Source organism: Phyllobates terribilis, unplaced genomic scaffold, assembly GCF_046119375.1.
Source record: "Phyllobates terribilis strain yellow unplaced genomic scaffold, ASM4611937v1 Scaffold_171__1_contigs__length_4068163, whole genome shotgun sequence".
NCBI lineage: Eukaryota > Metazoa > Chordata > Amphibia > Anura > Dendrobatidae > Phyllobates > Phyllobates terribilis.
The window spans coordinates 2,987,536-3,131,714 of record NW_027362931.1 but is presented as its reverse complement, the minus strand read 5'-3'; the positions used below and the strand labels follow the sequence as shown (position 1 = coordinate 3,131,714).

Below are 144,179 nucleotides of genomic sequence, written 5' to 3'. Positions count from 1 at the left end.
GCATGCAGAATAATGCACACCCTGTCCTAGGAGCTTACAATCTAATATACAGTATACAGACTGCTCCTGAGGGCATGCAGAATAATGTACACCCTGTCCTAGGAGCTTACAATCTAATATACAACATACAGACTGCTCCTGAGGGCATGCAGAATAATGCACACCCTGTCCTAGGAGCTTACAATCTAATATACAATATACAGACTGCTCCTGAGGGCAAGCAGAATAATGCACACCCTGTCCTAGAAGCTTACAATCTAATATACAATATACAGACTGCTCCTGAGGGCAAGCAGAATAATGCACACCCTGTCCTAGGAGCTTACAATCTAATATACAATATACAGACTGCTCCTGAGGGCAAGCAGAATAATGCACACCCTGTCCTAGGAGCTTACAATCTAATATACAATATACAGACTGCTCCTGAGGGCATGCAGAATAATGCACACCCTGTCCTAGGAGCTTACAATCTAATATACAATATACAGACTGCTCCTGAGGGCATGCAGAATAATGCACACCCTGTCCTAGGAGCTTACAATCTAATATACAATATACAGACTGCTCCTGAGGGCAAGCAGAATAATGCACACCCTGTCCTAGGAGCTTACAATCTAATATACAATATACAGACTGCTCCTGAGGGCATGCAGAATAATGCACACCCTGTCCTAGGAGCTTACAATCTTATATACAGTATACAGACTGCTCCTGAGGGCATGCAGAATAATGCACACCCTGTCCTAGGAGCTTACAATCTAATATACAGTATACAGACTGCTCCTGAGGGCATGCAGAATAATGCACACCCTGTCCTAGGAGCTTACAATCTAATATACAATATACAGGCTGCTCCTGAGGGCATGCAGAATAATGCACATCCTGTCCTAGGAGCTTACAATCTAATATACAATATACAGGCTGCTCCTGAGGGCATGTAGAATAATGTACACCCTGTCCTAGGAGCTTACAATCTAATATATAATATACAGACTGCTCCTGAGGGCATGCAGAATAATGCACACCCTGTCCTAGGAGCTTACAATCTTATATACAGTATACAGACTGATCCTGAGGGCATGCAGAATAATGCACACCCTGTCCTAGGAGCTTACAATCTAATATACAGTATACAGACTGCTCCTGAGGGCATGCAGAATAATGCACACCCTGTCCTAGGAGCTTACAATCTAATATACAATATACAGGCTGCTCCTGAGGGCATGCAGAATAATGCACATCCTGTCCTAGGAGCTTACAATCTAATATACAATATACAGGCTGCTCCTGAGGGCATGCAGAATAATGCACACCCTGTCCTAGGAGCTTACAATCTAATATACAGTATACAGACTGCTCCTGAGGGCATGCAGAATAATGCACACCCTGTCCTAGGAGCTTACAATCTAATATACAATATACAGGCTGCTCCTGAGGGCATGCAGAATAATGCACACCCTGTCCTAGGAGCTTACAATCTAATATACAATATACAGACTGCTCCTGGGGGCATGCAGAATAATGCACATCCTGTCCTAGGAGCTTACAATCTAATATACAGTATACAGACTGCTCCTGAGGGCATGCAGAATAATGCACACCCTGTCCTAGGAGCTTACAATCTAATATACAATATACAGGCTGCTCCTGAGTGCATGCAGAATAATGCACACCCTGTCCTAGGAGCTTACAATCTAATATACAGTATACAGACTGCTCCTGAGGGCATGCAGAATAATGTACACCCTGTCCTAGGATCTTACAATCTAATATACAGTATACAGACTGCTCCTGAGGGCATGCAGAATAATGCAAACCCTGTCCTAGGAGCTTACAATCTAATATACAATATACAGGCTGCTCCTGAGGCCATGCAGAATAATGTACACCCTGTCCTAGGAGCTTACAATCTAATATACAATATACAGACTGCTCCTGAGGGCATGCAGAATAATGTACACCCTGTCGTAGGAGCTTACAATCTAATATACAATATACAGACTGCTCCTGAGGGCATGCAGAATAATGCACACCCTGTCCTAGGAGCTTACAATCTAATATACAATATACAGACTGCTCCTGAGGGCATGCAGAATAATGCACACCCTGTCCTAGGAGCTTACAATCTAATATACAATATACAGACTGCTCCTGAGGGCATGCAGAATAATGCACACCCTGTCCTAGGAGCTTACAATCTAATATACAGTATACAGACTGCTCCTGAGGGCATGCAGAATAATGCACATCCAGTCCTAGGAGCTTACAATCTAATATACAGTATACAGGCTGCTCCTGAGGGCATGCAGAATAATGTACACCCTGTCCTAGGAGCTTACAATCTAATATACAGTATACAGACTGCTCCTGAGGGCATGCAGAATAATGCACACCCTGTCCTAGGAGCTTACAATCTAATATACAATATACAGACTGCTCCTGAGGGCATGCAGAATAATGTACACCCTGTCGTAGGAGCTTACAATCTAATATACAATATACAGACTGCTCCTGAGGGCATGCAGAATAATGCACACCCTGTCCTAGGAGCTTACAATCTAATATACAATATACAGACTGCTCCTGAGGGCATGCAGAATAATGTACACCCTGTCCTAGGAGCTTACAATCTAATATACAGTATACAGACTGCTCCTGAGGGCATGCAGAATAATGCACACCCTGTCCTAGGAGCTTACAATCTAATATACAGTATACAGACTGCTCCTGAGGGCATGCAGAATAATGTACACCCTGTCCTAGGAGCTTACAATCTAATATACAATATACAGACTGCTCCTGAGGGCATGCAGAATAATGTACACCCTGTCCTAGGAGCTTACAATCTAATATACAATATACAGACTGCTCCTGAGGGCATGCAGAATAATGCACACCCTGTCCTAGGAGCTTACAATCTAATATACAATATACAGACTGCTCCTGAGGGCATGCAGAATAATGCACACCCTGTCCTAGGAGCTTACAATCTAATATACAATATACAGACTGCTCCTGAGGGCATGCAGAATAATGTACACCCTGTTCTAGGAGCTTACAATCTAATATACAGTATACAGACTGCTCCTGAGGGCATGCAGAATAATGCACACCCTGTCCTAGGAGCTTACAATCTAATATACAATATACAGACTGCTCCTGAGGGCATGCAGAATAATGCACACCCTGTCCTAGGAGCTTACAATCTAATATACAGTATACAGACTGCTCCTGAGGGCATGCAGAATAATGTACACCCTGTCCTAGGAGCTTACAATCTAATATACAATATACAGACTGCTCCTGAGGGCATGCAGAATAATGCACACCCTGTCCTAGGAGCTTACAATCTAATATACAATATACAGACTGCTCCTGAGGGCAAGCAGAATAATGCACACCCTGTCCTAGGAGCTTACAATCTAATATACAATATACAGACTGCTCCTGAGGGCATGCAGAATAATGCACACCCTGTCCTAGGAGCTTACAATCTTATATACAGTATACAGACTGCTCCTGAGGGCATGCAGAATAATGCACACCCTGTCCTAGGAGCTTACAATCTAATATACAGTATACAGACTGCTCCTGAGGGCATGCAGAATAATGCACACCCTGTCCTAGGAGCTTACAATCTTATATACAGTATACAGACTGCTCCTGAGGGCATGCAGAATAATGCACACCCTGTCCTAGGAGATTACAATCTAATATACAATATACAGGCTGCTCCTGAGGGCATGCAGAATAATGCACATCCTGTCCTAGGAGCTTACAATCTAATATACAATATACAGGCTGCTCCTAAGGGCATGCAGAATAATGCACACCCTGTCCTAGGAGCTTACAATCTAATATACAATATACAGACTGCTCCTGAGGGCATGCAGAATAATGTACACCCTGTCCTAGGAGCTTACAATCTAATATACAATATACAGGCTGCTCCTGAGGGCATGCAGAATAATGCACACCCTGTCGTAGGAGCTTACAATCTAATATACAATATACAGACTGCTCCTGAGGGCATGCAGAATAATGCACAACCTGTCCTAGGAGCTTACAATCTAATATACAATATACAGACTGCTCCTGACGGCATGCAGAATAATGTACACCCTGTCCTAGGATCTTACAATCTAATATACAATATACAGACTGCTCCTGACGGCATGCAGAATAATGTACACCCTGTCCTAGGAGCTTACAATCTAATATACAATATACAGACTGCTCCTGAGGGCATGCAGAATAATGCACATCCTGTCCTAGGAGCTTACAATCTAATATACAATATACAGACTGCTCCTGAGGGCATGCAGAATAATGCACATCCTGTCCTAGGAGCTTACAATCTAATATACAATATACAGACTGCTCCTGAGGGCATGCAGAATAATGCACACCCTGTCCTAGGAGCTTACAATCTAATATACAATATACAGACTGCTCCTGAGGGCATGCAGAATAATGCACACCCTGTCCTAGGAGCTTACAATCTAATATACAATATACAGACTGCTCCTGAGGGCATGCAGAATAATGCACACCCTGTCCTAGGAGCTTACAATCTAATATACAATATACAGACTGCTCCTGAGGACATGCAGAATAATGTACACCCTGTCCTAGGAACTTACAATCTAATATACAGTATACAGACTGCTCCTGAGGGCATGCAGAATAATGCACATCCAGTCCTAGGAGCTTACAATCTAATATACAGTATACAGGCTGCTCCTGAGGGCATGCAGAATAATGTACACCCTGTCCCAGGAGCTTACAATCTAGTATACAATATACAGACTGCTCCTGAGGGCATGCAGAATAATGCACACCCTGTCCTAGGAGCTTACAATCTAATATACAATATACAGGCTGCTCCTGAGGGCATGCAGAATAATGTACACCCTGTCCTAGGAGCTTACAATCTAATATACAGTATACAGACTGCTCCTGAGGGCATGCAGAATAATGTACACCCTGTCCTAGGAGCTTACAATCTAATATACAATATACAGACTGCTCCTGAGGGTATGCAGAATAATGTACACCCTGTCCTAGGAGCTTACAATCTAATATACAGTATACAGACTGCTCCTGAGGGCATGCAGAATAATGCACACCCTGTCCTAGGAGCTTACACTCTAATATACAATATACAGACTGCTCCTGAGAGCATGCAGAATAATGTACACCCTGTCCTAGGAGCTTACAATCTAATATACAATATACAGGCTGCTCCTGAGGGCATGCAGAATAATGCACACCCTGTCCTAGGAGCTTACAATCTAATATACAATATACAGACTGCTCCTGAGGGCATGCAGAATAATGCACACCCTGTCCTAGGAGCTTACAATCTAATATACAATATACAGGCTGCTCCTGAGGGCATGCAGAATAATGCACACCCTGTCCTAGGAGCTTACAATCTAATATACAATATACAGACTGCTCCTGAGGGCATGCAGAATAATGCACACCCTGTCCTAGGAGCTTACAATCTAATATACAATATACAGACTGCTCCTGAGGGCATGTAGAATAATGTACACCCTGTCCTAGAAGCTTACAATCTAATATACAATATACAGACTGCTCCTGAGGGCATGCAGAATAATGCACACCCTGTCCTAGGAGCTCACAATCTAATATACAATATATAGGCTGCTCCTGAGGGCATGCAGAATAATGTACACCCTGTCCTAGGAGCTTACAATCTAATATGCAATATACAGGCTGCTCCTGAGGGCATGCAGAATAATGCACATCCTGTCCTAGGAGCTTACAATCTAATATACAATATACAGGCTGCTCCTGAGGGCATGCAGAATAATGCACACCCTGTCCTAGTAGCTTACAATCTAATATACAATATCTGAATGTAGCTTACCGAGGGGTGGTTGCGGTGGAGCGCGGTCACAGGAGGCCGGTGTCGGCGGGCCCTGGGCTCTCATAAGATGTCTGCGCCGGTGAGCAGAGTAGCTTTTCCCATTTATTGCCCTGCAGTGGGCTTTGGGAAAATGGACGCTTGAGGCGGCGCATGTATCTCCCAAGATCTCAATCTGCACATGCGTCACCTCCAGCAGCCATTTTCCCAAAGCCTACTGCAGGGCAATCTATAGGAAAGGGGACTCTGCTCACCGGCGCCGACATCTTATGAGAGCCCAGGGCCCGCAGCATCGCCCCACTCCTGTCGCCGCCGACTGCCTAAAGCAGTGGCCCTGCCTCCTGTTACCCCGCTCCACCACCGCCACCCCCTGGTAACCTACTGTTAAACGGACTATAAGGGGCACCACCATTTTATTTAAAAAAATGATTTTCCACCCCAAAATTTGGGGTGCGTCTTATAGTCTGCAAAATATGGCAATGGCAATGCAAGTCTATGCGCTTGTGGAAAAATTGGACCGCGCTTTGACATCGGAGTGTGGTCTGATTTTCACCGACTTGCAGAAGGGAGAAGGTGAGAAACCTTTTCTTTCTCCTCTCCATGTCCGAGAAAACCTGATACCACTCTGATGAAAGTCTGATCAGAGTCTGTCCCTCTATTATACCAGGTGCCGCTGCTTCAATTCTGCTCTTGATTTCCTGTGGTTCCAGTTCTGGTCTTCCTGCTGCCATCAAGCCACGGCGTTCTCCGTTGTTTCTGCTCGGCCATCCTGCTGCGCCGCCGTCATCTGTCCGTGCTTCATTACTGCTGCTCATCTGAACTAGATGAGACATAACACCTATCATTACAAAAAAGAGGATTACATGATAGGTCCTATCTAAGGAATCATCCTGATGCACAAGAGAGAACACGTCGCTCAGAGATGTTTGCTGAGATTATTTTAGGGGTAAATGATGAAGTTCTAAACTTCACCACAAACTCCCCACAGCTACACAGTGTGTGAACAGGGCCTTAGTGCTAAGTGAAGAGCTGCCTACATAGACTTGTCTTCCTCAAGATGCCGCCTCTGGGACACAAGATGGTTCAGGATTAGAACTTTACACATTCTGTACCAACTGTGATGTCATGTGATATCTATGATGTCATGTGCCCTGTGATGTCATGTCCCCTGTGATGTCATAATAACTGCCACTGCTGTGTTATGTATCGAGTTTCCAACATCAAGGAAGAGTTGAATTAATAAAACGAAATCACCGGCTGCAAATAACCACCGGCCTCATTATTAATTGAGTCATGACGCAGATAATAACCGAAACATTTCCACTCTTTTATTCTAATCCGCATCACCTACTGCTCTATGACCTAAAGGGAAACACCGGCGCCATCCTGCAACTCCTGATCACCATAAACCGTCAGCTCCCGGTCACTCCTGATCCAGCAGGACCATGAGAGCGGATAATGGAGAACTGGACCCGTCTGCTATTAAATGGATGTTCTGAAAACGCTAGGTTCTGACAACATTAATGGCAAAGCTGCCCAAAAATGGAGCCAAATGGGGGGGTGTCAGCCGGCGCTCCCCTTTCTATATGCTTTTATTACAGCACATGGGTGTCATAGAGGGCAAAGCCAGCCGATTGCTGAGGGTCTTCAAGACCAGTGACACATGATCAGGTGATCTCCAGCAAGTCCTCATTCAGGGAAGGGTTTGTCCAGATTGGTAGCCCCTGTTAGGCCGGGCTCACACTGCTTTACTAAAGCCCCCAAATGATTTTCCATGGAATCTGCTCAATAACATTTTTTTGTAAATCATAGACTCATTCTAACAATCCCAGCACGGGACACAGGATCCAGCGCCATCTGCTGAGATTTTCAGGTTAATGATGCAGTTCTGAATCCCACTACTAGCCCCCCATCTATACAATGTATGAGTGAGGTCATAGGTGAAGAGTTCCCGACCTGGACTTGTCACCTTCCAGCAGTCAGCCGGGAATGATACAAGATGGCTCAGGAGTTACACTCTGTACATTCTATACCAATTGTGATGTCATAGGATGTCTATGATGTTTATGTGCTTTGTGATGTCATCAGAACTGAGTGTTTAACCCCTTCCAACCCAATGACATACTTTGATTTTGTGAACAGGTTATTTGGATGCAACAGCGCAGACAATGAAGGGACAATAGTAATCATCCAAAACTATAACTATAGGGACACATACACACATAGCTGAAACCAGAAGTTTACATACACTATATAAAAAGACGCAGGTTATTCTCAATATCTGACATGAAATCAGAATAAACCTTTCCCGTTTTAGGTCAATTAGGATTTTACCATCATTTTTAATATTTGCCAAATGCCAGAATAATGAGAGAGAGAGAAGGTTTTCAGGCATTTTTATTACTTACTGATTCCAGTGATTCAGTTCCAGGTGCGATATCACAGTGTTCAGGATCCAGCAGGATGGATCAGTGTTCTGGTCAGTATGAGGAGTGAGCCGCTGTCTGCAGCTGGAGAGATTCAGTGACCCGTGCACTGCTCTCCCGGGATGTCTAATGCTGGGAGGAGCAGTCAGCAGCACTCAGCGCACTAGCACATGACATGCTGCAAGCACGGCAGCTCACACGTGTCACTGATTACTATTCACCGCTCCTCCCAGCATTAGACATCCCGGCAGAGTACGGGAGTCACTGGATCTGTTCTGCTGCAGTGCAGACAGCAGCTCACTTCAGGGACTGACTGATCGCTGATCAATAATGCTGGATCTCTGCCTCTGCGATACCGCACCTGGAGCAACCAGGGAGAGCGGTGCTGCTGCTGGTAAGTCTAATAGTGATTGGCAGCATCGCAGCCAATCAGTGTTAGTTTTGATTGTGGCCTCTTCCCCGTGCTAACAGCAGAGCTGAGGTAATGAGCCATGATGTGCTGAGTAACAGCGCTCCTCCCTAACTGTGTCACAGGCTGACAGTGAGAAGCACAGGGAGATGGATGGCTGCCTGCTACATCACTCACCAAAGGTCAGATATATGTAGCTGAGCAGGATTATCACATAACTAAGTGACCCCCATCAACACCAACAGTGAGGGGCTTTACTCATTGGTGATAGAGGGTGAGAGGGCTCAGTCACTAAGGGAGGATTTCCCTCAATGTTTTGTTTCACCCCTGACTGACTGAGCCTCCCCTGTATTACCCCTGAGTGCCCCTGTATCAACCCTGACTGATGCCCACCCTGTACCACCCCTGACTGATATAATGTCCCCATTTTGGTATAATGTCCCCCATCCTGGGCTCCATGCTATAACCATGTCCCCCTTCTGGTATAATGTCCGCCATTCTGGTGTAATGTCACTCATCCTGGTATATTGTCCCCATCTTAATATAATGTTCCCAGCCTGGTATCTTATCTCCCATCCTGATATAATGTCCTTCATTCTGATATAATTTCCCCATCCTGATATAATGTCCGCCATCATGATATAGTGTCCGCCATCCTTATGTAATGTCCGTCACCCGGATGTAATGTCCGCCATCCCAGTGTAATGTCCGCCATCCTGGTATAAGGTCTGCCATCCTGGTATAAGGTCCGCCATCCTGGTATAAGGTCCGCCATCCTGGTATAATGTCCGCCATCCTGGTATAAGGTCCGCCATCCTGGTATAAGGTCTGCCATCCTGGTATAAGGTCCGCCATCCTGGTATAAGGTCCGCCATCCTGGTATAATGTTCCCCCAGCCGGTAGCTGACTTCTGCGGGCCGCCAGCACCTGCTGCTTGCCTCTGATTGGCTGGCAGCATGTCTTGAAGTGCAGGGAGCCGGCGGGTCTCTGCGTCACAATACATTTCAGCAGAATGTGTGTCAGAGAATGCACATCCAGGTGAAATTGGTGTCGTCGGGCCACGCACAAGCATGGGTCTGGTCCCGGTTGTACCCTCTATGACCGCGATCATTACGCCCCTGCTTGTTTTGTATGTTTTAATATAACAGTAACAGTATTGCAGTATATAGTGGAAATAATGATCCCATATGAATCCAGCCTAATGCTGGATATCACAGGAGTATCAAGATGGGTGCGCACAGCTGAATGGTCACCATACAGGCACATGCCCGCTGTATGTTGTGTGCGCACAGCTGAATGGTCACCATACAGGCACATGCCCGCTGTATGTTGTGTGTGCACAGCTGAATGGTCACCATACAGGCACATGCCCGCTGTATGTTGTGTGTGCACAGCTGAATGGTCACCATACAGGCACATGCCCGCTGTATGTTGTGTGTGCACAGCTGAATGGTCACCATACAGGCACATGCCCGCTGTATGTTGCGTGTGCACAGCTGAATGGTCACCATACAGGCACATGCCCGCTGTATGTTGCGTGTGCACAGCTGAATGGTCACCATACAGGCACATGCCCGCTGTATGTTGCGTGTGCACAGCTGAATGGTCACCATACAGGCACATGCCCGCTGTATGTTGTGTGTGCACAGCTGAATGGTCACCATACAGGCACATGCCCGCTGTATGTTGCGTGTGCACAGCTGAATGGTCACCATACAGGCACATGCCCGCTGTATGTTGTGTGTGCACAGCTGAATGGTCACCATACAGGCACATGCCCGCTGTACGTTGCGTGCGCACAGCTGAATGGTCACCATACAGGCACATGCCCGCTGTACGTTGCGTGCGCACAGCTGAATGGTCACCATACAGGCACATGCCCGCTGTATGTTGTGTGCGCACAGCTGAATGGTCACCATACAGGCACATGCCCGCTGTATGTTGCGTGTGCACAGCTGAATGGTCACCATACAGGCACATGCCCGCTGTATGTTGCGTGTGCACAGCTGAATGGTCACCATACAGGCACATGCCCGCTGTATGTTGCGTGTGCACAGCTGAATGGTCACCATACAGGCACATGCCCGCTGTATGTTGTGTGCGCACAGCTGAATGGTCACCATACAGGCACATGCCCGCTGTATGTTGCGTGCGCACAGCTGAATGGTCACCATACAGGCACATGCCCGCTGTATGTTGCGTGTGCACAGCTGAATGGTCACCATACAGGCACATGACCGCTGTATGTTGCGTGTGCACAGCTGAATGGTCACCATACAGGCACATGCCCGCTGTATGTTGCGTGCGCACAGCTGAATGGTCACCATACAGGCACATGCCCGCTGTATGTTGTGTGTGCACAGCTGAATGGTCACCATACAGGCACATGCCCGCTGTATGTTGCGTGCGCACAGCTGAATGGTCAGCATACAGGCACATGCCTGCTGTATGTTGTGTGTGCACAGCTGAATGGTCACCATACCGGCGCATGCCCGCTGTATGTTGCGTGTGCACAGCTGAATGGTCACCATACAGGCACATGCCCGCTGTATGTTGCGTGCGCACAGCTGAATGGTCACCATACAGGCACATGCCCGCTGTATGTTGCGTGTGCACAGCTGAATGGTCACCATACAGGCACATGCCCGCTGTATGTTGCGTGTGCACAGCTGAATGGTCACCATACAGGCACATGCCCGCTGTATGTTGCGTGTGCACAGCTGAATGGTCACCATACAGGCACATGCCCGCTGTATGTTGCGTGTGCACAGCTGAATGGTCACCATACAGGCACATGCCCGCTGTATGTTGCGTGCGCACAGCTGAATGGTCACCATACAGGCACATGCCCGCTGTATGTTGCGTGTGCACAGCTGAATGGTCACCATACAGGCACATGCCTGCTGTATGTTGTGTGTGCACAGCTGAATGGTCACCATACAGGCACATGCCCGCTGTATGTTGCGTGTGCACTGCTGAATGGTCACCATACAGGCACATGCCCGCTGTATGTTGCGTGTGCACAGCTGAATGGTCACCATACAGGCACATGCCCGCTGTATGTTGTGTGTGCACAGCTGAATGGTCACCATACAGGCACATGCCCGCTGTATGTTGCGTGTGCACAGCTGAATGGTCACCATACAGGCACATGCCCGCTGTATGTTGCATGCACACAGCTGAATGGTCACCATACAGGCACATGCCCGCTGTATGTTGTGTGCGCACAGCTGAATGGTCACCATACAGGCACATGCCCGCTGTATGTTGTGTGCGCACAGCTGAATGGTCACCATACAGGCACATGCCCGCTGTATGTTGCGTGTGCACAGCTGAATGGTCACCATACAGGCACATGCCCGCTGTATGTTGTGTGTGCACAGCTGAATGGTCACCATACAGGCACATGCCCGCTGTATGTTGTGTGCGCACAGCTGAATGGTCACCATACAGGCACATGCCCGCTGTATGTTGTGTGTGCACAGCTGAATGGTCACGTACAGGCACATGCCCGCTGTATGTTGCGTGTGCACATCTGAATGGTCACCATACAGGCACATGCCCGCTGTATGTTGCGTGTGCACAGCTGAATGGTCACCATACAGGCACATGCCCGCTGTATGTTGTGTGTGCACAGCTGAATGGTCACCATACAGGCACATGCCCGCTGTATGTTGCGTGTGCACAGCTGAATGGTCACCATACAGGCACATGCCCGCTGTATGTTGCATGCACACAGCTGAATGGTCACCATACAGGCACATGCCCGCTGTATGTTGTGTGTGCACAGCTGAATGGTCACCATACAGGCACATGCCCGCTGTATGCTGCGTGTGCACAGCTGAATGGTCACCATACAGGCACATGCCCGCTGTATGTTGCGTGTGCACAGCTGAATGGTCACCATACAGGCACATGCCCGCTGTATGTTGCGTGTGCACAGCTGAATGGTCACCATACAGGCACATGCCCTCTGTATGTTGCGTGTGCACAGCTGAATGGTCACCATACAGGCACATGCCCGCTGTATGTTGCGTGTGCACAGCTGAATGGTCACCATACAGGCACATGCCCTCTGTATGTTGCGTGTGCACAGCTGAATGGTCACCATACAGGCACATGCCCGCTGTATGTTGCGTGGGCACAGCTGAATGGTCACCATACAGGCACATGCCCGCTGTATGTTGCGTGTGCACAGCTGAATGGTCACCATACAGGCACATGCCCGCTGTATGTTGCGTGTGCACAGCTGAATGGTCACCATACAGGCACATGCCCGCTGTATGTTGCGTGTGCACAGCTGAATGGTCACCATACCGGCACATGCCCGCTGTATGTTGCGTGTGCACAGCTGAATGGTCACCATACAGGCACATGCCCGCTGTATGTTGCGTGTGCACAGCTGAATGGTCACCATACAGGCACATGCCCGCTGTATGTTGTGTGTGCACAGCTGAATGGTCACCATACAGGCACATGCCCGCTGTATGTTGCGTGTGAAGTGGTCTCCGCTCCTGAGCCAACTCCGCACACGTGGACCCTGCTGTGGACGTACTGGTACTGTATGTTCATCTGTGCCAAGGGATTAATATATTTCTAATTGATTTGATGTATGTGCCTGGGGACAGGAGCACCCTGGCACCGGCTGTCTTAAGAAAGGCACGGAACAAATGCATTCATATTAAAACCATTTTTACATGCAGAAAAAGTTGCAATTTGTACAAAATTATATTACTATGCAACATTTGACCCACTGGATGTCAGCTCTTTTTTAGCATTGAGACGTGTGCTACCATGCTTAAAATGTTCTGCTTAAATAATTTGCACCAAATGTATCATTAGTGACGAAATGTGATAAATATGGAATAATGGAGTTGAAGTGAGTACAAAAGATTTTGCTCAAATTCTGCCATTTTTGATAAATGTGAACCATTGTGTTTTTATGTTACACCACAATACTAGCATATTTTATCTCACAATTGGTGGGCTTGTATTATTTCTATGTAGTTACATATTGGGCCCCAGGAATAATTTCCTCTGGTGGGCCCAAGGCTCAGCAGTACGACGCTGCACCTGAGTATGGAGCTAGCATTGAAGCCAGGGGTAGATTAAGAGTAGCAAGGGTCCCGGGCAGTTTAGAAGGCGCGGCCCCCCCCCCCACACACCTGATTTATCACGTGACATGTCACATGATCCCCTGTGATAGATCATGTGATAGTTCACGGGAAATTAATTTGGCACAATATTAATTGTGCTGCCACATCTGAGAGCAGCACAATATTGGGGCAGATACCCTGATTCCAGCGATGTGTCACTTTTTCAGCTGCTTGTTGTCATTTTGAGAAAATCACCGTTTTATCTGCTGCAGATCTAGCAGCTCTCTGAATGCTGCGCTCTGTATAGCCCCACCCACACCACTGATTGGCCGCTTTCTGCCCATGCTCAGTGTACACAGAAATCTACTGATCAGTGATGGGGGTGGGGTCCTACAGAACTTACTAGTCATCTAGTGATAATTACCTTCTGACAAATCAATGATTTTATCAAAACAACACTAAGCAGCCCAGTAAGTGACACATTACTGGAATCAGTGCCTCTAACCCTACATTACGCTGCTCTCAGATTAGGTGGCAAAAACCTGATGACAGATTCCCTTTAAAGGAGCTGTAAACACAAAAAAGTTTGTATTAAAAAAATACAAGCCATTTGTGAAATGAACTTTTTTTGATTGTTAATTCACATTAGACTGTATCTTCAACCCTTTTGTCAGCAGGTCTTATTACAGACTCTGAATAGGGCAGCTCTCTCCCTCTCCCTCAGCAGAAAGTCACAGCATGGTTAAAAAACGGGATCTTTTATGATTTTCTTATAATAAATAAAAAAGGACATGCAAGTCCTCCAAACTATTTTCCGTTTCTCTATAGGGGAGGTCCTAAATCTTTCTTGTTCTTTAGTTGATCACATGTCAAAAAGGCAAAGCATTTACTATGAACTCGCCTAAAAAAATATACACTTGGAGAGTAATATCATCATCTGCATGTAAATATTCCTTGACTCTAAGGGCTCGCTCACACTGTCGTATAACACGGCCGAATGCTATGTGATGTTTTATCGGATAGGACTCGGCCCTATGTTATACTATGGGACAGTGCAGATCTGCGATTATTGGCATGAGAAAATAATCTCATTCGATATTCGGACCATGTGCACCCATACAAGTCTATGGGTGCACGTAAAACATTGGACTGCACTCGGATGTCATCCAAGTGCAGTCCGATGAACACTCACAGAGACTATGGAGAAGATGGAGAAATTAAGTTCTCCATCTTCTCCATATCTGTGCTGCGAGAGAATCGGATCACACTCAGTTGAAGCTCTGACAGAGTTTGAGCCGAGTGTCGTTAGCATAATTGGCCCTATTCTCTTGCATGAGAGAATATATGGCTTAGTGAGTGGACCCTAAAACTGAATAGTAGTGACGGACAGGCACCTCACAAGCGGGATCCATGTAGCTCTCAGATGTCATGTAGGTAGGGCTTCATTCCATGGGGTAGGGCTTAATTTCAAGGTATATAAAAAAATGGACTTCAAATAAAAATTAAATGAACACAAAAAGCACTAATTGAATTATTTTTTTCGTATTTATGTTTGCTGCCCCTTTAAAAACCCTTTGAGGACCAAGGCACATATATGTCCCATAGTGTTAAACTGGAAAAAAATTTGATTGAATAAAATTTAAGGTCCTCGAAGGTTTAAGTAGGTCATAAATTCATATGAATACTTGCTCATACAATTGCACATGCCAAAAGATGAAGAAGAGCAGAATCAAAAATATGACATTAAGTGGAGCACTTACAGGTATTCAAGGTGAAAGAGACCAGCAAAGGCATCGTCTCGAATGACAGTAAATGAGTTAGAATTCAGCAAGATGAAAATGAAGACAGCAGGTTAGAAGCGAACCAGACTTTATGGTGCTCAGAATTAGTCAAGCAGAATTTATTGACTGCTCTTGCAAAGCACTGAGACTCCCGCTGTGTATAGATGGCGCGGTGCGGCCTCCCGCTGTGTATAGATGGTGCCGTTCGGCCTCCCGCTGTGTATAGATGACGCCGTGCAGCCTCCCGCTGTGTATAGATGGCGCCGTGCGGCCTCCCGCTGTGTATAGATAGCGCCGTGCGGCCTCCCACTGTGTATAGATGGCACGTATAGATGGCTACGTGCGGCCTCCTGCTCAGTATACGTGTATCGATGGCTACGTGCGGCCTCCTGCTGAGTATAGATGCCGCACGGCGCTCCCCCCAGAGACAGCAGGAGGCTACACAGCGCCATCTATACACAGCAGGAGGCCGCACGGCGACATCTATACTCAGCGGGGGGCTGCACGTAGCCATCTATACACAGCGGGGGGCGCACGTAGCCATCTATACACAGCGGGGGGCCGCACGGCGCCGTCTATACACAGCGGGAGGCCGCACGGCGCCATCTATACACAGCGGGGAGCCGCACGTAGCCATCTATACACAGCGGGAGGCCGCATGGCGCCCCCCCCAGAGACAGCAGGAGGCCGCACTGCGCCATCTATACTCAGCGGGAGGCCGCATGTAGCCATCTATACACAGCAGGAGGCCGCACGGCGACATCTATACTCAGCGGGGGGCCGCACGTAGCCATCTATACACAGCGGGGGGCGCACGTAGCCATCTATACACAGCGGGGGGCCGCACGGCGCCGTCTATACACAGCGGGGGGCCGCATGTAGCCATCTATACACAGCGGGGGGCCGCACGTAGCCATCTATACACAGCGGGAGGCCGCACGGTGCCCCCCCCAGAGACATCAGGAGGCCGCACGGCGCCAACTATACTCAGCAGGAGGCCGCATGAAGTCATGCACACACACAAACATATACAGACACGCATAAACACATTTGAAACACAAAAATACATACAAACAGACATCACACAATGACATCTGCCCACACACACACACACCTGCCCACACACACACACACACACAGACAGACATCACACACACACACCTGCCCACACACACACATGTGCACACACACACACACACCTGCCCCCACACACACACACACCTGCCCACACACACATCTGTGTGTGTATGTATAGTGCGTGTGTGTGTGTATAATGTGTGTATGTATAGTGTGTGTGTGTGTGTGTATAATGTGTGTGTATGTATAGTGTGTGTGTATTTTTTTTTTAGTTAAAAACAAGTAAAATGCATGTGGCATCAATATCAAGACTCCAGATATAAGGGCCTATTCACACTGAATTTTGCAATGCATTTATCTCCTCTTTCCAGGCTTCTATCTAAATCCCTGAAAAATGGCATTCAGATGGGCCTTGACATAGCCATTGATTTGAACAAAGGCAAACCGAGGCTAAAGTCTGAATCTTTAGGCTCCATTTGCTCTGCTTTCAGATGTCTCATTTCAGACAGCACAATCCTGAATTTCAGGGATTCAGTTGTAAGCCTTGTGTAAAGACCTGAATGCAGCGCTGAATGTAGTGTGAATAGGTCCTTACATCCTACACCACCTCAGTGGATTGTTGTTATGGAGTATTGCCCCTGGGTGGCCGCAGTTATGACCACCACCAGGGCTCGCGGTCACCCACCCTAGCTTTGGTATTCTGGGGAGCTGGTATAATGAATATCTGAGAAGAGCCCTAGAGAAGCCAGAACATTGGACAACCAAGAGGTGGTGGCCTCAAGTCAGGTGTAGTGTCCAGCAGGGCAAGACTTTCTAACCTGCACACACACACACACATATACACACACACCTGCCCACACACACACACACACACACACACACACACACACACACACACACCATCCCCCGGCTCCATTCCTCCTGCCTGCTCTCTCTCTTCTCCGTTGCAGCAGTGCAGGCCGGGGCGCACTGCGTGATGTCAGAGCTAGGAGACACGGCCGCGCACAGGATCGTGTCTCCTAGCAGTGACGCGGCCGGGCCAGCACAGGGAAGTTAACTGCTGCAGCGAAGAAGTAGCGGCGGCCGCTGCTGGGGTATGTGCCGCGGCGGCCCGCACATATAATGAGGGCAATCTGGCATTAGACATCCCGCCCGGAGCCGCGGGCCCCCTGCAGGCTCGGGGCCCCGGGCGGTCGCCCGGATTGCCCTCGTTATAATCCGCCTATGATTGTATACTCTATACAGCACCTCTACCATGCTCAATCTGTTTCTTACTAAACAGATTAATAACCATCTTCTGTTTCTTTACAAAACAACAGGAATACAGGACTAGAGTGAAAAACCATCGGGGACGCGAAACCACACACACATTGGCTTTCTACTCTGTTACCCCATGCCTGACTTATAATCAGATGAAAACCATCAGCCCCTACGTCTAGGAGCCGGAACCATATGGGTTTCCTTAGCAATATAAGAGGCTTCTGACAATCACCAACATCTGGTCCATCGGGTAGAATCAACTAATCACTACAATCCAACCCCACATACAGATGTCCAGTGAAATACCAAATCCACAGTCCCCATACAACACAAAAGTTCAACACAGTACACAAGGTCTCATCAAGGTTCTTTGTCTAACAATAATGGACCCACTTACTGTGAACAGATCGAATGACCTGCGGACAAACTTACCCAACTCAGACCAGAACCAAGAGAGAAAGACAAATTCAGGTAGTGTAAGAATAAAACTTCTTACCTTGCTGCAGTTGTCCTGATTTGTCAATCTGTCTAGGCGCCAGCAAAACGTTTGGATGAAGTTGTCCTTTAGATTAGCGGGTCGCTGTTCGTTGCGCCAGGTTTGTCGTCGCCATATAATGTAAGACGTTCTGAGACGTTGTGTCTGCTTCAAATTAAATTGTAAAATTCAAATACATGCACGGAAAAACTACGACTGATACATTTGAGCATCGGGCTAGATCTGATTTATTACATGCTCTGGTCCAGGTTTATATAGGTTATTAGTATTCATACTTTAAAACAATGTAATTGGCTCAGCTTATCTCTAAATATGTGCTGTCATTAGCATACATACATCTAATAGGCTAAAGGTAACACTACTGACACCCAGCTTTTCTGTCTGTAGTGTTATCCCCCCCTAAGTTTTGTTTTCTCCGTTATCGCTAGTCTCTAGACAAAGACATTCCAAAATACTCCTGATCTCACACACATATACCAGCTCAAACTCCATTCCGGTAAGCAGAAGATGCACCTACAAAAATCAGAATGGAGTCAGGATAGACAAAGTGTAACTCCTGCTCTCACACCAGCTCATACTCTATATAACCAGCTATGGGGGGCTCATACTCTATATAGCCAGCTATGGGGGGGCTCATACTCTATATAACCAGCTATGGGGGGGCTCATACTCTATATAACCAGCTATGGGGGGGCTCATACTCTATATAACCAGCTATGGGGGGGCTCATACTCTATATAACCAGCTATGGGGGGGCTCATACTCTATATAACCAGCTATGGGGGGCTCATACTCTATATAGCCAGCTATGGGGGGGCTCATACTCTATATAACCAGCTATGGGGGGGCTCATACTCTATATAACCAGCTATGGGGGGGCTCATACTCTATATAACCAGCTATGGGGGGGCTCATACTCTATATAACCAGCTATGGGGGGGCTCATACTCTATATAACCAGCTATGGGGGGGCTCATGCTCTATATAACCAGCTATGGGGGGGCTCATACTCTATATAACCAGCTATGGGGGGGCTCATACTCTATATAACCAGCTATGGGGGGGCTCATACTCTATATAACCAGCTATGGGGGGGCTCATACTCTATATAACCAGCTATGGGGGGGCTCATACTCTATATAACCAGCTATGGGGGGGCTCATACTCTATATAACCAGCTATGGGGGGACTCATACTCTATATAACCAGCTATGGGGGGGCTCATACTCTATATAACCAGCTATGGGGGGGCTCATACTCTATATAACCAGCTATGGGGGGGCTCATACTCTATATAACCAGCTATGGGGGGGCTCATGCTCTATATAACCAGCTATGGGGGGGCTCATACTCTATATAACCAGCTATAGGGGGGCTCATACTCTATATAACCAGCTATGGGGGGGCTCATACTCTATATAACCAGCTATGGGGGGGCTCATACTCTATATAACCAGCTATGGGGGGGCTCATACTCTATATAACCAGCTATGGGGGGGCTCATACTCTATATAACCAGCTATGGGGGGGCTCATACTCTATATAACCAGCTATGGGGGGGCTCATACTCTATATAACCAGCTATGGGGGGGCTCATACTCTATAAACCAGCTATGGGGGGGCCCATACTCTATATAACCAGCTATGGGGGGGCTCATGCTCTATATAACCAGCTATGGGGGGTGCTCATACTCTAAATAACCAGCTATGGGGGGGCTCATGCTCTATATAGCCAGCTATGGGGGGGCTCATGCTCTATATAACCAGCTATGGGGGGCTCATACTCTATATAACCAGCTATGGGGGGGCTCATGCTCTATATAACCAGCTATGGGGGGTGCTCATACTCTAAATAACCAGCTATGGGGGGGCTCATACTCTATATAACCAGCTATGGGGGGGCTCATACTCTATATAACCAGCTATGGGGGGGCTCATACTCTATATAACCAGCTATGGGGGGGCTCATGCTCTATATAACCAGCTATGGGGGGGCTCATACTCTATATAACCAGCTATAGGGGGGCTCATACTCTATATAACCAGCTATGGGGGGGCTCATACTCTATATAACCAGCTATGGGGGGGCTCATACTCTATATAACCAGCTATGGGGGGGCTCATACTCTATATAACCAGCTATGGGGGGGCTCATACTCTATATAACCAGCTATGGGGGGGCTCATACTCTATATAACCAGCTATGGGGGGGCTCATACTCTATATAACCAGCTATGGGGGGGCTCATACTCTATATAACCAGCTATGGGGGGGCCCATACTCTATATAACCAGCTATGGGGGGGCTCATGCTCTATATAACCAGCTATGGGGGGTGCTCATACTCTAAATAACCAGCTATGGGGGGGCTCATGCTCTATATAGCCAGCTATGGGGGGGCTCATGCTCTATATAACCAGCTATGGGGGGCTCATACTCTATATAACCAGCTATGGGGGGGCTCATGCTCTATATAACCAGCTATGGGGGGTGCTCATACTCTAAATAACCAGCTATGGGGGGGCTCATACTCTATATAACCAGCTATGTGGGGCTCATACTCTATATAACCAGCTATGGGGGGGCTCATACTCTATATAGCCAGCTATGGGGGGGCTCATGCTCTATATAACCAGCTATGGGGGGCTCATACTCTATATAACCAGCTATGGGGGGGCTCATGCTCTATATAACCAGCTATGTGGGGCTCATACTCTATATAACCAGCTATGGGGGGGCTCATGCTCTATATAGCCAGCTATGGGGGGGCTCATGCTCTATATAACCAGCTATGGGGGGCTCATACTCTATATAACCAGCTATGGGGGGGCTCATGCTCTATATAACCAGCTATGGGGGGGCTCATACTCTATATAGCCAGCTATGGGGGGGCCCATACTCTATATAACCAGCTATGGGGGGGCTCATGCTCTATATAACCAGCTATGGGGGGTGCTCATACTCTAAATAACCAGCTATGGGGGGGCTCATGCTCTATATAGCCAGCTATGGGGGGGCTCATGCTCTATATAACCAGCTATGGGGGGGCTCATACTCTATATAACCAGCTATGGGGGGGCTCATGCTCTATATAACCAGCTATGGGGGGGCTCATACTCTATATAGCCAGCTATGGGGGGGCTCATACTCTAAATCACCAGCTATGGGGGGCTCACACTATATAACCAGCTATGAGGGGGCTCATGCTCTATATAACCAGCTATGGGGGGGCTCATACTCTATATAACCAGCTATGGGGGGGCTCATACTCTATATAACCAGCTATGTGGGGCTCATACTCTATATAACCAGCTATGGGGGGTGCTGATACTCTATATAACCAGCTATGGGGGGCTCATACTCTATATAACCAGCTATGGGGGTGCTGATACTCTATATAACCAGCTATGGGGGGCTCATACTCTATATAACCAGCTATGGGGGGTGCTGATACTCTATATAACCAGCTATGGGGGGGCCCATGCTGTATATAACCACCTATGGGGGGGCTCATACTCTATATAGCCAGCTATGTGGGGCTCGTACTGTATATAGGCCGCTATGTGGGGCTCGTACTGTATATAGGCAGCTATGTGGGGCTCATACTGTATATAGGCAGCTATGTGGGGCTGTTACTGTATATAGGCAGCCATATGGGGCTTTACCATCCATTTATTGATTGTAGTAACATGAACTTCACATATATAGTGTGAGTCTGTGGGTCCATGATACTGTGTGGGGGGTTTGTTGGGGCCATCATACTGCGTGGGTCTGAGGGAGCATCAAACTTTGCTGGGGGTACTATGGGGTCATCATACTGTGCTTGTGAGGTAACTGTAAGGGAATTTATTGTAGGGGATATTATACATTGTGGTGGATGTAATTTCGAGGGCATCTTAATCTAATGGGCCATAAAAGGGGTATCATAATGGGTGAGAACATTAAAGGGCTACCATTTGGGCACATTTACACATGTAGATGCAACTATACATGTCCACTGTCCTGTCTTCAAAAGTTGAGAGGTATGCCCTTTTGTGACTGCACCATTGCATTGTTATTCTACTTTGTAGAATTTTTTTTTATGGGTGGGGGGGCCCAATTTGGAATTTTGTTATGGGGCCCCATGATTTCTATGTAGGCCCCTGGTAGAGAGGGTGGTGGTCGACTGGCTTGTGAGAACTCTGCCAGCAGCTATACAGCGTTGTGTGGGGCAGCGTTGTGAGGGGACCCGGGTAACCTAAACCAGGTGGTTAGCCTGATCGAGCGTTATACAGCCACCCAGGACATTATACGGGACTTGCCCCAATGCGAATAGCACACCGGCCCCTGCAAGCCCAGGAGCCTGGGAAAGGGTCGCGTCCCTCTGCTGGGAACAGTCAGAAACAAGTCCACATTGAGGGGGTACCCCAGAGTGAGGGTGGCAGGAGACCAGGTTCCCCTAAAATGGTCTCAAGGACTAACGGTGCCACCACTATCAGGTGCTGGCAGGGCCACAGGCCATGACATGTAGCTGCCAACTGCCCTCTGACTGTTGAACCCATGGACTGTGGGTTTACTCGCTGGGTGTCAATGTATGTCCAGACAGTCTGCACGCGCAGTGAACCCCAACTGTGCCAAGTACACGTCAATGGGTACCGGAGGCCCTCTTGGACTAGGGGGCCTAGTGACACTTGTCCATGCATCACTGGTTGCTGGGGACAACCCCAGTGGATGGAAAGTCAGGTTTTTTTTGCATGCATGGGGACCTCCGAGAATACCCGACAACGGAGGTTACTTTTTCCACCACGTGTGGGGAGAAGAACATGTGGTGGGAGTGGTGAAGACCCTCCCTTATGGGACTGTTTTGGGAAGAGACTTGCCCCTGTTCTGATCCCTGCGAGAGAGTAAAATTAACCCTCCCAGGATGTCTTTCTGGGCACGGACCCCGAAGATCCAGAGTCATGGATACCTGCCGTAGGGGTCATCAACCTAGGGACAGAGTGCAACCCTGATAGGTTTTCCCTAGAGGTATTGGCAGGAGAGGTCGAGGAGACCCCGTCGATCCCAGAGCTGGAAGTGTCCCAGGGAACGTTTGGGATAGAGCTACAGGATCCTACCCGGCCACGAGAAAGGGTGATAAAGGTAAACGGAGAGGCTCAGCAACCAGGCGCAGAGACGTTTTTTCCGCACATGGCGGTCAAACAAGATTTACTGTACAGGGTTGACAAGATCCGGGACGAGGTGGTGGAACAGCTGGTAGTGCCTCAGTCGTACCATTGGGCGGTACTCGAGATGGCCCACACACACCTGCTAGGTGGGCATCTAGGGGTGAAAAAAGACTCAAGAGCGGGTCTTACAGCGATCACAGAAACAGCTGTGGTTGCAGAGTAAAATAAAAGTAACGTTTGGACTTGGTCAAGCTATTTGGCTTAGTTGGATTTAAGAAAACTCGGCATGGGCTTTTATTTTGGGAGTGATCTGCAGGTGGCAGTGGGGCGATCCACTCCCTCCAGCCGAGTCTTACAAGTGGCTCATGGCCACAGATTCCATTTAAAAACCTTCAGCAAAGGTTTGGGTGTCAGTGGTTTGTTTGCAATTTGCAGAGCAGGCGGCTCTGTGCACTACAGGCTTGTGTGAAGGCAACGCAGAGTGAACTGGCGCAGCCGTCTCCCACGGCAACAGGTTTACACGGACTGTTTGGATATCCCAGCTGCTAACCGGAGGACAGCTTTTGCATTTGAGTTGTGAGTTTTTGGCAAATAAAGACATTTAAGTTGATCTTTCCTTTGGTCACTACCTCATTACCGCACAGTGTGAACACCGCCGGACTACACAAGGTAATACATGCTCTAGCAGACGTGATCAAATGTCTCAGTATCGATTTTTCATATGTTTTTAAGGGAATGTCGCTTTAATGGAGAAGGACGAGAGCTGGGTCAAAGTCTGAAATAAGATCAGTAAATTCATGAATTACTAGTTGTACTTTTCCCCAAAAAGGAGAAAGGAGTTTACAGGTCCAGAAAATATGTAGTAGGTCACCCTCCTCCTCCACCCATCTCCAACACATGGGACTAGCATCTGGAAATATAGAGTGTAGGGGAGTTGGGACCCTATACCACCGAAAAAGTAGTTTATAGCTGCCCTCCTGAAATCACGAGCTGGTGGATGATTTATGTGTCAAGGTGAAGATACACCTCCACTGATCCCTTGTTCAGGTGCAACCCAGATCTCTCTCCCATTGAGATTGGAATTGTGTTTTAGACTGGTCCAGGGGTTCAATCAGTAGGGAATATGAGAATGAGAAAGTATGTCTTAATGGGCCGGTATTTAAACATTCCACCTCAAAAATTGTTGTATCATTTTTATAAAAGGCTGTAAGTGGGAGAGAATGAAGAAAATGAGAAAGTTGGCCAATTCTCAAGAGAGAAGTAGTTAAGAGAGCGTGAAGATGTTCTTTTGAAGGCTATGAGTTTCCATGTCCGAAGTGTGTCACTCTGAAATTGCCATTGTTTAATATTGCCCCCTATCTGTCGGTGTCCCTCGGTGTTCAGTTCTAGGACTCATGCTGTTCTCCATCTACACCTTTGGCCTGGGACAGCTCATAGTCCCACAGCTTTCAATATCACCTCTATGATGATGAAACACAGATCTACCTCTCTGGACCCGATATCACCTCCTTACTAACCAAAATCCCACAATGTCTATTTCATCCTTCTTCTCTGCTCGATTTCTAAAACTTAACATGGACAAAACAGAATTCATCTTTCCAACATCTCATTCACCCCCCCCCCCCCCCACCCCAACAGACCTATCCATCAAAGTCAATGGCTGCTCACTCTCAACAGTCCTGCAAGCTCGCTGGCTCGGAGTAAGCCTTGACCTTGCTGTCTCTTTCAAACCACATACCCAAGCTCTTTCCACCTTCTGCTGACTCCCAACTCAAAAATATTTCCCGGTCCATACATTTCTTAACCAAGAATCTGTAAAAACTCTAGTGCACGCCCTCATCATCTCCCGCCTTGACTACTGCAACCTCCTACTCTATGGCCTCCCTTCTAACACTCTCGCAGCCCTCCAATCTATCCTAAACTCTGCTGCCTGACTAATCCAGCTATCCCCCTGCTATTCCCTGGCCTCTCCTCTCTGCCACTCCCTTCACTGGCTCCCCATTCCCCAGAAACTCAAATTCAAAACCCTAACCATGACATACAAAGCCATCCACAACCTGTCTCCTCCATACATCGGTGACCTAGTCTCCCGGTACTTACCTGCACACAGCCTCCGATCCTCACAAGATCTCCTTCTCTACTCCCCTCTTCCCACAATCGCATACTAGATTTCAACCATGCTTCCCCCCTACTCTGGAACTCTCTACCCCAACGCTCTACCCTCACCTACTGTATCCTCACCCATCCCTTCTAAACTGTGAGCCCTAGTGGGCAGGGCCCTCTCTCCTCCTGTACCAGTCGGTGACTTGTATTGTTCATGATTATCGCACTTCTATTTTATGTATACCCATTTTCACATGTCAATCGCTATGGAATAAATGGCGCTATAATAATGAATAATATTTCTATTTGTAGAATATCTTTACCGAGTGTTTCAATTTATAAGGGATTTTAGAGAGCGCGAGACCACTCTGACACGCCGAATTGGACTTGCTAGTTGCTGATTTTTTTTTTTTTATAAGACTCAACTGATGTTGGTGCAGGCGGTTTTATATTTCACGTCTACTACTGAGCATGACACTGGCTGCTCGCTTGATGATGAGTGCTTAGAAAGCATTGCCGGGTCATTAGAGGAAATACGCAATGTAGTACCTACTTGGCAGAAGCACAGAGATGGACCCTCTCCCTTCTTGGATGCCATGGAATCACCCAGATAGCAGATTTTCCTGGGTCTTGTAAGAGAAGCCAGTAACAACGAGCCTCTACGGCCAGCGACAAAGAAGTGTACCTGTGCTGCTGAGCTCTGCTCCTGGGGCGAGGTGCACATCGCTGGAGCCGTGATCAGGCTCTAATGTCCCTGCTGAGGGCATACTGGTCGTGACTTAAAAGCAATACATCAACTTTATCACTAGATTTAGTTCACACAATACAGTTGCGATACATTGTCTTGCTGTGGCCACATTATGTAAACCCAGAAGAAGAAAGCTACTCAGTGATATAGTAATTGTCGCTTGATGTTTCTTATGTATGAATTCTGCCCATTGCCTTCCATTATGTTCCACACTAACCTTGAACCAGATGACAAGGCTTCACATTCCAATTCTCTATTATTAGTTGTATTATATTACAGACTGAGTAGCTGTATCCATGATTATACACCGATAATGATATGTTTCTACATAACTTGTTCTTATAATTTCTGATTGGCGGCCAATTGCGGAGTGGTGCTCGTGATCGGCCACATCTATGTGACGCTTTCCCAAATTACCTTTGTGGTTATAAAGGAAGCCGTCTATTTTGGTTAAACTTTCTTATACTTATGACATTTGTCCGAGCGCTTATGTCGTCTTCACTGGACAGAGTTTACAGAAACAAATAGAAACGGCTGAAAGAGAAACTGAAGAACCAAGTATTTAGTTTTAACTGTAGAATCAAAATGAAGAAGCATAACTCAAACACTGATGATGCTGGAACCCAGGAGTGAAAATGGTGTCACTGAGCAGAGAGACAAGAACTAGAGGAAAGGAGGAAAAAAAGCAAACAAGGCAGCAGACACTGAGCAGACAGTCAAGAACTAGAGGAAAGGAGGAAAAAAAAGCAAACAAGGCAGCAGACACTGAGCAGACAGACAAGGACTAGAGGAAAGGAGGAAAAAAAGCAAACAAGGCAGCAGACAGTCAAGAACTAGAGGAAAGGAGGAAAAAAAGCAAACAAGGCAGCAAACACTGAGCAGACAGACAAGAATTAGAGGAAAGGAGGAAAAAAGCAAACAAGGCAGCAGACACTAAGCAGACAGACAAGAACTAGAGGAAAGGAGGAAAAAAAGCAAACAAGGCAGCAGACACTGAGCAGACAGACAAGAACTAGAGGAAAGGAGGAAAAAAAGCAAACAAGGCAGCAGACACTGAGCAGACAGACAAGAACTAGAGGAAAGGAGGAAAAAAAGCAAACAAGGCAGCAGACACTGAGCAGACAGACAAGAACTAGAGTAAAGGAGGAAAAAAAGCAAACAAGGCAGCAGAATAAGACCTTTGTTTCTTACTGTGTGTTCCTGTCATTGTCCCTCATGTCCTACTCTTCTCAACGTCTACTCATTTCTTCCTGAATAAGTTCAGTCCAGTTGGTGTGTGTTGGATGTCTATTGTTCCAGGTCATTTTTTGGACCCTAAGCCTTTGTGTAGCCTGAACACCATCACATTGTGTGGGGTCTGTCCAGGACACAGACCACTTTATGGGGTTTGTCAGTGAGCGTCTGGAATTGACTGCTTAGTTTGGTCTGTCTGAAGACAGTTGGACAGAGACCACTTTGTGAGTTCTGGTATCTGTTAACTGAACATAAGTGGAGCATGTTTAAGGATACACTACTAAAATCCTGTAGAAAACTTATACCCTCTGGTAATAAAATGTCCAGGAATAAAAAGACACATTATGGATAAATAAGACAGTACAAAGTTTAATAAGACAAAAACAAAGGGCATTCCAAATCTTGAAGGCTGAGAATACAGAAATAGCATTTCAGGAGTATAAGGCTATGTTCACATGTTGCAATTTTTCAGCGGTTTTTTATGCAAATTTTCAGCTGGGTTTTACAGTACCAGCAAAGCGTATGAGATTTCAGAAATCTCATGAACACACCTTGTTTTTTTTTTGTCCTCAGAATTTTGTGCAATACCTTCGTTTTTCCAAAATGCAGCATGTCACTTCTTTCAGCGTGTTTTCACCCGCTAAAAGCAATGAGTAGCGGAAAAAATGCTGCAAAAATGCAGGTATCAGGTTATGCAGCGTTTTTGGTGCCCAAGCCTGAGGAAGTTGAATCAGGTTATTTTTTTTTTTTTTGCATTAAACTTTTTCAGCATGCAGAAGAGACAAAAATGCAGCAAAAACTCAGCAAAACCTGCTTTTTTGAGGCAGCTTCTTTACTGCCAAGAGGGCAGGTTTTGCCTGCGGAAAAAAAATGCAGCAAAAACTCAATGTGTGAACATAGCCTAAAGATCACAATAAGAAATGCAAAAAAAGAAATCAAGGTAGCAAAGTTATCTACAGAGAAGCAAATCGCCAGCAAAATTAAAATAAATCCCCAAAAAAGTTTATAAATACCAATGGCAAAAAATAAAAAACGGATGGTATTGGCCTCTTAAAAAACAATAAAATTATAGAGGACAAAGAAAAGGCTGAGATATTAAACAGTCACTTTTCATCCTTGTTCACCAATGAACCGTCTGGGGATGTTTCAACAAGGCAAAAATCAAAGTTCACCACCTGATATTACTAATTTAACACAAAAAGAAGTAAGCCTGTGTCTGAGCAAATTAAACATTGACAAATCCCCCGGGCCAGATGGTATTCATCCACAGATACTGAGGGAATTGAGCTCAGTAATTGACAGACCGTTGTATCTCATATTCTTAAACTCTCTTGTAACAAGGTTAGTGCCACAGGATTGGAGGATAGCTGATGTGGTACCGATATTTAAGAAAGGTAAGAAGGTGGATCCAGGCAGCTACCGCCCAGTAAGGGCACAGACACACTGCTGTATTTCTTCTGCGCGAATCGCATCGTAAACCTTGTACTGGCCGGCACCTCTCCTGACCTGACAGCTGCATAGAAATCCATCATGCTGTCATGTTCAGGTCAGGAGAGGTGCTGGCCAGTCTGTTTAGTGCGATGCGATCATCGGCCCAGTTATAAGCAAGTGTGTCTCTACCCTAAGTCAGACATCAGTAGTGTGCAAAGTTTTTGAGGGAATGATAAGAGATGACCTGCAGAGATATATTGCAGAGAATAATACAATAACTGACCATCAGCACAGATTCATTAAAGATAGGTCATGTCTAAACAACATGTTGGGGTTCTATGAGGAGGTGAGTTAAATCTGGATGTTGGTAATGCGGCTGATGTGATTTATCTGGACTTTGCAAATGCATTTAATCCTGTACCATATAACAGCCTTATACTGAAGCTACAGAAGTAGGGACTTGGGGGAACTATATGCAGATGGGTAAGGAATTGGCTAAATGATAGGAAACAAAGAGTCGTCATAAATGGTACGTTCTCTAAATGGGACATTGTCAGCAGTGGGTACCGCAGGGATCTGTACCGGGAGCAGTGGGGGCCGCAGGGATCTATACCGGGAGCAGTGGGGGCCGCAGGGATCTATACCGGGAGCAGTGGGGACCGCAGGGATCTGTACTGGGAGCAGTGGGGACCTCGGGGATCGGTACTGGGAGCAGTGGGGGCCGCAGGGATCTGTACTGGGAGCAGTGGGGACCGCAGGGATCTGTACTGGGAGCAGTGGGGGCCGCAGGGATCTGGACCGGAAGCAGTGTGGACCGCAGGGATCTGTACTGGGAGCAGTGGGGGCCGCAGGGATCTGTACCGGGAGCAGTGGGGGCCGCAGGGATCTGTACCAGGAGCAGTGGGGACCACAGGGATCTGTACTGGGAGCAGTGGGGGCCGCAGGGATCTGTACCGGGAGCAGTGGGGACCACAGGGATCTGTACTGGGAGCAGTGGGGGCCGCAGGGATCTGTACTAGGACTGATTTTTTTTTTTTTACCTGATTTTTCATGACCTCGGGGATGGGATTTATAGTAAAGTTTCAGCCTTTGCTGACGACACCAAACTATATTGGATATTAAAATCTGACCTTGACATTACAAAACGATCAGGATATAATTTCTGAATGGAAAAACACTTGGAAAATGAGATTTAATGTAGATAAATGTAGAGTAATGCACCGAGGATGGAGTAATCCTATTGCTGCATATACAGTTGTGCTCAAAAGTTTACTTACCCCGGCAGAATTTTTCCTTTCTTGGCCTTGTTTCAGAGGATATGAATGATAACAAAAAAAAAATGTTTCTCTCCACTCATGGTTATTGGTTGGGTGAAGCCATTTATTGTCAAACTACTGTGTTTTCTCTTTTTAAATCTTAATGACAACCAAAAACATCCAAATGACCCTGATCAAAAGTTCACATACCCTGGTGATTTTGGCCTGATAACATGCACAGAATTTGACACAAATGGGTTTGAATGGCTACTAAGGGTAACATCCTCACCTGTGACCTGTTTGCTTGTAATCAGTGTGTGTGCATAAAAGCTGAGTGAGTTTTTGGGATCCAGACAGACTCTTGCATCTTTCATCCAGCCACTGACGTTTCTGAATTGTGAGAATGGGGAAAGCAAAAGAATTGTCAATGAATCTACGGGAAAAGGTGGTTGAACTATATAACACAGGAAAGGAATGCAAAAAGATATCCAAGGAATTGATAATGCCAGTCAGCAGCATCCAAACTGTGATTAACAAATGGAAAATTAGGGGCTGTGTAAAGACCAAACTACGGTCAGGTAGACCAACAAAAATTTCGGCCACAACTGCCAGGAAAATTGTTCGGGATGCAAAGAAAAACCCACAAATAACATCAGCTGAAATTCAGGACTCTCTGAAAACTAGCGGTGTGGCTGTTCAAGATGCAAAATAAAAAGGCACTTGAAGAAAAATGGGCTGCATGGTCGAGTCGCCAGAAGAAAGCCATTACTGCGCAAATGCCACAAAGCATCTCGCCTACAATATGCCAAACAGCTCAGACACAAGCCTCAAAACTTCTGGAACAAAGTAATTTGGAGGGATGAGACCAAAATTGAACTTTTTGGCCACAACCATAAATGTTACATTTGGAGAGAGGTCAACAAGGCCTATAATGAAAGGAACTCCATTCCTACTGTAAAGCACGTCATTGATGTTAGATGGGACAATACACGGTATTAAGAAATGGGGTATGTGAACTTTTGATAAGGGTCATTTGGATGTTTTTGGTTGTCATTAAGAGAAAACAGATTAGTTTGACAATAAATGGCTTCACCCAACCAATAACCATAAGTGGAGAAAAAGTTTTTTTGTTATCATTCATATTCTCTGAAACAAGGCCAAGAAAGGAAAAATTCTGCCGGGGTTTGTAAACTTTTGAGCACAACTGTACATTAAATGGGAGTGTACTCCGGATTACAGAACAGGAGAAGGACTTGGGTATTCTGGCTACAAGTAAGCTGATCAGCAGTACTCAATGTCAAGCAGCAACGGCAAAAGCAAACAAGATTTTAGGGAGTATAAAAAGAAGAGACAAAATTGTGCGATCCCAATGTATTGTTACCCATCTATAAATCACTGGTGAGGCCACATTTCGATTATGGGATCCAGTTTTGGGCTCCACATTTTAAAAAGTATATTCAGAAGTTAGTTCAAAGGCGGGCAACTAGATTATAACAAGGGATGAAAGGCCTGGCATATGATGAAAGGTTGGAAGAGTTGGACTTGTTTAGCTTAGAAAAAAGACGCCTCAGAGGAGATCTCATTTACATGTATACATATATGTGTGGTCAATACAAGGAAAGGGCACATGACTTATTCCTTCCAAAGACCATAATAAGGACTAGGGGGCACTCATTACGGGTGGAAGAAGATTCCGCCAGTAAAATAGGAAAGGGTTGTTTATAGTCAGAATGTAAAATGCCTTACCGCAAGAGGTAGTAATTCGTGATGAGCGAGCATGCTCGGGTGTTTTCCGAGTATCTTCAGCGTGCTCGGATGTTATGTTTTAGTCACTCTGCAAGCATGATTTGCGATTGTTTGACAGCTTTAATACATGTGAGGAATGCCTGTTTCTTTGACATTTTTAATACATGTGCCTGTTTCTTAGGCATACCTCACATGTATTAAAATTGTCAAACAGTCGCAAATCATGTGCACGGAGTGACTAAAACATAACCCCCGAGCACGCTGAAGATACTCGGCGAGCACCCGAGCATGCTCGCCAAAAGGGTTAACACCACATACTCACTCATCAATAGTAGTAATGGCCGATAGAGTAACAATTATAAAAGGACTAGATGATTTCCTCAGAACACAAAACATTGTGGGTTACAGTTAATTAGTGACAAAATGTGCAATTGGTGGAGAAAGGTTGAACTTGATGGACCATAGTCTTTCTTCAACCTATGTAAATATGTAATCGAAATAGAAAATAACAAGTAACACGCCTAAGAAGGTTGTATTAACAGTTCCATAACCTTGGGAAACACAAGCTTCAGATGGAACAATGGACAAAATATTAGATGGTCTGCGAAAATGCAGAATTTGTAAGAGTGCAGATCTCGTACAAGACTCCGATCACATCTACATGATGGAAACCAATCACAACCGATGGATCCTGTAACTAAGACTCCGATCACATCTACAAGACGTCACTAACCACGACCGATGGATCCTGTAACTAAGGCTCCGATCACATCTACAAGACGTCACTAACCTCGACCGATGGATCCTATAACTAAGGCTCTGATCACATCTATAAGACATCATCAACCACGACCGATGGATCCTGCAACTAAGACTCCGACCACATATACAAGACATCACCGACCACGACCGATGGATCCTGTAACTAAGGCTCCGATCACATCTACAAGACATCACCGACCACGACCGATGGATCCTTTCACTAACGCTCCGATCACATCTACAAGACGCCACCAACCACGACCGATGGATCCTGTCACTAAGGCTCCGATCACATCTACAAGACATCACCAACCACGAACGATGGATCCTGTAACTAAGGCTCCGATCACATCTACAAGACGACACCAACCACGACCGATGGATCCTATAACTAAGGCTCCAATCACATCTACAATATGACACAAAACACGAACAATGGATCTTGCAACTAAGGCTTCGATCACATCTACAAGACGTCACCAACCACGACCAATGGATCCAGTAACTAATGCTCCGATCACATCTACAAGACGTCACCGACCACAACCAAGGGATCCTGTAACTAAGGTTTCGATAACATCTACAAAACGTCACCAACCACGACCGATGGATCCTGTCACTAAGGCTACGATCACATCTACAAGAAGTCACCAACAACAACTGATGGGTCATGTAACTAAGGCTCCGATCACATCTACAAGACGTCACCGACCACGACGGATGGATCCTGTAACTAAGGCTACGATCACATCTACAAGACGTCACCGACCACGAGCGATGGATCCTGTAACTAAGGCTCCGATCACATCTACAAGACGTCACCGACCACGAGCGATGGATCCTGTAACTAAGGCTCCGATCACATCTAGACGACGTCACCGACCACGAGCGATGGATCCTGTAACTAAGGCTCCGATCACATCTACAAGACGTCACCGACCACGACCGATGGACCCTGTCACTAAGGCTCCGATCACATCTACAAGACGTCACCGACCACGAGCGATGGATCCTGTAACTAAGGCTCCGATCACATCTACAAGACGACACCGACCACGAGCGATGGATCCTGTAACTAAGGCTCCGATCACATCTAGACGACGTCACCGACCACGAGCGATGGATCCTGTAACTAAGGCTACGATCACATCTACAAGACGTCACCGACCACGACGGATGGATCCTGTAACTAAAGCTACGATCACATCTACAAGACGTCACCGACCACGACGGATGGATCCTGTAACTAAGGCTACGATCACATCTACAAGACGTCACCGACCACGAGCGATGGATCCTGTAACTAAGGCTCCGATCACATCTAGACGACGTCACCGACCACGAGCGATGGATCCTGTAACTAAGGCTCCGATCACATCTACAAGACGTCACCGACCACGACCGATGGACCCTGTCACTAAGGCTCCGATCACATCTACAAGACGTCACCGACCACGAGCGATGGATCCTGTAACTAAGGCTCCGATCACATCTACAAGACGTCACCGACCACAACCGATGGATCCTGTAACTAAGGCTCCGATCACATCTACAAGACGTCACCGATCACTGATGGATCCTGTAACTAATGCTCCGATCAAATCTACAAGACGTCACCGATCACTGATGGATCCTGTAACTAAGGCTCCGATCACATCTACAGGACGAGACCAACCACGACCGATGGATCCTGTAACTAAGGCCCCGATCACATCTACAAGACGTCACCGACCACGACCGATGGATCCTGTAACTAAGGCTCCAATCACATCTACAAGACGTCACCGATCACTGATGGATCCTGTAACTAAGGCTCCGATCACATCTACAAGACGTCACCGACCACGAGCGATGGATCCTGTAACTAAGGCCCCGATCACATCTACAAGACGTCACCGATCACTGATGGATCCTGTAACTAAGGCTCCGATCACATCTACAAGACGTCACCGACCACGACCGATGGATCCTGTAACTAAGGCTCCAATCACATCTACAAGACGTCACCGATCACTGATGGATCCTGTAACTAAGGCTCCGATCACATCTACAAGACGTCACCGACCACGAGCGATGGATCCTGTAACTAAGGCCCCGATCACATCTACAAGACGTCACCGATCACTGATGGATCCTGTAACTAAGGCTCCGATCACATCTACAAGACGTCACCGACCACGAGCGATGGATCCTGTAACTAAGGCTCCGATCACATCTACAAGACGTCACCGACCACGAGCGATGGATCCTGTAACTAAGGCCCCGATCACATCTACAAGACGTCACCGATCACTGATGGATCCTGTAACTAAGGCTCCGATCACATCTACAAGACGTCACCGACCACGACCGATGGATCCTGTAACTAAGGCTCCAATCACATCTACAAGACGTCACCGATCACTGATGGATCCTGTAACTAAGGCTCCGATCACATCTACAAGACGTCACCGACCACGAGCGATGGATCCTGTAACTAAGGCCCCGATCACATCTACAAGACGTCACCGATCACTGATGGATCCTGTAACTAAGGCTCCGATCACATCTACAAGACGTCACCGACCACGACCGATGGATCCTGTAACTAAGGCTCCAATCACATCTACAAGACGTCACCGACCACGAGCGATGGATCCTGTAACGAAGACTCTGATCACATCTACAAGACGTCACCGACGACGACCGATGGATCCTGTAACTAAGGCTCCGATCACTGATGGATCCGGTCTCTCGGCCTCTGGTCTCCCCCTGGAATCCCCTCAGTGCTGACGTCACACAGATCCTGTTCTGTCTCCAGGAATATAATCTGCGGGGAATGTTCTCTGCTCTGTATACAATGTCTCCTGGGCGCAGGTCTCTGTATAATGGCTGATAACAGAGAGAACAGAGATCCAGGATAAGTATGAAGCGTCTGCTGCACTGAGGGGGAGGAGCTGTGGTGACGTCATCATTATCACAGGTCCTTCACCACTTCTCTCCTGAGCTCCGCCCCCTGATCACATGGCGGTGACGTCACCACAGGTCCTTCATCACGTCTCTCCTGAGCTCCGCCCCCTGATCACATGGCGGTGACGTCACCACAGGTCCTTCACCACCTCTCTCCTGAGCTCCGCCCCCTGATCACACGGCGGTGACGTCACCACAGGTCCTCCCGCTCTCAGTGCAGCAGCTCCGTCCTGGTTGTGCGCAGCTCTTGCTCTCTGGTATCAGCCAGCAGCAGGTTTCCGCTTCCCGCCATTCCGGTGAGATTACAGGGAGGGTTTGTGGTGAATCTGTGAGAGGAGAGTGTGGGGTGAGATCAGAGCTGTTCCTGTGGAGGCTCCTGCTCCATGTGACTGCGGCTCCTCAGTGTTGTATGGGGGATGTGCAGCGGCTCCTCCTCACCTCACCGCCCCCGCTGGAGGTGGAGTTACCACGGTGACCGTCCCCCGCTGGAGGTGGAGTTACCACGGTGACCGTCCCCCGCTGGAGGTGGAGTTACCACGGTGACCGTCCTCCTACGAGGCTGATAATGAGTGGTCAGATTGGTGGAGGAGGCCGCGGTGGAGTTTGTGGCTTTTCCTCCAGATTCTTCCTGATAAATGTCGGATATTTGGGGCAGAATTCAGTGATTGTCGTTATATCGTCCCCTGTGATCTCCATCTTCTCCTTTATCATGAAGACGCCGGCAGGACGAGATCCCTCCAGCTGATCCAGTGTTCATCCCTCCTTCTCCTGAATGACCCCGAGGATGGACGAGGACGAGACCACCAGAAGATTATTACACTTCACCCTGGAGATCATCTCCCTGCTGAGCGGAGAGGTAACTCCTCTACATTTCTATCAGCTTTATTGTGTTATGGAACAAGTCCGACATCAGGTTTTTCTATCTGATCTGAGAGCAGCATGATGTGGGGGCAGAGACCCTGATTCCAGTGATCGGTCACTTACTGGGCTGTTCGCTGCTGTTCTGATGAAATCCCTGTTTTCTCTGCTGTAGATCTAGCAGTGCTCCGAACACTGAGCTCTGTGTAGCCCCGCCCGCAGCCCTGTCAGGCTGATCTCTGCACACTGTCATAGGCAGAAAGCTGCCAGTCAGTGGTGGGGTTGTGACGACCTGGCAGCAGGTTTACTTTTCCTCCAGTGATCGTCTCCAGCTGATTAACCCCTTAATAACATCTGACGTACTAATACGCGTCTGTGCCCTGGGACTTAAGAGCCAGACCCGTATTAGTACGTCATGGCGATCGCGCGCGCACACAGGCTGTGCGGGCGCGATCGCCGCCGGGTGTCAGCTGATTGTCACAGCTGACACCCGGTACTATGTGCAGGGAGCGGTCACGCACCGCTCCCAGCACATTAACCCCTGCGATGCTGCGATCGAAGTCGATCGAAGTCGCTCGCGGCATTGCGGGGGCAAGGGGAGGTGATCGCCGATACTCACCTCCTCTTCCGGCTTCCAGCGCAGTCTGCAAAGGCTTCCCGGGTGTTGCCATGACGACCCGATGTCGTCATGACAACATCCGGGTCACCAGAGAGCAGGAAGATTGCTTGGACATGCGCAGTGCATCTCCAAGCAATCTTCACACTGTGCACTTCTGACAGCCTTCATGGCATAGGGATGGTGCTCCATTTCTGTGCCATGCAGGCGATCAGAAAAAAAAAAGTGAAAGTCCCAGAGTGGGACAAAGTAATAAAGTGTATAAACTGTGTGAAAGTGGAAAAAAAAAAAAAAAAAAAATGTGCAAAAATATTATAAAAAAATAAAAAAAATAATACACCAAAAATAAAAATATAATGTACCCATCAATAAATATTATTATAAAAAAAATTAAAAAAAAACAATAAAAGTACACATATTTGGTATCGCCGCGTCCGGAACAACCTGACCTATAAAACTGTCCCACTAGTTAACCCCTTCAGTGAACACGGTAAAAAAAAAAAAAAAAAAAACCAAGCAAAAAACAATGCTTTATCACCATACCGCCAAACAAAAAGTGGAATAACACGCGATCAAAAAGACGCATATAAATAAAAATGATACCGCTGAAAACGTCATCTCGTCCCGCAAAAAACAAGCCGCCATATAGCTCCATCAGCCGAAAAATAAAAAAGTTATAGCTCTCAGAATAAAGCGATACTAAAAAATATTTTTTTCTATAAAATAGCTTTTATTGTGTATAAGCGCCAAAACATAGAAAAATGATACAAATGTGGTACCGCTGTAAACGTACTGACCCGAAGAGTAAAGCTGCCTCATCAATTTTACCACACGCGAAACAGAATAAAAAAAAAAAAAAAAAAACAATTCCTGAATTGTTGGTTTTTGTTTATTCTGCCTCCCAAAAATCGGAATAGAAAGCGATCAAAAAATGTCACGTGCCTGAAAATGGCACCAATAACAACGTCAAGTCATCCCGCAAAAAACGAGCCGTCACATGACTGTCTGCCAAAATTTGGAAAAATTATAGCTCTCAAAATATGGCGATGCAAAAACTAGATTTTACAAAAAATGCGTCTTTTAGTGTGTGACAGCTGTCAGTCATAAAAACCCCATATGATTCTGGCATTGCTGTAATCACACCGACCCAAAGAATAAAGTCGTCTAATCACTTATACCGCACAAGGAACGGCGTCAAAAATAAACTCTTGAGTTAGGATTGGGCTAGGGTTAGGGCTGGGTTTGGGGCTAGGGTTGTGCTGGGGCTAGGGTTGTGCTGGGGCTAGGGTTGTGCTGGGGCTAGGGTTGTGCTGGGGCTAGGGTTGTGCTGGGGCTAGGGTTGTGCTAGGGTTAGGGCTGGGGTTGGGATTTTTTTCAAAAGTAAGAAAAAAAGATGACGATATGGCGACTAGTGTTGAGAGCAAGTGCTCGCTACTTGAGTTTGCATCGGGTGCTCTGGTATGCATTTAGTATCGTGGGTATTTGAGTGACATGCTCGAGTCTCTGCCCCATATGCTTCGCAGCCAAAAAACTTTACGGGGATTGCCTGCCATGCACGAGCGATCCCCGCATGTTTTTTTTTGGGTGTCTAATAACCGTGAAACATGCGGAGCAGGGACTCGAGCATGTCACTCGAGCACACGCTGTACATGGTGCATACCTGAGTACCCGATGCAAACTCAAGTAGCGAGCACTTGCGCTCAAGAATAATGAAAACTTATTCAATATGATGACCTAATGTAAACAAATAATGTGCCGTACCTCTGGGTTCAAAATGTTCACTATACACCTTAATAAAATCTTTGAGGGGTATAGTTTCCAAAATGGGGACACTTGTGGGGGAGCTCCACTGTTTAGGCACATCACGGGCTCTCCAAACGCGACATGGTGTCCGCTAACAAATTGAATGGAAAATCGGCTCAAATTGTTAGCGGACGCCATGTTGCGTTTGGAGAGCCCCTGTGTGTCCAAACATTGGAGCTCCCCCACAAGTGACCCCATTTTGGAAACTAGACCCCCCAAGGCACCTATCTAGATGCATAGTGAGCACTTAGAACCCCCAGGTGCTTCACAAATTGATTCGTAAAAATGAAAAAGTGAAAATAAAACACTTTTTCATTTTTATGAATCAATTTGTGAAGCACCTGGGGTTCCAAGTGCTCACTATGAATCTAGATAGGTGCCTTGGGGGGTCTAGTTTCCAAAATGGGGTCACTTGTGGGGGAGCTCCAATGTTTGGGCACACAGGGACTCTCTAAATGCAACATGGTATCCGCTAACAAATTGAATGGAAAATCGGCTCAAATTGTTAGCGGACACCACATTGCGTTTGGAGAGCCCCTCTGTGCCCAAACTTTGGAGCTCCCCCACAAGTGACCCCATTTTGGAAACTAGACCCCCCAAGGCACCTTTCTAGATGCATAGTGAGCACTTGGAACCCCCAGGTGCTTCACAAATTGATTCGTAAAAATGAAAAAGTGAAAAAAAAAACACTTTTTCATTTTTATGAATCAATTTGTGAAGCATCTGGGGTTCCAAGTGCTCACTATGAATCTAGATAGGTGCCTTGGGGGGTCTAGTTTCCAAAATGGGGTCACTTGTGGGGGAGCTCCAAAGTTTGGGCACAGAGGGGCTCTCCAAACGCAATGTGGCGTCCGCTAACAATTTGAGCCGATTTTCCATTCAATTTGTTAGCGGATACCATGTTGCATTTAGAGAGTCCCTGTGTGCCCAAACATTGGAGCTCCCCCACAAGTGACCCCATTTTGGAAACTAGACCCCCCAAGGCACCTATCTAGATGCATAGTGAGCACTTGGAACCCGAGGTGCTTCACAAATTAATTCGTAAAAATGAAAAAGTGTTTTTTTTTTTCACTTTTTCATTATTACGAATCAATTTGTGAAGCACCTGGGGGTTCCAAGTGCTCACTATGCATCTAGAAAGGTGCCTTGGGGGGTCTAGTTTCCAAAATGGGGTCACTTGTGGGGGAGCTCCAAAGTTTGGGCACAGAGAAGCTCTCCAAACGCAATGTGGTGTCCGCTAACAATTTGAGCCGATTTTCCATTCAATTTGTTAGCAGATACCATGTTGCATTTAGAGAGTCCCTGTGTGCCCAAACATTGGAGCTCTCCCACAAGTGACCCCATTTTGGAAACTAGACCCCCCAAGGCACCTATCTAGATGCATAGTGAGCAGTTGGAACCCCCAGGTGCTTCACAAATTGATTCATAAAAATGAAAAAGTGTTTTTTTTTTCACTTTTTCATTGTTACGAATCAATTTGTGAAGCACCTGGGGGTTCCAAGTGCTCACTATGCATCTAGATAGGTGCCTTGGGGGGTCTAGTTTCCAAAATGGGGTCACTTGTGGGGGAGCTCCAATGTTTGGGCACACAGCAGCTCTCCAAACGCAACATGGTGTCGCTAACAATTTGAGCCAATTTTGCGTTAAATTTGTTAGCGGACACCATGTTGCATTTAGAGAGCCGCTGTGTGCCCAAATATTGGAGCTCCCCCACAAGTGACCCCATTTTGGAAACTAGACCACCCAAGGCACCTATCTAGATGCATAGTGAGCACTTGGAACCCTCAGGTGCTTCACAAATTGATTCATACAAATGAAAAAGTGTTTTTTTTTTCACTTTTTCATTGTTACGAATCAATTTGTGAAGCACCTGGGGGTTCCAAGTGCTCACTATGCATCTAGATAGGTGCCTTGGGGGGTCTAGTTTCCAAAATGGGGTCACTTGTGGGGGAGCTCCAATGTTTGGGCACACAGGGACTCTCTAAATGCAACATGGTGTCCTCTAACAAATTTAACGGAAAATCGGCTCAAATTGTTAGCGACACCATGTTGCGTTTGGAGAGCCGCTGTGTGCCCAAACATTGGAGCTCCCCCACAAGTGACCCCATTTTGGAAACTAGACCCCCCCAAGGCACCTATCTAGATGCATTGTGACCACTTGGAACACTCAGGTGCTTCACAAATTGATTCATAAAAATGAAAAAGTGTTTTTTTTTTTCACTTTTTCATTGTTACGAATCAATTTGTGAAGCACCTGGGGGTTCCAAGTGCTCACTATGCATCTAGAAAGGTGCCTTGGGGGGTCTAGTTTCCAAAATGGGGTCACTTGTGGGGGAGCTCCAAAGTTTGGGCACACATGGGCTCTCCAAACACAACATGGCGTCCGCTAATTATTCAAGCAAATTTTACAATCAAAAAGTCAAATAGCGCTCCTTCCCTTCCGAGCCCTGCCGTGCGCCCAAACAGTATTTTTTCCCCAAATATTGGGTATCTGCGTGCCCAGGGGAAATTGCACAACAAATTTTGGGGTCCATTTTTTCTTGTTACCCCTGTGAAAATAAAAAAAATTGGGTCTAAATTAACATTTTTGTGAAAAAAGTTAAATGTTCATTTTTTTCTTCCACATTCAAAAAATTCCTGTGAAGCACCTGAAGGGTTAATAAAGTTCTTGAATGTGGTTTTGAGCACCTTGAGGAGTGCAGTTTTTAGAATGGTGTCACTTTTGGGTATTTTCTGTCATAAAGACCTCTCAAAGTGACTTCAAATGTGATGTGGTCCCTAAAAAAATGGTTTTGTAAATTTTGTTGGAAAAATGAGAAATCGCTGGTCAACTTTTAACCCTTATAGCTCCCTAACAAAAAAAAATTTTGGTTCCAAAATTGTGCTGATGTAAAGTAGACATGTGGGAAATGTTATTTATTAACTCTTTTGTGTGACATATCGCTCTGATTTCAGGGCTTAAAAATTCAAATTTTGAAAATTGCAAAATTTTCTAAATTTTCGCCAAATTTCCGTTTTTTTCACAAATAAACGCAAGTGATATCGAAGAAATTTTTCCACAATCATGAAGTACAATATGTCACGAAAAAACAATCTCAGAATCAGGGGGATCCGTTGAAGCGTTCGAGAGTAATTACCTCATAAAGTGACAGTGGTCAGAATTGTAAAAATTGGCCCGGTCATTAACGTGCAAACCACCCGCGGGGCTTAAGGGGTTAAACAGGGATTTTATCAATACTACAGCAAGCAGCCCAGTAAGTGACACATCACTGGAATCAGGGTCTCTGCCCCGACATCATGCTGCCCTCAGATTAGTTGCCAAAAACCTGGTGACAGATTCCATTTAACCCCTTTACGACATTCACCGTACATGTACAGCGTGAGGATCAGACGGGTTCTCTCCGAGCCGCGGCGCGATCATCGACGGGTGTTAGCGGTATATAGGAGCTGATGCCCTGGGGCAACGGACATAGGGCCGATCTCAAGCGTTTAACCCCTCTGATGCCGCTGTCAATAGTGACAGCGACATCGATGGGCGTCGGCGAGGGAGGGGGCTCACTCTTCTCCGATCAGCACAACGCAATTGCGATCACATTGTGCCGATTGTTTCCATGGTGACCACGGACCAAAAGATGGCTGCAGAGTCACCAGGGACGGTGGCCTGTAAGCCCCAGCTCAGAGCAGCACCTGACGCCTCCTCCCTGTGTATGAGATACTGATCTGATGCCGTGCAGTGTAAAAGCATCCAGAGTATTAGATCAGCGATCCGGGCAGGAAACGTTCATGTCCCGTCCTGGGAGAAGGGAAGGAAAAGTGTTTAAAAGTTGAAGAAATATAAAAAAAACCACAAAATAAAGAACAAAAAAAAAAGAAAATCTGAATCCATGAAATACAAATATTCATGTAAAAATAAATAAAGTACATGTTTGGTATCGCCGAGTCCGGAACGACCCGACCTATAAAACTGCCCCACTGGTTAACCCCTTCAGTAAACAGCGTAAAAAATATAATAAACAACGATGCTTCATCATCATACGGCTGAACTAAAAGTGGAGTAAAACGCGATTAAAAAGACAAATGTGTATAAAAATAGTATCTCTGAAAACATCATATTGTCCTGCAAATAACACGCCGCCATACAGCTCCATCAGCCGAAAAATAAAACATTAAAGCAATCAGAATAAAGCGGTACAAAAACAATACTGACTTGAGGTCTTCCATGGACGTAACACTACTCAGACAACACAGGGTGAGGGTAACACAGCGTGGCAATACTTTATTGAACCACCAAACAGACAATAAACACAGAATAGTCCCAGCAAATACCCAAGATGGTACAACTTTACACAGTCTCGCCCTTCCGCTCGCCCGCCTGGGATAGAACACCTGTGACTTTGGGACTTCAAGGGCCAACTACCTCAACCAGTGTTCCCCCGCTTTTGGCAGGCCCTCACAAAGAGGAGGTCGCAGCAAGATTAGGAAGCTGACAGTCCACTTAGTTACAAGGCCAGGAGACCCGAGGGTCCCACCCTGGCCTCCGAGAGTTTCCATGGGGCTAATTGACCAGCGGGTCCCAATCTGGCTTCTCTGAATGTCTTCATGGGTTCCAGGTGACCGGAGGGTCCCACCTGGCAACCCCAAACAACATATCCATGGGGCCAGGTGACCTCATTGTCCCAACCTGATGGTCAATGGAGCAGATCTGTATCCTTCCAGTCAGGGCCGTATACCCTTAGGCTAGAATCATGTAGAATCCAAATCTGTGTCTCTCTAGATCGAGCCATGCTACCAAGCTGAGGTTCTGATGAGCAGGCTGTGGAGTCAGAGTCGGTATAAAATGGACCAACTTCGACTCCTAAAATATATAATAAATTGGGTACAGTAGTTCAATGCAGTTTGTGGGAATATTTTTTCATAAGAATATGGGAAAGTTATGAAATGTCCTACTCCTGATCTAAGGGTCTAGACCAGGGGTCCTCAAACTACGGCCCGCGGGCCACATGCGGCCCACGGAGGACTTTTATCTGGCCCGCCGGGCTATGGGCGGAGGAGAGGAGAGCGGTGTCAGCGCCAGCCCTTCTCCGCCGCTTGCTCAGGGCCCCGGCAGGCGGATACTTACCTCTCCCAGTACCTCTGCAGATCCGCTGTCTTCCTGCTCTGCGCTTCCTGTGATGTCTCAGGTAAGAGGGTGCGGTGACGTCTTTACACCGCGCCCTCCCGAGTGCCGTCACAGGCAGCGCAGAGCGGGACAACGCCGCCGCGACGCTGGAGTCCAGACCAGAGTAGAGCAGCGGCCGCAAGTGAGAAGTGAGGTGAGTATTGGATTTTTTTTTTTTTTTTTAATGTATGGAGGTATAGGTCATTATATGGGGGGGTGACATCCTGCAAGGGGTATAATATGGGGGGGTGACATCCTGCATGGGGCATGATATGGGGGGTGGCATCCTGCATGGGGCATGATATGGGGGGGTGACATGCTGCATGTGGCATTATATGGGGGGGGTGACATGCTGCATGTGGCATTATATTGGGGGGTGACATGCTGCATGGGGCATTATATGGGGGGGTGACATGCTGCATGGGGCATTATATGGGGGGGGTGACATGCTGCATGGGGCGTTATAAAGACAGGGGAGTGATATCCTGCATGGGGCATTATATGGGGGGGTGACATGCTGCATGGGGCATTATATGGGGGGGTGACATGCTGCATGGGGCATTATAAAGACGGGAGTGATATCCTGCATGGGGCATTATATGGGGGGTGACATCCTGCATGGGGCATTATATGGGGGGAAAGGGACATCCTGCATGGGGCATTATATGGGGGGGTGACATGCTGCATGGGGCAAAATATGGGGGGGGGTGACATGCTGCATGGGGCATAATATGGGGGGGTGACATGCTGTATGGGGCATAATATGGGGGGGTGATATGCTGCATGGGGCATTATATGGGGGGGTGACATGCTGCATATGTCATTATAAGGGGGAAACAGCCTTCCTATTGGGAACATTTACCTGCCCATTGGGGACCTATGCTGCCTATTGGGTACATTTACCTGCCTATTGGGGACATTTACCTGCCTATTGGGGACATTTACCTGCCTATTGGGGACATTTACCTGCCTATTGGGGACCTATGCTGCCTATTGGGGACATTTACCTGCCTATTGGGGACATTTACCTGCCTATTGGGGACATTTACCTGCCTATTGGGGACATTTACCTGCCTATTGAAATACCGGTTGATTTAACTTTACTTGTTCTTCATTTTAAATATTGTATTTGTTCCTGTATTGTTTTTTTTACTACAAAATAAGATGTGTGCAGTGTGCATAGTAGTAGTTTTTTTTAAAAACTATATTCCGACCCTCCAATGGTCTGAGGGACCGTGAACTGGCCCCCTGTTTAAAAAGTTTGAGGACCCCTGGTCTAGACTTTTAGATGAGATGAATCTGTGCGTCAGTAAATTTATCACTTAAACATGAGCCATGTATGAGGGAGTCGTGGAGTCGGAGTTGGAGTCGGTGTCATGGAAACTGCTCATGAGTGTCTCTCTGATTCTCTGATCTTCTGATCCCCCTTGCAGCAGGATAGAAAAACCCTTTTTATATTCACATTGGTGGCTAAGGTCATCAGTCACAGGTTGAGAAGGTGCAGTGCACAGGTCTCATACAGGTCTCATTGTTTGAGCTAATCCCCCTGCTCTTGTAAATAAACTAGCTGACATAGTACAATATGAAATTGACATAGTAACAAACATCATTGTTCCCAAACTAAGAGGTCAACATTTAGGTTTATACACATAATAGTATGTCCTTTTTGACCAGCCACAGAAATACACATACATTCACAAGTCAACACAAACACGATAGTGTATTTCTATTGGCTTAACAAATTTAGACATCTGGCTGATTAAGATAAGAAGCTGTTTCATCACAATACTCTTTCTATAAAATAGTTTTTATTGTGTAAAAGCAACAAAATATAAAAAAAGATATAAATGTAGTATCACTGTAAACGTACTGACCCGAAGAATAAAGATGCCTTGTCAATTTTAGCACATGTTGAACAGCATAAAAAAATCCCAGTAAAGACAAAGCCTGAATTATTGTTTTTTGTCCATTCTGCCTCCCAAAAATCAGAATACAAAGCGTTCAAAAAATGTCATATGCCCGAAAATGGTACCAATAAAAACATACCAATGGTACCAATAACAATATCCACTCGTCCCGCAAAAAACAAGCCCTCACATCACATGACTGTCAGTTGAAATATGGAAAAGTTAGAGCTCTCAAAATATGGCGATGCAGTCTTTTAGTGTGTGACAGCTGCCAATCATAAAAACCCAATATAAATCTGGTATCTCTGTAATCGCACCGACCCAAAGAATAAAATTGTTTAATCACTTTTACCACACGAAGAACGACGTAAAATATTAATAAAACCAATTCTTCACCTGCTGTTGATTTGTTCATTCTGCCAATTCTTCACCTGCTGTTGATTTGTTCATTCTGCCTCCCAAAGATCGCAGTAATGCTCGGCTCACATTTATCCTTCGCTCTGCGCTGAGTCGTACACCGGGGTTTCCGTGTAAATCTCTGAAATAGGTGATTCAGACGGGACCTCCGGCGGAAGACTCCCTATAATGAGGCAGATGGAGGCACTGTGGACGCCGTATGACCTGTGATCCGGCGGTGTCCATCTTTTTAAGCGTGCATAAAAGTGCCACAGTTTTGTGCACTTCTGAAAAGGACAAAGCTGAACAGAGGCCAGACGGAGTCCAAAGTAACTCTGCTACCAAGTTATAGTGAATGGATCACTCAGGGGTTTCATCTGAATCACGTCACTTAGAGAGTTAAATAGAAACCCTGATGTAAGTGCTCAGCGTAGAGCACAGGATAAATGTGATCCCAAATGTTATGTAAAATCTTCCCAACAAAAAATTCAAATCAATCCACAAAAAGAGCAAGTCCCCAATCAGGTCCGTCATCTTTTATCAGAAATATAGGGGCTTCCACTTTACTGGTAGCGCAAAAACTCTGGAAAAGCAAAATGGCTCCTCACCTCCCAAAGAAATCCAGTGAATTCTTCACTCCCAAATCCAAATGACCCACTTTCTTCTGAGCATTTTTGCAGTGATGAGAGACTGCCTAATTTTCTAGTATGTGTCTCCAGATGCACGAGCTGGACACTACAACGTCCTGGGCGCTACAACATAATGGGCACTACTATGTACTGGGCACTACTATGTATGGGCACTACAATGGCATATTTGCATTTTCACTTAGCAACATCCATTACTGCTCATTTCTGGAAAACACTATGGAGTCAAAATCATCACTGCACCTGTAGATAAATTCCCAGAGGGGTGTAATTTCCAAAATGGGTTCACTTGAGGACGGGGGGGGATTCTGCTCTTCTTGCAGCTAAGGGATCTGTATATGGAGTCTGCAAACTATTCTACAATCATTTGTTCTCCATGAGTCAAATCGTGCTCCCCCTCCAAGCCCGAGTCTCGCAGTACTGTACAGACACATATGGGGTATTGCCATGTTCATCAAAAATTGTATGAGAAATTTTGGTGCCAGTTTTACACATCTTCCCGTGTGACAATGTAAAATCTGGGGCTAAAACAAATTTTTTGTGGTAAAAATGTAATTATTATTTTTTTAATTGCTCAATGGAATAAAATTCTGTGACCCTCCTGTGGTGTCGCTATGATGACTGCACCCCTAGATGAGGTGTTGTTTGTAAAATGGGGTCACTTATGAGGGGGGGGGGGCTCTCCTTCCCTTCTGAGCTTTGCACTTTGCCTCAAAAGTAGTTTTTGACCACATATGGGGCATCAGTGTAATCAGGAGATATTGCGTAACAATTTTTCTGTTCCATTTTTAACCAATTATCCCTTTTAAAAATTTAAAACTTGAGGCCAAAGTAACATTTTAGTAGATACTGTGACAAGGTCATTGGCAAAGTACTGGAGAGAAGATGTGTAACACGTAAGATTGTTAGCTCCTGTGATAAAAACATAGAAAAAGTGTTCCAGCACACAAAGTATAGAAAGGGGTTAATCAGCCATCTTAGTGCTAGGGTTAATAAACACCTGTAGAAAGGGGATAAAATCACAGCCTGTCAGAGCATTTGGTGTGGGGAGGACCTGGAGGTGAAAGCTCTGAGCTGTTTTGTCATATGAAGAAAAGACAAACCTTTGATTGTTTGTTCCTGAAGCGGGCGGTTACCTGTAGCAACAAGGACTGTGCCATATGTTATGGTTATGTTTTTCCTGTTAGCCGGGAAGGCCGTGTTTGTTTTTGCTAAGATTGCTGTAGTTTATGCAGTGCTCTTAATAAACTCAGCAGAAGATTTAAAGAGACAGTGTTCCTGTGTACCTCTATGGCAACCAAGTGAGTCGATCTACCACAGTTGGTGTTAGAAGTGCAGGCAAGATCCTCAGGAAGCAAGTGTGACGGCTGTGGACAGACCGCATGTCCTGGGTGAAGGCAGGTGGGAGCATGGAACAGCGGTCAGACAAAATGGAGGAGCTGATCAAGCACCTGGTCCAAAGCCACCACCAGCAGCACCTGCAACATCTGGATTGTACTTTTTGTCAGTTTGTCTTTTGTGCTCTGCAACAACTTCTGTTAGGAGGTGTCCCATTTTTGTCCCAGTCCTTAGTTCATTTAGGGACCCCTCCCTTAATTCTATAGGTCTTCGTTCAGACTAGCCGAGGACTAAGGCGGGTCTGTTCACAAGGAACAGGCAGCCCGCTACATCGTAGGGATTCAGCTTAGTCTTACTGTAGGGACAGCTTTCCTCTATCTTTCCTTAGTTTATGTTGCAGATCATAACAGGAGGAACTCAGAGGATAAAATCACAGCCTTTCAGAGCATTTGGTGTGGGGAGGGTCTGGAGGTGAAAGCTCTGAGCTGTTTTGTCATATGAAGGAAAGACAAACCTGGGATTGTTTGTTCCTGAAGCGGGCGGTTACTCGTAGCAACAAGGACTGTTCTATACTTTATTGTTATGTTTTGTTTTTCCTATTACGCCAGGAAGGCTGTGTTTGTTTTTGCTAACATTGCTGTAGTTTATGCAGTGCTCTTAATTAACTCAGCAGAAAATTTAAAGAGACAGTGTTCCTGTGTACCTCTATGGCAACCAAGTGAGTCGATTTACCACAATACCTAAGGTCCTGCAATGCCCGTTTATTGGGAAAGAGGCATATTGAATCAGAAAAACTACACTATGAGCTCCCACACATAGCCTCCCATTTACAGCATGAGCCCTCGCAAAGCCTCCCATACACATCATGAGCACCCACACATAGCCTCCCATATACAGCATAAGCCCCCCGCACAGCCTCCCATATACAGCATAAGCCCCCCGCATAGCCTCCCATACACAGCATGAGCTCCAACACATAGCCTCCCATATACAGCATAAGCCCCCCGCACAGCCTCCCATATACAGCATGAGCTCCCACACATAGCCTCCCATACACAGCATGAGCTCCCACACATAGCCTCCCATGTACAGTAGCATGTAAAAGTTTGGGCACCCATGGTATCACAGCTTGTGAACGCTTTTATAGCCAGAGAAGTGTCTTTCCACTCTTGTTTAACTTTAGGCCTTTTAGAGATCATTTCATCTTCAACTTGCTTAACTGTTCACAATAACAGTAATTTTGACCACGGGTGCCTAAACGTTTACATGACACTGTACAGCATGAGCCTCCACAGAGCCTCCCATATATAGCATGAGCCCCCACATGGCCTCTCTATATACATACAAACATCACATACACTTGAAAAAAAAACACCACATACTCACTTCTCTCCCGTTCCCCCGGCGCTCTGCCTCTGCTTCTGTCTCTGACTGACTCTCTGCAGTGCACAGCTGACACGATGAAATGAAGTCATCACATCAGCTGTCTCACAAGCTGATTGCTGTAAGAAGACGGTGGCGGTCTGAGGGCCAGACTTAAAGTGAAACTGGTCAGAATTGAAATATTTGTCCTGGTCAGGAAGGTGAAAACAGGCTGGGGGTGAAGGAGTTAATAGGAACCTGTAATTAGGTTTTTGGTCAAAAAGCAACAACTATTTCATTATGTCTCTGGGGTTTCGTGTTTTACCACTTTTTCTCCATATACAGGATTACACAATAGTGAGGAAGACACCGGGGGAGGGTGTGACTCCCATCATCCATCTCCAGGAGTCAGGAGGGCGGAGCCCGGACCCCATCACAGAGCCTCCCCCGCACCCCCCGATACATGAGAGGAAGAAGAAGAAGATCCTAGAGCTCAGCAACAAGATGATTGAGCTGCTGAGCGGAGAGGTGACTGCTGGGACATTATACAGGACAGCACTGGAGGATTCTGGGTGATGACCGGAGAGGTGAATGCTGGGACATTATACAGGACAGCACTGGAGGATTCTGGGTGATGACCGGAGAGGTGACTGCTGGGACATTATACAGGACAGCACTGGAGGATTCTGGGTGATGAGCGGAGAGGTGACTGCTGGGACATTATACAGGACAGCACTGGAGGATTCTGAGTGATGAGCGGAGAGGTGACTGCTGGGACATTATACAGGACAGCACTGGAGGATTCTGGGTGATGACCGAAGAGGTGACTGCTGGGACATTATACAGGACATCACTGGAGGATTCTGGGTGATGACCGAAGAGGTGACTGCTGGGACATTATACAGGACAGCACTAGAGGATTCTGGGTGATGAGCGGAGAGGTGACTGCTGGGACATTATACAGGACAGCACTGGAGGATTCTGGGTGATGAGCGGAGAGGTGACTGCTGGGACATTATACTGGACAGCACTGGAGGATTCTGGGTGATGACCGAAGAGGTGACTGCTGGGACATTATTCAGGGCAGCACTGGAGGATTCTGGGTGATGAGCGGAGAGGTGACTGCTGGGACATTATACAGGACAGCACTGGAGGATACTGGGTGATGAGCGGAGAGGTGACTGCTGGGACATTATACAGGACAGCACTGGAGGATTCTGGGTGATGACCGGAGAGGTGACTGTTGGGACATTATACAGGACAGCACTGGAGGATTCTGGGTGATGAGCGGAGAGGTGACTGCTGGGACATTATACAGGACAGCACTGGAGGATTCTGGGTGATGAGTGGAGAGGTGACTGCTGGGACATTATACAGGACAGCACTGGAGGATTCTGGGTGGTGACCGGAGAGGTGACTGCTGGGACATTATACAGGACAGCACTGGAGGATTCTGGGTGGTGACCGGAGAGGTGACTGCTGGGACATTATACAGGACAGCACTGGAGGATTCTGGGTGATGAGTGGAGAGGTGACTGCTGGGACATTATACAGGACAGCACTGGAGGATTCTGGGTGGTGACCGGAGAGGTGACTGCTGGGACATTATACAGGACGGCACTGGAGGATTCTGGGTGATGAGCGGAGAGGTGACTGCTGGGACATTATACAGGACAGCACTGGAGGATTCTGGGTGATGAGCGGAGAGGTGACTGCTGGGACATTATACAGGACGGCACTGGAGGATTCTGGGTGATGGCGGTGTCGTTGTCAGGTTCCTATAAGGTGTCAGGACGTCGCTGTCTATCTCTCCATGGAGGAGTGGGAGTATCTAGAAGGACACCAGGATCGGTACCAGGAGGTGATGATGGAGGAGCTCCGGCCTCTGACATCACCAGGTGAGAGGAGACTCTTGTTGGCTCCGGTGGATGTGATGACGTCTCTCGGCCTCGTCCTATAATAGATGATTTTTCTCCAGACTTGCTCTGGTTTTCTCTACATTTTCTCACAGCTTTCATTCCCTGATTCTTCTCTTCTGATCTGTGAGTCGCGGTTTGTCCGCTGTCGTCTTCATCAGTCTTGAGTCTTCGTCCTCGGCGGCTTCTTTCAGAATCTTTCACCTTCCTTAGAGCATCGGTCACATTTTGTCTGCAGATTTCCCAACTCAATTTTTCATAAAGTCCCACATTCAATAGAACAGCGGATCGTCCTTTGTCTGCTTTCCTTATGAGGAGGTCAGAGTTCTCAGAGCTCATTGCTCTGATACCGTTAGCTTATTACATTTATGTCTCTATTTTCCTTAATGTAAGTAGTTCATCTTCAATCATTTCCTAGAAAACATCCAAGACAGGTGGACGAGACTTGACTGGATAGTAATAGTTACTTTCAATCGTTTGTTATAAAAAAAAATCTCTTTTATGTTCAAGAAGTGAACCCTGTTCATCAAAAGTTCCAGTTCTATTGGGAACATTATCATGAGAAACTTCTTGTAACGAGTTCTCCATGTTCTCATTCTGTTCATTGACCATGAAATGACAACGCAAAGTGAAAGTTCTCACAAATTTATTCACATCTAATAAAGTTCTATAAACGTCAAACTCATTTGTCGGGGAGAAGGTTAAGCCTTTGGATAGAACTGTAACTTCAGCCTCTGTTAATAGATAGCTTGACATGTTAATTACCGTGTTTTCCAAAGTTTCCTTTGTCGTTGGAGATATCTTTTATCTTTCCTCCCACCCCTCCTCTTTCTTTTTCTCTGTCATTTTTTGAAGATGATTGAGTTATGTCATTTTCATTATGTTTGAAATATCTCCTGATTTGAGAGATATTTCTACAAAAATTGGCATGTGCTTATGTATACAGCCCTTTTGCTATGAATCCTCTAAAAATTTCTGGTTTAAGCGATTCCCTTCATAAGTCACATGCTTAGTGACGTCCCCCTGTGTGCAATCTAATTGTCACATGGTCTGTCAGTATATACACTTTACCTTTTCTGAAAGGCCACAGAAGCTGCAACACCATTATCAAGAGGCACCACTAACCAAACAACACCATGAAGACCAAGGAGATCTCCAAACAACACCATGAAGACCAAGGAGATCTCCAAACAACACCATGAAGACCAAGGAGATCTCCAAACAACACCATGAAGACCAAGGAGATCTCCAAACCACACCATGAAGACCAAGGAGATCTCCAAACAACACCATGAAGACCAAGGAGATCTCCAAACAACACCATGAAGACCAAGGAGACCTCCAAACAACACCATGAAGACCAAGGAGACCTCCAAACAACACCATGAAGACCAAGGAGATCTCCAAACAACACCATGAAGACCAAGGAGATCTCCAAACAAGTTATTGAGAAGTGCATTATAAAAAAATATCCCAATCTCTGATGATCACCCGTAGCACCATCAAATCCATTATCATCAAATGGAAAGAACATGGTGCCACAACAAACCTGCCAAGAGAGGGTGCACACCAAAACTCCCAGCCCAGGCAAGGAGGGCATTAATCAGAGAGGCAGCACAGAGACCAAAGGAAACCCTGAAGGAGCTGCAGAGTTCCCAAGCAGAGACTGGAGTATCTGTGCATATGACAACTGTACACTCCATAGAGGTAGCATTTATGTAAGAGTGGGCAGAAAAAAGCCATTACCTACACAAAAAAATTGTAAGGATTATTTTGAGTTTGCCAAAAGACGTGGGAGACTCCCCAAATGTAAGGAGGAAGGTTAGATGAGACCAAAATTAAACTTTTTGGCCACTAAGGTAAGCGCTATGTCTGGCGCCAAACCAAAAGCTCATCACACCAAGAACACCATCCCCACAGTGAAACCTGGTGAAGGCATCATGCTGTGGGGATGTTTTTCAGCAGCAGGGACAGGGAAAATGGTTTGAGTCAAGGGGAAGATCGATGGAGCGAAATACAGGGATATTCTTGAGCAAAACCTGTTTCGGTCTGTCAGTGATTTGAAGCTGGGACGGAGGTTCACTTTCCAACAAGACAATGTCCCAAAGCTAACTGCTAAATCAGCACTCGAGTGGTTTAAGGGAAATCGTGTAAATGTTTTGGAGTGGCTGAGTCAAAGCCCAGACCTTAATCCAATGGAGAATCTGTGGTCAGACTTGACAGAGCTGGAGCAGTTTTGCCTTGAGGACTGGGCAAAAATCCCAGTGGGCAGATGTGGAAAGCTCATAGAGACCTATCCAAAATGACTTGTAGCTGTAACTGCCGCAAAAAGGAGGCTCTACAAAGTACTGACTTTAAGGGTGAATAGTTATGCACACTGACGTTTTCAGTTATTTTGTCCTATTTGTTGTTTGCTTCACAATAAAAAGAAAACCAAATGTTCACAGTTGTATGCTTGTTCTGTACATGAACTGATGCAAAGCCTAAAAAACATGAAATTCCAGTTTGGGAGGTAGTAAAATGTCAAAAGGGAGGTGAATACTTTTGCAAGCCACTGTATCTGGTTTAAGGGCATAAAAATTAAGTGAGAAATTTTCAAAATTTTTTGTAATGTTTTCAATATTTTCAGAAATAATCGCAAAAGATATTGACCTAAATTTACCACTAACATGAAGTACAATGTTTCACGAAAAATACAGTCTCAAAAACAATGGGATACATTGAAGCTCCAGAGTTATTACCACATAAAGTGATGCTGGTCAGAATTGTAAAAAAATGGCCGACTCAGGAAGGTGAAAACAGACTCAGGAGGGAAGGGGTTAAAGGGTTGTTTGTTCAGAAGAATATGTATTATGGAGCTTTTCTGTGGAGTCTGACCAGACAATCTCTCCTTGGCTCCTCGTATGCATCAGTAAGCGCCCATGACCCCGGTGCCTGCTCTCTAGTTGTCCTTTCTACACATTGATAGGTGCTAACCGCTGTGTACCGGGTGCTCCCCACAACACCGTCCTTCCGGGTTCTGTGACTTCGTACGTTAGTCGTACACGTTCATATTTTCCTCCTTCAGAGATAAACGCAGAACTTTCCGAGCACTTGCTGCCTATTTTAGTGTTTTTATCGAGACGGATGTGGATATTTATGTCTATTTTAAAGAAGAATAAAAACGCGGTAACTCGTCTTTTAATAGGAGGATGTCAGGTTCTCTCCTCTGAGTGATCCCAGAGGATCCTGTCCAGGAGGGAGGCCGTGTCCTCATGGTGACATCATGAGCTCTCAAAATACAATCACTAGTAAATGGTCACCGTCCTTCCCCCAATCTCCATACAGTGAATTAGGAGAGGAAACCAATGGATAGAAATGTGGAGCTTTCTCCAGCTCCTCTGTGGTTCCATCCCTGGAGACAAAACTTGGAGAAGTTGTGTTTTTTAGTACGGCTCCTTCATCTGACTGACGAGGGTCTTCTCTGTCCCTCTCCTCAGGGTCCTCATCCTCCGAGTGCAGAGCATTAGGCTTTGGCCTCGCTGATTATCACTTCATACTTGAGGTCCACAATGTGCTGGGACCTCAGTACCGGTGGTGAGGACCACAACAATGTAATTTATTCCCTGATACATAAACATAGAATTACTGGTTCTGAGAGACGACTCTCATATATAGACAGATACACGGCAGGTCATGTATTCAGTCTGTGTGTCTCCACAGATGGATCCAGGAGGAGAAATCCACCAGAGAGATGTCCCCGTCCTCTGTATCCCCAGGACTGTCCAGAGGAGAATCACAACATCCCGGAGGATCATCAGGTAGACGACACTGAAGTGTCATAGGTCATAGATGTCACAGATTTTGGTGGTTTCTTGTATTGTGCTGATTGTTACATCTGATATATCAGGAGGAAGATCCGACTAAGAAAGTGAAGGACGAGACAGAAGAAGAAGCGATGACGAGGGGGGATCAGCCGTGTGTGAGTGACGTGAAGGAGGAGATTCCTGTAGATGTTTCCACAGGTGTGTAATAATGACCGGCGTGTGATGATGATGATGATGACAATGACCGTTGTGTGATGATGACGACCGGTGTGTGATGATGATGATGACCGGTGTGTAATATCGTGTGGAGTCTCCGGTGCAGTGAAGCTTTATCCGCCGTCCACATCACAGCAGAAGCATCCGGTGATGGCGCGGCTGCTCCTGTAGAGTCCGGTTGTGCTCTGATGAATACCGGGGCCGCCTTCTTAATGATTTAGGAAGCACATATTAGTTTTCCTTTACCTTCTGTAATATTCCTTCCATCCTTTACGTCCATATTTTTCTTCCACAAGTCCCTGCTGCCATATAAATGACTGAGCTTGTGCTCCAGGTGATGAATCTCCCCGTCCTATGGATCTCGGTGATGTAGCAGCCTCTGCCTGGTGCTGACGAGTGACGGCACATGTCACATGTAGAGTCGTCCTACCTGTCGCCTCTGTTTGCCTCCCACTGCCTCCTACACTGAGGCCGGCGTTCTGGTCCCTCCTCATCCAGGCCGGCCGCCCAGTGGCATGAAGACCCCTATGGTAAGTAAGTAAATGCCGTGCTATGGAGGTGTGGGTCAGACATACTGCTGTCGTCCCTCTGCCACTATGGAGGCCATCTTGGATGTAGGAGGACCAGAACACCGGTCTCAGTCGGAGGCAAGCGGAGGCCACCAGGTAGGTGACAGTACATGACAGATGTTTAGTCCTCTGTGCCGGGTGGGGAATTGCTTCATCATAAAAGGGATTAGGAGCTCGTATCTACAAACAGCTGCGATGGCCGCATCTAGAGTTGTCGTTATCTGACATCATGTTGGTTTTTGAGACCTGGTTCAATCAACGTATAAACATGGAGACTAGATACTGCCCAGAGGGGGCGCCCTTAACCATGCACGGATTATATCCCGTAAGTGTGTCATTAATGGTGAATCTTGTAATATGGAGAGATTCACTATATTATAAACTATTCCCGGGAAATTTTAATCCCAGAAAAATGAGGAGTTCCATATAATAATAAAAGAATATTCTCTTTATTTTGAATTAATTAAAAACAAGAATCATAACATGTCGGATAAAAAAAAGTAAAAACAGACAATGCCTCCAGAGGGCAGTACGAGGATCATCCAATGTAATACTGTGAATCTCAATCAGTTTAAGAAATGTGTAAATATAAATAAATAAATTATATATATATATATATATATATATATATATATATATATACATACATACACACACACACACACACACACACACACACACACACACACACACACACACACACACACACACACACACACACACATACATATACATACACACACATACATACACACACATACATACACACACATACATACACACACATACATACACACACACACATACACACACACATACACACACACACACACACACACACACACACACACACACACACACACACACACACATATATACATACACAGGACTGGAGTGCAGACATAAACTTTGATTAAGAAAACTCGATATAACAACAATCAAAGGAGAGATATCCAGAGAATTCCTAGACAATAATTCTGTTTACTAGGGTCTTATATACCAGTATATCAATTGAAGATTTAGTAATCACCTGTCATAAGGTATATATTGCAGATAATGTCTATATATATCCCTGGTATCAGTACTAGTACGAGTGCATTGAATAGAATACCTACATAGTTCCAGCCTGCTAGAAACTAATTATTTAAGTTTATTGCACGTGCCCCTTCATAGACCGGTGCCAGATTGCTTAAAGCATGTTTGGGAAGCTCATGCCTAATAATGGCAAAAAATACAAGAACATGAAGAGATTTACTACCTGTAAATATATGTGGATATCTGTAGCCTCCTCTCTCCCCGACGCACGTTTCGCCTCGCTTCTTCCAATCGGGGGATCATATTTCCCCATTGCTGCATGACGTGTCCAACAAACCTCACAATGGAATAGAACTTCCCAGATGTGCGCCGTGACACATACGCGTGGAACCCATGCTGTCAGTGTGGGCGCACTCCCAGAAGTTTGTGAGAGCCGGGAAATGCGCATGCACACTGACATCTCACTAAGAAAAAGAGGACTCTATATAAATGATGTAATAGACTCAGGCTGCAATTAGATCTTTGGGGAGCCTCAAAAAAACAACAAAAACGGTACTCATTTACAGTTATTACATGTTGAATATTAAATACCATATTTGTTGCCCCTGAGGCCTGCTGAGAAGAAGCAAGGAGAGGGGCCCCGGGCTGCCAGAGTGCTTGGGTCCCCCCTTCTTGCTTCTTTTCACCAGGCCCCATACAGTAGTAAGGGCAGTAATGCCCTGATGGCGACCTTGTGTGCCATCCATGTGCTGCACATATTTAACATTGCAAAGTACAGGAGAAGCTTTGTCATTTCTGTGGCTCACTGGTGACACTGGTTTTTCCGGGACCGGTTTTCAACGGACGTGTGAAGGGGGCCTAGTGGGTAAGTTTCTCACACTCCACAATGATCCTTAGGTCACGGCCCAACTATCAGTATTCGGTCAGTATTTTTTCTCAGGAGTGGGAGCCAAAACCAGGTGAGGAACAATCAGAGAAAAGGTATAATAGCAACAAGTGCATAAATCCTCCATTTATCTCCCACTCCTGAGAAAAAATACTGACCGAATACTGACCAAATAGTTGGGCCGTGGCCTTATTTTGCAATCCACAAGGGTAACGTTTCAGTCCTTCAATAATGGAACTTCGTCAGGAGGATTGTGGTGGTTATCTATACAATGGAGGTGATACGGCGTCTGTGATAGTCGACTGTTCACTGTTACACGGAGTGGGATCCTATTCTGACCCCCCGACCGTTCAGGAGACCACCATATAACTCACCCAATGCTTTTTAAAGCAGCAGTTCAGAAGGAGCATCCCAACTCTCAGGAACGTCTCCACAAACTGGCGGCCATACTGCGGGTAAACACACATGACAAATGCAGACAATCTCATCAGCGACAAATGTAGGTTTATTTGTGCGGTGGGACACCAGACCGTGGGTTTCGCCCTGATATCCTCCCCTCAGACACCAGGCTGCTCAGCTCTAGCCTAGCATCCCTAGGAGATAGACGTGACCGGTATAGATCTTCTGCACAGATTATACTTCACCACATGTTCTTCCAGATGGTGCGGATGTTCCCACCTTCTGTCCACCATCCCAGGGAAGACACCATATTTGTCAATCAAAATACAGAGACCCAGATATAAAAAAGTGCAATAGTGATTATTATGAGAGATATATTAATCATGGGAAGCACGGTGGCTCAGTGGATAGCACTGCAGCTCTGGGGTCCTGGGTTCGAATCCCACCAAGGACAACATCTGCAATGAGTCTGTATGTTCTCCCCATGTTTGCATGGGTTTCCTCCCACACTCCAAAGACTGATAGGGAATTTAGATTGTGAGCCCCAATGGGGACAGTGATGATCACTGTGGAATTAATGGCGCTATATAAGTAAAATAAATAAATATACCAACTATTGATCGAAATCCGTGGTATATAGATATTTAGATATGAACATGTGAATCTGTATAAGTGCAGTGAGGGCTCGTTAATAGAAAGGATGATTACTACTTACTTGTATCAGTCCTAAACTGCATATCGGCCGCTCTAGTTGTACTAATGCATGTGAAAAAGAGCCAATAATGCCTTCAGATAATATTTTATTATTATTATATATATATTAATATTAACTATATCAAATTAAGAGTAAGAATGGTCCTGTAGATGGAGGCCTAAGTCATCCCGGGGTATTATGGAAGCCAGACAAGGTTACCAAAGACAAACAGGAGCAATGAAAGCAGGTGCAGAATACATCTGTAACTGGTGACGCCCCGCAGACTGCTGGGAGATTAATAGGATGTGGTGCTGCCCCATAGGTCACAGCACAGGAAAGGCAGGGGAGGGTTGGGTAGACGTATTACTGCCCTCCCCATACCACTGCACTGGCCGCCCTGGAAGCCGGGGGAAGGGACCACCGATCTGAGGGGGCAGCGGAGGGCAGAGGACCCCATAGGGGACTGTACAGGGAAATGTGTAGTGTTCAGTCCCGGGGTGGAGGGTCGCTGTAACTGCCGTAATACAACTAATCCAAGCCAATAACAATATATTTATTTCATTTTCTTTTAGGACTTTTCTACAATAAATACTTTGTTTCTTTTCAGACATTTTTGTGTTACCAAATCCTGGCGGCCATAAACCATAAGCGATGTATTGTTACATGGTGACAGTATTCCTCATTGTTCCCATATAATATACACAACGTCCTGATCAGTCTTTATTACACAGGAATAAGAGGAATAAACTTCATGAATTGTAAGAATAGACGAGATGGAAATAGGAGACTTTGTCCCCGGAGTCTCCACAGAAATCTGCGTATTTCTTCTTCCGTCTCAGGATTCTCGGTTCCGGGGTAAAATCTCTATTCAGTTAGGAAACATTGTTCCATCACTGAGATCGGAGGTGACGGCCGCTCCTGATAAGAATCTGTGTAGGGGGAGGGGAGGGCGGGGCTAGAGGCCGAGCTCCTCCCATCTACATGGACTCTGACCAGTAGTGACCATCCTCTCCTATCTCAGTAATGGGAAAGTCTTCTCATAGCGCCCCCTGCCCCAGCTCTGCCCCAGGTACCTGACGCACAATCACCGGCCAGCCACGTGATGGAGATGTGATTCATCAGAAGAGGCCATCTTCTCCTGCTCCATCATCCACTCCTCACACTCTCTTGCCCATTACAAGCACTTCTAGTGGTGGACAGGGGGGAGCATGGGCTCTAACCATCCAGAATTAACTATTTCAGTACTTTGTGCTACTGTCGTTTTTTTTTGCTATGGACCACGGTGTATACTGGGTAAACCGATTCACTTTTCAGACTCGCTGAACTAGTTCTCTTGACATGCATGTAACCATTATCTTTCTTCCAATATAAACTGTAAAGAGGATTTGTCACTTGTTCCAAAAAAATTTGTAAAATACCTTGTAAAAAGCCCCGAGCTCCGCTGAGTCTTCCACTGTTTTCCGTGTTGCACTGCGTAACTCTATTGCACAGATATTCAGATTCGTTCCTTCTGGAGTGCATCATGTGAAATCTCTACTTTCAGGGCCGGCTCCTGGTTTTCGTGGGCCCTGGGTGACAGAGTCAGTGGCCCCTTTAACACACACCAGCATTCATGATGCACAGATACGGCGGAGAAATATAGGTATACAACACAGGGTCCCAGCTGCCCCCACATCATTCACATACTGTATGCAAACAAGCACACACGGTACGCAGACATGCACTCACACACGGTACGCAGACATGCACTCACACACGGTACGCAGACATGCACGCACACACGGTACGCAGACATGCACGCACACACGGTACGCAGACATGCACTCACACACGGTACGCAGACATGCACGCACACACGGTACGCAGACATGCACGCACACACGGTACGCAGACATGCACGCACACACGGTACGCAGACATGCACGCACACACGGTACGAGCACATACACAAACATATACAGAGATACGTACACATACAGGCATACATACATATTTGAACACAAATTCTTAAAAACACATGTAAAACGGACATGAATATATATACCCAGTCATACACACACATTCACATCATACATGCATGCTGTAGGGATTTGCTCTGGTAGGCAGCGGCAACAACGCAGTAATGAGGCAACACACAGGCTTAAAGTCCAAACTTCAGTGTTTTATTCACACTTTAAAGAACAGGTGGCAGAAAGGGAAAAAACACAATGTAAATGTACTCCAACTTGGAGAACCACCGGTCTCAGACTCACCCTAGCATGGGACGGGCTTAACTAACCTGGTCACCACTAGTGATGTGGTTAGTTGCAGGCCACAGGCGACCGCCAGGTGCCATTCCCAGGGTTGCATGAATCTTTGTCACAGACCTTTCCAGCATGTATCCAAACAGCAACACAAATTCAGTCTCCTTCCAGCCGAGCTCCTCACACCCTGAGATTTCCCCCCTAACTCGCTTATGCAGGCTTGATTGCTGCAGCTGTGTATGTCAGGTGTTGCGCTGAAAACCCGGAGAATTAGGGAAAATCCAGGCCACATTTTATCTTGCTGGGAGCAATATACCTTCCATCCATTGCTACACCTTTTACTGCACCACATACCTCCCCCCTTTGTTCAACCCTATGGGGGTGGACACATGTCATACAGTGGACTCTGGACAGGGCATCTGCATTCCCCCAGCAGTCTGCCTGCCCGATGTTCCACTGAAAACTTGAAATTTTGGAGGGACACAAACCACCTAGTGACTCGCGCATTCCTTTCCTTAGCTTGACTCATCCACGTAAGAGGGGAATGATCGGTCACCAAACGAAATGTCCTCCCCAGCAAGTAATAGCAGAGAGACTCAGGTACTCACTTAATGGCCTGGCACTCTCTCTCTACTATACTGTACCTTGTTTCGGCTGGGGTAAGCTTCCGGCTCAGGAAACTAACGGGATGCTCTTCCTCGTTAACCTCTTGAGACAGCACGGCCCGAAGACCTATCTCCGAGGCATCGGTCTGCACAATGAACTCCTTTTTGGAATTTGGTGTAACCAGAACCGGTGTATCACGCAGTACAGACTTTAATTTTACAAAAGCCTCCTCTGTCTGATCATTCCAGCGGCCCATCACGGACTTTCTCCCTTTCAAGCAGTCTGTTAAAGGAGCTGACAAGGTGGCAAAGTTAGGAATAAATCGTCTGTAATATCACACTAAACCTAGAAAAGCTCTCACCTGCTTTGTTGTGAGGGGACGGGGCCAGTTCTGAAACGCCTCTACTTTTTTTTACTTGGGGTTTGAGGACTCCTCTCCCAATGACGTAACCCAAGTACCGAGCTTCTTCAAACCCTATGGAACATTTCTTTGGGTTGGTGGTTAGCCCGGCTTGTCGGAGGGAATCTATTACCGCCTGTACCTTTTGGTATGTGACTTTCCCAGTCTGCACTGTACACAACAATGTCATCAAGATAGGCTGAGGCATAGCGGTGATGGGGATGGAGAATAATATCCATTAACCGCTGGAACGTTGCTGGCGCACCATGCAAACCAAAGGATAATACTTTATACTGGAATAGCCCTTCGGGCGTCACAAAGGCCGTTTTCTCCTTAGCCGTCTCTGTTAGGGGCACCTGCTAGTACCCTTTTGTGAGGTCAAGGGTTGAAAAGTACCGTGCCTGCCAAAACCACTCTATCAATTCATCCACTCGGGGCATGGGGTAGGCGTCAAATTTCAAAACTTCCTGAAGTCATTACAGAACCATAGCGCCCCATCGGGCTTAGGTATTATTACTATTGGGCTAGCCCACTCACTTTGGGATTCTTCAGTGACACCTAACTGCAGCATAGTATTCACCTCCTCCGAGATAGCTTGTCGCCGAGCCTCAGGCACGCTATACGACTTTAGTCGGATTTTGCCCTGTGGCTCCGTGATAATGTCATGTTGGATTAGGGAGGTACATCCAGGGAGTTCAGAGAAAACATCTGTATTTCGGCTAACGAACTCCCGGGCCTCCTGAACCTGCTTAGGGGACAGAGTATCAGCTATCTTAACTATGGTGGAGGCTCCTGTCAACATCCCCAGAGGTAATGGAGCCTTCTCCGCAGGAAATGCAGGCAGCGGACTGTCCCCGCCAGGGTGATCTCTATCTTTCCATGGTTTAAGCAAATTTATATGGTAGACCTGCTCTAGCTTCCTCTGTTCTGGTTGGTGTACCTTGTAGTTTACCGGCCCCACCTTCTCCATTATCTCGTAGGGCCCCTGCCACCTTGCAAGGAATTTGCCATCTACTGTAGGCACAAGTACCAACACCCAATCCCCCAGACTAAAGGTTCTTACCCGAGCCTCCCGGTTATAGACCCGATTCTGAGACTGTTGTGCCGCCTCCATATGTTCCCGGACCAGTGGTAGGACTGTCTCCATTCTCCTGCATTTTTGCAACATGTTCTATTACACTCTTGTGTGGGGTCGGTTGGTTTTCCCAAGCCTCTTTGGCTATACCGAGCAAGTCCCGGGGATGTCTGCGATACGACAGTTCGAAGGCTGAGAACCCCGTAGATGCCTGGGGCACCTCCCGCACTGCAGACAACAAATATGGCAGTAAGAGATCCCAGTCCTTCCCATCTTTGGAGACTGTTTTATTTTAGCATGCGCTTTAGCATCTTATTGAACCTTTCTACCAGGCCATCTGTTTGGGGATGATAGACTGATGTGCGCAACTGTTTAACATTTAACAAGCGGCACAGTTCTTTCATAATTTTTGACATAAAGAGGGTTCCCTGGTCTGTTCTCTTGATGGAATCCCCACCCGAGAGAACATACCCATGAGTTATTTTGCTATGAGTTTAGCTGATGCATAGCGCAGCAGAACTGCTTCAGGATATCGGGTGGCATAATCTAGAACTACCAGGATATGTTGGTGACCCCTTGCTGACTTATTGACAGGACCAACCAGATCCATTGCCACTCTTTCGAAAGGTACCTCTATAATTGGCAGAGGCACCAAAGGACTCCGAAAATGTGGCTGGGGACTGGTTACGTGGCACACTGGATATGAATTAAAATACCGTTTAACTTCTTCATGGACTTCTAGCAAGTAAAACCGCTGCAAAATTCGGTGTAGAGTTTTCTTTTAGCCCAAATGCCCACCCAGTACATGCATATGCGCTAGGTTCATTACCAGCCTACGATATGCCTATGGTACCAGTAATTGCTCTACCATCTCCCCACCTATTTTCTCGACTCGATACAACAAGTCTCGGGTCACCTCAAAACGTGGCAACACTATTGCTGCCCCAGGTTGTTGGGGTTCCCCATTAATAAACAGCACAATTTCACTGGCCCGAGACAAAAGTAGGGTCTCGGAGTTGCGCCGTACCATAAATTGTATGGTACCTCCTGGGCTCCGCTCGCTGGGTCAGGGGTGGGGACATAGGGGTTCTTCCCGTCACCTTCCGGGGAGTTCCTCCCTGGAGCTCTTTGGTAGCCTCATATCGTTCTATAAGGTCCATCATCTCGAGCACAACAGTAGGGGACGCCTGACCCACCTAGGATTGGAAGTAGTAGGGCAAAGCCCTCCAAAATTTATCAGTCACTATGTGGTCCAGCATGGCTTTGGGGGACAGTACCTCGGCTGCAACCACTTTTGTATTAAATGCAACAAGTCATAATATTGGGACTGAGCCGGCTTGGAGGGTTTAAACTTCCACTGGTGTACTCGTCTGGGTCCGGACGAACACATTTACCCCAAGACTTGCCAGTATCTCACCCTTGACGATCGTGTAGTCTGCCATCTGCTCAGGCGTTAGGTCCTGATATGAAAGCCTAGGTCCTGGGGCCAGAAACGGAGCAATGAGTTCTGCCCATTGGTCCCGTGGTAGTCTCTCCCTCTCTCTGAAAACCCGGAGAACTAGGGAAAATCCAGGCCACAAATATCCCTTCCATCCAATACTACACCTTTCACTGCACCACAATGCACACACACATTAGAAATATTTTTAATATGGGGATTTGGGAAGCCTCGCTCACCTGCCCCCGGCCTGTGTCCAGTCCAGCAGCTGCTCAGGCATATGTGGCTGTGCAGGGCCTCTGGCGTGTCACAGACATGGTCCTGCACCATCAGAGGGGCCCACTCGCTGTTGGGGTCCGGGATGCTTCCCCGCCACCTGTTCAGGACCTCTAGCGCTGCTTGATTGCCGGCACTGTCTTCACCGGTCACCAGACATGACCGTGCGCAGAGCGCTCTGCGGTTGTGTCTGGTAGTAATGATGCGGCAGGGGCGACACACAAGTACAATTAAAGGTGCAGTGTCGCCCCTGCCGTGTCATTACTACCAGACACAGCCGCACAGTGCACTGCGCGCGTCCATGCCTGGTGAAGTATCGGCAATCAAGCAGCGCCGGCAGTCCTGAACAGGTGCCGGGGAAGCAGCCCGGGCCCGACCGTGAGTGGGTCCCTCTGAAGGTCCAGGGCCCGGGTACGCCGGGTGCTGACGCCAGCCCTGTCTACTTTGCAGTCCAGTTGGGTTTTCTTCAGTGTCTTCATTGGGACATTCGCTTTCACCTTTCCCAGATGCTGCTAATCACAGCTCGGCATCTGACCTAGCAGTCTGAGGCTGCCAGGCTGTGATTGGCAGCATTTGGGAGGGCCGGAGAAAGCACGTGTCCCCAGAGACGACTGAAGAACAAAGAGATTTCACATAGTGCGCTCCAGGAGGAACAAATGTGAATATCTCTGCAATGGAGTGACGCAGCACAGAACAGAAAAGAGCGGTAGAAACGTCACAACTCAGGGATTTTTTTACAAGGTATTTAACTCAAATTTTTTTTAGCAAGTGACAGGTTCTCTTTAAATGGACCTTGTAATTAGGATTTACCCCCTTAATGTGCCTTCAGTGCTATTGCAGTCTAACATTTCCTATCATGCTCTTAAACATACTGAGGACAGGATTACGGTGGCCACCTTTGCAACTAGTCAATCTCATTTGCATGCAGTAATGAAAGATTAAAACTTCATTTTTAATTGTGTGGACACTTTTCTACACTAAGGGCATGATGGGAAGCTTGAGAGAGTGAAATGGCACTGGTGGTACATTAAGGGGTAAATCCTGATGACAGATTCCCTTTAAGAACTGTCTATTTGCTGTCTAATCTCTGCCACTCCTGACTTGTGCCAATGTCACCAGTTTATGTTATTCACTTTACCCGTCATTGTGTTAATGTTATGGCATGTAGTTGTCTTCCTTATTACTGGTACTTACACTGACGAGGGTCTTCATTGTGAGCTCCAGAAAATAAATGTAGAAATCTGTCTTGTGTTGTAGAAAAAAAATCACGTCCAATCTTTCTTTCCCCCTTCTAGGAAATCCTTGTGAGAATAAAGGTTTATCACTAAATTGTAAAAAAGAAGATATCTGGGAGCACTCTAATGGAGAAAACCTCTTCACCCTTCCTGCACCTCCTGGACTTCACAGCACTTCACTTTCTTATAATCCTCCTAATCATGAGGAATCATCTCCTGAACAATTTCACATTCACAAAGGAGAAAAGCCATACTCCTGTTCAGAATGTGGGAAATGCTTTACAATTAAATCTAAATATGTTAGACATGTGAGAAGTCACACAGGAGAAAAGCCATTTTCATGTTCGGAATGTGGGAAGTCCTTCACAGATAAATGGAATCTGATTAGACATCAGAGAATTCATATAGGAGAGACTCCATTTTCATGTTCGGAATGTGGGAAATTCTTTACAGATAAAGGGAGTCTTATTAAACATCAGAGAATTCACACAGGAGAGAAGTCATATTCATGTTCAGAATGTGGGAAATGTTTTACAGGTAAAGCAAATCTTGATAAACATCAAAGAATTCACACAGGGGAGAGACCGTTTTCATGTTTACAATGCGGAAAATGCTTTACAGAGAAATCACAACTTAATAAACATCAGAGAATTCACACAGGAGAGAAGCCGTATTCATGTTCAGAATGTGGGAAATGCTTTACAGATAAATCAGGTCTTATTAAACACAAGAGAAGTCACACTGGGGAGAAGCCGTATTCATGTTCGGAATGTGGAAAGTCATTCATAGATAAAGCGAGTCTTATTATACATCAGAGAATTCATACAGGAGAGAAGCCGTATTCATGTTCAGAATGTGGGAAATGTTTTAGAGATAAATCAAATCTTTTTAAACATCAAAAAATTCACACGGGGGAGAAACCGTTTTCATGTTTACAATGTGGAAAAAGCTTTACAGAGAATTCACAACTTTGTAAACATAAGAAAACACACAGGAGAGAAGCCATATTCATGTTCAGAATGTGGGAAATGTTTTAGAGATAAATCAAATTTTTTTAAACATCAAAGAATTCACACAGGAGAAAAGCCGTATTCATGTTTACAATGTGGAAAATGCTTTACACATAAATCACAACTTCATAAACATAAGAAAACTCACACAGGAGAAAAGCCGTATTCATGTTCACTCTGTGAGAAATGCTTTACAGCTAAATCAAGTCTTAATAAACACGAGAGAAGTCACACTGGGGAGAAGCCGTATTCATGTTCATTGTGTGAGAAATCTTTTGTAAATAAATCAAATCTTGTTAGACATGAGAGAAGTCATACAGGAATTAAACTGTAATTATGTTTACTGTGTTTTATAAATTTTAAGAAACTATGCTCAGCATAAATGAGTACACCCCCTTTGATAAGTAAGATTTTCATTAATATCTCACTGAACACAAGAACAATTTCTAAAATTTTGCCAATACGGAGTTTCATATTTTTTTTAAACAATAACATGAAAGTAAGGTTAATAGTGTTGAGCGAGCATGCTCGACACTGCTCGGTACTCGCCCGAGCATCTCACCACTCGGGATGTTCGGCGAGCACAGAGCATTTTCGGGTTACTCGGGCGGGAGCTCGGGTCTCCGCCCTGCATGTTTGGCGCTCTTTACAGAGCCAATGAACATGCAGGGATTGACTGCCAGTCACTGTAATGTTTCAGGCATGTTGGTTGTGGACATTACAGTGATTGGCTGGCTGCATAGCGTCACCTCGAGTATTTAAAACCGGGCGCCGCCATCTTGGACACAGTCGCTCCGGATCAGACAGTGTAGGGAGAGTGCTGCTGAGCTAGGGAGAGATTTATACTGCAAAATAGGTACTGTAGGGTCTCTAAAGCCTACAAAATAAAAAAACAGTCCTTCTGAGGACTAACATCCATCCCAGATATCAGGCAGGCAGGCAGGCTGTATAGGAGACGCAGTGGTTATACCAACAAACACTGCATTACAGTCCTGTGTGCTGCTTCTCAAATTGCTAGACTTAGCTCCAGGTCTCAGGGGCCAGGAAAAATCTTTTTTTTTTTTCATCTAAATCCTCTTTTTTTTTTCCCCTCAGTCAGACTGTACAAATACGCATCTTATTAACCTTTTGGTATTCCCCTCCCCCCAAAAAAAATAAAAATTTGAGTGTGTCTGTGAGTGTTCATACACAAATATATCTGTTTAAAAGAGTCTGGTTTCGGCCAGATAACTAGAACTGTGGTTTTGCAGTTCCACGGTTCAAATCTCTGTATTATCCACTTTTTTGCCTTTTTTCCTTAAAATAAACCAGTTTGAGTGTCTGACTGTTTAGACACAAATATATCTGTTTAAAAGATTCTGGTGTAGGCCAGAGAACTAGAACTGTGGTTTTCCTCTTCCACGGTTCAAATCTCCTTTTTATTACCCTTTTTCCATTGATAGTGCGAGTGTAAGCTATTTTACTTCATTTACAATGGGCAAGGCGCATGGCAAGGGACGTGGAACTGGACGTTCTGGTGATGGTGCGTGCAGAGGACGGGGCCGTGGCCAAGGTGATAATGTGCCACAACCAACAGCCACATCTTCTCGCTCCCAGTTCTTGACCAAATTACTAGGGAAGCACACAACAGCACCACTATTGGGAACTGATCAGTGTGAACAGGTTATTAATTGGATAGCAGATAATACTTCCAGTCACCTGGGCACCACCACCTCCGGTCTGTCTTCCACACGGTCAAGTCTTAGTAGGCTTGAGTCTCGACCGCATACTCCTCACCATGATGCTCCTTCCTCCCACCATGCCGAGTGTCGTCAGACAGCAACTGATCCCACACTTGGACACTCTGAAGAGCTGTTCACTGGTCCATTTCCATATTTGGGCCCCTCGCCTGCTCCGCTTGAAGTGGTGGAAGAGGAGATCCCATGTAGCAATGGCCAAATATTTGAACAGCCATGGCCACAGGAAGGCGACGCTGGCAATTTGTCACAGGAGGTGGACGATGACGAGACACAATTGCCACAAAGTGAGGAGGAGGACCGTGGTGCGCAAGTGGAAGAGGAGGAGGTGGTGGATGATCTAGTAACTGACCCAACATGTCAGGAGGACACACAGAGCGAAGCCAGCAGCACACAGGGGGAGGGAGGCAGAGTACCCCAACAGGCAGGAAGAAGCAGTGTGGTGGCCGCAGACAGAAGGCGGGCAACCGTTCCCCGTAACACCAACACGAGGGACGTTGCCAGTACAACCGGTAGGTCTTCCAGAGTCTGGAATTTTTTTAAAGACTCTGCTGATAACCCCAAAAAGGCCATTTGTACCACCTGCCAGACCAGCATCAGCAGGGGTGACAAAACTACCAGCCTGACCACCACCAGCATAATCAGGCACATGTCAGCAAAGCACCCGACTTTGTGGGTCGAACCCTAGGGTCCACGACCAGTGTCAGCGGGTGTCACCACTGCTTCTTCCGCTGTTGTGCATGTAAGAGAACCCCCTGTTGTGCGTGCAAGGCAATCCCCTGTCCATACTGCATGCAAAGATGCCCCCTCCTCTCAGTCTTCACTTGTTATGGCAGTTTCTCAAGAAACAGCATCAACGTCCACATCCACGTCCCACCGCAGCGTTGAATTGTCCATATCCCAGACCTTTGAACGAAAGCGCAAATTCGCAGTCAACGCCCCACAGGCCACAGTCCTAAATTCGCACATTTCACGACTGCTTGCGTTGGAAATGCTGCCTTTTAGGCAGGTGGAGACGGAATCCTTCTGCAACCTTATGGCGGTGGCCGTCCCTCGGTGCTCGGTCCCCAGCCGACACTATTTTGCCCGGTGTGCCATCCCCGCATCCCCACACTACACAAGCACGTGTCCCAAAACATCTGCCGTGCCCTCAACAACGCAGTTACTGGGAGAGTCCACCTGACAACGGACACGTGGACAAGTGCTTGTTGCCAGGGACGGTACATCTCCCTGATGGCACACTGGGTAAACATAGTGGAATCCGGGACCCAGTCGGACCTTGGGAAGGAACACATCCTCCCCACACCAAGGATTGCGGGCCCTATGTCAGTCAGAGTTGCCCCTACAGTGTACAGTTCCAGCGCATCATCCTCCTCATGTTCAGCCTCCATCTCAGATATCACATCAGTTACAAGCTGGAAGTACTGCAGTACTGCCTCAGCCAAGTGGCAACATGCTGTGCTGAAACTCATAAGCTTAGGTGATAAACCTCACACTGCTTGTGAGTTGTGGACAGCTGTGAAAGAGCCGGCAGATCTGTGGCTGAGACCGCTGAACCTACATCCAGGCATGGTCGTGTGACAATGGCCGTAACCTGGTGGCGGCTCTGAGGCGAGGCAAGATCACACACGTACCATGCCTGGCTCATGTGCTTAACCTCGTGGTTCAGCGGTTTCTTAAATCGTACTCCGAGTTGCCAGATCTGCTTGTCAAAGTACGCCGCCTGTCAGCTCATTTTCGGAAGTCGGCTACAGCTTCCGCCGCCCTTGCTGTGTTGCAGCAGCGTTTGCAGCTTCCGGCACACCAACTGGTGTGTGATGTCCCCACAAGTTGGAACTCTACCCTCCACATGTTGCAAAGGATTTGTGAGCAGAAGAGAGCAGTTGTGGAGTACCAGCTGCAACAAGGCCGTCGATATTCAGGTCAGACTCCACACATAAGACCTCAGGAGTGGACCTGGATGTCCGACATATGTACCATCCTGACAAAGTTTGAGGAGTCCACCAAAATGGTGAGTGGCGATGACGCCATCATTAGCGTCAGCATCCCACTTGTCTGTCTTTTGCAACGCTCTCTGCAGAGAATTAAAGAGGAGGCATTGCAGCCAGAGTATGATGAGATGATCAAGAAGCCGTAGCGGGCAATTACACACAGTCCAGGCTCATCTTATCCCAACGTGCATTGGGGGACAATGAGGGAGAGGAGGAAGAACAGGAGCTGGTATCATGTGCTGTAGATGGTAGTACCTGTACAACTGTCATACTGTCGGTTCAGCGTGGGTGGCCTGAGGACAGGGGGGGAGGAGGAGGAGAGCATGGTCAGTCGTCATCTTGGTGAGGACACGGAAGTCTTGCCCGTTACCAGTCTGGCACGCATGGCTGACTTTATGTTACGCTGCCTTAACCATGACCCTCGCGTTGTCAAAATGTTGGGTGACAATCATTACTGGTTGGTGACACTTTTAGACCCCCGCTACAAGGAGAACTTTCACTCTCTTATTCCTGAGGTGGAGAGGTCTACAAGAATGGGGCAGTACCAGAAGGCCCTTGCTGCAGAACTGTTAAAAAAAATTCCCATCTGAACACGCTAGCGGCAGAAGTCACAGTTCGTTGCCCAACCAAGGCGTACAGGTGAGAGAGACGCAACTCCAATCCAGCAGAGGCAGGGGAACACTGTCAACGTTCTGGGACAGTTTTCTGAGACCCGCCCAGCTTACAGGTCCTGAGGCGCGGGGTACTCTTACAAGGAGTGGAAAGTTTCAAAATATGGTGAAGGATTACCTTGCCGACCATACCAGTGTCCTCCGTGATTCCTCTGTGCCTTTTAATTATTGGGTATCCAAGCTGGACACTTGGAATGAACTCGCTCTGTACGCCTTGGAGGTCCTGGCCTGCCCTGCCGCTAGCGTGTTATCGGAGCGTGTTTTTAGTGCCGCTGGGGGAATTATAACCGATAAGCGCACTCACTTGTCTACTGACAATGCTGACAAGCTGACCCTTATCAAAATGAACAAGGGCTGGATTGGGCCAGACTTCTCATCACCACCAAATGACATCAGAGTAACATAAAGTCAAATCCACTGTGTTATTTCGGGAGGTGTATTCCCATGCACCGCTTTACACCCACAGATGGGTATACGCTTCCTGATTTCAGCTGTTTTTAGCTCTTCTCCTTCCTCAGCCTCCACCACCACTATACCACCAGGGTGACCGTGGTCCGTGTTGCCAGCATTGCAAGTTCCTCCTTCCTAATTTTTGGCAGCTCTTGCTTGGAAGGCATAGGCAAAGACTATGGGAGACCCACTCCCCAATAATGGGAATGTTTTTAATATGCTGTACTGCATGGCTCTTGTAAGGGGCATTAAAATCATCTTGTTAAGCTACTGTGACCTCCATGTCTCTTCCAAGGGGCATTGATATTGTCTTTTTATTCCACTGGGACCTCCACCACTCTTCCAATGGGCATTGATATTGTCTTTTTATTCCACTGGGACCTCCATGTCTCTTCCAAGGGGCATTAAAACCGTCTTGTTAAACCACTCTGAACTCCACGTCTCTTCCAAGGGGCATTAAAATAGTCTTGTTAAACCACTCTGAACTCCACAGCTCTTCCAAGGGGCATTGAAATGTTGTTTTTAATTACCTTTAACCTCCACGACTCTTCCAAAGGGCATTGCATTTCCTCCTAATTTTAGTCAGCTTTTGCTTTTCAATGCGTAGGCGAACACTAAGGGAGACCCACTCCCCAATAATGGGTAGAAGGTTTTTAGTACGCTGTAATCCACGTCTGTTTCAAGGGGCATTGCAGTTCCTTATAATTTTTGGAAAGCCTTCCATTCACTGCTTAGGCCAACAGTGCACAGGAGACCCAGTTGCTATAAATGGAAAAAAAAGGTTTAGTTAAAGCCCTCTGACCTCCATGTCACTTCCAATGGGCATTGGAGTGTCTCGAAATTTTTAGTAGGCATTGCACTCACTGTATGCCCTATAACTGTGTAACCGAACCGCTCCTTTTGGTACAGAAACATATCCTACAAGACGTGTGGTTGGCTGGCCTGATATTGATGTGAATGGTCCCTGTTCCTACTGCTCTTTCTTCTTTGCCACCACCTCATCCATCATTCATCACCTGAAGCTTTGTTTTAACGGGAGTCATAGAACAGGGATAGTAGCAGGAAAACATCCAGCAATCCTCGGAGGAGGTAGGATATGCGCCAAAACGCTGACCACCTCAGGCCTAGCCGCTACCACATACATGCGCTTGCATTCCAAGGAACAGAAAGCTAAGGCGATGGATGGCCTCATGGTCTTGAATAATTTACTCGTTGTGTAGGAGGCCGACCACTGCTGCTGTCTACCTTCTGAACTTTGTGTTGAAGCCTGATTGACCCAGGACCTGTAATCCTCTATGTCTGGAGGACGTGTTGCATCCCAGTGTCCAACTGTGTCCCGGCTTCCACATTATTAACCCAGTGTGAAGGCGTCAGTGAGATGGACCATCCCTGGCCACATTCACTTGTCTACGTGTTTGTGGTTAGGCTGTCCTTCCCACTAAATGCACTGGGGAGGGCACAGGTAATGTTTTGGTATACGCGCTTGTGTATAACGCACACCGGGACAAATAGGGGCGGCTGGGGACCGAGTATGGACACCCGGCCGCCCCATGGCGACTGGGGACCGAGTGTAGACACCCGGCCACCGGCCAGCTGGGGACTGAGTATGGACATCAGGCAGCCATGACATAGTGGCCGGTGTCTGCCTCCACAAGCCTAAAAGGCCTCATTTCAAGTGCAAGCAAGCTAGCAGTATGGTATTGCAGCCTGGGGGTGGGTGGGTGGCAGGTTGCACACTTACGCTTGCATTCCAAGAAAACAAAGCAGATGCTAACTTCTATCATCATCATTATGCTCCTCACCTTGGCACTCTCAACTCCCCTGATGGAGAAGCCAGGGCCCACCGGAGAAGTCTCACTATAGACACCATGTATTTTCATTGCAATACTATACAGTACCGAACACATTTATCTTGGTCTCATCACTCCAGAGTATAAAGTCCCAGGAGTCTTCATATGTTTCCGCATGTGTCCTGGCAGATTGTAGGGCGGCTTTTTTGTGCATGGGATTTAGGAGAGGCTTTCTATGTGGACAACACCCATGTCTGCCATTCCTCTATAGAAAACATTGTCTGCTTTCAGCTCCTCTCTCAATGCTTGGTGAGATCCATGGGAAGTGCTCGGAGGAAGAAGGAATGGACGGGACTTAGAAAGTTACTGATAATCCAGCACTTGTTTTCCAGTGTGAATAAAAACAAAAACTTTTATTGAAAAATCCAAATTAAAATCATAGAAAAATTAAAAACAGGACATCATGGGGATAGGAGCAAATAATCTACGAGTTTCAAATCACTGATTTTATTCATGACATAATAAATAACCAGTAACCGGCTTCTTATACACATCATAGTGTCTAATGCACAGTGGAGACCCCCAGCCCCAAATGGACATGTGCAAGTATGTCTACATTACCCCTATGGACGATCATATGTCCACAACAAAAAGCATCCGTGCAATAGAAGAATGAAGTGTCTGCATCTATAATGTGTATATTATGTATAATTACTATAAAAGAGGAAAAACACAATTCAGTAAATGGATACAAGGTCTGAACGAAGCTTCATATCACTGGGGAATCTGGGGTCCAATTCCAGAATCCACAAGGCTTCTCGGGGGTGTACTTTTTATACCAATCTCTCCTCTTAGCTGGTCTGGTGACATTCAATACCCACAAAGTGATTAATCCCTATTGTGTTGTATGAGATGTTGTGATGCTGCAGATGTATTACGTGTTGTGGGGCCAAGAACGTCCCTAACGTGTCCCCCAATGCGGTGACGTAAGGGTCTGACCGTGCCCCCCACATATTGCAGTAGACAAGCTTCACATTGTATAGTGTCAATGACGTGTGGAGCTACAACTAATGAGATGTCGGATATTATAGGGTTTATTATGGTTAGTAGATGCAGACACTTTTGCTTTGTAAGACAGCTGCGCCTGTCTCAGATTGGCGGTTTGTTGTGCAAGCTGAGCAAACCTTACATGTGCTGTTCAGACTCTGCTGGAAGCAGAGAAAGGCACTTTATTTAAACGGCTGAGGCCGTGCTGTATGGACTAGTTATTTTGAGTTTTTCTTTAGTTATATATTTTTTTTGCCAGAAAGAGGCTGTTATGTTTTGTTTTCCTGACTAGTTTATGGACACTTAATAAACCACCAGTTTGTTTTGAATCTGTGGACTGCATCCCTGTGTGAACCTACCCCAGAGCCGATCCTTCAAACAATCCTTCATAGTTACATAGTTACATAGTTTATAAGGCCGAAAAAAGACAAGCGTCCATCCAGTTCAGCCTATTTCTTGTGCACTGCAGCTATTCCGCAGCGTTGATCCAGGGGAAGGCAACAAAAAACCATGAGGTATAGGCCAATTTACATCACTGAGGAAAAATTCACTTCCCGACACCAATCTGGCAGTCAGATTAATTTCCTGGATTAATTAACTATCACTAAGCATAAGGTGTAATTTTATTGTTCTCAAGAAAGGCGTCCAGGCCTCTCTTGAACTCTTTAAGTGAGTTGGACATCACCACTTCCTCTCCCAGAGAGTTCCAGAGTCTCACTGCTCTGACCGTAAAGAATCCCCTTCTATGCTGGTGCAGGAACCTCCTTTCCTCCAGACGCATAGTGTGCCCCCTCGTCTTTGTCACCATCCTTGGTATAAACAGGTCATGGGAGAGATCTCTGTACTGCCCCCTGATGTATTTATACATGTTTATGAGGTCTCCCCTAAGCCTTCTCTTTTCCAATGTAAATAGGCCTAATTTTGACAACCTCTCTGGGTATTCTAGTCCCTCCATTCCCTTTATTACCTTAGTCGCCCTCCTTTGTACCCTCTCTAGCTCCAATATGTCTTTCCTGAGCACCGGAGCCCAGAACTGTGCACAATATTCTAAGTGCGGCCTTACCAGCGCTTTATACAGAGGAAGAACAATGTTCTCATCATATGCCCCTATTCCTCTTCTGATGCATGCCATGACTCTATTTGCCTTCGCAGCTGCTGCCTGACACTGGGCACTCCAATTTAATTTGCTGTTAACCAAGACGCCCAGGTCCTTCTCCATGTCAGATTTCCCCAACGGTTTCCCATTTAATATGTATGGGTGACTGCTGTTTTTCTTTCCCATGTGCATGACCTTACATTTATCGGCATTGAACCCCATTTGCCATTTTTTGGCCCAACTCCCCAATTTATCTAAATCCTCCTGTAGCTGTGCCCTGTCCTCATCTGTATTAACTACTTTACAAAGTTTAGTATCATCTGCAAATATTGCTATTTTACTATGCAACCCTTCCACTAGATCATTAATAAATATATTAAATAATATAGGGCCCAAGACAGACCCTTGAGGCACCCCGCTAGTAACCCTGACACCCCCTGAGCTTACTCCATTGATAACCACCCTCTGCTTTCTATCACTCAGCCAGCTATTTACCCACTTGCACACATTATCCCGCAGACCAAGCATTCTCATTTTATATACCAACCTTTTGTGTGGCACGGTATCAAACGCTTTGGAGAAGTCAAGGTATACAACATCCACTGACTCTCCCCGGTCCAGCTGTGAGCTCACCTCCTCGTAGAAGGCGATCAGGTTTGTTTGGCAGGAGCGATCCCTCATGAATCCATGTTGATATGGAGTTAGACAGTTATTATCATTAAGATATTCTACAATAGCATCTCTAAGAAATCCTTCAAACAATTTACCCACAACAGACGTTAAGCTGACTGGTCTATAGTTCCCAGAGTCACTTTTAGACCCCTTTTTGAATATTGGTACCACATTTGCTTGGCGCCAGTCTAGTGGGACAGTCCCTGTCCATAAAGAGTGCTTGAATATAAGATACAGCGGCCTGTCTATCACATTACTTAATTCTTTTAGTACCCGGGGGTGTATGTCATCTGGGCCTGGTGACTTGTCTATTTTGATATTATTTAGGCGTTTCTGAACTTCCCCCTGGGTTAGGTGGGTGATATTTAGCGAGGATTTACTTTATCACTCTGCATTTCCTCCGATAAATTGTTTTCTTTTGTGAAAACAGTGGAGAAGAAGCTATTGAGTAGGTTTGCTTTACCCTCATCGCCCTCTATGATTTTACCCAGGTTATTTTTCAATGGGCCAACGCCATCAGTTTTAATCCTTTTACTGTTTATATAGTTAAAGAACAGTTTGGGATTCGTTTTACTTTCCTTGGCAATTAGTCTCTCTGTCTCCTCTTTTGCTATTCTTATTTGTTTCTTACAGATTTTGTTTTTTTCCCTATAAGATATTAGCGCTTCCTCGCTGCCTTCTTGTTTAAGTTTACCGAAAGCCCTTTTTTTGTTTTTCATTGCCCTCTTGACTTCCTTATTTAGCCACATTGGCTTCCTCCTATTCCTAGCCCTTTTATTCCCATAAGGTATGTACCTTCTACAGTGACTATGTAGGACTTCAACTCCTGAAATATTATACTTGTCACTTCATCTAATTTCATTCAACAGTTGTCAGTTATAAATCTAAAGACACATTGAAACATATAAACCACGAATATACATACAAAATTCAAACACCGGCAAAGGTTCAAGAGCGATTGTCTTGGTCGGATCACCGATTACCCGTCTTGGAGCCCTGGAGGTAACACTAAATTTTTAGTAACACAATGGGCTACTCACCGCGGATCATTCAGTGTTTCCAAGAGAGAAATATCATTGCAATCGTGTCCAAAGGATGTCCAGTTTTGACAATCTCGCGATTCGGCATCATGTAATGATGGAGAAACCTATATGGAAAATTTTAGAAGAAACTCAAAAGGTTTCACACGTTTGCCAGTTTTGATCACAGACAACAGAACACAGCTAGTTTCTGTCTGTGTCCCAGGCTTGTCTGCTCAGATGCCCAGTCACTGATCTTTATTACAACCACAGAGATAAGGAAAAGGGGAATGGCTAAGTTGGGAATAACAAGGTCATAAATCATGTAAACTGAAATTCATTGAAAGCTGGTTCTACCCAGCTTTCCTATGCCTTCTATAATAAAGAAACTTAACACAAAGACACCTCTATATCAGCCCTATGGTATTGCATATGAATAACCCTTGTAAAGTGAATACTAAAAAACAAAATTATCAAAGATATATGAATTGTCTAAACAATAAACAAGGCAAAGTATAAATATTTACCATAACAAATGCAAAATTTTCTGGAATAATTAGCGGATGACATGTCGTGTTTGGAGAGCCCCTGGTGTGCCTAAACAGCGGAAACCCCCCACAAGTGACACCATTTTTGAAACTAGACCACTCAATGAACTTATAAGATGTGTGGTGAGCACCTTCAACCCCCAGGTGCTTCACAGAAGTTTATAGCGTAGAGCCATGAAAAAAAAACATTTTTCCCACAAAAATGTTTTTTATCCTCAAATTTAGCATTTTCACAACGGTAACAGGAGAAATTGCACCATAAAATTTGTTATGCAATTTCTCCTGTGTACGTCAATACCCAGAATATGAAGGAAAATTGTGTTTGAACGCACAGCAAGGCTTGGAAGGGAAGGAGCTCCATTTGACTTTTTGAATGCAAAATTTGCAGGATTAGAGGACGCCATATAGTGTTTGGAGAGCTCCTGATGTGCCTAAACAGTGGAAAACCCCCACAAGTGACACCATTTTGGAAACTAGACCCCACAGGTAACTTATCTAGATGTGTGGTGAGCACATTGAACCCCCAGGTGCTTCACAGAAGTTTATAACGTAGAGCCATGAAAATAAAAAAAAAAAATCATATTTTTACCACAAAAATGTTTTTATCTTACCCTTGTGAAAATGCAAAATGTGAACAGGAGAAAACGGACCCCAAAATTTGTTATGCAATTTCTCCTTAGCACGCAGATACCACATACGTGAGGGAAAACTATTATTTGGATGCACGGCAGGACTCAGAAAGGCAGGAGTGACATTTTGGAACGCAGACTTTGATGGAATGGTCTGCGGATGTTATATAGCGATTAGAGAGCCCCTGATGTGCCTAAACAGTGGAAAACCCCTACAAGTGATCCCATTTTGGAAACTAGATCCCTCAAGGAATTTGTTTAGATGTGTGGTGAGCACCTTGAATCCACAGGTGCTTCACAGAATTCTTCTCATCGTTACAGAAATGCCAAACATGTGGACGCCTGAATGTGGTTTAGACACACTGTGGGGCTCTGAAGGGAGGGGGAATTTGGATTTGCGAGCACAGAATTTGCTGAATTTCTTTTGAGGGACGAGGAGTCATAGCGCTTTTCCAGAACCTTTGTGCTACCAGTAACGTGAAAGCCCCGATATTTGATTGACAGTTTATGGACCTGAGGGGGGGCTTGCTTTTTTTGTGGATTGATTTGAAGCTTTTGTTAGGGACATTTTACATAACATTTTGGATCACATTTATCCTGTGCTCTACGCTGAGGACTTATATTGGTGTATCCATCTAAATCTCCAAGTGATGTAATTCAGATGAAACCCTCGAGGGATCCATTCACTATAATGAGGCAGCAGAGTTACTCTGGACTCCGTCTGGTCTCTGATCAGCGTTGTCCTTTTCAGAAGTGCACAAAACTGTGACCGATGGCACTTCTATGCACACCTACAAAGATGTACACTGCCGGATCACAGGTCAGACGGCGTCCACTGTGCCTCCATCTGCCTTATTATAGCGAATCTTCAGCCGGGGTTTCTGCCTGAATCACGTATTTCAGAAATTTACACGGAAACCCCGGTGTAAGTGCTCAGCGTAGAGTGCAGGATAAATGTGAGCTGAGCTTTACTGTGATCTTTGGGAGGCAGAATGAATAAATCAACAGCAGGTCAAGAATTGGTTTTATTTTTTACGTTATTCCTCATGTAGTATAAGTGATTAGACGACTTTATTCTTCGGACCGTTGTGATTACAGTGATATCGGATTTATAGCAGGTTTTTATGTTTGGCTGCTGTCATACACTAAAAGACGCTTTTTATTACAAAAACTAGTTTTTGCATCATTCAAAGAACGGGTTAACTAGTGGAACAGTTTTATAGGTCAGGTCGTTCCGGACACGGCAATACCAAATATGTGTACTTTTTTTGATTCTTTGTTTTTTTTTTTCATAAAAATATTTATTTCTGGGAACAATATACTGTATATATTTATATTTATATATATATATTTTTTTAAAATATATTTCTACAATTTTATTTTACACTTTTTCTTACACTTTTACTTTGTACCATTATTGTTATGATCTGCTACAAGAACTAAGGAAAGATAGGAAATCTGTCCCTACAATAGGACTAAGCTGATTCCCTACGATGCAGCGGGGGACCTGTTCCTTGTGAACAGACCCGCCTTCGTCCTCGGCTAGTCTGAACGCAGACCTATAGATATAAGGGAGGGGTCTCTACAAGAACTAAGGACTGGGATATAGTTGGGCACCTCCTAGCAGAAATTGTAGCAGAGCAAAGACAAACAAACAAAAAGTACAAAGTGGTTCAAGGACCAAGCAAACTACTGAGTAAGGTACAAGGCACCTGGCTAGCTCAAGAGCAAAGTAACACTGAAGTCCAGCAAGGCCAGGAGGGCGGAGCTGGAATAAATAGGCAGAAAGTCATGTGACCAACAAGACAGAGAAAAAACTAACAGGAGGGTCCTAACAGGCTGCTGTTGTTCCTCCTGCGGCGGTGACAGCTGCTGCCCAGGTGACTGCGGCTCCTCACTCATGATGACGGGGATGCAGACACCGCCATCTTGACAGCTTCCCATTCCTTAAAAGCATAAGGGGCTCCACCTCCTTCGGGCTCCACCTCCTTCGGGCTCCACCTCCTTCGGGTTCCTCCCCTTCCGGCAGCAGTGCGCTCTCTCTTTACCATTAACTCTAATTATTTTATTTTTTCTTTTTAATTTATAATAAAATACATATTTATTATTCCTTTTTTTTCCTTTGCCGGCTGGCGCGCTATGCCGCAGGATCCCTCGTGTGCAGCCCAGCGGCTCCCGGCGCACTTGCACGGGGATGACCCGAGAATAGTACCCCGCGCAAGTGCAGACCCGGGCTTCCGGCGCGCTACGTCACAGGGCGCGACCTCGCACGTGCGCAGCCCGGAAGACCTGCCTGCCGCCGCGACCAGCCACGACCATCGTGTGTGCGCAGACCCGGCTGCAGGACCCGGCGCACGCAGGAGAGGACCCTGGAAGGAGCCCCCCCCCCCCCGCAGACCCAGGCACAGCAAGATGGGGCTGGGAACAGAAGGCCATCTGCTGTCTCTATACGGCCCCCCGGCAGCATGGATCCCGGCATCCACTCCAGACCCCACGACAGGTACGAGGTACCACCTAGAGAGGCTCCCATCAAGGACAGGAACCAAGAACTGATGCGGAGGAGAGGTACCGCCTTTATATTCAGTAGGCTCCTGTCCTTGGTGGGCGATACCCTCTCTCAGGTGGTGCTGTCATGGGAGAAGGGGAAAATAATAATTACAATATGAAAACTTCTCTAGACCCTCATCACAAGATGGCGCCGAGAACTCTGCACAGCAACATGGAGAGGAGGAGATGGCGCGGGAGGATGCTGAGGCTGAGTCGCACCCGGGAGAACCTGAGCCTACGTAAAGACAGGTATCTGTACAACTCCGCTCTGCTATACAAGACACAGACGTATCTCTTAGGCCGGGGTCCCACTAGCGTACGGTATGCGATGCGAGACCCCCGATGCGATATGCTAATGACACTCGCTGCTGCTCTGCTGCGAGCGGGAGCCGAATGTCAGTGCTCCATGCTCTGATCCTCTCGCACGGCTGCGGAGGGGACGCGGAAATCACTATCTCCATCTCCTCAGCTGCTGGCATTGGCGGGAATCGCACTGCACTCGGGTGGTATCTGAGTGCAGCGCGATGTTTCACACGCACCTGTAGATTATATGGGTGCGTGCGATCCGATCGGAGCTGGAAAACAAAACGCCGCTGAGCAGAGAATCCGAGGATTACTGGGTCCGGACGCAGTCTGGGGTTTTATCAGATTGAAGTGAGAGCGAGCCCTGACTGGGGAAACAGGTGAACTTACTATAGATGTGGACCTGATGAGACTACTGGACTTACAGAACCTCCGGGAGCAGAGAAATCCTCATCACTGGAGAAAGCGGCCACTATGTGACGTCAGAGAGCGGAGGAGCCGGAGGAGCGACTGCGCCGGGATCATCTGCAGATCTGGGCGGGGCAATGACCCCTGAGGGGGAGGAGCTGCGGTGACGTCATCACTGTCACATGACCGCAGCCTCATCACAGCTCCTTCACCATTATAATAACTTTATAGTTTATAGAATCATTACAGTCTGTGAGGAAACACTGCGGAGCCAATCACCACCCGAAGCCCCGCCCCCTGATCACATGGCGGTGACGTCACCACAGATCCTTCACCACTTCTCTCCTGAGCCCCGCCCCCTGATCACATGGCGGTGACGTCACCACAGGTCCTTCACCACTTCTCTCCTGAGCTCCGCCCCCCTGATCACATGGTGGTGACGTCACCACAGATCCTTCACATCTCCTGAGCCCCGCCCCCTGATCACATGCCGGTGACGTCACCACAGATCCTTCACATCTCCTGAGCTCCGCCCGCTGATCACATGGCGGTGACGTCACCACAGGTCCTCCACCACTACTCTCCTAAGCTCCGCCCCCTGATCACATGGCGGTGACGTCACCACAGGTCTTCCACCACTACTCTCCTGAGCTCCGCCCCCTGATCATATGGCGGTGACGTCACCACAGGTCCTTCACATCTCATGAGCTCCGCCCTCTGATCACATGGCGGTGATGTCACCATAGGTCCTTCACCACTTCTCTCCTGAGCTCCGCCCCCTGAGCACATGGCGGTGACGTCACCACAGGTCCTTCACCGCTTCTCTCCTGAGCTCCGCCCCCTGATCACATGGCGGTGACATCACCACAGGTCCTTCACCTCTTCTCTCCTGAGCTCCGCCCCCTGATCACATGGCGGTGACGTCACCACTGGTCCTTCACCTCTTCTCTCCTGAGCTCCGCCCCCTGATCACATGGCGGTGACGTCACCACAGGTCCTCCCGCTCTCAGTGCAGCAGCTCCGTCCTGGCTGTGCGCAGCTCTTGCTCTCTGGTATCAGCCAGCAGCAGGTTTCCGCTTCCCGCCATTCCGGTGAGATTACAGGGAGGGTTTGTGGTGAATCTGTGAGAGGAGAGTGTGGGGTGAGATCAGAGCTGTTCCTGTGGAGGCTCCTGCTCCATGTGACTGCGGCTCCTCAGTGTTGTATGGGGGATGTGCAGCGGCTCCTCCTCACCTCACCGCCCCCGCTGGAGGTGGAGTTACCACGGTGACCGTCCCCCGCTGGAGGTGGAGTTACCACGGTGACCGTCCTCCGCTGGAGGTGGAGTTACCACGGTGACCGTCCTCCGCTGGAGGTGGAGTTACCACGGTGACCGTCCTCCGCTGGAGGTGGAGTTACCACGGTGACCGCCCCCGCTGGAGGTGGAGTTACCACGGTGACCGCCCCCGCTGGAGGTGGAGTTACCACGGTGACCGTCCCCCCGCTGGAGGTGGAGTTACCACGGTGACCGCCCCCGCTGGAGGTGGAGTTACCACGGTGACCGCCCCCGCTGGAGGTGGAGTTACCACGGTGACCGTCCCCCCTGGAGGTGGTTACCACGGTGACCGTCCCCCTCTGGAGGTGGACTTACCACAGTGACCGTCCTCCGCTGGAGGTGGAGTTACCACAGTGACTGTCCCCCGCTGGAGGTGGAGTTACCACGGTGACCGTCCTCCGCTGGAGGTGTAGTTACCACAGTGACCGTCCCCCGCTGGAGGTGGAGTTACCACGGTGACCGCCCCCCGCTGGAGGTGGAGTTACCACGGTGACCGTCCCCCGCTGGAGGTGGAGTTACCACGGTGACCGTCCTCCGCTGGAGGTGTAGTTACCACAGTGACCGTCCTCCGCTGGAGGTGGAGTTACCACGGTGACCGTCCCCCGCTGGAGGTGGAGTTACCACGGTGACCGTCCCCCGCTGGAGGTGGAGTTACCACGGTGACCGTCCCCCGCTGGAGGTGGAGTTACCACGGTGACCGTCCGCCGCTGGAGGTGTAGTTACCACGGTGACCGTCCTCTGCTGGCGGTGTAGTTACCACGGTGACCATCCTCTGCTGGAGGTGGAGTTACGACGATGACCGTCCCCCGCTGGAGGTGTAGTTACCACGGTGACCGTCCTCCGCTGGAGATGGAGTTACCACGGTGACCGTCCCCCGCTGGCGCTGTAGGTACCACGGTGACCGTCCCCTGCTGGCGCTGTAGTTACCACGGTGACCGTCCTCCGCTGGCGGTGTAGTTACCACACTGACCGTCCCCTGCTGGCGCTGTAGTTACCACGGTGACCGTCCTCCGCTGGCGGTGTAGTTACCACGGTGACCGTCCTCTGCTGGCGCTGTAGTTACCACGGTGACCGACCTCCTACGAGGCTGATAATGAGCGGTCAGATCGGCGGAGGAGGCCGCGGTGGAGTTTGTGGCTTTTCCTCCAGATTCTTCCTGATAAATGTCGGATATTTGGGGCAGAATTCAGTGATTGTCGTTATATCGTCCCCTGTGATCTCCATCTTCTCCTTTATCATGAAGACGCCGGCAGGGCGAGATCCCTCCAGCTGATCCAGTGCTCATCCCTCCTTCTCCTGAATGACCCCGAGGATGGACGAGGACGAGACCACCAGAAGATTATTACACTTCACCCTGGAGATCGTCTCCCTGCTGAGCGGAGAGGTAACTCCTCTACATTTCTATCAGCTTTATTGTGTTATGTAACAAGTCCGACATCGGGAAGAGGAAATCCAGAGGAGGAAGAGAAGGATTCTTTACTGTAAGAGCAGTGATTGTGTGCAGCTCTCTGCCAGGAGGAGTTGTCATGGGGATTCCCTATAAGAGCTGTAGAGGGGCCTGGATGTCTGTCCTGAGTGTAATAATATTCCAGGTTATGGCCCCAGATTACTGGAGACGGTTATTGATCCCGGGATTTCTACTGATTGTCAGATCTGGAGTCGGGAAGGAATTCTTCTCCCTAAGTGTCTCTCTCCATACACAGGATTACACAATAGTGAGGAAGACACCGGGGGAGGGTGTGACTCCCATCATCCATCTCCAGGAGTCAGGAGGGCGGAGCCCGGGCCCCATCACAGAGCCTCCCCCGCACCCCCCGATACATGAGAGGAAGAGGAAGATCCTAGAGCTCAGCAACAAGATGATTGAGCTGCTGAGCGGAGAGGTGACTGCTGGGACATTATACAGGACAGCACTGGAGGATTCTGGGTGATGACCGGAGAGTTGACTGCTAGGACATTATACAGGACAGCACTGGAGGATTCTGGGTGATGACCGGAGAGGTGACTGCTGGGACATTATACAGGACAGCACTGGAGGATTCTGGGTGATGACCGGAGAGGTGACTGCTGGGACATTATACAGGACAGCACTGGAGGGTTCTGGGTGATGACTGGTGAGGTGACTGCTGGGACATTATACAGGACGACACTGGAGGATTCTGGGTGATGCCCGGAGAGGTGACTGCTGGGACATTATACAGGACAGCACTGGAGGGTTCTGGTTGATGACTGGTGAGGTGACTGCTGGGACATTATACAGGACAGCACTGGAGGATTCTGGGTGATGACCGGAGAGGTGACTGCTGGGACATTATACAGGACAGCACTGGAGGGTTCTGGGTGATGACTGGTGAGGTGACTGCTGGGACATTATACAGGACAGCACTGGAGGATTCTGGGTGTTGACCGGAGAGGTGACTGCTGGGACATTATACAGGACGGCACTGGAGGATTCTGGGTGATGAGCGGAGAGGTGACTGCTGGGACATTATACAGGACAGCACTGGAGGATTCTGGGTGTTGACCGGAGAGGTGACTGCTGGGACATTATACAGGACGGCACTGGAGGATTCTGGGTGATAACCGGAGAGGTGACTGCTGGGACATTATACAGGACGGCACTGGAGGATTCTGGGTGATGACCGGAGAGGTGACTGCTGGGACATTATACAGGACAGCACTGGAGGGTTCTGGGTGATGACTGGTGAGGTGACTGCTGGGACATTATACAGGACAGCACTGGAGGATTCTGGGTGTTGACCGGAGAGGTGACTGCTGGGACATTATACAGGACGGCACTGGAGGATTCTGGGTGATGAGCGGAGAGGTGACTGCTGGGACATTATACAGGACAGCACTGGAGGATTCTGGGTGTTGACCGGAGAGGTGACTGCTGGGACATTATACAGGACGGCACTGGAGGATTCTGGGTGATGACCGGAGAGGTGACTGCTGGGACATTATACAGGACAGCACTGGAGGATTCTGTGTGATGACCGGAGAGGTGATTGCTTGGACATTATACAGGACGGCACTGGAGGATTCTGGGTGATGACCGGAGCGGTGACTGCTGGGACATTATACAGGACAGCTCTGGAGGATTCTGGGTGATGACTGGAGAGGTGACTGCTGGGACATTATACAGGACAGCACTGGAGGATTCTGGGTGATGACGGTGTCGTTGTTGTCAGGTTCCTATAAGGTGTCAGGACGTTGCTGTCTATCTCTCCATGGAGGAGTGGGAGTATCTAGAAGGACACCAGGATCGGTACCAGGAGGTGATGATGGAGGAGCTCCGGCCTCTGACATCACCAGGTGAGAGGAGACTCTTGTTGGCTCCGGGGGATGTGATGACGTCTCTCGGCCTCGTCCTATAATAGATGATTTTTCTCCAGACTTGCTCTGGTTTTCTCTACATTTTCTCACAGCTTTCATTCCCTGATTCTTCTCTTCTGATCTGTGAGTCGCGGTTTCTCCGCTGTCGTCTTCATCAGTCTTGAGTCTTCGTCCTCGGCGGCTTCTTTCAGAATCTTTCACCTTCCTTAGAGCATCGGTCACATTTTGTCTGCAGATGTCCCAGCGCTTCTGTCCTTTCTCTCCTGTGAGTTTTTTCGGTACCGGAGTCTGATCGTTACTCAGCAGAGTCGGGGTTAATTTGCTGATGATTTTCCCCCTAATCCGCTGTCGCTCGTCTATACTCCTGAATCGGTGCAGCCTCAATGTCGTCATCAGTTGTGGTCGGGCTTCTGGCTTCTCCTTCCGGACCGTCCCCGAAACACGAGTCCTGACATGAAGATGGAGCGTGGTGGAGCCGATCACCCCCCAGAGCCGGACATGGAGGCTCCAGCAGTTCTCGGCCCCCGCGTCTATTCACCCCTCGCTCTGCAGGCGGAGAAGCACAGAACTTTCCGCACTGGAGGAGAAGGTCGGATCACCGCGCACTCCTCTCTATAGGGGGAATGTGTCTCCTGGAGGAGAAGGTCGGATCACCGCGCACTCCTCTCTATAGGGGGAATGTGTCTCCTGGAGGAGAAGGTCGGATCACCGCGCACTCCTCTCTATAGGGGGAATGTGTCTCCTGGAGGAGAAGGTCGGATCACCGCGCACTCCTCTCTATAGGGGAGAATGTTTCTCATGGAGGAGAGCGACAGTTTTGAGTATTATGGAGAGATATAGGCCATGCAATTCCCCGTGGGAAATAAGATATGCAATTTTTTTTTCCCCAGATGCAGATAACCGGGTGTGTATCGCCACCTATAGGACACAGCAATTCTAGGGATCAATATCAATGTTTCTTCTCCTTCTTCTATAAGACAGAACTTTTGTATTTTTTCATCCACAGATGTTTGACGTCTTCTGTGTTTTTTGCAGGATGCATTTTGCATTTTACCTTCTAATGTGCTGAAAAATAGGAAAAAATTCCAACTGAGATGAAACAGTTAATAAAAAAAACCACAAAAAACCCCACTTTTTTGGGGGTTTTGTTTCTCGGCATTTATTGGGCGGCAAGAATAACCTCGCTGCTATTTTCCAGTTTAGTTTTGGCGACACCAATCTTATGTGTTTGTGTTTTTTTTTTTTTTTAGAATATACTTCACAGAATTAAATATTCAGAACTGTTCCTGACACCCATCACTTTATCTTCTGTTATCGGAGCTGTGTGAGGGCTTCTCTTCTTGTATGGCCGCTGACCTTTTTATTGGTACCATATTGGTGGGGGGAGACTGTGACTTCTTGATCGTTGTGTTTTCATTGCATTTTTGGGGAGGTGACAATGGCAAAAAAAATTTTTTGCTCTCATTTTTGGAGACAAAGCAAAAATAATGTGAACTTCAACCTGAGATCCTATTCATACCGGGCTTCATAGGAAAACCTGGGCGGCAGAATCAGGGGTCTGCTGCAGGCCCCGGTTGTTGGGCCCCTGCGATTTAGTTACTGATTGGCAGGAGAATGGGACACCCAAGCACATAAAGGGAACCTGTCATATAAAATAACACTATTAACCTTCAGATATGCGGTTAACCTGCAGGTTAATAGTGTTTTGAACCTTCCTGGCGCCTGCACGGAGAGCCCCGCTGCCAGGAGGAAATGAACCTTATTCCACTCCGCAGTGTTCGGCTTTCAGTCATAGTTTCGGCCGGCGCAGCTACAGTCACTGCTCATTGTATATACAGCTGCGGCGGTTACCGCGCCCCGGCACTGACTGACAGCCGGCTGTAATGCTGAGCCGTTATACTGAGCTATCAGTCAGTGCCGGGGGAGGTGAACGGGGCTCTCAGTGCGGGCGCCGGGGAGGTTCAAAATGTTATTAACTTGCAGATTAACCCCATATTTATAGGTTAATAGTGTTATTTTACACAAGTTTCCTTTAAATGGCACCGTCAGGCTGTCAGCAGCAGTGAAATGGTTAAATGGCAGCAATTAGAGCTCGCTCCACATGAACACCAGATATCATCTGACTGACGAGGGTCTTCTCTGTCCCTCTCCTCAGGGTCCTCATCCTCCGAGTGCAGAGCAGAGAGCATTAGGCTTTGGCCTCGCTGATTATCACTTCATACTTGAGGCCACAATGTGCTGGGTCCTTGGTACCGGGGGTGAGGACCACAACAATGTAATTTATTCCCTGATACATAAACATAGAATTACCGGTTCTGAGAGACGAGTCTCATATATAGACAGATACACGGCAGGTCATGTATTCAGTCTGTGTGTCTCCACAGATGGATCCAGGAGGAGAAATCCACCAGAGAGATGTCCCCGTCCTCTGTATCCCCAGGTCTGTCCAGAGGAGAATCACAACATCCCGGAGGATCATCAGGTAGATGACACTGAAGTCCCCACAACATCTGACCATGAAGTGATTGGACCTGAGCTCATGTTACATTGTTCTTTTTAGGGTGAAGATCTGATTGATATTAAGGTTGAGGTTATGCATGGAGCACAAGAGGCGACCGCAATATGGGCCGATCAGCAGGGTGAGGAGGGGAGACTGTCATGTCTGTTCTGTGGTAACCTACTACTACTCCCATCATCTCATCATCACATGACACAATCTACAGTGGCATGTAAATGTTTGGGCACCCTTGTAGATTTGTCTGCTCAGATAACTTTGAACAAGGTTTCAGACCTTACTTAGCCTGTTAAGGTTATGGCTCGTTCACGATCATCGTTAGGAAAGACCAGGTGATGCAAATTTCCCAGCTTTATAAATCCAGCCTCCTCTAACCTTGTGCCAAAAACAGCAGCCATGGGTTCTTCTAAGCAGCTGCCGAGCACTCTGAAAATGGTGGAGGCCACAAAACAAGAGAAGGCTATAAGAAGATAGCAAAGCGTTTTCAAGTTGCCCTTTCCTCAGTTTGAAATGTAATAAAGAAATGGCAGTTACCAGTGGAGGTCAAGATAAGGTCTGGAAGACCAAGCAAATTTTTAGTGATAGCTGCTTGTAGGATCGCTAGAGAGGCAAATCAGAACCCCTGCCTGACTACAAAAGACCATCAGAAAGATTTAGCAGACTCTGGAGTTGGGGTACATTGTTCTACTGTTCAGAGACACCTGCACAAATATGGCCTTCAAGGAAGAGTCATCAGAAGAAAACCTCTCCTGCATCCTCACTATGAAATTCAGCGTTAGAAGTATGCAAAAGTACATCTAAGAAGGTCTGATGCATTTTGGAAACAAGTCCTGTGGACCGATGAGGTTAAAACAGAACTCTTGGGCCCCAATGATCAAAGGTATATGTGGAGAAAAAAGGGCACAGAATTTCAGGAAAAGAATATCTCGCCAACCATTAAGCATGGGGGAGGATCAATCATGCTTAGGGGTTGTGCTGCAGCCAATGGCACGGTGAACCTTTCACGGGTAGAGGGAAGAATGGATTCAATGAAATTTCAACAAATTATTGATGCAAACATAACACCATCTATAAGAAAGCTGAAGCTGAAAAGAGGATTCTAAAAATGGATAATGATCCTAAACACACATCAAAATCCACAATAGACGACTTCAAAAGGCGCAAGCTGAAGGTTTTACAATGGCCCTCACATTCCCCTGATCTGAACATCACTGAAAATCTGTGGCTAGACCTCAAAATAGCAGAGGAGGCAAGAAGCCCCAAGAATCTCACAGAGCTGGAAGAATTCTCCAAGGAAGAATGGATGGAAATTCCTCAAACAAGAATTGAAAGACTGTCTACAAAAAGCGTAATAATTGCAAATGGGGGCGTTACTAGGTACTAACCATGCAGGGGGCCTAAACTTTTCCATCGGCCCATTTTCCTTTTTGAAATTTTTAAAATGTAAAAGACGAACATATATACTTTTTTTGCCTAAAATTAAAAGGAAATGTGTCCTCTTTAACTTTAGGCCTTTTAGAGATCATTTCATCTTTAACTTGCTTAACTGTGCACAATAACAGAAATTTTGACCAGGGGTGCCCAAACTTTTACATGACACTGTATTCCATCACTGTGTGTTTCCTACAGAGGGACTCATGGAAAGAAATCCACCAGAGAGATGTCCCCGTCCTCTGTATCCCCAGGACTGTCCAGAGGAGAATCACAACATCCCGGAGAGTCATCAGGTAGACGGTGCTGAGCCCTGTACCGGATCTGTATATGGGGGGACATTTCTGATCGAGGTCATAGATGTCACAGATTTTGGTGGTTTCTTGTATTGTGCTGATTGTTACATCTGATATATCAGGAGGAAGATCCAACTAAGAATAAAGTGAAGGACGAGACAGAAGAAGAAGCGATGACGAGGAGGGATCAGCCATGTGTGAGTGACGTGAAGGAGGAGATTCCGGTAGATGTTTCCACAGGTGTGTAATAATGTCCAGTGTATAATAATGACTGGCTTTAATATTGCTTCCATATTATTCTTACACAAGTCTCATGCTGCCATATAAATGATTGAGCTTGTGATTCAGACAAAACCCCGGGGGAAGATTCCCTATAATGAGGCAGATGGAGACATTGTGGACGCCGTCTGACTTGTGATCCGGCTGTGTCCATCTTTTTAAGCGTGCATAAAAGCACGGACCACCACAATGTTGTGCACTTCTGAAAAGAAGGACAACGCTGAACAGAGACCAGACAGGGTCCAGAGTAACTCTGCTGCCTCATTATAGTGAATGGATTCCTCTCCGGTGTCATCTGAATCACGTATTTTGTAGATTTAGATGGAAACCCCGATGTAAGTGCTCAGCGTAGAGCACAGGATAAATGCGATCCAAAATGTTCTGTACCCAAAAATGCCACCAATAAAAGCTTCTATTCAACCCACAAAAAAACAAGTCCCCACTCAGGTTCATCATCTGTAAATAGTAATATAGGGGTCGTCCACATTACTGGTAGCACAAAGGCTCTGGAAAAGTGACGGGGTTCCCACTAAAAGAAATCCAGCAAAATCTGCACTCCCAAATCCAAATACCCCCTACTCCTGGGCCCCACAGTGTGCAGTTAGTGTCCACATGTTTGTCATTACTGTAGCGAGGAGAGCCCACTTAATTTTTAGGATGTGTGAAGCCCGAGCTGGGCATGATGTATGGGCACTACAATGTAAAGGTGCTGCAATGTACCGGGCCCTACAATGACAGATTTGCATTTTCACCTAGCTACATCCATTGCTGATAGTTTCTGGAAAACACCCATTGAGTCAAATTCATCACTACACCTGTAAATAAATTCCCAGAGGGGGTAATTTCCAAATGGGGTCAGTTGAGGGGGGATTCTGCTCTTCTGCCACTTAGGGGCTCTGTATATGGAGACCGTAAACTATTCTATACAAATTTGTTCTCCAAGAGTCAAATATTGCTCCTTCCCTCCCGAGTCTCGCCATGTGGCTAAGCAGTACAGTACAGCCACATATGGGGTATTGCCCCGTTCAGCAGAAGTTGTGTAACAAATTATGTGGTCATCTTTACCCATTTCCCTTTTGTGAATATGTAAAATCTGGGGCTAAAACAACATTATAGTGGTAAAAATGTATTTTTTTTTTCTTCACCGTTCAATAGTATAATACTTTGTAAAATACATATGGAGTCAATATGATCACTGCAGCCCTGGATGATTTCTTTGTGAAAATAGAAAATTTGGAGCTCAAACAAAATTTTTGGGGAAAAAACGTCATTTTTAATTTTCACAGTCCAATGTTTTGAAACTTTGTGAAGCAGCTGTGGCGTCAAAATTCTCACCATACCTTTAGATAAATTCCTTCAGGGGGTGTAGTTTTCAAAATGGTGTCACTTGTGTGGGGTTTCCACTGTTTTGTCACATCAGGGGCTCTGTAAACACAACATGGCGTCCGCTATCTATTTCAGCTGATGTTGCACTTCAAAAGTCAAATGGCGCTCCTTCCCTCCTGAGCCCTGCCGTGCACCCAAACAGTAGTTTTCCCCCACATATAGGGTATCGGCGTACTCAGGAGAGAGTGCACAACAAATGGTATGGTCTATTTTCTCCTGTTTTCCTTGTGAAAATGCTAAATTTGGAGCTAAAGCAACATTTTTGTGGGAAAAGTAAAATTTTCATCTTTTCTCTCCACATTGCTTTAATTCCTGTGGAGCAGCTGAAGGGTTAATAAACTTATTGAATGTGGTTTTCAGCACTTTGAGGGGTGCAGTTTTATTGAATGGTGTCACTTGGGGTATTTTCTGTCACATAGGCCCCTCAAAGTCTCTTCAAATGTGATGTGGTCCCTAAGAAAAATTGGTTTTGTAAATTTTGTTGTAAAAATGAGAAATTGCTGATAAAATTTTAACCCTTATAACTTCCTAACAAGAAAGTGTTTTAGAAATGACGCTGATATAAAGTAGATATGTGGGAAATGTTATTTATTAACTATTTGTGGTGGTAAAACTATCTGGTTTAAGGACATAAAAACTCAACGTTTCTAAACTGCAAAATACTCAATTTTTTTGTTATATTTTTTTTATATTTTCATAAATAAATGCAAATAATAACCGAAATTTACCAGTGACATGAAGAGCAATGTGCCAGGAAACCACAGTCTCCGAATCGCTGGGATGTGCGGCCGCTCCAGAGTTATCACCACATAAAGGGACGCCGGTCAGAATTGTACAATGTGTGATCAAGGAATTCTCACAGCTACACAATGAATATGAGTTACCTCCTCTGAATTCTATAAATACTTACAATTTAGGCGCGCGTATCGGGGGGAAGGCATTGTTCTGGAAGGAGGGGTACCCCGAAACTCAATAATACAGAGAATAGCTAATCTACACAGTTCTCAGGACTGATCTCATTACTTTATAACATTATATTGACAAACCAGCCGACGCGATCAAAAGAGAAATGGGAGAGTGTAATGGGACCATAGAGGAAAATCACTGGTCAGATCTACTGGAAAGAGTCCCACAATTGTCTTTAAGTGAATCCCATAGACTGTCCCATATATATGTGATACTCCGGGTATACAGGACGCCTCAATTCTTATTGAACATCGGATTTCGTTCAAGTCCCCACTGTCCTAGATGCAAAACTACCATAGCAGACCTGCTTCATATGATGTGGAACGGTCCTAACCTGGTGTCCTTCTGGAAGAGTGTTGTAGCAATGGTTAACAGGGTTTATTCAGTTGACGTAGAGCTTTCACCATTAGTATGTAAATTTGACTATTGATGAGTACGGCAAAATTAGAGATAAAAAACAACCGTTTGAGAATTATCATTAGGTTTATACTATATATAATTAATATTTAACTTACTCACGAAAGTACCAATTGAAAAAAGAGAAGTATTCAAATAACAATGTCAAAGACAAGAGAATCAAGGGGGGTTTTGAGGTCCAGCAGTTCCATTTTTTGTGATATTTAGGCAGATAGTTATTGATTAGGGCATAATCTAGATTCTAATGAGCTATGGAGAGAGATTTTTTTCAATGATGTCACAAAGTTTAGGAGGTTGAGAATCCTTCCAAAGGGCGGCAATAGAATTCTTGGTTACGAGAAAGATGTGTATCAGAAGTTGTCTTTGAAAAGGTTGAACATTTTCTAAATCTAGAGAGAGGAGGGCCATTTGAGGAGTAATTGGGAAATTATTATTGAATAAACTTGTTAGCAGAGAAAAAACCTGGCTCCAAAGTGATTTAATTTTGGGGCAGCTCCAAAGATGTGAAAAAGTGTGCCTGGTTGGCCGCAGTTTCTCCAACAAAGAGAGGAACCATCATTGGAAAAATGAGCGCGTCTTAACGGGTGAGGTACCATCTGGATAAAATTTTGAAGAAAGACTCATGAAGGAGCAGAGAGATATTTGAAGAATAGGAGTGATCTATTGCATTCTCCCATTGTTCAGGGGTGAATATTTTGTTTAGATCTGTTTTTCCCACTTGTGCATGTAGAAAAGTTTGAAAAAAGAAGGGTCGTCATTAAAAGTATCGTAAAGATATTTAGTGCTCCAGAAGAGCTTGTGATCCCCGTCATTAATTAGGCTACATGTAACCTCAGATAGAGGAGCTTTGTTAGATAAGATAGTGTTTATATTATCCTTCAGAGATGTAGAATATAAAAAAACAGTCATAGAAAGATTGTTTCTTGTTTAAATCTTTGAAGGGCGTAAAACTGGAGCCATGATAAATATCTTTTATTTTTTGGAGGCCAACTGAATTCCACGAAGGGAGTAAATGTTGATCAAGAATTAAATTGACAGACAGGAAGGAGAGGTTTTTGATTTGGTCTGATTTTTTGGGGGATTTTTTTTCTAGGTTTTGCCAATGTTTTCCAAGCGAAGATGGTTGCTTGTAGAATGGGATGGGTTGGTTCGTGAGACTTTGGATTAAGCAAATGTTTAAATAGAAGGTTTCTCAAGGTTTGGTAATTGTTATGAGCTAATTCTAGGTCTAGCCAAGCAGGAGAGAATTTAAGGTTAAACCACCTGTTACTTTAACTAAATTAGCGAGGTAGTATGCGTGAAGTTTTGGTAGACTCAATCCGCCATGAAGTTTGTTTTCATACAGGACCTTAGAAGCTACTCTAATTTTTTTATGATTCCAAATAAAGTCGTTTAGTAATTTTTGTAGCTTGGAGAGATAGAACATAGGAACGATAATGGGGAGAGTCCTAAAGATATAGAAGATTTTAGGGAGTATATAGGTTTTGATTACCATTACCCTACCTACCCAAGATAATTCGGAGGTGTTAAAAGAGATTAGGTCATTAGAAATAGTTTCAGAAATATTATCCATGTTTGTAGGAATAAGGGATTTCAAATTTTTAGTTCGGAAATTCCCAGATCGGTATTTCCTTATTTTCCCAGTTGAAAGAGGATAAATTCCTGATGTCGTCGATGGTAGAGCTTTTTAGATTAAAGTGAAGAATTTGAGAATTGTCAGAATTGATTTTTAACCCCTTTCTGGCCCAGGGCGTATTAGTACGTATCTGTGCCCTGGGCCTTATGGGCCTGATACGCATTAATACGCCCTGGCGATTTCGCCCGGACACAAGGGGTGCGGTCGAGATCGCCAACGGGTGTCAGCTGATTGTCACAGCTGATACGCTGTGCTATGTGCAGGGAACGGTCTCGCACCACTCCCGACACATTAACCCCCGAAATGCTGCGATCGAAATCGATCGCAGCATTCCGGTGGCAAGAGGAGGTAAGCGCGATACTTGCCTTCTCTGCCGGCGTCCAGCGGCGCCTGAATCCGGTCCCGGATGTTGCCATGGTGAACTGACGTCATCATGACAACATCCGGGTCACCAGGAGGCAGGAAGTTGCTTTGGTCATGCGCAGTGCACGACCAAAGTAACTTCTCCCTGTGCAGCGCTGACAGGCTGTATAGCACAGGGATGCTGCTGCTGCTCTCTATGCCATGCAGGCGATCAGGCTGCAAAAAGTGAAAGTCCCATAGTGAGACAATGTGAACAAGTAATAAAAATGTCAAAAAGTGAAAAAAAATAAAAATAAATTGTGAAAATATTTAAAAAAATGAAAAAAATAATAATAAAAAAAATATATATATATTGTACCCATAAATAAATAATATTATGAAAAAAAACCAAAAAACCACCAATAAAAGTACACATATTTGGTATCGCTGCCTCCGGAACGACCTGACCTATAAAACTGTCCCACTAGTTAACCCCTTTAGTGAACACGGTAAAAAAAAAAAAAAAAACGAAACATAAAACAATGTTTTATCATCATACCGCCAAACAAAAAATGGAATAAAACGCGATCAAAAAGACGAATGTAAATAAAATTGGTACCGCTGAAAACGTCATCTTGTCCCGCAAAAAACAAGCCGCCATACAGCTCCAACAACAGAAAAATAAAAAAGTTATAGCTCTCAGAATAAAGCGATGCAAAAGCTATTTTTTTCTATAAAATAGTTTTTATTGTGTAAAAGCGCCAAAATATAAAAAAAAATGCGGTACCGCTGTAAATGTACTGACCCGAAGAATAAAGCTACCTTATCAATTTTACCACACGCAGAACGGCATAAAAAAAAACAAAAACACAAATCCTGAATTGTTGGCTTTTGTTTATTCTACCTCCCAAAAATCGGAATAGAAAGTGATTAAAAAAAAGTCATATATGGCGACTAGTGAGCGCCAGTACTCGCTACTTGAGTTTGCATCGGGTACTTGGGTATGCACCGAGTATGGCGGGTGCTCGAGTGTCATGCTCGAGTCTCCTCCCCAAATGTTTTGCAGCTGTTATACAGCCAAAAAAACATTGCAGAGATTGCCTGCCATGCACGAGCGATCCCCGCATGTTTTTTTTTTGGGTGTCTAATAAAAAAAACATGCGGGGCAGGAACTCGAGCATGTCACTTGAGCACCCGCGATACTTGGTGCATACCCTAGTACCCGATGCAAACTCAAATAGCGAGCACTTGCACTCGAGACTAATGACAACTTATTCAATATGATGACCTAATGTTATCAAATTCTGTGTCGTACCTCTGGGTTCAAAATGTTCACTATACCCCTTGATAAAATCCTGGAGGGGTGTAGCTTCCAAAATGGAGTTACTGGGGGGAGGGTGGGGTGGTTTCCACTATTTAGGCACATCAGGGACTCCCCAAACGCAACATGTTACCCTTGTGAAAATGCAAAATTGGGGGCTGAAAAACATTTTTGTTGAAAAAATGTGAAAATGTTATTTTTACGGTTCAATGTTATAAACTTCTGTGAAGCACCTGGGGGTTCAGGGTGCTCACCACACATCTAGATAAGTTCCCTAAGGGGTCTAGTTTCCAAAATGGTGTCACTTGTGGGGGGTTTCCACTGTTTAGGCACATCAGGGGCTCTCCAAATGCAACATGGTGTCTGCTAATTATTCAAGCAAATTTTACATTCAAAAAGTCAAATGGTGCTTCTACCCTTCCGAACTCTGACGTGCGCCCAAACAGTGGTTTTCCCCCACATATGGGGTATCGGCTTACTCAGGAGAAATTGCACAACAAACTGCATGGTGCAATTTCTCCTGTTACCCTTATGAAAATGTAAAATTGGGGGCTGAAAAACATTTTTGTTGGAAAAATATGAAAATTTTATTTTTACGGCTCAATGTTATAAACTTCTGTGAAGCACCTGGGGGTTCAAGGTGCTCACCACACATCTAGATAAGTTCTGAAAGTGGTCTAGTTTCCTAAATGGGGTCCCTTGTGGGGGGTTTCCACTGTTTAGGCACATCAGGGGCTCTCCAAATGCAACATGGTGTCCGCTAATTATTAAGGCAAATTTTACATTCAAAAAGTCAAATGGCGCTCCTCCCCTTCCGTACCCTGCCGTGCGCCCAAACAGTGTTTTTTCCTCACATATGGGGTATCTGCGTGCTCAGGGGAAATTGCACAACAAATTTTGCGGTCCATTTTTTCCTGTTACCCCTGCGAAAATAAAAAAAAATGGGTCTAAAGTAACATTTTTGTGAAAAAAGTTAAATGTTCATTTTTTTCTTCCACATTCCAAAAATTCCTGTGAAGCACCTGAAGGGTTAATAAAGTTCTTGAATGTGGTTTTGAGCACCTTGAGGGATGCAGTTTTTAGAATGGTGTCACTTTTGGGTATTTCTGTCATAAAGCCCCTCAAAGTCACTTCAAATATGATGTGGTCTCTCTAAAAGAATAGTTTTGTAAATTTTGTTGTTAAAATGAGAAATCGCTGGTCAACTTTTAACCCTTATTGCTCCCTACTAAAAAAAAATTTTTGTTCCAAAATTGTGCTGATGTAAAGTAGACATGTGGGAAATGTTATTTATTAACTCTTTTGTGTGACATATCTCTCTGATTTAAGGGCATAAAAATTTAAATTTTGAAAATTGCAAAATTTTCGCTAAATTTCCGATTTTTTCACAAATAAACACAAGTGATATTGAAGAAATTTTACCACAATCATGAAGTACAATATGTCACGAAAAAACAGTCTCAGAATCAGGGGGATCCGTTGAAGCTCCAGAGTAATTACCTCATAAAGTGACAGTGGTCAGAATTGTAAAAATTGGCCTGGTCACGTGCAAACCACCCTCGGGGGTAAAGGGGTTAAAGTGTGAGACTTCAGAAAAGGCTTTTAGAGTAATTAAAAGTTCTTTTATAGAGGTAGCGGGGTCAGTTAACCCTAGAACGCATACCTGGGGCCTCGCAGGCCCGCCCTGTTAATTGTTTTCTATTTTCTGCAAGATTACTTTAGTTAGAATTTTGAAACTCCAGGTATTCCTCAGGGATATAGTTGTTTGTGATTTGAGTTTGAGTTATTCCATGTTATTTGCACACGGGCCTAAAAGGCCCCAGGTATGTGAAAAAGTAGATTTCTGCAAAAAGTCCGATTTTGAAGTGACGAGTAGGAGTATGGATACCCTTGATAGCAGGGTTATCTCTTATAGGTTGAACTAAGGGTTCTAGAGCAAGGACAAATAATAGAGGAGATAGGGGGCTACCCTGCCTAGTGCCGTTTGATATCTGAACGGGGTTTGAAAGGTGATTGTTTGCGTATACTTTGGCCTTAGGGGAAGAATAGAGTGCAAAAATAGAGGACAGACTTTTATTATTAAACCCAAATTTGGCAAGGGTAAGTTTGAGGAATCTCCAATTTAGTCTATCAAAGGCCTTTTCGGCGTCTAAGGAAAGGATGATAGATGAAAGATTAGAGGTATTAATTTTATTTATAATATTTAGAAGTCTCCTGGTACCATCGGTCGATTGACGACCCACAATGAATTCTATCTGATCGTTATTAGTGAGTTTGGGTAAGATTGTTTCTAATCTATTTGCTAATATTTTTGCATATATTTTTAAGTCGGAATTAATTAAAGAGATCGATCTGTAATTTTTAACCTGGTCAGGATCTCCTTTAGATTTGTAGATGAGAATGATTGTAGCTTCCATCATTTCTGTTGGAAAGGAGCCCTGAGCCGAGGCCAAATTAAAGACTGTTGCAAGATGAGGAGCAAGGAGGGTGCCAACATTTTTATAATACTCGTTGCTGAATCCGTCAGGTCGAGGAGACTTCATAGATTTGAGTTTTTGTATTGTGGTTAGAATTTCATCAGTTGAGAAGAGTAGATTAAGAGATTCTAGGTCTAATGGATTGACTTTAGGGAGATTAATACTGGAGAGAAAGTTGTTAATGGATTCCTCGTTTGGGGGTTTAATGGAACGGTCAGAATCAAGATATATAAGTTTGAGTAATATTTGGCAAATGATTCAGCAATATCTTTAGGATGATATGTAATTTCGCCTGATGGAGATAGGATTCTATCAATTCTTTGATTCTGGAACGTTTAATTCTCTGGGACATGAATTTAGATGGTTTGTTACGGGAATAATAAGATTTAAATTGACATGAATTGATGTATGTATCGTATGAGGAAAAGCGTTCTTTTTTGAGTTCTTGTCTGAGTGTAATTATTTCTTCTTGAAGGGTGGGTGAGGGGGAGGCTAAGTTAGATTGTGAGCCTATTTTAACATTTAATTGGGTTTGTAAATAGGAAATTTTTTCTCTGTATTTCTTCTTGTGAATTAAGGGTAATTTCATCAGGATACCTCTTATAACCGCTTTATGAGCGTTCCAAATATGGAACGGCTTACTTTATTGGACGTGTTTTCAATAAAATACTGTTTAATAGATGATTCAATTTCAGATTTATAGGAGGGGAAATGAAGGAGCGAGGAGTTACATCTCCATAATTGTTTGTTTAGTACATTAGGACCAATTTTGAATTTTCCCCAAAACTGGTGAGTGATCAGAGATGGATTTTGGTAGGATTGAGACCTCTACAAATTTGGAAATAGAGAAGGTGTCGGTAAGCAGTAAATCAATTCTAGAAGAGCAGTTGTGGACATCAGAGAAATGTGTGTGTTCTCTAGAAAATCAGTTGATACATCGAAAGACATGAAAAAACTAATTTCTTGTCAACCAGGAATTTAGACTAGGGGAGGATTGTCTTTTGGAAGAGGAGGAGTCAATAAAGCAATCAGGTACTATATTAAAGTCACCGAGTAAAATTAGATCGCCTTTTCTTATTAGTTGAATTTTTTTAATAAGTTTATCCAGGAATTTGAAAATTCTTTTGTTAGGGGCATAGATATTGACAATGGTACATGGGCAATTATTAAGATAACAAACTAATATGTGGAGTCTACCAAAGTCATCCCCTAGTTCCTCTATCAATTTGAAAGGGATAGTGTTCTTTATAATTGTAATAACTCCTGCTTTTTTATTATCATTGAGAGCTTTCAAAATATGGGGAAAGTCTCTTTGTTGGAAAGATGGGTGGTTAGTAGTGTTGAGCGAGTACGTTCTGTTCCGAGTATGCTCGGGCCGAGCTCCGAGTAGTTATAGCTGCTCGGTGATATGTTTGAATCGCTCCCGTGTGCATGATTTGCAACTGTTTGACAGCTTTATTACATGTGAGGAATGTGTAAGAAATAGCCATTCCTCACATGTAGTAAAACTGTCAAACAGTCGCAAATCATGCACACGGGAGCGATTCAACCACATCACCAGCTGTAAATACTCGGCGCTCGGCCCGAGCATACTCGCCGAAAGGGTTAACAGAACATACTCGCTCAACACTAGTGGTTAGATTTACTAAATTTGGTCTCTTGAAGGCAAATTATGTCAGCACGGCTATTTTTGATCTCTCTCCGAATTGTGAACCTTTTCATGGGACTGTTTAGGCCTCAGACATTGTATGAGAGAAAATTGGTACTCATGACGGGGTGTAATGTATTTGGGGGTAAGAGGATATTAATTAAATAATGATGGAATCAAGCAAAATAAAGTCAAACTAAGAGATGGAATATAGGCAGTAAGTGCTGTGAAGAACGGCGAAATTCTCAGACTGCAGAACAAATACGTTCTGAATCGCAGAGTGGGACCGCAGTAAGTCACAGCAGTCACGGTGTACAATAGAAATTTATTTAAATATGAACTATAAAATCTTACTTGAGATATTTAAAAGGAACAAACATAGAAGAAAAAGTTCTGAAGGAGCACCGCCAAACAAAGGGGTCTCTCCTCTTGGTGGGGGAAAGTTCAGTGAAGAGGTCCGCAAGGGACATCCCGATAACTTTTCGGAAGCCTTGTAATGTAAGAGAAAAATACAAACCACATACAGCTAAAATTACATTAAAGACCTGCGTAACAAAAAATATCTAACTACTCAATATTTCAAGTCAAAAAGACTAGGTCTAGAATGCAAAGTTCAACAAGTGAGGAAACATAGTGGATTGTCAAAGGTTAGCAATGACATGAAGGGTGTTATCAATACCAAAAATGTTTATAAATGGTGGTGAGGAAGTCCCAAAAAAAAACCAAAGTCTCACTCAGCGATTCACTCTAGTTGGAGAGACAGATTTTAATGAAGAAATAAATTTGATGCCTTCTTCTGGAGTGAATAGGGGTATAGTCTTTCCTTTGAAAAAAACGAGGAGCTTGGTAGGAAAGCCCCACCTGTAGGGAACCTCCAAAGATCTCAGCGAAGAGGTGACTTCACTGAAGGATTTCCGAGTGTTTATAGTGTCTTTAGATAGATCCAAAAAAAAAATTTAATATGGGAGAATGGATCTGGGAAAGATTTATTCTGTTTGATGAAATTTTGGATCTTCTCTTTGGTGGCAAAAAAGCGGATTCGTAAAATGGTATCTCTTGGGGAATCTGGATGAAGACCAGGGGGACGAGGTAGGCGATGGACTCTGTCGATAGACATGTCTAGGTCAGAAAAGCTCGGTATAAGTTTTATGAAATAGGTCTATGACATAGTTTGTTAAATTATTTTGCAAGATGTTTTCAGAAAGTTTGATGTTATTTCTCCGGTTACGATCCTCTAGATCTGACAGCTTAGATCTAATTTTAGAAATTTCCTGATGCAAATCTTGGTGGGATTTTGACAAATGGTCTGGTTTTTTTTTCAACGGAAGTGATTCTTATTTTACTGTCTTCAATTCTCTGATTGATGGCATTAAGAGTGGATTGGAGAAGATTTGCTTGTCGTTCAAAGCCTAGTTCCATATTGTTGTTTAAAGCTTTTGTCAATTTCCTCATAAAGTTTTCAGAGGTGTTTTTATCAGAAGAGTTAATGTCAAGAGAATGCCAAGAGTATGCAAAGCAGTCATCAAAGCAAAAGGTGGCTACTTTGAAGAACCTAGAATATAAGACATATTTTCAGTTGTTTCACATTTTTTTGTTAAGTATATAATTCCACATGTGTTACTTCATAGTTTTGATGCCTTCAGTGTGAATGTACAATTTTCATAGTCAACAAAATACAGAAAAATCTTTAAATGAGAAGGTGTGTCCAAACTTTTGGTCTGCACTGTAGATGAGAGAGAAGTGTTTCTAGTGTTTTGAAGAAGGCTCTGATTTTCTTTCTGAGAGCCCATTTTTATGTTGTGTGCAGATTTAATGTTTTTGGAGCTTGTGGATTTAGATTTGAGACCACTTTTGTCCATTTTGGAGGATGGAAAAGAAAGTTGGAAAAGTATAAGATAATTGATGATGAGATCCTGAATAGGGAGGATAAAGCGTAGGTTAGGATTAGGGCTGTATATGATGAGGGGTAACCCCGGATCAGAGACTCCCCTAGAAGAGACAAAGTTGTTGCTCACTCCTATAATGGATTCCGATGAGATTTATTATGGATTAGTAGGCGAATTCAGTGCCGAATTTAATAGGTTCACAGAGTAGAGTAAGTCACTTGTATAATTCAATGGTGATAGATATTGACCCAGGAACTATAGTGGATAGGTTTATTGTTGACTGTGAGAACCTAATGCAGAGTGTATGGCACGGAAATCGAGGGTTTTTCTTCATTTACTACGTCTGATTCAGACAGAGCTTCCACATATAGTAGAGAGAGTGGATGAAATCAGAGGTACTATCTATGGTTGTTGTAGTCCATACACACCTAGGCTATTAACCACTGTTTATGAGGGAGCAAGAGGAAAATGGTTGCTATGAAGTAATAAACTGCGGAGGGATTTCTTATGAGGTGCTGCGGTTAAACTGTCATGTTTTAGATCGCAATATTTAGATCTGGCCAAAATCTTACAAGGTTTTTTTAGGGTTCCTCTCTGTAATAAAAAGAGGAGGGTGATCTGATACTTTAGATTAAGTCCCTGGTGTCTGTAGGGGTCTTGAGTCTTCACTTGTAGCGCTCCTCAGCGAGTATGACAGAGCTGGACGGAGAGCGCAGGCCCGCGCAATGATCCGCAGCAGGGACTTTACCGGACCGTCCGGCAGATGCGTTCTATTGAAGGGATATTGCTCAGGGGTGCCACTTACAGGGGAGATAGGAGCGGGCTGGGGATGGTCCCCCCGATTGTTAGAGGTGGAAAAGATACATTTTCGGCGTGACCAGTAATAGATGAGTACCGGGGACTATTTTGGGCGCAAGGATTTGTACTGCGGCTCTTCTCCTCAGACCGCAGCGTCCGTACCCGCTTGTTAAGAGCAGTAACCACTCGGGTGTGCCGGCATATAGGGAGGTGAGGATGATTTAATAAGGACCCATTGAGGTCCAGAGGCCATTTATATAAATAAAATAAGTGACCATCACTTGATGGCTACACTGGCAGCTGAATACGAGGCACTATTTTATATGGCGCAGGGGTCTGTACTGCGGCTCCACTCACCGACCTGTCATGTCTGTTTCAAAGTCAATATCTCGGCTGTGCCCGGGTGTAAAAAGACACGGGTGGTCTTAAAATGATCCCGAGACAAATCTGTATCTTCTCCAAAAGGTTTCAGACGAGACCAGCTTCTTGTAGTAGAGATATCAGTCACTTTATAGGGGGTCCTCACAGAGCTCAGAAATCCTGCGTCTTACATGACAGGACTTCAGGCCACGTCCCCCATTCCAGTCTCCTTCTAAGATTTCCCATCATGCCCTTAGCCATACTGTGGACGTGATGACGGCAGCCGGAGCTCGACTGCTCCTGGATGTACGGCCGCCTGTGTGACTCGTCAATCTCATTTACATACATTTATGAAAGATTAAATCTCCATTTTTAATTGCATTGAGTGAAATGGCACTGGTGGTACATTAAGGGGGTAAATGCTGGTGACAGGTTCCCTTTAAGAACTGTCTATTTGCTGTCTAGTCTCTGCCACCCCTGACTTGTGCCAATGTCACCAGTTTATAAGTGTCATTCACTTTACCCGTCATTGTGTTAATGTTATGGCATGTAGTTGACCCCCTTAATACCGGTACTTTCACTGACGAGGGTTTTCATTGTGAGATCCAGAAAATACATTCAGAAATCTCTTGTGTTGTAGAAAAATTCCCATCGAATCTATTCAGATGCTAAATCCATTTGCGTCCTGCTGCTCTGTGTAATAGGGGGGTGATCGGGGGGCTCAGAGGCTGATTAATACTTTCTACAAGTGCTTCTCACTAAATTAGAATATGATCAAAAAGTGAATTTATTTCAGTTCTTAACAAAAAGTGAAACTCCTATATTATATAGAGTCATTACACACAGAGGGATCTATTATATAGAGTCATTACACACAGAGGGATCTATTATATAGAGTCATTACACGCAGAGTGATCTATTATATAGAGTCATTACACGCAGAGGGATCTATTATATAGAGTCATTACACACAGAGGGATCTATTATATAGAGTCATTACACGCAGAGGGATCTATTATATAGAGTCATTACAGACAGAGGGATCTATTATATAGAGTCATTACACACAGAGGGATCTATTATATAGAGTCATTACACACAGAGGGATCTATTATATAGAGTCATTACACACAGAGGGATCTATTATATAGAGTCATTACACACAGAGGGATCTATTATATAGAGTCATTACACACAGAGGGATCTATTATATAGAGTCATTACACACAGAGGGATCTATTATATAGAGTCATTACACACAGAGGGATCTATTATATAGAGTCATTACACACAGAGGGATCTATTATATAGAGTCATTACACACAGAGGGATCTATTATATAGAGTCATTACACACAGGGATCTATTATATAGAGTCGTTACACACAGAGCGATCTATTATATAGAGTCGTTACACACAGAGCGATCTATTATATAGAGTCGTTACACACAGAGCGATCTATTATATAGAGTCGTTACACACAGAGGGATCTATTATATATAGTCATTACACACAGAGGGATCTATTATATAGAGTCATTACACACAGAGGGATCTATTATATAGAGTCATTACACACAGAGGGATCTATTATATAGAGTCATTACACACAGAGGGATCTATTATATAGAGTCATTACACACAGAGTGATCTATTATATAGAGTCATTACACACAGAGGGATCTATTATATAGAGTCGTTACACACAGAGGGATCTATTATATAGAGTCGTTACACACAGAGGGATCTATTATATAGAGTCGTTACACACAGAGGGATCTATTATATAGAGTCGTTACACACAGAGGGATCTATTATATAGAGTCGTTACACACAGAGGGATCTATTATATAGAGTCGTTACACACAGAGGGATCTATTATATAGAGTCGTTACACACAGAGGGATCTATTATATAGAGTCATTACACACAGAGGGATCTATTATATAGAGTCATTACACACAGAGGGATCTATTATATAGAGTCATTACACACAGAGGGATCTATTATATAGAGTCATTACTCACAGAGGGATCTATTATATAGAGTCATTACACACAGAGGGATCTATTATATAGAGTCATTACACACAGAGGGATCTATTATATAGAGTCATTACACACAGAGGGATCTATTCTATAGAGTCATTACACACAGAGGGATCTATTATATAGAGTCATTACACACAGAGGGATCTATTATATAGAGTCGTTACACACAGAGGGATCTATTATATAGAGTCGTTACACACAGAGGGATCTATTATATAGAGTCCTTACACACAGAGGGATCTATTATATAGAGTCATTACACACAGAGGGATCTATTCTATAGAGTCATTACACACAGAGGGATCTATTCTATAGAGTCATTACACACAGAGGGATCTATTATATAGAGTCATTACACACAGAGCGATCTATTATATAGAGTCATTACACACAGAGGGATCCATTATGTAGAGTCATTACACACAGAGCGATCTATTATATAGAGTCATTACACACAGAGGGATCTATTATATAGACTCATTATATAGAGACATTACACACAGAGGGATCTATTATATAGAGTCATTACACACAGAGGGATCTATTATATAGAGTCATTACACACAGAGGGATCTATTATATAGAGTCATTACACACAGAGGGATCTATTATATAGAGTCATTACTCACAGAGGGATCTATTATATAGAGTCATTACTCACAGAGTGAGATATTCCACGTGTTTTTCTGTTCATGTTGATGATTATGCTTACAGCCAGCATGAGTGCATCATGTTGTATGTCATATGGGTTATTTTAACCCCTTAGTGATGGAGCCAATTATGTCCTTCATGACCAAGCCAAATTTTACAATTCTGACCAGTGTCACTTTATGAGGTAATAACTCTGGAACGCTTCAACCGATGACGGTGATTCTGCGATTTATTTTTTCTTGACATCTTGTACTTCATGATAGTGGTAAAATTTCTTCTATATGACTTGTGTTTATTTGTGAAAAAAACGGAAATTTTTACAATTTTGCAATTTTCAAACTTTGAATTCTTATGCCCTTAAATCAGAGAGTTATGTCACAAAAAAACAGTTAATAAATAACATTTCCCACATGTCTACTTTTTATCAGCGCAATTTTTGAAACTAAATATTTTTTTGCCTTTTGTCTTATCAATTCATTTGTTATATTGCCTGAAGAAGGGGCCCCTGCGCTCTGAAAGCTTGCATACATATATTTTTTTCTGGTTAGCCAATAAAGGTATCATTCCTACTTTCCATACTTTTGTCATTTTTGGGCATAAAAATATTTACATCAACTTTTTTTCACAAAATGTTTACTTCAGACCCAAATTATTTTATTTTCACCAGGGTAGCGGGAGAAAGCGGACCACAAAATTTGTTATGCAATTTCTCCTGAGTATGCCGATACCCCATATGTGGGGTAAAACTACTGTTTGGGTGGACGGCAGGGCTCGGAAGGGAAGGAGCGCCATTTGACTTTTTGAATGCAAAAAATGTCTGGAATCGAGAGCGGATGCCATGTTTGGTTTGGAGAGCCCCTGATGTGACTAAACAGTGGAAATACCCCACAAGTGACACCAATTTTTTTATTTTCACAAGGGTAACAGGAAAAAATGGAACCCAAAATTAGTTGTGCAATTGCTCCTGAGTACAGACATACCCTATATGTTGGGGAAAACTATTGTTTTGGTGCACGGCAGGGCTTGGAAAGGAAGGAGTGACGTTTGGAACACAAACTTTGATGGAATGGTCTGCGGGTGTCCTGTCGCGTTTGGAGAGCTCCTGATATGCCTAAACAGTGGAAAACTCTGACAAGTTACCCCATTTTGGAAACTAGACCCCTCAAGGATTTTATCCAGGGGTATAGTGAGAATTTTGAACCCACAGGTACTGCACAGAATTTAACATTAGGTCGTCATATTGAAACTTTTCATTTTTTCACAAAAATGTAGTTTTAGCCCCAAATTTGTAATTGCAATGAATAATAGAAGAAAACGGACCCCCATAATTTGTTATGCAGTTTCTCCAGAATGCGATGATACCCCATATGTTGTCAGAAATTACTGTTAGGCCACACGTTTGGGCTGTGAAGGAAGGAGCGCTATTTGGATTTGGAGCACAAATTTCGGTAGAATAGTTTGCAGGTGACCTTTGCGGAGCCCCAAAGATGCCACAACAGCAGAAAAACCCCAAAAGTTACCCCATTTTAGAAATTATACATCTCAATGAATTCATCTACGTCTGCAATGACTATTATGTAACATCCATCCTCGCCAGGCTTTATTCTGGAGAATTCCAAATATGCCAGTTTAGTGCCCATATATTGTGCCGCCATACAGTGTAGTGCCCCCATATATTGTAGCGCCCTCATGCATTTCTCCTGGTGACACACACCCTTTAAATTAAGTGCTCTCCCCGCTACAATAATGCCAAACATGTGGCTGCTTACTGTGGTTTAGTCACAGTGGGGCTCAGAGGGAGGGGGGCATTTGGATTTGGAAGCGCAGAGTTCTCTGGATTTTATTTGAGGGGGTGGGAGCTGTCGCTTTTCCAGAGTCTTTATTCTTCCAGTAATGTGGGACCCCCTATAGTTGCAGTGACAGATGACGGACCTGAGAGGGGGCTGGTTTTGTGTGGGATAAATTAGGGGTTTTATTGGTAACATTTTGGAGTACATAATTTTTGATTGCTTCCAGAATAAGACTGGATCACCAGGCTACGCTGAGCACTTAGGTCAGAGTTTCCATGTAAATCCCACAAAAAATGCAATTCAGACGAAACCCCCGACGGAACCACCCACCATAATGAGGCAGATGGAGACACTTTGGAGTCAGTTTGCGTCTGCTCCGGTGGTCTCCATTTTTTTAGGCGCACAAAGATCTGTGGTCGTCCACACTTGTGCGCTAAAAAAAAGCCTAAAATGATGGGACGCCGTCAGGAACACAGACCAGTCTAAAGGGACTGCATTGGCCTCATAAGTGATTGACTCCATCTGGGATTTTTGTCTGAATTCCGGTTTTGGTGAATTTACACGGAAACCCGACGTAAGCGCTCTCAGCAGAGAGCGCAGGATAAAGGTGAGGCAGAATGAACATATACACTGTGTGCTGAATTATAAGGCAAGTTGTATTTTAGAGGATTATTTTTATTATTGATCAACAACTATGTTCTCAATCAACCCAAAAGACTCATAAATATCCAAGCTTAATATTTTTGGAAGTTGGAGTGGGGTTTTCTTAGATTTGGCTATCTTAGGAGGATATCTGTTTGTGCTGGTAACTATTACTGTGCAGAATTATTAGGCAACTTAATAAAAACCATTTAAACCAATATCCGTGCACAAAATTTAGAAATAAACATTTCTGACATGCAAAAACAAAAAAACAAAAAAAATAGTGATCAGTATAGCCACCTTTCTTTATGATGACACTCAACAGCCTTCCATCCATAGATTCTGTCAGTTGCTTGATCTGTTTTCGATCAACATTACGTGCAGCAGCCACCACAGCCTCCCAGACACTGCTCCCAGAGGTGTACTGTTTTCCCTCCCTGTAGATCTCACATTTTATGATGGACCACAGGTTCTCTATGGCGTTCAAATCAGGTGAACAAGGGGGCCATGTCATTATTTTTTCTTCTTTCAGACCTTTACTGGCCAGTCACGCTGTGGAATAGTTGGATGCATGTGATGGAGCATTGTCCTGCATGAAAATCATGTTTTTCTTTAACGATACCGACTTCTTCCTGTACCACTACTTGAAGAAGTTGTCTTCCAGAAACTGGCAGTAGGTCTGGGAGTTGAGCTTCACTCCATCCTCAACCCGAAAAGGTCCCACAAGTTCATCTTTGATGATACCAGCCCATACCAGTACCCCACCTCCACCTTGCTGGCATCTGAGTCGGAGTGGAGCTCTCTGCCCTTTACTGATCCAGCCTCTGGCCCATCCGTCTGGCCCATCAAGAGTCACTCTCATTTCATCAGTCCATAAAACCTTTGAAAAATCAGTCTTAAGATATTTCTTGGCCCATTCTTGACGTTTTATCTTATGTTTGAACAAGAAAGGTGGTGGTTTTTCAGCCTTCCTTAACTTGGCCATGTCCCTGAGTATCGCACACCTTGTGCTATTTGATACTCCAGTAACGTTGCAGCTCTGAAATATGGCAAAACTGATGGCGAATGGCATCTTGGCAGCTTCACGCTTGATTTTCCTCAATTCATGGGCAGTTATTTTGCGCCTTTTTTGGCCAACACTCTTCTTGCGACCCTGTTGGCTATTTGCCATGAAACGCTTGATTGTTCGGTGATCACGCTTCAAAAGTTTGGACATTTCAAGACTGTTGCTTCCCTCTGCAAGACATCTCACAATTTTGGACTTTTCAGAGCCCGTCAAATCTCTCTTCTGACCCATTTTGCCAAAGGAAAGGAAGTTGCCTAATAATTAAGCCCACCTTATGTAGGGTGTTGATGTCATTAGACAACACCCCTCCTCATTACAGAGATGCACATCACCAGATTTACTTAATTGGCAGTTGGCTCTCAAGAATATGCAGCTTGGAGTAAGACAACATGTATAAAAAGTATCATGTGATCAAAATACTCATTTGCCTAATAATTCTGCACGCGGTGTAGACAGCAGTACAAGAATAGTTCTTATTTTTATCTTTGCGCGGTTCACTGTGCGGTAAGTGATAAGGCGGATTTATTCTTCGGGTCGGTGTGATTACATTGATACCAGATTTATATGGGTTTTGGGTTTTTTTGTGATCACACAGTAAAAATGCTTTTTTTTTTTTTTTTTTTAAATAAAAAGTAGTTTTTTTTGTCGCCATATTCTGAGAGCTGTAACTTTTTTATTTTTTAGTGAACAGCGCTGTATGATGGCTTATTTTTCGCGGGACGGGTTGCAGATTTTTTTTGGCACTATTTTGGGGCACATAGTAATTTTTGATCACTTTTTATTCAGATTTTTCAGACACAGAATGAACAAAAACCAGCAATTCAGTTATTGTTTTTATTTTTTGCACCGTTCGCCATGCGGTAAAAGTGATAAGACCGATTTGTTCGTCGGGTCGGTACGATTACAGCGATACCAGATGATTTATTTATTTTTTTATGCTGTTATTTTTACAGACTAAAAACTGCAGGATTTTACAAAAAAGAATTTGATTTTGCATCACTAAATTCTGAGAGCTGTAGCTTTTTTATTTTTTTGCCGAATGAGCAATATTATGACTTGTATTTTGCCGGATGGTTTGGCGTTTTTATTTACATCATTTTTGTTTTTACATGTGACTTTTTTATTCCTTTTTATTCAGTATGATGAAAAAGCGTCATTTTTGCCATGTTGTTTTTATTTTATTTTTTACGCCAGATGGAATAAATAACGTGACAGATTTATAGCGCGGGTCGTTCCGGACGCAACGATACCAATTATGTGTGCGATTTTTCATTTCACTTTTTCATAGCCCTGCTATGTGTAACACAGGGAATCAGACAATCGCAGCTTCATGTCTCCTATGTAAACTATTGAAGCAAGTAAAAAGTAGAAAAAAATGTTTTAACCCCTTTAAAGCCCAAGACGTATTAATACGCGTCTGCGCCCTGGGCTTTAAGAGCCTGACCCATATTAATACGTCATTGCGATCGCGCGCGCACACAGGCTGTGCGGGCGCGATCGCCGCCGGGTGTCAGCTGATTGTCACAGCTGACACCAGGCACTATGTGCAGGGAGTGGTCCCGCACCGCTCCCAGCACAATAACCCCCGTAATGCTGTGATCGAAGTCGATCACAGCATTGCGGTGGCAAGGGGAGGTGATCGCAATACTCACCTCCTCTTCCGGCCTCCAGCGCTGTCTTCCGCGGCTTCCCGGATGTTGCCATGACGACCCGATGTCGTCATGACAACATCCGGGTCACCAGACAGCAGGAAGATGTTTTGGTCATGCGCAGTGCATGACCAAACTATCTTCTCCCTGTGCAGCGCCGACAGCCTGCATAGCACAGGGATGGTGCTCCATTACTGTGCTATGCAGGCGATCAGAATAAAAAAAAGTGAAAGTTCCAGAGTAGCACAAAGTATAAAAATAAAAGTGTCAAAGTGAAAAAAAAAAAAATTGTACAAATATATATAAAAAAAAAGAATCCACCAAAAATAAAAATATAATGTACCCATAATAATAATAATAATTTTTATTTATATAGCGCCAACATATTCCGCAGCGCTTTACATATAAGCGGGGACATGTACAAACAATAAATTCAATACAAGGTAAGACAGTTTAACAGTTACATTAGGAGCGAGGGTCCGGCCGCTCGCACGCTTACAATCTACAAGGGAATGGGGGGACACAGTAGGTGGAGAGTGCTTGTTATATCAGGTCTGACAATTATAATAAATAGGGATTTTCATATAAAGCTGCATGATCCGGTCATCAGCCTGTATGTTCAAGTGCAATACTCAATTACCGAGTGCAGTTATCGTGTGCATGGAGGGTGTAGAGACAGATTAACAGTGGGGGGCGGATTCTGAATAGTATTTAGGAGGGAACAGGGGAAAGTTAGTTTACTGGGTATTTGAGGTGGTCGGCTTGTTTAAAGAGATGGGTTTTTAAAGCGCGCTTGAAGACATCGGGGCTAGGAATCAGTCGGATCGTCTGGGGTAGAGCATTCCAGAGAACTGGCGCAGCACGAGAGAAGTCTTGGAGACGGAGGTGCGAGGTTCGGATTATGGGGGATGTTAGGTCATTTGTAGAACGGAGGGCACATGTAGGGCGATAGACAGAGATGAAAGAGGAGATATAAGGCGGTGCAGAACTGTGGAGAGCTTTGTGGGTGAGAGCAATGAGTTTATATTGGACCCTGTAGCGGATGGGTAACCAGTGTAATGACTGGCACAAGGTGGAGGCATCGGTGAAGCGGCTGGTCAGAAATACGACCATGGCTGCCGCATTCAGGACAGATTGGAGAGGGGAAATTTTGGTAAGAGGGAGACCGATCAGGAGAGAGTTGCAGTAGTCCAGACAAGGGTGAATAAGAGCGACAGTAAGAGTTTTAGCAGTTTCAAAAGTGAGAAAAGGTCGGATTCTGGAGATGTTTTTAAGATGGCGGTGACAAGAGCGAGCGAGTGAGTGATCGGATATAGGGAGTAAAGGAAAGGTTAGTGTCGAATATGACCCCAAGGCAGCGGCCGTGCTGCTTGGGAATTATGGTTGAACCCTCCAAGGTAATTTCGATGTTAGGTAGAGTTAGGTTAGAAGAGGGGGGAAACACAAGAAGTTCAGTTTTGAAGAGATTCAGTTTAAGATAGAGGGAGGACATGATGTTAGAGACAGCAGACAAACAATCCTTGGTATTTTGTATTAGGGTAGGGGTGATGTCAGGTGAAGAGGTGTATAGTTGGGTGTCGTCAGCATAGAGATGATACTGGAACCCAAATCTGCTGATTGTTTGTCCAGTAGGGGCAGTGTATAGAGAGAAGAGGAGGGGGCCTAGAACTGAGCCCTGCGGAACTCCGATAGTAAGGGGATGAGGAGGGGAAGAGGAGCCGGCAAAAGATACAGTGAAGGAGCGGTCAGAGAGGTAGGAGGAGAACCAGGAGAGAACGGTTTCCTTGAAGCCTATAGAGCGGAGCATAGTGAGGAGGAGCTGGTGATCCAGTGTCAAATTCTGCAGAGAGATCCAGGAGAATCAGCAGGGAGCAGTGACCTTTGGATTTAGCTGTTAGTAGATCATTAGAGACTTTAGTGAGGGCAGTTTCAGTGGAGTGTATTGAGCGGAAACCAGATTGTAGAGGGTCGAGGAGAGAGTTATCTGAGAGATAGCGGATTAGACGGCAGTGGACCAAGCGTTCCAGGAGTTTAGAGATGAAAGGAAGATTAGAGACAGGTCTGTAGTTAGCAGTGCAGTTCTGGTCCAGGGATGGCTTTTTAAGTAAAGGGGTTATGATGGCATGTTTAAATGAGGAGGCAAAGATACCTGAAGAAAGAGAGAGGTTAAATATTTTAGTCAGGTGAGTGGTGACCACCGGTGAGAAGGACTGCAGGAGATGTGAAGGAATGGGGTCACTGTTGCAGGTTGTAGGCCGAGAAGAAATGAGTGTTAGAACCTTGCTCTTAGGTCTTTTTTCCTTTGCTGGTCACATGACCTTGTTGGCCTATTTAATCCTGCTCCGCCCTTCTGGCTTTGCTGGACTTCATTGTATATCTACTTTCTAGCTGGCCTGTGCTCTGTGTCTTGCTCTGTTAGTTTGCTTGGTCTACTGACCTCTATGTTCTATATATTTTGTTTGTTCGTCTGTCTGCTACTATTTCTGTTAGGAGGTGTCCCATATTCCTCCCAGTCCTTAGTACTTGTAGGGATTCCCTCCCCACATCTATAGGTCTCCGTACAGACTAGCTTAGGACTTTAGCAGGTCTGATCGCAGGATCAGGTCCCCTGTTACATCGTAGGGATTAAGCTGAGTTCTATCGTAGGGACAGATCTCCTCTCTTTCCTTAGCTCTGGTAGCAGAACATAACAGTAAGTCCAGCCAGCAAATTCTCTAAGGAAAGATTTTTCTGTTCCATCATGGTGTCGGTTCAGGATTTGGTTCATCGCCTGCAGGGACTCTCTCTGGAGGTGGCCGAGCTCCGTCAGCACGTGAGTAACTGTCCTGGAGCACATTTCTTGGAGCCTAAGGTATGTTTGCCGGATTTATTTTTTGGTGAACACCGAGAATTTTTTTCATTTAAAAATGCTTGCTTATTGTATTTTCGTTTGAGACCTAAGTCCTCTGGGGATGAATCCCAGCGCGTAGGGTTCATAATGTCACTTTTGCGCAAAGAGCCTCAGGAGTGGGCCTTTTCTTTGCAACCTAGTGATTCATGCTTCAGATCAGTGGATAGTTTTTTTTCTGCTTTGGGACTATTATATGATGATCCTGACCGTGTCGCATCAGCTGAGACTGAGTTGAGACGTTTAAAACAAGGATCAGGTAATGTGGAAAAATATTGTACTCATTTCCGTCGTTGGTCGACTCAAACAGGGTGGAACGATTCTGCTCTGAAAAGTCTATTTCTTGCTGGGCTCAGTGAAAGGGTTAAAGACCTGCTAATTGCTTATCCTACACCTGAAGATTTGCAACAGGCTATGCAATTAGCTATACGGGTGGATAGAAGACTGCGTGCTAGGGTTAATGAGAGCAAATCCTCTGCTATGTCAGTTTCTGGTTATGAGAATGTGTGTGCTAACAGTGGTGAACCGATGGAGATTGGATCGGTGGCACCTCGCTCTCAAGAAAAACATCGTCGATTTTCTGAAGGCTTATGTTTCTATTGCGGAAAATCTGGTCATTTGATTAAAGGCTGTGAGCTTCGTATGAAGAAAGAAAAAAAAATGGTCAGTCACGCCCGTATTGCCTGTTTAAATTCCAAGGGTGTATTTTTAGCTGCTTCCGCGATTGCTCAGAAAAAATTAATGGAATTTCGGGTGTTTGTTGATTGCGGGTCTACACTGAATGTAATTGATGGGGGATTCGTGGAAAGACTCAATTTAAAACCTGAACCTTTATCATACCCCATTGCTGTGGTTTCTCTGGATGGTTCCCCTTTGAAGAATATTACTCTCAAGGTCTGTGAATTTCCTCTCACTATTAATGGTGTTCACCATGAGAAATTGGATTTGGTAGTGTTGAATAACTTGCCTTCTCCAGTAATATTGGAATTGCCCTGGTTAAAATTTCACAATCCTGTACTGGATTGGTCTACCAGTGAAATTAAATCCTGGAGCCATAAATGTTATGACAAGTGTTGTAATGGGCGTATTGCAGCTTTGGATAGGGGAGAATTGCCTGTTCCTATTCAGGATTTTTGGAGAGTTTTTTCTGAGAAAGAATCGCAGGTTTTGCCTCCCCATAGAGACTATGATTGTTCTATTGAATTTGTCCCTGGAGCGACTCTTCCTAAAAGTCGTTTATTTAACCTTACTATTCCTGAGAGGAAGGCTTTGGAGGAATACATACAGACAAGTTTGGCCGCCGGTCACATTAGGCCCTCTAAGTCTCCTGTGGCGGTTGGATTTTTTTTTGTAAAAAAAAAAGGACGGCGGTTTACGTCCTTGTCTGGATTTTCGTGAGATTAACAAAATTACGGTACGCAATCCTTACCCACTGCCATTGATTCCTGATCTGTTTAACCAGTTATTGGGGGCCAAGTGGTTCTCTAAAATTGACCTTAAGAGGGCATACAATCTGTTGCGCATGAAGGAGGGTGATGAATGGAAGACTGCTTTTAACACTCCTGTGGGTCATTTTGAGAATCTGGTTATGCCTTTTGGTCTTACTAATGCTCCTGCATTTTTTCAGAATCTGATTAATGACATCCTTAGACCTTTGATCGGTAAAAATGTGGTTGTGTATTTGGATGACATTTTGATTTATTCGCCAGATCTGGAGTCTCATTGGCGGAGCGTGCGTGAGGTATTACAGTTATTAATGGACAATTCGCTTTTTGCTAAGCTGGAGAAATGTGAGTTCACTGTACAGAGAATTAGTTTTTTGGGCTACATTATCTCCAGCAAAGGTTTTGAGATGGATCCGGTTAAGGTTCAGGCTGTGCAGGAATGGCCTAGGCCTATTGGTTTGAAATCGATACAGAGGTTTTTGGGTTTCGCCAATTACTATAGAAAATTCATAAAAAATTTTTCTAGTATTGTCAAACCTCTGACTGATCTCACCAGGAAAGGTGCTGATGCGGTTCAGTGGTCTTCTGAGGCCATTGAAGCTTTTGTGTATCTCAAGGAGAGGTTCACCTCTGCTCCCATCCTTATGCAGCCTGATGTTACTAGGCCGTTTTTGGTTGAGGTTGATGCTTCCTCTGTGGGGGTTGGCGCAGTATTGTCTCAGGATAACGGGGATGGATTACATCCCTGTGCCTTTTTTTTCAAAAAAATTTTCGGAGACTGAACTGAATTACGATATTGGTAATCGGGAATTATTGGCTATTAAACTCGCATTTGAACACTGGCGCCACTTCTTGGAAGGTGCGGAATTTCCCGTTCAGGTTCTTACGGATCATAAAAATCTGATATATCTTGATGCTGCCAAGCGCCTGAATGCCCGTCAGGCTAGGTGGGCACTGTTTTTCTCGCGGTTTAATTTCTCCGTTACTTACATCCCTGGTACTAAGAATGTTAAGGCGGATGCCTTGTCTCGCAGTTTTTCTCCCATAGTCGGTGCTGAGAAAGAGGAGAACATTTTACAAGAAGGTGTTGTGATAGCTGCTTTGGACTCCGTTTTGGAAAATGAGATTCTTAAAGCACAGGAGAATGCCCCTTCTAACACTCCTCATGGGAGGTTGTTTGTGCCTGGGACCTTTAGGAGAGATTTGTTCGTTGAGTGTCACGAATCTCGGTTGGCAGGTCATCCCGGAATCTCTGAGACCAAGAGACTGGTGGGTCGCAGTTTTTGGTGGCCTGGATGGCAGAAGGAAGTCATTAAGTGGGTGCATCAATGTACTATATGTGCTAGATCTAAGTCCTCACATACTCCTGCTGCGGGGTTGCTTTGTCCTTTGGAGGTTCCCAGTGCTCCTTGGACACATTTGGCTATGGACTTTATAACTGACCTTCCCCCCTCTGAGGGTTTTACTGTCATCTGGGTGGTCGTGGACCGTTTTAGCAAGATGTGTCACTTGGTTCCTTTCGTCAAACTGCCCTGCGCTAAAACTCTCGCTAAGGCCTTTGTCAAGGAAATTGTCAGACTTCATGGCGTTCCTACTGACATGGTTTCTGATAGGGGTCCTCAATTCGTGGCTCGTTTTTGGCGTGCCTTTTGTGATAGGTTGGGAATTCATTTGTCGTTCTCGTCCGGATATCATCCTGAATCTAATGGCCAGACAGAAAGGAAAAACCAGGATGTTGAGCAGTTCTTGCGTTGTTTTGTGGCAGACAATCAAGAGGGGTGGTCTGAGTTTCTGCCACTTGCTGAATTTGCTCTGAGCAATCATACATCTTCTTCTGCTGGTTGTTCGCCTTTTTTTTTGTTGTTCTGGGAGACATCCGTCGTTTGGGTCGTTCTCCAAGTTGGGATATGCCGTGCCTGAGGAGGAGAATTTTTCCGGTGATTTGGAGAGAGTTTGGACGGATGTGCGTGGTAATCTTCGGGAGGCCAACAGAAAATCTAAAGACTACTTTGATAGGAAACGACAGGAGGTTTTGTTCGCCGTTGGTGACATGGTTTGGTTGTCCTCTAGGAATCTGCGGTTGAGGATTCCTTCAAAGAAATTGGGTCCCAAGTTTGTAGGGCCCTTTAAGGTGCTTCAGGTTGTCAACCAATCTGCTGTTAGGTTGGAGGTTCCTACCTCCTGGAGAATTAATCCGGTATTTCATGTCTCTCTGTTGAAAAAAGCTGTTGTATCGGATTGTGACGCCTCTGCCTCTGTTCCTCCGGTGGTGGAGGACGGGGAATATGAAATTTCTCGCATCTTTAACTCTAGACGGTATAGAGGTAGTTTGCAGTATCTTGTGGCCTGGAAAGGTTTCGGTCCCGAGGATAACTCTTGGGTGAGGTCGGATGATGTTTCCGCGTCCAGACTTATCAGAGCGTTTCACAGGAGATTTCCTGATAAGCCTGGTCCTAGGGGATCCGGAGGATCCTCTTAGAAGGGGGGGTACTGTTAGAACCTTGCTCTTAGGTCTTTTTTCCTTTGCTGGTCACATGACCTTGTTGGCCTATTTAATCCTGCTCCGCCCTTCTGGCTTTGCTGGACTTCATTGTATATCTACTTTCTAGCTGGCCTGTGCTCTGTGTCTTGCTCTGTTAGTTTGCTTGGTCTACTGACCTCTATGTTCTATATATTTTGTTTGTTCGTCTGTCTGCTACTATTTCTGTTAGGAGGTGTCCCATATTCCTCCCAGTCCTTAGTACTTGTAGGGATTCCCTCCCCACATCTATAGGGCTCCGTACAGACTAGCTTAGGACTTTAGCAGGTCTGATCGCAGGATCAGGTCCCCTGTTACATCGTAGGGATTAAGCTGAGTTCTATCGTAGGGACAGATCTCCTCTCTTTCCTTAGCTCTGGTAGCAGAACATAACAATGAGAAGCTGGGTAACTTCTTCTTCTGTAACAGGCTCAAAGATGGCAAATGAGCTTGAAGTGCGGCAGGGAAGGGGATCCAGGCACTGAGGAGATTGGGCTGAGATGTCCTGATGGATGTGGTTGATTTTTTCTAAGAAATAAGTGGCCAGATCCTCACCGCTGAGGTTGGTGGTGGGGGCCTGTGCTTTAGGTTTCAGGAGGGAGTTTAAGGTTTCAAAAAGTCATTTTGGATTGTTGGACATTGAAGTGATGAGGGGGGTGAAGTAGGATTGTTTGGCCAGATGAAGGGCAGAGTTATAGGTTTTGAGCATGAATTTATAGTGGATGAAGTCCTCTGCTAAAAAAGATTTTCTCCACTGATGCTTAGCACACCTTGAGCAACGTTGAAGAAAATGTGTTTGCATTGTGTGCCAGGGCTGCCGTTGTCTGTGTCGGATCTTTCGGCGAGTAGAAGGTGCTGCTTCATCTAGGGCGCTCTTCAGTGTATTATTGTAGTGTGACCATGCCAAGTCTGGACAGGAGAGGGAGGAGATGGGGGCTGAAGATGTGTGGAGATTGTCCATAAGCTGCTGGGTATTAATGGTACCAGTATTCCTATAAGTGTGGTAAGTGGGGGTTTCCCGGGTGAGGAGACAGTTCTTGACAGAGAAGGAAAGAAGGTTGTGGTCCGAGAGCGGGAGAGGGGCGTTGGTAAAGTCATCCAGAAAGCAGAGACTGGAAAAAAACAGGTCCAGACTATTCCAGTCTTCATGGGTAGGAGAATTAGTAAATTGTGAGAGACGGAATGAAGGGGTTAGAGAAAGTAGCTGAGAGGCAGATTGGGAGAGGGGATCATCGATGGGGATGTTAAAGTCGCCCATGATTAGGGTGGGGATGTCACAGGATAGAAAGTGAGGAAGCCAGGTGGCGAAGTGATCCAAGAACTGGCGGGAGGAGCCTGGAGGGCGATACACAACCACCACTCACAGGGAGAAGGGTTTGAAGAGTCTGACGGTGTGGGCTTCAAAGGAAGGAAACATAAGTGAGGGAAACGAGGGGATGACCTGGAAAGCACATTGTGAGGAAAGGAGCAAACCAACACCTCCATCCTGTCTGTTGCCAGGTCTGGCGGTATGTGAAAATTTCAGCCCACCAAACGAGAGAGCAGCAGCAGCAGCAGTTATTTACCCATCAATAAATATTATTATGAAAAAAAAACAGAACAATAAAAGTACACACATTTGGTATCGCCGCATCCGGAACGACCTGACCTATAAAACTGACCCACTAGTTAACCCCTTTAGTGAACACGGTAAAAAAAAAAAAAAAAAAACGAAGCAAAAAACAATGCTTTATCATCATACAGCCAAACAAAAAATTATCAATTTTACCACACGCGGAACAGCATAAAAAACTGTAAAAAAAAAAAAGAAATAAAAAAAAATTCCATAATTGCTGGTTTTTGTTTATTCTGCCTCCCAAAAATTGGAATAGAAAGCGATCAAAAAATGTCACGTGCCTGAAAATGGCACCAATAAAAACATCAGCTCATCCCGCAAAAAACAAGCCGTCACATGACTGTCGGCCAAAATATGGAAAAATTATAGCTCTCAAACTATGGCGATGCAAAAACTAGATTTTACAAAAAAAGCGTCTTTTAGTGTGTGACAGCTGTCAATCCTAAAAACCCGATATGAATCTGGTATCTCTGTAATCGCACCGTCCCGAAGAATAAAGTCGTCTAATCACTTATACCGCATGAGGAACGTCGTAAAATATAAACTCTTGGGTTAAGTTTAAGGTTGTGCTAGGGTTAAGGTTGGGGTTGGGCTAGGGTTACGGTAGGGTTGGGCTAGGGTTAGGGTTGGGGTTGGGCTAGGGTTAGAGTTAGGGTAGGGTTGGGGTTAGGGTTGGGATTTTTTTCAAAAGTAAAAAAAAAGATGACGATATGCCGACTAGTGTTGAGCGCAAGTGCTCGCTACTTGAGTTAGCATTGGGTGCTCGGGTATGCACTAAGTATCGCGGGTGCTCGAGTGACATGCTTGAGTCTCCGCCCCATATGCTTCGTGGCCAAAAAAACCTCGCAGGGATTGCCTGCCATGCATGAGCAATCCCCGCATTTTTTTTTGGGGTGTCTAATAACTGTGAAACATGCGGGCGGGGACTCGAGCATGTCACTCGAGCACCCACGATACATGGTGCATACCTGAGTACCCGATGCAAACTCAAGTAGCGAGCACTTGCGCTCAAGACTAATGACAACTTATTCAATATGATGACCTAATGTTATCAAATTCTATGTCATACCTCTGGGTTCAAAATGTTCACTATACCTCTTGATAAAATCCTTGAGGGGTCTAGTTTCCAAAATGGGGTCACTTGTGGGGGGGTTTCCACTATTTAGGCACATCAGGGGCTCTCCAAACGCGACATGGCGTCCGCTCTCGATTCCAGCCAATTTTGAATTCAAAAAGTCACACAGTTCTCCTTCCCTTCTGAACTCTGCCGTGCTCCCAAACACTGTATTTTCCCCACATATGGGATATTGGTTTACTCAGGAGAAATTGCACAAAAGTTTTTGGGGTCCATTTTCTCCTCTTACCCTTGTGAAAATAAAAAAAATTGGGGCTGAAACATAATTTTTGTGGAAAAAGTTTGATTTTTTTATTTCCACGGCTCCATGTTATAAACTTCTGTGAAGCGCTTGGGGGTTCAGGGTGCTCACCACACATCTAGATAAGTTCCCTGAGGGGTCTAGTTTCCAAAATGGTGTCACTTGTGGGGGGTTTCCACTGTTTAGGTACATCAGGGGCACATCCGCTAATTATTCAAGCAAATTTTACAATCAAAAAGTAAAATGGCTCTCCTTCCCTTCCGAACCTTGCCGTGCTTCAAAAAAATGGTTTTCCCCCACATATGGGGTATTGGCATGCTCAGGAGAAATTGCACAACAAACTGTTGGGTGCAATTTTTCCTGTTACCCTTATGAAAATGCAAAATTGGGGGCTGAAAAACATTTTTGTGGGAAAAATGTGAAAATTTTATTTTTACGGCTCAATGTTATAAACTTCTGTGAAGCACCTGGGGGTTCAAGGTGCTCTCCACATATCTAGATTAGTTCCCTGAGGGGTCTAGTTTCCAAAATGGTGTCACTTGTGGGGGGTTTCCACTGTTTAGGCACATCAGAGGCTCTCTAAACGCAACATGGCGTCCGCTAATTATTCAAGCAAATTTTACATTCAAAAAGTCAAATGGCGCTCCTTCCCTTCCGAGCCCTGCTGTGCGCCCAAACAGTGTTTTTTCCCTACATATGGAGTATCTGCGTGCTCAGGGGAAATTGCACAACAAGTTTTGGGGTCCATTTTTTCCTGTTACCCCTGCGACAGGGGGGTAAAGTAACATTTTTGTGAAAAAAGTTAAATGTTCATTTTTTTCTTCCACATTCCAAAAATTCCTGTGAAGCACCTGAAGGGTTAATAAACTTCTTGAATGTGGTTTTGAGCACCTTGAGGAGTGCAGTTTTTAGAATGGTGTCACTTTTGGGTATTTTCTGTCATAAAGACCCCTCAAAGTCACTTCAAATGTGATGTGGTCCCTAAAAAAATGGTTTTGTAAATTTTGTTGGAAAAATTAGAAATCGCTGGTCAACTTTTAACCCTTATAGCTCCCTAATGAAAAAAAAAATTGGTTCCAAAATTGTGCTGATGTAAAGTAGACATGTGGGAAATGTTATTTATTAACTCTTTTGTGTGACATATCTCTCTGATTTAAGGGCATAAAAATTAAAATTTTGAAAATTGTAACATTTTCAAAATTTTTGCCAAATTTCAGTTTTTTTCACAAATAAACGCAAGTGATATCGAATAAATTTTACCACAATCATGAAGTACAATATGTCACGAAAAAACAATCTCAGAATCAGCGGGATCTGTTGAAGCGTTCCAGAGTAATTACCTCATAAAGTGACAGTGGTCAGAATTGAAAAAATTGGCCGGGTCATTAACGTGCAAACCACCTTGGGTTGTAAAGGGGTTAAAAATATGAAAGTATAAATCACCCGCCTTTTGCCCCATTCAAAATAAAACAATAAAAAAAAAATCAAACATGCACATATTTGGTATCGCTGCGTTCAGAATCGCCCGATCTATCGGTATAAAAAAAGAATTTATCAGATCGGTAAACGGCGTATCGAAAAAAAAATTCTAAACGCCAGAATTACTTTTTTTGGTCGCGGCAACATTGCAATAAAATGCAATAACGGGCGATCAAAAGATCATATCTAAACCAAAATGGTATCAATAAAAACGTCAGCTTGGTGGGCAAAAAATAAGCTCCCACCCGACCCCAGATCCTGAAAAATGGAGACGCTATGGATCTCGGAAAATGGCGCCTTTTTTTTTTTTCTATAACAAACTTTGGATATTTTTTTCACCCCTCATATAAAAAAGAACCTATACAAGTTTGGTGTCTATGAACTCATAATGACTTGAAGAATCATAATGGCAGGTCAGTTTTAGCATTCAGTGAATGTGGTAAAAAAAATTAAAAAAAAACAACTGTGATATTGCATTCTTTTTTTGCAATTTCACCGCACTTGGAATTTTTTTTCCGTTTTCCAGTACACGATATGGTAAAACCAATGGTGGCGTTCAAAAGTTCAACTCGTCCCGCAAAAAACAAGCCCTCACATGGCCATATTGACCAAAAAATAAAAAAGCTATGGGAACAAGGGGAGCAAAAAACGAAAACGCAAAAAATGGAAAAGGGCTGCAGCATGAAGGGGTTATCATAGAATGGTAGAGTTGGAGGGGACCTCCTGGGTCATCTGGTCCAACCCCCTGCTCAAAGCAGGATTCACTAAATCATCTCAGACAGATGTCTGTCCAGCCTCTGTTTGAAGACGTCCATTGAAGGGGAACTCACCACCTCTCGTGGCCGCCTGTTCCACTCATTGATCACCCTGTCAAAAAGTTTTTTCTAATATCTAATCTGTGTCTCCTCCCATTCAGTTTCATCCCATTGCTTCTAGTCTTTCCTTGTGCAAATGAGAATAAAGATGATCCTTCTACAATGTGACAGCCCTTGAGATATTTGTAGACAGCTATTACGTCTCCTCTCAGTCTTCTTTTTTGCAAGCTAAACATTCCCAAATCCTGTAACCGTTCCTCATAGGACATGGTTTGCAGACCGGTCACCATTCTGGTCGCTCTTCTCTGAACTTGCTCCAGTTTGTCGATGTCTTTTTTAAAATGTGGTGCCCAAAACTGGACGCAGTATTCCAGATGAGGTCTGACCAAAGAGGAGTAAAGTCCGATAATGACTTCACGTGATCTAGACTGTATGCTTCTGTTAATACATCCCAGAATTGTATTTGCCTTTTTTGCTGCTGCATCACACTGTTGACTCATGTGCAGTCTATGATCTATTAGTATACCTAAGTCTTTTTCACATGTACTGTTGCTTAGCTCTATTCCTCCCATTCTGTATATGCTTTTTTCATTTTTATTGCCCAGATGTAGTACTTTGCATTTTTCCCTGTTAACAACCATTGTTAGTTACTGCCCACTGCTCCAGTTTATTTAGGTCTTTTTGAATCCTCTCTCTCTCTAGGTTAAGCTAGGTTGTCGTCAATTCTTTAGTGTGTGTCTCCTGATGAGTTGCCCTAATCGGAGCGACAGGACCGAGACAGTGTATTTTAATCTAGAGTAGATTTAGGGGTAGTTTGTGGTTTTGTTTTTTGTTGTCTCTTGTCAATTCTCTGTCACTCTAGGAATTGAGACACATGAGTGCGTCATGTTATATGTCATAGGGGTTATTTAAAAAAAAAAGTTTGAATAAAAGTTATGTTTTAGCATCCATTTCAGTGAGTCTAATCTATCTTTCGTCCTAATAGGCAATCCTTGTGAAAATAACGGTTTATCACTAAATTGTAAAAAAGAAGATATCAGGAAGCACTCTAATGAAGAAAACTTCATTACCTTTCATGGACCTCCTGGACTTCACAGCACTTCACTTTCTTATAATCCTCCAGAACATGAGGAACCCTCTCCTGAGCAATCTCACATTGTTACCACAATTCCAGGTGACACAGATACAAGATTTCAGTGTGACAAGCAATTTACTAGAAGTTTAGATTTTTTAACACAAAGAAAGCACAAAGGAGAAAAGCCATACCCCTGTTCAGAATGTGGGAAATGCTTTACATATAAAGGGAGTCTTATTATACATCAGCAAATTCACACAGGAGAGAAGCCGTATTCATGTTCAGATTGTGGGAAATGCTTTACAAAAAAATCTGAATTTGTTATACATCAGAGAATTCACACAGGAGAAAAGCCGTATTCATGTTCATTCTGCGAGAAATGCTTTACAGCTAAATCAGGTCTTTTGAAACATGAAAGAAGTCACACAGGAGAGAAGCCGTATCCATGTTCAGAATGTGGTAAATCTTTTATATATAAATCACTCCTTGCTACACATGAGAGAATTCATACAGGCGAAAAGCCATTTTCATGCTCAGAATGTGGCAAATCTTTTATATATAAATCAGTCCTTGCTACACATGAGAGAATTCATACAGGAGAAAAGCCATTTTCATGTTCAGAATGTGGGAAATGTTTTAGAGATAAATCAAATCTTGTTGAACATCAAAGAATTCACAGAGGAGAAAAGCCATATTCATGTTCAGAATGTGGGAAGTCCTTCACAAATAAAGGGAATCTTAATACACATCAGAGAATTCACACAGGACAGAAGCCATATTCATGTTCAGAATGTGGGAAGTCCTTCACAGAGAAAGGGAATCTTATTACACATCAGAGAATTCACACAGGAGAGAAGCCATATTCATGTTCAGAATGTGGGAAATCTTTTATACATAAATCACACCTTGCAAAACATGAGACAAGTCATACAGGAAAGAAACTGTAATTGTGTTCTATAAATTTTAACAAACATTACTCAGCATAAAAGAGTACACCCCCTTTGATAAGTAAGATTTTAATTAATATCTCACTGAACACAAGAACAATTTCTAACATTTTGCCAACACTGAGTTTCATAGAACATTTTTTTTAATCAAAACATGAAAGTAATAATATAACTCTCATTACAAAATCTTCAGTTTAACTCAAATTAGTTAATGCAAAAATGAGTACACCCCACATCAAAAGCTACTACATCTAGTGTTTTGTATGGCCTCAATGATTTTTAAGGACAGCACCAAGTCTTCTAGGCCTCGAATGAACAAGTTAGTAACATAATGCATCATCTATCTATCTTCCCTTCTTCAAGATCGAGCTCTCTTAGAGTCTGGATGCTGGATGGATTGATGACAACTTGTCTCTTCAGAATCCCCCATAGGTGTTTGGTTGGGTTCAGATCAGGAGACACTTGGCCACTGAATCACTGTCACCCTGTTCTTCAGAAATGCAACAGTTGCCTTAGATGTGTGTTTTGGATCATTGTCATGTTGGAAAATGCAGGTGTAGCAAGGGCATGGAGTGATGGCAGCATCTTCTTTTTCACTATAGAGCAGAACATCTGTGAATTCATGATGTCATCAATGACCTGTAGCTCCTCATGCAGCCGCACATAAGGACACGGCCACCACCAGGTTACCCTGTAGACACCATTTCTCATTGTATTCCTCACCTTTGCAATGCCATACAGTCCCGAGTATAAAGTCCCAGGAGTCTTCATATGTTTCCGCATGTGTCCTGGCAGATTGTAGGGCGGCTTTTTTGTGCATGGGATTTAGGAGAGGCTTTCTATGTGGACAACACCCATGTCTGCCATTCCTCTATAGAAAACATTGTCTGCTTTCAGCTCATCTCTCAATGCTTGGTGAGATCCATGGGAAGAGCTCGGAGGGAAAATCACAGTTAGGAAAGAATGGACGGGATTTAGAAAGTTACTGATAATCCGGCACTTGTTTTCCAGTGTGAATAATTTTTTTTATTGAAACATCCAAATTAAAATCATAGAAACATTAAAAAACAGGACATCCTGGAATAGTAGCAAAAAATCTACGCGTTTTGAACCAGCATTTGTGTTCGGTCCTTATTAATGTCATAATAAATAACCAGTAACCGGCTTCTTATACACATCATAGGGTCTAATGCACAGCGGAGACCCCCAGACCCAAATGGACATGTGCAAGTATGTCTACATTACCCCTATGGATGATCATATGTCCACAACAAAAAGCATCCGTGCAATAGAAGAATGAAGTGTCTGCATCTATAATGTGTATATTATGTATAATTACTATAAAAGAGGAAAAAACACAATTCAGTAAATGGATACAAGGTCTGAACGAAGCTTCATATCACTGGGGAATCTGGGGTCCAATTCCAGAATCCACAAGGCTTCTCGGGGGTGTACTTTTTATACCAATCTCCCCCCTTAGCTGGTCTGGTGACATATTCAATACCCACAACTGTAAAGTGATTAATCCCTATTGTGTTGTATGAGATGTTGTGATGCTGCAGATGTATTACGTGTTGTGGGGCCAAGAACGTCCCTAACGTGTCCCCCAATGCGGTGACGTAAGGGTCTGACCGTGCCCCCCACATATTGCAGCAGACAAGCTTCACATTGTATGGTGTCAATGACGTGTGGAGCTACAACTAATGAGATGTCGGATATTATAGGGTTTATTATGGTTAGTAGATGCAGACATTTTTGCTTTGTGCACAGACTTGCACAAACCACATTTATTTCCCCCACATTCAATGAAACCTTTGGTGTTTGTCCTCCACGTGTCAGTTGTCTTTCTTGTTGCTGGATCCTTGTCGGTGTATAACATAGGTAAATGTTTTCTGGTAATATTCACTATATTATAGGAATCTTCTCTGCAGCCAGTATTGAATGTATCTCTAGACTGATGGATGTTTCCTTCTTTGTGCGTTTTCGGTAATGTATGAAATATTGGACATTGTGGGTGATTTTCCTTTAATCGTTCTATTTGTTTGGCATTAAGTACAGCCGATACCAAACCCTCCTCCAAAAGACAATGTAAGGGGGTATTGAAAGAATTAGTAGGATTGTTATAATAATTGTAATAAAGTCTTTTCTTATTTTGATATTCATTAATATCTTAACTTTTAAAAGTCATTTATATCTCTTACATTTAGAATGATATTTAGTTGAAATAAGACTACTGTATGGAGACCTTTGTGGTTTCTGTTGAATTCTTTTGAAGCCAGGAACTGTATCCTTCTCATCTAGGTGTAAACTTATCGCAGGCCTGTGCCACTGGAAAATACACTCACATGTTAATTGGGTTGGTAGCACCTTTTGGGCTAGCATCTGCCTGTTAGCCACTTCTCCTGTGTGTGCTAATTTGCATAGAAGCCACTGGCCAAAATGTCAGCTCTTCTCCTTTGACAGTTGGTATGGAGGAGGGAAGAGAGAAATCCTTAATATTTTCTTGATATTTTTATGACTTACCTATACTGTATATTGTGCCTGTGTCCCCTGAAGTTACAGATTAGATGCCGCAGACAGTTGAGGTGACAGATGGACAGGGGCTCGTCCTTTCCTATTTGAGCAGGGTTTATTTAGTAGGAAAGGACGAAGAAAAAAGAGCTGACACTTCCAAGAAAATTAAAAATGTGGTGCATTTGTTTAAAAAGTTATATGCATGGCTCCATATTGCAACGCTGACGCTTTTCCAGCGTAACAAACACTCTATCTATCTATCTATCTATCTATCTATCTATCTATCTATCTATCTATCCTCATCAGATAGATAGATGGCTAGAAGGATAGAAGGCTAGGTAAATGGATCGATAGAAGGATAGATGGAAAGATACATAGATAGGATAGATTGAAGGATAAAAGGATAGGTTAATAGATGGGTAGAAGACTATATACATAGATGATGGATAGACAGACTATAAACCCATCTATATTTAGTGCACAGTATAAGGATCGGGGCATAATAATGGGACTTGGTGGAGGTGGGGTGGATTTTACCATGTCTGACAGTATCCAGAGTGATAAAGTTGCAGGGGTCAGAACACAACCGAGTTGATATGAAAGGAGGGGAGACTGTGGCAGTACTGAATAAGTCAATGCAGTGCTCTGCCTGTGCTCCCTGCCTGACACATGACAGTACAGTCATGGCCAAAAGTATTGAGAATGAGACAAATAGTAATTTTTACAAAGTTTACTGCTTCGTTTTTTGTAATGGCAATTTGCATATACTCCTGAATGTCAAAGAGTGATCAGCTTAACAGCAATTACTGTACTTGCAAAGTCAATATTTGCCCAGTAAATGAACTTTAACCCCCAAAACACATTTCAACATCATTGCAGTCCTGCCTTAAAAGGAGCAGCTAACATCGTTTTAGTGATTGATCCATTAACACAGGTGTGGGTGTTGATGAGGACAGGGCTGGCGATCAATCAGTCATGATTAAGTAAGAATGACATCACTGGACACTTTAAAAGGAGGCTGGTTCTTGGTATCATTGTTTCTCTTCAGTTAACCATGGTTATCTCTAAAGAAACATGTGCAGCCATCATTGCACTGCACAAAAATGGCCTAACAGGGAAGAGTATCGCAGTTACAAAGATTGCACCTCAGTCATCAATCTATCGCATCATCAAGAACTTCAAGGAGAGAGCTTCCATTGTTGTCAAAAAGGCTCCAGGGCGCCCAAGAAAGACCAGCAAGCTCCAGGACCGTATCTTAAAACTGTTTCAGCTGCGGGATCGGACTACCAGCAGTGCCGAGCTTGCTCAGGAATGGCAGCAGGCTGGTGTGAGTGCTTCTGCACGCACTGTGAGGCGGAGACTCTTTGAGCAAGGGCTGGTTTCAAGGAGGGCAGCAAAGAAGCCACTTCTCTCCAGAAAAAACATCAGGGACCGACTGATATTCTGTAAAAGGTACAGGGAGTGGACTGCTGAGGACTGGGGCAAAGTCATTTTCTCTGATAAATCCCCTTTTCGATTGTTTGGGACATCTGGAAAACAGCTTATTCGGAGAAGAAGAGGTGAGCGCTACCACCAGTCTTGTCTCATGCCAACTGTAAAGCATCCTGAAACCATTCATGTGTGGGGTTGCTTTTCAGCCAAAGGAATCGGCTCACTCACAGTCTTGCCTAAAAACACAGCCATGAATAAAGAATGGTACCAGAATGTCCTCCAAGAGCAACTTTTCCCAACCGTCCAAGAGCAGTTTGGCACCCAACAATGCCTTTTCCAGCATGATGGAGCACCTTGCCATAAAGCAAAGGTGATAACTAAATGGCTCATGGAACAAAACATAGAGATTTTGGGTCCATGGCCTGGAAACTACCCAGATCTTAATCCCATTGAGAACTTGTGGTCAATCATCAAGAGACGGGTGGACAAAAAAAAAACAACAAATTCTGGCAAAATGCAAGCATTGATTATGCAAGAATGGACTGCTATCAGTCAGGATTTGGTCCAAAAGTTGATTGAGAGCATGCCAGGGAGAATTACAGAGGTCTTGAAGAAGAAGGGGCAACACTGCAAATATTGACTTGCTGCATTAACTCATTCTAACTGTCAATATAACCTATTGATACTCATAATATGATTGCAATTATATTTCTGTATGTGATATAAACATCAGACAAACACTAATAAAAACCAGAGGCCAGCAGATCATGTGAAAATATAATTTTGGTGTCATTCTCAAAACTTTTGGCCATGACTGTACACATTATGGACTGTCATGGCTGCACTGCAAAGGATCGCAGCATGTATTAGCATTACTATCTGCTGCAAGCAGCAGTAAATCTATGTATCAGGGGGCTGGTAACTACTATAAGCAGACCTCACCCCCTTATCTGTGACGTAACGTCCCAGACTGGAGGGGGAGCACCAAGAAGCAGCCAGTCCACCATCACTCGGGATCGCAGGCAGCGTGAGGATGGGAAACAGCACTACAGATGCTATCTTTACGGCTTATGAAGGCATGGCCGTTAGAATATTTTTTTATTTCCCAGGTGTACCCCTTTAACGCTAGTCAGCATACTAAGAAGTGACTGGAACACCATGTACTTGCCAGGAGGCAATGAGACTATAAATAAAGGTATAAGTAGGGTAGCAAGGGTAAAGCGCTTTTACTTTCAGTTGCCATTATATGCATCTTGTGTGAGTGAAAATAGGTGTGGCTAACAAAATGGGTGTGGCCCCCAAATAGGCATGTTTCAAAATTGGACGTGGTTTCCAAACACAAATAGGGAACCTGTTGTTAAAAAATTGAATCCCACTCCTGGGTACATGATGCCAATTGTGCGGGCACAGGAGCTGTGCCTGCATGCATGCCGCTATGCATTCTGCTTAAGTAATAGCTTAGCTCTGGCTGTTTAACTCTCTAATAGCAATTCGAAGAAAAGGGAGGGGGCTCCCTCTTCTACCCGATCGGCACCCCCGCAAGATGATCACTGGAGTCCAGTGGTTGCCATGACAGCAGAAGGTAAAATAATGACCTCTGGGTATACCAGCTACAATGGCCTGTTAGACCATGCTAGGAGCATGGATGGTCTAAAAGGTGTTCTGTCAGTGTTCTGCGTCACACTGACAGGTATAATGCATTGCAATGCTGGTGCATTATACCAGCGATCAGAGTAAGAGAAGTTCGTACCATAGAGGTAAAAAAAAAAAAAAAAAGTTTAAAAAGATTGTTTTTGTTCTTTATTTTGTAATTATTTTTGTCTTTACATAAATGTATGTCCTTATTGGTATAATGTTTTTTTTCATTGTAAAAATAAACTAAAAAGTGCACATATTTGATATCGCCATGTTCGGAACAATCCTACCTACAAAACTGTCACACTGGTTAATAAAATAAATAAAAACATGGCAAAAAACTATCCTTTTTATCATATCACCAAAAAAAAGAATAAAATGCAACCAAAAAGACGATTGTAAATATAAATGGTATATCTAAAAACGCCATACAGCTCCATCACAGGAGAAATAGAAAAGCTATAGTTCTCTGAATACAGCGATGCAAAAACAATACATTTACACAATAGCAATTTTCTAGTAAAAAGCGCCAAAACATAAAAGAAATCATAAAAATGTGGTATCGCTATGACGACCTGAAGAGTAAAGCTGCCTTCACCATGTGGTTAAAGTGTGAACAGCATAAAAAAAAAATCCTGAGTTGCTGGTTTTTGTTCATTCTGCCTCCCAAAAATCAGAATAGAAAGCGATTCAGAAAATGCATGTGCCCAAAAATGGTACCAGTAAAAACGTCAACTCGTCCATCAAAAAACAAGCGCTCACATGACTGTCGGTAGAAATATGGAAAAATTATAGCTATCAAAATATGGCAATTCAGTTTGTGATAGCGAAAAATAAAACAATAATAAAGTTGTCTAATCACTTATACCACACGAGGAACAGTGTAAAAATAACTTAAACCAATTCTTCACTTGCTGTTAATTTGTTCATTCTGCCTCCCAAAAATTGCAGTAAGGCTGTGTGCCCACAATGTGTTTTTTAAGCATTTCCGCAGCGGCAAAAACACTGCAGAAACGCTTAAAAAAACGCATGGTAGAAGGTCCGCCATGTTCCCCAATGATAATTCGCATGTGCACATGCTGCGGAAATTTCCGCTGCGCATTATCATTGCGGAAAAGAACGCAGCACTACCAATTATTTTGCGGAAGTGCTGCGTTTTCGCCGCCATTCACTTGCATTAGAACGTGTGCATTCCGCTTCACTAGAAAAGCACATGCGGAATACATGCGTTCAATGTGCGGATGGTACCCAGGTCTAGAGAAGAGGAGACTCTCCTCTGGACCCGGGTACCATAGAAAAAAAAAAAAAAAAAAAAAGAATAAAATAAAAAATAAATGTTATACTTACCTTCTGATGGCCCCCGGTCTGTGCTTGCCAGCAGATCGCGATGGACTGGAGAACCTGCGCTGACATCATAGTCATGTGATGGGTCACGCGACGTTGACGTCGGCAGGTCCTTCAGTGTACCGCGATGTGCCGGCAGCCAGGACGGAGGGAAGCAAGACTGCGGGGGCCATCAGAAGGTAAATATAGATTTATTTTTTTATTTTAAACATTCTTTCCAGTCACACTATAGAAATCCATGCTGTTTGCTGTTTGCATGGATTTATATAGTGTGACCAAGTTGACAAGCACTTTCCAAGTGATGCTAAAATCGCTAGGAAAGCACTTGTCAACCCGCATGCGGAAATGCTAGTGAAGACCGGTTCATTTCCGCATGTCCCTGGCAGGAAAATGCATGTACAATCAGCATGTGTTTTTTGTGCCAGGGAAGATGCAGAAACGCTCAGGAAAAATCCGGAGCATTTCTGCATCGTGGGCACATAGCCTAAGGCTACGGCCCCACTATCAGTATTTGGTCAGTATTTTTTCACAGGAGTGGAAGCCAAAACCAGGAGTGGGTGATAAATGCAGAATTGGTGACTTGTTTCTATTATACCTTTTCTCTTATTTATTCACCTGGCTTTCGCTCCCACTCCTGAGAAAAAATACTGACCAAATACTGATAGTGGGGCCGTGGCCTAAGGCTCGGCTCACATTTATCCTGCGCTCTGCGCTGAGCACTTACACAGGGGTTTCCGTGTAAATCTCTGAAATACATGATTCAGACAGAACCCCCAGCGGAAGATTCCCTATAATGAGGCAGATGGAGGCACTGTGGACTCTGTCTGGCCTGTGTCCATCTTTTTAAGCGTGTTTGACTACAGTTTTGTGCACCTCTGAAAAAGACACTGCTGAACAGAGGCCAGACAGAGTCCAGAGTAACTCTGCTGCCTCATTATAGTGAATGGATCCCTTGGGGGTTTTCATCTAAATCACGTCACTCAGAGATTTCGATAGAAACCCCGATATAAGTGCTCAGTGTAGAGCGCAGGATAAATGTGATTCAAAATTTTCTGTAAATGTTCCCAATAAAAGCTTCAACTCAATCCACAAAAAAAAGCCCACTCAGGACCATCATCTGTTATTGGAAATATAGGGGCTTCCACGTTACTGGTAGTACAAAGGCTAAGCCTCAGTGTGCCTAAACCGCAGCTAGCGTCCACATGTTTGAAGATATGAATATTTTGTGGATACCTCCCACTCTGCTGTGTATGGAAGACGTCAATTCTCAGGGATTTATTCAAACATGTGGCTTTTATCTTCTTCAAGAAGAAGCTCTAGACACTTTGAAACATGTTGAATAAAAGCCACATGTTTGAATAAATCCCTGAGAATTGACGTCTTCCATACACAGCAGAGCGGGAGGTATCCACAAGTTATTCCTACCTTAATACTTGTCGGTTTTACAACCCGTGGATACGCAGCAGCTGTAGAATGATTTAAAATGCTTTTCATATCATAAATTAAGTTAGTACAATCCAGGGGTGTACATGGAAATCATTGGGCCCCATAGCAGAAGCACTAATTGGGCCCCCCACAAAAAAATAAATATTTGTCTGTGTCACAGAAGAGCAGATCTCACAACTTTCCAGCCTTTACATAGCAGTTTTCCTCCTGCTGAAGTCCCAGATTCCTCTTTAATTTCCCCCATAAAGTATGATGCCAATAAAAATGCCCCCCTCCAAACACAGTATGATCCCACCCATGGTGAATTCCTCCACATTAGCCTCCACATTCACAGCATAATTACCCTGTTGTTCCCCACTTCAACTTCCAAGGCAAAGTATGGTGACCCTAACACAGTATAATGGCCCACACTAGCCCTCCAAACAGTATGATGGACCCCATACAAACCTTCACACCGTATAATTGCTTTCACACAGTACCTTGGCCCCCCACATAGCCCTCAAAATATAATGGCCCACATAGCCTTCCATATAGTATAATTGTAGCGCCCCGAGGGCTCGGTCGCTACAGAGGTATTGCACCTCATCCAGAGGTGTAATATTCCACTCCCGGGTAAGGATGGTGTGTGGACCAGGGCTCAGTTAGCTGCACACATTCACACTTCTCATTTCAGGGGGGACAGCTCGACGGTGCTCCCATTAGTATATGCAGGCATGAGTGACCTTGTTCCCTGCCTGGAGTGGGGAGGGGGGAACCTAGTGATGTGGGAGCAGATAGGGGTTGGTTTCTGGGCAGAGGTAGGAGCTCATTGGATGCAGGTCACCTGGGCTCATACTCAGTGAGGAGGTATATAAGGTGGGCACCATCTTAGTTCAGTGTTCAGTCTGTGGAGAGAAAGTAAGAGTTGAGAAGACTGGGAGCGGAGGCTCTGCAGGAGCTCTGCTCCAGAGCCGGGACACGGCCAGGGCTAGAAAGAAGAAAGGAACAGAACAGGAGGAGTAGGAACCAAGAGGGAAAAAGGCCCAGGAACACGAAGGCAGAAGGGACCCTAAGGACCCAGGAGATTGCGGGTGACGGGTCAGGCAGAACAGGGTACCGGATCCCAAGTTGGTGGAGGCAACTAATCCTCAGCCAAGAACCGGAGGTCGTGATCATTTACTGGTGCGACCCCTCGCTAAACCTGCTAGGAAGGCAACATATAGGGTCAGGGGAACCGATTCCAGGTTTGCCCAGAGAAGGCCTGAGGCAGCTGGACAGAAGTTTGGTCACTGGTGGGGCACGGCCAGAGAAAGGATAGAAGGGAGTCCTGTGCCACCCTCCAGAATTGCCCGGGGGTTGACCGAGCCCCATACCTGATGGACGCAGCACGGCTTGGGCAGTCATTGCCGGCATAAGTGACTTGGAATATAAGAACTGTGAGTAAAGAATCTGAACTGCAACACCTTGTCTCTGTGCTTCCTCACCACGCCAGCACTAACAGTACTGGGACACTCTGCACCACAACAACCGCCATCATCCCTTCACGCTGCCCTGGGGCTACACCCCTCCCGTGGGGGGTTATACCACACCATGCTGCACACTAACACCAGCCTCAGAGGTCTGCCCAGCAGCGGCGGTTATCCCTGACCGCGATCCACGGGTGGCGTAGTCGGACATTCATTATACTGATTAATAGACTGCCACAACATTGGTCTGACCACCCTGAGCCACGGGACCGGGTTGCCACTATTACCCCCACCGACACCGTACACAAAGAAGGCCCGGTCTCGAGTACCCTACGGCCCAGGGGGCGAGTCAGCTTTTGGCGTAGTCGGCAGGATCGTGACCAATCCGCCACAAACGGGTATTGCGTGCCTGAGAAGAAAGACTGTTTTTGTTGAAATTGACTGTGTTGAATGTGGCGCCCGCCCCAGCAGAGCGGACGCCATTATGTGCGCGCCAAAAGACAACAGGAAGCCACCTCCCATCATGGGCCAGGTCCCAGAATGGCGCCAAAGACGGAGCCCGCCCCCACCAGCCATGAGTGCGGCTGTGGAGATGTCCATCAACGTGGGGGGGCTGCCCCTGAAAGTGATTGTCAGCAGATGGCCCCAAAACCACCCCCAGTGGGGGCGCAAAGAGAAGAAAACTGCGGGGCAGGGTGCGGTCTGGATCAGTCTGTACAGACCGCACCCGGGAATGGAAGGAGAGATCAGCACCAGCACCTTGGCGCGTGGCCTGCTGCAGGCCGAACCACCATGCAGCTTCACGGAGCTGCTAGCACAGCTCCCCAAGGACCCGGAGTGTGCGCGAGCTGCGTTGGAGGATCTGAACCGGAGGATGGTCCGGGCGCAGCGGGATGTGATCGCTGGGTGGAAGGAGGAGTTGGCCCGGCAGGCTGCAACCCGACAGCAGGAGGCGTCACCACCACCCAGCAGCATGCCTGCCTCCGAGGGCGGTGAAAGAGGACCGGAGGCCGAGGACGACACCGCGGAGGAGGCCACAACGACAGAGGCAGGTAACGGGGACGTCATCACCCCGAGACCTGAAGCCGCAAGCCTGCCCCAGCCTCCCGTTGCGAAGCGCTGGGAGCTGTATCTGTCACCACGCCTCCGCTGCTACCAGCTAGGCCTCAGGCTGCAAGCGCCGCGGCTGCGCCCCGCGCCGTGCCCTTTAACCCCGGGCGCGACTGAAACACGACCACCACAGGCCTGGTCGCAAGGCCTAGTGCCCCCGGGTGCGACTGAAACACGACCACCACAGGCCTGGTCGCAAGGCCTAGTGCCCCCGGGCGCCGCTGCCCCGCCAGCGCCCCCTGCCTCGGCTGTGCCACCCCCGGGCACGACCGGAAGACGACCACCGCAGGCCTGGTCGCAAGGCCGAGTACCCCCGGGCGCTGCTCCCCCGCCGGTGCCCCCTGCCATACTACCTCTGGGCACGGACCTGTTCGCCCAGCACACAGGTCCGGATGGACTACCCTTTGCCTGGCCGCCCGAGTTTGTCAATCCCCGGCTGCAGAGAGACCAGCCCGCAGGGGCTGAATCCCCGTCCGAGCCTCTGATACCTGCTCCGGAGCCTAAGGAAGTCTCCCAGCCCCCGCTCGAGGACGCCCAGTTTGAATGGGACCCCACCGGAGAAAATCTGATGGGGTTCACCCAAGAGACCCGGGCGGAAGCAGCCCGTCGACGAGAGTCCTGCCGTGAGCAGCTGGCGATGTTTGAGAGGGAGCGGCGTATCAGACAGGAACAACTACAGGTACAGAGCGCGGAGCAGAAAAGCAGAGCCCGACAAGACCCCCGAGCCGCCCGCAGTCCCCGAGCCACCGGGACCGTGGTGAAGTTTCAAATGGAGCATGGCTGGGGCTTCATCAAAGACCCTTCCACCATCAGTGACGTCATTGTAACCCGGAGGGATGTCGAAAGCCACCTACCGGAGAGACACCGAGGACGAGACCTGTACCCTGGTGACGTGGTGACTTACACCAGGCACAAGGGCGTAAAGGGGTGGTACGCCCTCCACGTCCACCGGTTAACAGAGGAAGAGCTGCAGTACTACAATGAATGGAATCAAGAGGGTACAGACGGGCCTGAAGATTACCAGGAGGAGCAAGGCGCATATGGAGGACGTCGTCTGCAGTAAGAGAAAGAAAGCGCCTTTGTACATAGTTACCCGTCAGGGTACAAAGACTGATAAAGAACTGTTAACTGTTTAAAGTTGCCCCCTTCCCGTTCCTGGCTGGGGACTGAGAACAGCCATATCCCCTTTTCCCTAAACTGGCTGGGGACTGAGAACAGCCATCCCCTTCCCCAACTGGCCGAGGACTGAGAGCGGCCATCCTGTATATAGTTGCGCTTTTTAAGGCGCCCCCTATTGGCTTTATAAAAGAACTGCAACATTTACCTCAAAAGAAGTTTGCAAGACTGTTGCACCTTTAAGAGAAATATGGACACCCGGCCGCAAGTTGCACAGCGGCTGATGCTCAAGAATATGTTTGAAAAATGTTTTACTTGAAAATGTTTGATAGGAAAAGTTTTATATGCAGCTACCTAATAATGAAAATGTTTTATATAATGTTTTATAAAAGAGTTCCGGTAGTATAAAGAATATTTTATAAAGTCTAGAAAAAGGAAAGTGTTACACAAGAGAAAAGTGTTTTCCCATAAAGGGAGTTGTACCTGTCAGCAGTGGTCTGAGTTTAAAAAAAAAAAATGTTTTTGCATGTTTTAAAAAATTAACTGTTTTTGCTCTGTTCCAGCCCGAGGACATGCTGTGCTTTACCAGGGGGGAATGTAGCGCCCCGAGGGCTCGGTTGCTACAGAGGTGTTGCACCTCATCCAGAGGTGTGATATTCCACTCCCGGGTAAGGATGGTGTGTGGACCAGGGCTCCGTTAGCTGCACACATTCACACTTCTCATTTCAGGGGGGACAGCTCGAAGGTGCTCCCATTAGTATAAGCAGGCATGAGTGACCTTGTTCCCTGCCTGGAGTGGGGATGGGGGAACCTAGTGATGTGGGAGCAGATAGGGGTTGGTTTCTGGGCAGAGGTAGGAGCTCATTGGATGCAGGTCACCTGGGCTCATACTCAGTGAGGAGGTATATAAGGTGGGCACCATCTTAGTTCAGTGTTCAGTCTGTGGAGAGAAAGTAAGAGTGGAGAAGACGGGGAGCGGAGGCTCTGCAGGAGCTCTGCTCCAGAGGCGGGCCACGGGACACGGCCAGGGCTAGAAAGAAGAAAGGAACGGAACAGAAAGGAAAGTAAGAAAGGAACAGAACAGGAGGAGTAGGAACCAAGAGGGAGAAAGGCCCAGGAACACGAAGGCAGAAGGGACCCTAAGGACTCAGGAGATTGCGGGTGACGGGTCAGGCAGAACAGGGTACCGGATCCCAAGTTGGTGGAGGAAACTAATCCTCAGCCAAGAACCGGAGGTCGTGATCATTTACTGGTGCGACCCCTCGCTAAACCTACTAGGAAGGCACCATATAGGGTCAGGGAAACCGATGCCAGGTTTGCCCAGAGAAGGCCCGAGGCAGCTGGACAGAAGTTTGGTCACTGGTGGGGCACGGCCAGAGAAAGGATAGAAGGGAGTCCTGTGCCACACTCCAGAATTTCCCGGGGGTTGACCGAGCCCCATACCTGATGGACGCAGCACGGCTTGGGCAGTCATTGCCGGCATAAGTGACTTGGAATATAAGAACTGTGAGTAAAGAATCTGAACTGCAACACCTTGTCTCTGTACTTCCTCACCACGCCAGCACTAACAGTACTGGGACACTCTGCACCACAACAACCGCCATCATCCCTTCACGCTGCCCTGGGGCTACACACCTGCCGTGGGGGGTTATACCACACCATGCTGCACACCAACACCAGCCTCAGAGGTCTGCCCAGCAGCGGCGGTTATCCCTGACCGCGATCCACAGGTGGTGTTATGTTCTGCTACCAGAGCTAAGGAAAGAGAGGAGATCTGTCCCTACGAGAGAACTCAGCTTAATCCCTACGATGTAACAGGGGACCTGATCCTGCGATCAGACCTGCTAAAGTCCTAAGCTAGTCTGTACGGAGACCTATAGATGTGGGGAGGGAATCCCTACAAGTACTAAGGACTGGGAGGAATATGGGACACCTCCTAACAGAAATAGTAGCAGACAGACGAACAAACAAAATATATAGAACATAGAGGTCAGTAGACCAAGCAAACTAACAGAGTTAGATACAGAGCACAGGCTAGCTAGAAAGTAGATATACAATGAAGTCCAGCAAAGCCAGAAGGGCGGAGCAGGATTAAATAGGCCAACAAGGTCATGAGACCAGCAAAGGAAAAAAAACCTAACAGCAAGGTTCTAACAGTACCCCCCCTTCTAAGAGGATCCTCCGGATCCCCTAGGACCAGGCTTATCAGGAAATCTCCTGTGAAACGCTCTGATAAGTCTGGACGCGGAAACATCATCTGACCTCACCCAAGAGTTATCCTCGGGTCCGAAACCTTTCCAGGCCACAAGATACTGCAAACTACCTCTATACCGTCTAGAGTCAAGGATGCGAGAAATTTCATATTCCCCGTCCTCCACCACCGGAGGAACAGAGGCAGAGGTGTCACCATCCGACACAACAGCTTTTTTTAACAGAGAGACATGAAAGACCGGATTAATTCTCCAGGAGGTAGGAACCTCCAACCTAACAGCAGATTGGTTGACAACCTGAAGCACCTTAAAGGGCCCTACAAACTTGGGACCCAATTTCTTAGAAGGAATCCTCAACCGCAGATTCCTAGAGGACAACCAAACCATGTCACCAACAGCGAACAAAACCTCCTGTCGTTTCCTATCAAAGTAGTCTTTAGATTTTCTGTTGGCCTCCTGAAGATTACCACGCACATCCGTCCAAACTCTTTCCAAATCACCGGAAAAATTCTCCTCCTCAGGCACGGCAGATCCCAACTTGGAGAACGACCCAAACGACGGATGTCTCCCAGAACAACAAAAAAAAGGCGAACAACCAGCAGAAGAAGATGTATGATTGTTCAGAGCAAATTCGGCAAGTGACAGAAACTCAGACGACCCCTCTTGATTGTCTGCCACAAAACAACGCAAGAACTGCTCAACATCCTGGTTTTTCCTTTCTGTCTGGCCATTAGATTCAGGATGATATCCGGATGAAAACGACAAATGAATTCCCAACCTGTCACAAAAGGCACGCCAAAAACGAGCCACGAACTGAGGACCCCTATCAGAAACAATGTCAGTAGGAACGCCATGAAGTCTGACAATTTCCTTGACAAAGGCCTTAGCGAGAGTTTTAGCGCAGGGCAGTTTGACGAAGGGAACCAAGTGACACATCTTGCTAAAACGGTCCACGACCACCCAGATGACAGTAAAACCCTCAGAGGGGGGAAGGTCAGTTATAAAGTCCATAGCCAAATGTGTCCAAGGAGCACTGGGGACCTCCAAAGGACAAAGCAACCCTGCAGCAGGAGTATGTGAGGACTTAGATCTAGCACATATAGTACATTGGCGCACCCACTTAATGACTTCCTTCTGCCATCCAGGCCACCAAAAATTGCGACCCACCAGTCTCTTGGTCTCAGAGATTCCGGGATGACCTGCCAACCGAGATTCGTGACACTCAACAAACAAATCTCTCCTAAAGGTCCCAGGCACAAACAACCTCCCATGAGGAGTGTTAGATGGGGCATTCTCCTGAGCTTTAAGAATCTCATCTTCCAAAACGGAGTCTAAAGCAGCTATCACAACACCTTCTTGTAAAATGTTTTCCTCTTTCTCAGCACCGACTATGGGAGAAAAACTGCGAGACAAGGCATCCGCCTTAACATTCTTAGTACCAGGGATGTAAGTAACGGAGAAATTAAACCGCGAGAAAAACAGTGCCCACCTAGCCTGACGGGCATTCAGGCGCTTGGCAGCATCAAGATATATCAGATTTTTATGATCCGTAAGAACCTGAACGGGAAATTCCGCACCTTCCAAGAAGTGGCGCCAGTGTTCAAATGCGAGTTTAATAGCCAATAATTCCCGATTACCAATATCGTAATTCAATTCAGTCTCCGAAAATTTTTTTGAAAAAAAGGCACAGGGATGTAATCCATCCCCGTTATCCTGAGACAATACTGCGCCAACCCCCACAGAGGAAGCATCAACCTCAACCAAAAACGGCCTAGTAACATCAGGCTGCATAAGGATGGGAGCAGAGGTGAACCTCTCCTTGAGATACACAAAAGCTTCAATGGCCTCAGAAGACCACTGAACCGCATCAGCACCTTTCCTGGTGAGATCAGTCAGAGGTTTGACAATACTAGAAAATTTTTTTATGAATTTTCTATAGTAATTGGCGAAACCCAAAAACCTCTGTATCGATTTCAAACCAATAGGCCTAGGCCATTCCTGCACAGCCTGAACCTTAACCGGGTCCATCTCAAAACCTTCGCTGGAGATAATGTAACCCAAAAAACTAATTCTCTGTACAGCGAACTCACATTTCTCCAGCTTAGCAAAAAGCGAATTGTCCATTAATAACTGTAATACCTCACGCACGCTCCGCCAATGAGACTCCAGATCTGGCGAATAAATCAAAATGTCATCCAAATACACAACCACATTTTTACCGATCAAAGGTCTAAGGATGTCATTAATCAGATTCTGAAAAAATGCAGGAGCATTAGTAAGACCAAAAGGCATAACCAGATTCTCAAAATGACCCACAGGAGTGTTAAAAGCAGTCTTCCATTCATCACCCTCCTTCATGCGCAACAGATTGTATGCCCCCTTAAGGTCAATTTTAGAGAACCACTTGGCCCCCAATAACTGGTTAAACAGATCAGGAATCAATGGCAGTGGGTAAGGATTGCGTACCGTAATTTTGTTAATCTCACGAAAATCCAGACAAGGACGTAAACCGCCGTCCTTTTTTTTTACAAAAAAAAATCCAACCGCCACAGGAGACTTAGAGGGCCTAATGTGACCGGCGGCCAAACTTGTCTGTATGTATTCCTCCAAAGCCTTCCTCTCAGGAATAGTAAGGTTAAATAAACGACTTTTAGGAAGAGTCGCTCCAGGGACAAATTCAATAGAACAATCATAGTCTCTATGGGGAGGCAAAACCTGCGATTCTTTCTCAGAAAAAACTCTCCAAAAATCCTGAATAGGAACAGGCAATTCTCCCCTATCCAAAGCTGCAATACGCCCGTTACAACACTTGTCATAACATTTATGGCTCCAGGATTTAATTTCACTGGTAGACCAATCCAGTACAGGATTGTGAAATTTTAACCAGGGCAAACCCAACA

The 144,179-nt window shown here is 45.3% G+C and overlaps 1 protein-coding gene across 1 annotated transcript; it reads left to right on the top strand.

Moving 5' to 3' along the window:
* The first annotated feature begins 51,681 nt into the window (after positions 1-51,681).
* On the top strand, positions 51,682-129,498 carry LOC141212385 (uncharacterized). Its single transcript, XM_073664933.1, has 5 exons — positions 51,682-51,801; positions 55,522-55,619; positions 55,709-55,823; positions 66,758-67,675; positions 126,325-129,498. The coding sequence occupies exons 1-5, from the start codon at positions 51,717-51,719 to the stop codon at positions 127,026-127,028; spliced, it is 1,920 nt and encodes a 639-aa protein (XP_073521034.1). The 5' UTR covers positions 51,682-51,716; the 3' UTR covers positions 127,029-129,498.
* The last annotated feature ends 14,681 nt before the right edge of the window (positions 129,499-144,179 follow it).

What these genes read in the sequence shown, in the direction of transcription:
- LOC141212385 (XM_073664933.1), top strand. Translation starts at nt 51,717, where the DNA reads ATGGAGGAGTGGGAGTATCTAGAAGGACACCAGGATCGGTACCAGGAG. An exon ending in ACATCCCGGAGGATCATCAG is followed by an intron (nt 55,620 to 55,708) that starts GTAGACGACACT and finishes CTGATATATCAG; the next exon opens with GAGGAAGATCCGACTAAGAA. An exon ending in TCCTGTAGATGTTTCCACAG is followed by an intron (nt 55,824 to 66,757) that starts GTGTGTAATAAT and finishes TCCCCCTTCTAG; the next exon opens with GAAATCCTTGTGAGAATAAA.